The sequence below is a fragment of the Artibeus jamaicensis genome, unplaced genomic scaffold (genome assembly GCF_021234435.1).
Source record: "Artibeus jamaicensis isolate MK-2021 breed Jamaican fruit bat unplaced genomic scaffold, CSHL_Jam_final scaffold_3222, whole genome shotgun sequence".
In the NCBI taxonomy this organism is placed as follows: Eukaryota; Metazoa; Chordata; class Mammalia; order Chiroptera; family Phyllostomidae; genus Artibeus; species Artibeus jamaicensis.
This window is the reverse complement of record NW_026522038.1, coordinates 4,750,454-4,883,256: the sequence shown is the minus strand read 5'-3', so window position 1 is coordinate 4,883,256 and position 132,803 is coordinate 4,750,454. Positions and strand designations below refer to the sequence as shown.

The 132,803-nt window shown below is 41.4% G+C and overlaps 3 protein-coding genes across 6 annotated transcripts; 2 read left to right on the top strand and 1 right to left on the bottom strand.

Moving 5' to 3' along the window:
• The first annotated feature begins 241 nt into the window (after positions 1-241).
• On the top strand, positions 242-14,951 carry PLA2G12A (phospholipase A2 group XIIA). 2 transcript variants are annotated; one of them, XR_008390054.1, is made up of 5 exons: positions 242-637; positions 7,172-7,248; positions 8,251-8,416; positions 10,351-10,566; positions 12,699-14,951. XR_008390054.1 is itself a non-coding variant. In XM_037156088.2 (4 exons), exons 1-4 carry the CDS (start codon positions 430-432, stop codon positions 10,467-10,469), a joined length of 570 nt encoding a protein of 189 aa, XP_037011983.2. In that variant the 5' UTR covers positions 242-429; the 3' UTR covers positions 10,470-12,663. The 2 variants fall into 2 exon arrangements, 1 of the variants encoding a protein (XP_037011983.2); XM_037156088.2 differs by lacking the exon at positions 12,699-14,951 and having other exon boundaries at positions 10,351-12,663.
• Positions 14,952-18,704: 3,753 nt separating this feature from the next.
• Positions 18,705-31,862, top strand: CASP6 (caspase 6). 2 transcript variants are annotated; one of them, XM_053657048.1, is made up of 7 exons: positions 18,705-18,838; positions 24,094-24,136; positions 24,661-24,807; positions 25,563-25,639; positions 27,495-27,670; positions 30,482-30,641; positions 31,304-31,862. In XM_053657048.1, exons 1-7 carry the CDS (start codon positions 18,799-18,801, stop codon positions 31,540-31,542), a joined length of 882 nt encoding a protein of 293 aa, XP_053513023.1. In that variant the 5' UTR covers positions 18,705-18,798; the 3' UTR covers positions 31,543-31,862. The 2 variants fall into 2 exon arrangements, with proteins under 2 accessions (XP_053513023.1, XP_037011973.1); XM_037156078.2 differs by lacking the exon at positions 24,094-24,136 and having other exon boundaries at positions 18,732-18,838.
• A 5,243-nt stretch (positions 31,863-37,105) lies between these two features.
• MCUB (mitochondrial calcium uniporter dominant negative subunit beta) lies at positions 37,106-131,449 on the bottom strand. Of its 2 annotated transcripts, XM_053657045.1 has the most exons (9): positions 131,163-131,239; positions 88,372-88,488; positions 60,814-60,889; positions 60,143-60,313; positions 56,370-56,474; positions 42,266-42,426; positions 39,891-40,094; positions 39,187-39,303; positions 37,106-37,729 (listed from the first exon to the last, which is right to left on the bottom strand). In XM_053657045.1, exons 2-9 carry the CDS (start codon positions 88,402-88,404, stop codon positions 37,652-37,654), a joined length of 945 nt encoding a protein of 314 aa, XP_053513020.1. In that variant the 5' UTR covers positions 88,405-88,488; positions 131,163-131,239; the 3' UTR covers positions 37,106-37,651. The 2 variants fall into 2 exon arrangements, with proteins under 2 accessions (XP_053513020.1, XP_037011943.2); XM_037156048.2 differs by lacking the exon at positions 88,372-88,488 and having other exon boundaries at positions 131,163-131,449.
• Between the last annotated feature and the right edge of the window lie 1,354 nt (positions 131,450-132,803).

The following is a 132,803-nucleotide window of genomic DNA, read 5'->3' as shown; positions in this document are numbered from 1 at the left end:
TTTAAAAAAGTACCGATGCCCATTGCCTCCTGGGACTCCCTTAAGCGGCCTCCGGACCGGCACAACAGTCCTCCAGGAGTATTTAATTAGTGCTACCCCCTCTAGCGGCAGGAACCGCACGGTGCAACGCCTCCCGGGCTGGCGTCAGGACCACGTGGGCGTAAGCGTCTCGCCGACTGGCGCAGCCGCCCCGCTTCACCCCGCCCCACGCTTCGGCGCAGGCGCTCAGGGGCGCTGTGTCCCGCCGGAGCTGGGAGACCTCATCAAGGGCCCGCCTCCCAGCCGGGAAAGAGGAGTGGACTCGGGATTGCCTGGGCAGTGGGGCAGGACCGCGCGTGTGGCTGCCTAGGGCGCCCCAGAGGCTTTGTAGGGGCGCGCTGTGCGCGGCTCCGGGGACTGGTGGTCCCTACGCGGCTGGGCATTGCGCGGATGGCCCTGCTTCGGTGTCCCGCACTCGCTTTCCTCCTCCTGGTCCACACTGCGGTGCTCAGGTGCCAGGAAGAGGCTCAGACCACCGACTGGAGGGCCACCCTAAAGACTATCCGGAACGGCGTTCACAAGATCGATATGTACCTAAACGCCGCCTTGGACCTCCTGGGAGGCGAGGATGGTCTCTGTCAGTATAAGTGCAGTGACGGTGAGAGGGAACTCCGCACTGCGAGGCCCGCGCTTCCAGGGGCTGCTGGGGGGCCGGAGGGCGTGGACTGTGACGTGCGAGGCAGGCCTTGACGCTGTCCTCTGGCCGTGGGAGCACCTAACTTCTGCTAGAATCTTGCCATTCTTGTCATTGAGCCACCTAGTTACAAGTCGCACCTCTATTGTTAGAATGTGAGACATCGCCTGAGTGTGCACTCTCCTCTATTTTCCTTGCTTCTGAATTTTCTTTTTTTGTTTGCTGTTGCACGAAGTTGCCTAAGAACTTGGTGACGTGCGCATCAAGGGAATGGAGTGGAAAACACCGATTTTAGCTCTATATTTTAGCTCTTTAAATAAATCAGCTGGACATGCAAAATATACTGAGAATTTTAAAGTCATGATGGTTTAACCTTCTCAAGAATTGGGGGGATTTAATTTTTTTTCCTGAAAAGCTACAGAAATACATTGCGACCTTTGTACAGACTTTTGGTGTACCCTATTGTTGAGAAGGAGTTCTGATAGCTCTTCTATATAATTAATCTCTCAAAACTTGACAGTAATTTTCTTTCCTTGGATATCACTGATGCCTTCTCCTCGTTGTTGGTTAATATAGTTGATATTAATATCATTGTTTTGATTTATGTTTTCATTTTTTTTAACTTTATGGTTGAGCCTGAGAACTTGTTTGGTATTTCGAGCAGAGATCTTTCTTGTAGTAGTTCAGATAAAGTACTTGGGCTTCTCTTTGGATATTCAAAATGCTAAAATGATACTTGGGAAATCATGTTTCCAGTAAGAGTAGACAGCTTCTGGACCTATTAATGCTTGACACCTCAAAAGAATAGGGAGCTCAATGACTGGTGGTGAAACCAGATTGTATGTAGGAGAATTTAAAAGGAACCTACCATATATCACGTAAAAACTCTGATGCCACCTCCTGCCTGTAATTCTCAACATAATTTCTAGTTTTATGTTAATGGAGTTAAAGAATGAGCTAGAGCTTATGTAATATGATGTTGTAAGTGTTCCATTTCTTCCCTAAATTTATGAAGAAATGTTACCAGTATGCGATCTGGAAAGATGCTTTTGTGCTTGTAGAGCTTGTAGAGGACCTTGTAGAGGAATAAGTAATTCGAAGGTTAGATGCTTGCCTTTTCTCAGGCTATTGTCATAGTTCCACTTAGTTATCCTCCTTAATTATACAAATGTTTGAGGGCCTGTTGTGTGTTAGGCATTCTACCCATTGGAGATTCAGCATTGAACAAAACCGACCAAAATTTCTGTCTATGTAGCCTGCATTCTAGGGGGAGAGACAGTCAATAAGCTAGTGAAGAAGTAAAATAAGCCAGATATGCAGTGTATATAGGTATGCAGTGCTTTAAGAAGGATAAAGCAGAGAAAACACCAGTGGCGGTGTTGGAAGGGAGTTTACTCTTTTGTATTGGTTGTTCAGGGAAGTCCTCACTGATAGATAACTTCTGAGAAGAAGTTGGAAAGTGGAGAAGGTATGATCCGGGGAAAGAACACTCCAGGCAGAGGAGCAGCAAGTGTGAAGGACCTGAGGAGAAAGGCCAGTGAAGATGACTCTGAAGGTTTTGGCCTGAGCTGGAGGAAGGGTGTAGTTGCCATTTACAGAGATAGGAACACTCAGAAGGAGTAGTCTTCATGAATTTATTATGTGTGAGTCAGAGGTTCTAGAGTTTATGTATTGATATATTTAAAATAGCTCTGGAGTTGAATGGATATAATCCCTATTTTAAAAGATTATTTTAATCTTCCTTTTTGCTTAATCCTTTTTCATCTTCCCACAAGTCGAACTAAATTTACCATTTGGATTTTGGAGCAAGGTCTCCAGCATGAATGAAAGCACAAATGAACGTGATCATTTCGGATGCCTCAGTGGAAATCCTTTTGTATCTTAGTAAGTACTGTCTGTGTAGGACTGTGGTTCCAAGTCACCATGTTGATAATTTAGACATAATGAAGATTGTTCTTTAATTGCTATTACTTGAAGAGGTCTCCCTGGAACACTCTTTCAACCTTTCTATATTCAGAGTGCAAGTGAACAAATCAGAACCAAAGAGAAGCAGACAAATCCCAAAGCTAGAGGAGCATGTTTTGTACTATAAGTAAGTCATTAATTTATTCAGTGATTTATGTTTCAACAGGATCCTTTTGGCTGTTGTATTGGGAATAAAAAGGGTCTAAGGAGGTAGAGGAGCAAGAAAGGAGGAGGCAGCATGACAGGAGCAGGAATTTAGACAAAAAGATGATGGTGGTTTGGGCCAGGTTGGTAGCAGTAAAGGTGGTGAGAAGTGGTTGAATTTTGGGTGTAGTTTGAAGGAGCCTACAGGATTCGCTGATGGCTTGGAAGGAGGGTGTGATTAGAGTAAAAAATGAGAGGGAGGGAAATGGGAATGGAAAGTGCTGGATATTTGAGGAAAATGGGAAGTGAATGGACTAGAAAAATAAAGTAGCATAAGAGGCCGATGGAGATGCTGATCACGAAGTTAAAGTCTCCAATGTTCGGTAAAGCAGGCTGGGATTTTACACTGTGCTTCCTACAGACATGGTGGTAAGGTCTTTGTGTGACCTGCTGCCTTCTCCTTATGCTTCTCATCTGCTTCAGTATCTTTCAGGTCACAGAAGTTTGTCTGTTTGGAAGTATTTACATCAAATTCAGAAAAATCTGGAGAAAAGAACTGTTGTCTCAGTCCCTGCAAATCTTTAGGTTTCAGCGGTCCATACAGGTGATGAGAGGAGTAGTTGCTTAAGTCAAAAAGTGAAGTCAGTGAATAGTATTTTCCTATAGTTGTGCACAGTGGATTTGTTTTTATTTTTTAAATTCTTCCCATCTAACAGTCTTTTTCCTCAGCTTTCTGTATCGGCTTATGAGTTTGGGGGGACAGTGGCCCTAATACACTGTGGCTTTGATTTGACTCAGATGTAGTTTCTTCTATAGTGAGTTTCTGCTTGCTTTGTGTATTAGCCTGCTCAGGCCGCTGTAACGAAATACCATAGAGTGGGTGACTTAAACAATGGACATTTTTTTTCCTATAGTTTTGGAGGCTGGAAAATCTAAGATTAAGGCCTGGCCAACACTGTTCTATGTTCCTGACTTGCAGGTAGCTGCCTTCTGGTTTGTGGGGGTTGGTAGGGTGTGACTGGGGAGCAAGATCTCTGGGGTCTCTTACAGGGGTACCAGTCCCATCATGGGGGCCTCATCTTAACCTAATCACCTCTCAGAAGCCCCTTCGCTGGGTACATTGAGGGGTTATGGATGCAACTAAAGATTTGGAGGGGCAGCATACACAATGTAGTTCACGTAGCACTTTGTAAAAACTGCCACCAGTAGAAATGTTATTTTTTTAGATGTTTAGCAGCTTATAACACAATTTATAAAACCTTTTAAATGATATTAACACATTTGTAATTTTGGTATCTGAACTAATCTTTAATAAACAACTTTCTTGGTTCAGAAACAATTATTTTATTTATTTATTTTAAAGATTTTATTTATTTACTCTTAGAGGGGAAGGCAGGAAGAGAGGGAGAGAAACATCAATGTGTGGTTGCCTCTCACTTGCCCCCAATGGGGACCTGGCTGCAACCCAGGCATGTGCCCTGACTGGGAATCAAACCAGCGACCCTTTGGTTCACAGGCTAGCATTCAATCCACTGAACCACACCAGCCAGGGCAGAAACAATTATTTTAATTTAAAGGTGAATTTAGAACATCAGAACACTTTAAAATATTTCAGGAAACGAATTATTTTTCAGTTTTCTGGAGAAGAGAGCTGTTGTTGTTATTAGTGTTTATTTGCTTTTGCTGTGGATAAAGAATATTTTAATTTCAGCAAGAAATGTTTTTCATTTTTTTCATCCAGTAATTTCTTGAGTGCCCACTATGTGCATCTTGTAAACGAGGAAGACAAAGTTCCTGTCCTCATAGAAACTGGCTAATTATGTTGATCTTAAGGTCAATAATGTTAGGAAGAGTAACCAGCCAAGATGTATGGAATGGATATGGAAGGGAAGGGCGCTACTTTACATGGAGTGAACAGGGAAAGCCTCTCTGAAGAAATGAAACTAGCAGTTTTCTTCAAAAGAAACAAAAACAAACACACACTTCGTTGCTGCTTCTGGGGGGCCCGTTTACCAGCATTTATTTCATAGTGTTATTATCCAGTGTTTCACATTCTAGACCTTGGTTCTTTATTATTCCATTTTATCAACTTCCCTCCTTGGGGCAGCTTTAAGCTCTAGCCTTGTTTGAGACAACCACCTTCTCCTCCATCCTTGGCTCTTCATTCTCGTTTTGCCAGCTAGATCCGAACTGTCTTTGTTTCTCTGTTTTCTCCTGTAGTGGGCATGGTTGGTTTTTATTATTTCCCTGACTTAATTTATAGCTGAAACATATGCTAACTGTCCCAGGCTGTATTAATACGGGTACTCTATCCAGTTCAAAATAGGTCTGTACTTAATGGAGTTCAGTTTTTCATTTTAAAGATGTGACAGATTACAAGTGTTCAGTCTTTGGAGGCTGATGAGCTCCCCAAACTCAAAAGAGACTGAAGGAGGAACAGTAGTACCAGCTTATCTGTTTATAATGAGTATAATAATTGCCATGAGGATTAACCTTCCAAGTCTTCTACTCATTCATTCGTCAACAAATATTTACTGAAAATCTAGCCATGTGCCAGGGAACTGTTCTAGACATTGGGGTCACAGAACAGAAATTTCTGCCCTCAAGGAGTTTGTATTTTAGGACTGGGGACAGATAATAAACAAAGGAAGTAGGTCAGTGGTACAGTATGTTAGGGGGTCACAGGTGCTGCAGATGGTGTGGTGAAACAATGCGTCCCTGAGAAGGTGAGGGAGTAACTAGGTTTCAGGAGGAAGAGCGTCCGTGGAGAGGAACAACAGAGTCAGTGGCACTGTGGCACCCAGTGTCTGGGCAGCAGCAGAGGACGGATGTGATGGAACGGAGTGAGGAAAAGAGGAAGAGGAGAGAGAAATGAAGGTGTGGGAGGCAGATTCGCATAGGAATTATAGACACTGAAAGGACTTTGACTTTCATCCCGAATATGACGAGAAGCCATTGGTAGGGTTTTGGCAGAGGGAAAATCCCATCTGACATACCTGAACAGAGTCACTCAGGTTCAGTGTTGATACTGGACTACAGCCGGAGGTGGGATGGGGGTGGGGAAACTGAAGGAGGGAGACTGGTGTGGAGGTTATGGCGATAATCCAGGGTGGCTTGGAGCAGGGCGGTAGCAGTGGAGGTGGTATGTCAGTGATTTCTATCTTACATGAGGAGAGCTATTTCTAAAGTACCTTTCAGCATTTAAGGATGATGATAAATGTCATCTTTCACGTTGTTACTGAACCGTTGGTGCTGTCGGGGAGAGTATAACTGGAGTAACATAGTTCACCAGGTTTATTCCTGACTTTTTTCCTTGACTGGCAAAAGGGTATATTTGCCAAATGATTGGCTGGAGTCTGGACTAGAACGTGTAGTCCTGTAAGGTCTTAACAATAGTATAAAGCTTTTACGTGAAAGTAGAGAAGAACCCCTTTGCTTTCCACCATTTCAGTTACCCTCAGTCAACCTGTGTGTGAAAATATTAATGGAGAATTCCAAAAATAAACAACGCACAAGTTTTAAATTGCACGCCATTCTGAACACCTCACTTCACCTCATGACATAGGCACCATACCATCTTACATCATCACAGAAGGCTGCGTACAGCACAGTATGGCATTTTGAGAGACCACATTCACATAATTTTTATTACAGCATATTGTGATAATTGTCCTACTTTACTGTTAGTTATTGTTAACCTCTTACTGTATGTAATTTATAAATTAAACTTTATCATAGGTACGTATGCATAGGGGAGAAACATAGCGTATATAGGATTCAGTATTGTTTGTGGTTTCAGGCATCCACAGGATGAGGACTACTGTAATTAAACGACCATTAAGTGACCATGTCTTCCTTAGCTTTAGGCTCCAGCTTAGTAACTGGTTAGTTAATCATTATTGAGATTTGCTTGACATGGAGCATTGGCTAAAGGATAGGAAGATACAGTTCTCGTCTTACAGGTTTTAATTTAAAAATGTAAGCATTAGAATGTACAGGAAAATAGGATGGATTTCTTTTATATGTGTGGACCCATTCTGGCATGTGACCTCTGAAATCTCCAGAAGTCCAGAATAAGCTTTTGTATGTTTTACATGGTATAGGTTTACAAATATAATTACATTTTATGAACTCCACCATACATCTTATGAGCCATCACATATGTGTGTATATATATATATTTATACTTATTTGACTAAAGGAGAAATAAAAATAATAAGGTAGACAAATTAGCCTTCTTAATGCTCATCAGAATAAAGACATATTCACTTATGTCAGCATCTAAATATTAAGTATTTCCAAAGCTAGTCTAGCCAGTTGTAGATCTTTTTGCATATGTACTTTTTATCCTATTTCAAAGTTAATTATGGTACCGTTTCTATTTTGTAGGATCTAAGCCTTTCCCACGCTATGGTTTTAAACCCTCCCCGCCGAATGGATGTGGCTCTCCACTATTTGGTGTTCACGTAAATATTGCTTTTTATTTGATAAATGTTACCATTGTCAGGCTATGTAATACTATTGATTATGCAAAACTATCAATGTGTTCTTAGGCTCACAAGTAATTTTACTTGTTGTAATAGTGATCAGGTTTATTATATTCTTTTATAGCTAAAAAACAAGTCCTAACAAAACTAAATATAGTAAAAGTCATGTTTTATTTTTTAATCTTGAGACATTAATACCATGTAAGTGATATTTCTTCATGCCATAAATACGATTTATTATATAAGAAATACTACTTAGGATGAAAAGTATAGATAAGGCATACTATTTTCTATATTAAAACTAGGCTAAGTAGGATAGCTGTGTGTTTGTGGTAGGGGAAGCTGGATCTCAGCCAAGTGTTATGGGGAAAATGTTTGTAGACTGATTCTTAGACACGAGGATTTTACATATAAAGTAATTTAAATTAGTTAAAGATATGAATCATAGATTCAAAGGAACAGTATCTTTAGAGATTGGAGGGACACTTAAAGATTAAACCTCAGAACAACAAACAATATTTAGTTGTAGGAGCTTAAAATTTTTCAGTGACCTTTCATATGAAGTACATTTTATTTGGGGGATGAGGTACAAAATACTTTGGAATATCCAAAAATCCTCCTTGCCCAGCTCCTGGAGAACTCTTTAAATGCTGTCAGACTTACCTTTCTGTTTTTAAAAGTATGTTTTGTGCTTTGGGCAGTTGGAAGTTGTGTTCATTAGCAGCAGGTAACTGTAAATATTCTACCATTGCCAACGAGGAAGCTCTAAGGCGTGGCTGAGAGGGAGGTCACAGAGTAACATGGGTGCGTGCGATGGCGATCAGGAAGAGAACTGTAAGATGGAAAACATTCGTAGGCAGAAATGGATTTTAGGGATTATACAGCAGTCATTGTCGTTGATTTCTCATTGATATTTCTGTGCAGAACTTAAGCAGAGTTTTGAATCTCATTAACGGTAATCCATCCAAATGTCTCTTTCAGCTTAATATCGGCATCCCTTCCCTGACAAAGTGCTGCAACCACCACGACAGGTGCTATGAGACCTGCGGCAAGAGCAAGAACGACTGTGACGAGGAGTTCCAGTACTGCCTCTCCAAGATCTGCCGGGAGGTGCAGAAAACTCTAGGACTCACTCAGCATGTCCAGGGTGAGGATGATCTGGTGGAAGGGGGAGGAGCACGGGTCTTCCAAGTTTCATCGAATGCTTTGTGTTTTAGAGCAGGACTTACGGACAGAAATCTTTCACTCTGTTGTACATTATCTGTTGTAACACAGCCGCTTCGATTTTCTGAGATGAGGACTCAATGATTTTGTAACCTGAAATGATTTATGTCACGGAAACAAACAGTGTTAGGGAACTGGGAGAGAAGGTTTTGTGAGGCAGAGAAGAATTCACGCCAGTTCTTGGAAACCCCGATCCAGTGAGTTAAGAGGGGAGCACATTAGATTTAGAGTAGGAAGTTCTGGAAGATTTGAGTCTGAACTCTGTCTCTTCATATGTATGTGTCAGGAGGGTCCCCCAAACCACCCCTTTAATGGTTTAGTGGTTGGCTAGGAGGATTCAGGACTTAGCGTGTGGTCGTAGTCACAGTAATGATTATCACAGTGAAGGGACGCAAGGCAAAAATCAGCAAAGGGGAAAGGTGCTTCGCTGTCTCATTTGTAAGTGAGGATGATGACCCCATCGCAGAGTTATTGGAGAAAATGAGATATTTGTGGGCTCATCCATCACTGCACAGCTGCTACCAGTTATGAGATATCTTTACTGTCAAGCCAAAAAATGTACCACACACTGAAAACAAAAGAGAAAAGGCAATTAGAAGGGGCACAAAGGGAAACTAATGTTTTTAAGTACTTTGCATAACAGACTATACTTTAGATATATTTTTATTGAGGTTTACAAAAATCTAAAGAAGTAGGTGCTATTATACCCACTTTTCTAGGAAGGAAACTGAGGTTTGGAAAGAAGTAACTTGCTCCAAGTGACATAGTGCAGAATCTAAAATGTGTGTTCTGTCTACTATGGTATTTCCCCAAACAGTCTCACAGGTCTGACTCTGAAACCCTACTAATAATGGTCAAAGAAGGAATCTCTGCTCTAGGTGGAACTTGAATGCACCACCTTTGAATCCCTTTGCGTGCTTTTGGCTAAGATAAACTTGTACAGCTGAAGCACAGGGGCTTGTGTTTCCTGTTTTCTGATCCGAAGTCATGCTAACATAGCTCAGTGATGAAACCAAATTCCTTTCAATCTTTCATTTAATAATCGCAGCCTGTACACTTCCGTGATCAGTTGTGTTCCTTAATGGCACAGTCTTTTGGGGAACTTTGATAATGTGATGATTTTATAATGATGATTTTAAATTTTCTTAACATGAGTGTTTGAAACTTGATATATTTGGACATTTGAAAGGCACTCTGTGTTGTCTCTCTACAAGTATAGTGTATTAAGATAATCTCACCTGGGTGTTTCAAAGTAAATCCATTGTCTTTTTTATCATCTTAAAAAAATTGTTAAAGCCTACCAGATGAAAACCAGTTTGATTCTTACCTCCCATCCCAAGCTAAATTTGGATATTGGTCAAAGAAACAGACTTGGGTCCATTTACCTCAAGCATCTTAAATGATCTGTGGTTGGTTCTTAGAAGCCATTGGCTAGAATTAAATGTTTTGATGTTGCTCAGTTTTTTACCTTTATTTTTTCTGCATCTAAAAATCTTCCCTTGAAATGTAAAACGTAAGTGATATCAGGCATCTCTAACAATGATATTTTTCAGATTAGAGGACAATTAACAGCGATGAGCTGGTTGATCAGTGCTCTTGAGAGAGACTCATTTGTCTAATAAAGAAAATTGGGTCAAACAGTTGCATGCAAAGAAAAAGTAGACACACGGTCAAGAGCTGAAACGAAGTCTTTGTATATGTGGATATGTGTTTCTGGTGTGTGAAGATGTTCACCAGCATACATCTAAGTGCCCACGAAGGAGGTGCTTGACTCTGTACTGGAACGTGTGACATGTGTGAAGAGAGCGCAGTGCTTTGACATTTCCCCCCAGTAATGGCACTTTTCTTACTTTGCAGCCTGTGAAACAGCAGTGGAGCTCTTGTTTGACAGTGTTATACACTTAGGCTGTAAACCGTACCTGGACAGCCAACGAGCCGCCTGTTGGTGTCGCTATGAAGAAAAAACCGATCTTTAAAGAAGATGCTGACAGGTGGTGCCAGTGAGGATGAAAGAACATAACCTTTGGCAAAGAACTAATGGTTTTTACAGCATGAAACTGCCTGATTCTTATTGTAAGACATTATTTTGACATTAAAACTTCAAACTAAAAACAACCCCCCAAAACTCTAAAACAGCCCTGGCTGGTGTGGCTCGGTGGATTAAGTCCTGGCCTGTGAACTGAAGGGTTACAGGTTCGATTCCTAGTCAGAGCACATGCCTGGGTAATGGGCCAGGTCCCTAGTGGGGGAAACTTGAGAGGCAACTCTCACATTGATGTTTCTCTCCCTCTCCCTCCCTTCTCTCTAAAAATAAATAAGTAAAATCTTTAAAAATGACACAAGACTTCAAACTAAAGAGAAGTTGGGGAGGTTATGTGCCTGGCTGTGTTGCTGCCTTAGTGTACCAGGTTGTCTTGACCAGTGTTGGGAAGAGGTGCGTGTTACCACATTTACAAAACAAAAAAAGTGAAGTCAAATGTGAAATTCATGTGTGAAATTTCATATTTGGAAATATGGGGAGACCATCACTCAGAAGTGTTATTTGTCTACTAAAAAATTTTAAATACACATTCATGCCTAGAAGGACCTGACTTTATTTTTTTTCTATTTTAATTAATACAAGATATGCTATTTGTCTGTAGCCCATTGAACATACGAGGAAATCATATTTCTCTCAATGACAGGACTAATTACAAGGACAGGGTCTCCATGTCTGCTTCTATAAAACTGGAACTGTTCACTGGTGACCTCTCAGGGAGCAAAACCAGGATATGTACTGTTATGTAATATGCCTAAGAAGTGATGTGAATAACATTCAGAAGCACGGCCTCCCCCACGCTATGAACCACTCCTCTGACAAATGTCATATTCTGTTATAATCTTTGCCTAAATTGGAGAAAAGATAGATTTAATGAGACAAGTGGAAAGTTGTTTAACATACACATCATAGAGTTATATTCTGTTATACTTTAGTGTTTATTCCTTAACTTGTTCCTCATAGTGCATTCTGGGATAGTTTTATTAAGTGGACTTAATAAAAATTGTACTTGCTGTTGTTTGGGGGGGGGGGTGGTTAAGCCTTAACCGTGGGGTTGAAAGGGATGGCAAAGCAAGATACAAAGAACTGTCTTCTATAAATCTCTGACTTACGTGAAAAATTACTAACATGTTTAAGAGCAAATCCCACAACCCCGCTGCCTCTAAAAATGTGGGCGTGGAGAGCTTTTCTGCCCCTCAGAAGCTTGGTCATGGTCTCCGACTGCCCTCTGCACACTGCTGGCTGTCCACTTTCCTGAGCCCAGGACCCCAAGCCATATGTATCTTCTGAGTAACCTGTGATTAAAATTATTAAGACAAACTACTTGGAAAGTCAGAGAAATACACCACCCGGAGTGGTTCTTTTTAAGTCATTACAGGCAGCATTCGGAAGAAAGAAAAATATGTTCTGGAAAAAAGGCTGCATTCCTAACTAAATACAGCAGGTCCTCAACATCATTGATGAGATGATACAGAAACTTAACTCTTGTTTGTATCAGTTAACCTGTGGTAAAACTGCCTTTGTTATGCGAAGTTGCACTTAAAGTCGCAGAACCTGTCATTGTCGCTTCCTGTATATGTTGTTACCTGACAGCTGCCCCAACTGAGGTGGCGGTGGCTGTTCTGCTCAGAGATGTGTCCTGCAGCGGACGAGGCAAGTGTGTCCCTCATGGCTAAGTGAACAGACTGGAAACTTGATGTTTGGAACTCCTAATTGATACTTTTCAGACTTTTTTACAGGTGCAGTTTTATAAGCCATTGTCAATATTTAATCTTTATCAACATTTACTATTGAAATACTTGACCAAATAACTTGAAACTTGTAATAAATTCATGGACTTTCTTGGCAGCATTGGCTTTCTCAAGACAAACTCAGAATGTCTTTTTAAATATTTAATTCACAGTCATATGTACAGAAATCAGTAGAAGCTGTTTTTTATATGTTCAGGTTTTTAAAAACTTGTTATCTTGGAATAATTTTAGATTTACAGAAAAAGTTGCAAAAAATAATGTCAAGGCTTCCTCTATATTTCCTGCCCCTAATGTTAACATTTTAACATAACCATGAAACAGTTGTTAAAAAACCAATATTGGTGATTACTATTAATTAAATTCAGCTTTATTTGGATTGTACTAGTTGTCCTACTAATGTCACTTTTCTTTTTCAGGATCCAATCAAGAACACCACACTGCATTTAGTCATGTCTGCTCAACCTCTGGTCTATGATGGTTCATCAGTCTTTCCTTGTTTTTCATAAACTTGGTAGTTTTAAAAAGTATTGGTCAGATGTCCTGTAGAATGCCCCTCAGTTTGGGTTTGTCTGATGTTTTCCTCATGATTGGACTGTGGTTATGGATTTGAGGAGGAAAATCAGAGGTGAAGGGTTCTCGGTAAATCATATGAGGAGTTGAATACTGTCAAGTTGATGTTGTGATAACTTTAGATACTTGGCTAAGGTAGTGTCTGTTAGCTATCTCCACTGTAGATACTTGGCTAAGGTAGTGTCTGTTAGCTATCTCCACTGTACAGTTACCATTTTCCCTTTTCATACTTTCGTTCTTTGGAGGCCAGTCATCAAGTTCAGTCTATGGGAAGTGAAGGGGGGGCAAGATGACCTTCTATCCCCTGGAAGGGGGCGTATCTATGTGTAGTGCTTGGAATTCTTCTGTAACAAAGATTTGTGGCCCCCCCCCATTTACTTACTTAGTTATTTATAGCAGTATGGACTCATGTATACTTCTTTTATGCTCTGGATAATGTTTATTTTGTTGCTCAAATCATTCTAGCTTGGCTATTGGGAGTTCAGTCAGGTTGGCCCCTGGGTCTCTGATATGCCCATCCTTTGGGTCTCTGAGCATTTCCACAGTTTCCGGCAAGAAAGTAGGAAAGTTGCTCCAGGCTCATCCTGCATATTCCCAGCCCTAACGCCAGCCTCTTCGGTTCCTTTTACTGGAGATTGGTTTCTGATGAACCTTAGAAACCAAGATCTGGACACTGGATGTGCTTGTGGCTACCGAATACCACTGCTTCTAGACACTCCCAGCAAACAGAGCTATGAAATATATACAGGGTGGGACAAAAGTAAGTTTACGGTTCACGTGGAAAATAATATAGTAATTAAGAAATAATAATACAAGAGTAAACTCTGTTTTTCATGTACTCACAACTGTAAACCTACTTTTACCCCTCCCTGTATATATGTCAACATGTACACACCTGAAATTAGCTGTGTGTACATAAATATACATACATTTGAGTTTGTATTGATGTTTTCACTTGAATTCTGTGCCATGGGGCATATATTTATATTTTAAGAGTGGTATTTTCCCTATCCACAGAATACATTTTAAAAAAAGCAAAATTTTTAAGATTTTAATTACTTTCAGAAAGAGGGGAAGGGAGGGAGAGGGACACTGATGTGTGAGAGAAACATCGATCGGTTGCCTCTGGCACGGCCCCAGCCAGTGACCTGGCCCATAACCCAGGCATGTGTCCTGACCAGGAATCGAACTGGTCACCTTTTGTTTCACAGGCCAGTGCCCAATCCACTGAGCCACACCAGCTGGAACAAAAAGCCAAAGAGTTTTTAAAACCAACCCCCAAAGCTAGTTTTAGCAGCTCTTTGTAAGAAATATGATATTGATCTTTGAAAATAATAAAACTACATTGCTTTAAAATAATGCATGTCTCTTCAAAAGCTTTTGACACACTTCTTCCAGGAACAGATATGGCTGCACTCATTTCATGGTGAGGTCAAGAGCGAATTAAGCACATCTTAGGGAGCAGTCTTCCTTTCACTGAAGTCCTAACCAGACTGGTAATACTAATTAAGAAGTTTTGGTAACTTATAACTAATTCTCCCTAATTAAGTACAAAGTGCTATTTCTGTTAGTATTTATAGAAGTACAAGATTACAAGGTCATTTTATCCTGGTACAAAATAAGAATAACATTTAATGAAATGAAGACAGTGGAGTCTTTCTGTAAAAACAATGTTTAGTAGACTGACTAAAGGCACTTTGTGGAGTAGAATGAGATGTATCAGGTAAGATCCACCCACATGTACTATATTGCGCTGTTCTAAAATTTGCTGATATTACCTGCTATATATTTATTCAAACTTGTGTAATGACTGGCTGTACTTGAAGTAGTCCCTTCAGTTTGCGATTTTTTTCTCTGCTTTACCTTACAAAAACAGCCACCTGCTCAAATCATAAGTGCAAGAATGAACCAGTGCTATAAACACATGAAAAATAATTTTAAATAAAAATAATGAAAACTGGGTCAATAGTATCATCTTTGCAGATAAGCGACAGTTGTTTGTTTCCCACAGCCTTATTAGGTTTCCCCCAAAATTTTCAGAGCCTTGCTGACAACTTTTCAAACATTTCTTTGTTGGCTCTCAAGTTTGAAGTGTAAGCATCAGAATCATAGAAATTTAATATTTCTATAATTTATATAGGAAAAAACTGAAAGTTTAGTGAGGTAACATTGAAAAAAAGACCAAAATTTAAAATTTAAAATTACCTCTGAATTTAATTTTGGTCCACAAGATGTCATTCCTCGGATAGGTGACAGTTGGCCTTCAGTTTCAGTACAGTCCATAAAATTGATTGTTCCCATATTATGGGAAGAATCAAACCATCCCGTTAACGTTTGTGAACCCTGAAAAAGAACATACCAACTGGGAATGGCTCCTGGCATTTAATGGGGCTCAAATTTTAAAAAAACAAGCAGTCTAGCAGCCTTTCTACACAGGGGTCTTTCAGGCAAACTGCAGTTGAGAGTTAAGCCTACCCTGAAGTTTGTATGGAAAATAATACAATTAATAAACAAGAATAAACTCTGTTTTGTATACTCAAAACTGTAAGCCCACTTTTGCTCACCTCCGTATAACCACTTATGCTACAAAAGCAATATAATATTCTAAGTAACAAAATACTTAGGGGAAAAAAATTCCTTTCATCTGTTCCTTCCAGCTAAGTGGAAGGCCAGCCAGTTGGGATTCGGCTCCTAGAGAGGGCGTGTTTTCAGGACTCAAGCAGAGGAGACTCTGAAGATTAGGCAACAGGACTGGAAGCTCTGGTGGTCAGATAACTCATTCAAACTGATTAAAGTCCTGCGTGTGAATGCTGAAAGCTTGAATCTCGTACAGTGGATAAATATTTACTGAACACTTCCTATCTGCTAGGCAACTGGGCTTGGTAATAGGGAAACCAAAAGAAGGCAGATCCTGCTTTCAATTATAGTAAGATGGTAATAAAAATAATTTATTGAGCTCTCTACAAGCCAGGCAGTGTTCTGAGTACAGTCATTGAACTCAATTGTCACAACAACCATATATAAGGGAGATGTTGATCTTCTATGCCTTCACTGAAGAATGAGTAGCTAAGATAATGATTTCTGGAAAAAAGTTTAAATCCTCAGATGAGGACATGTTTATTGATTTTATAGAGAGAGGAAGAAACACTGGGGGAGAGAGAATCACTGATGTAAGAAACATGGATCAGTTGCCTCCCATATGTGCCCAGACCAGGGATCAAACCTGCAACCTTTTTTCGGTGTACAGGACAACACTTCAACCCACTTAACCACACAGCCTGGGCAATTTTGGGAAATATTTTATGCTTTCAATGAAATGAATAGTAAATTTAGTATGGGGCGAGTAAAAGCCTTCTCCTTTGATTTCATATTCCATGTAATGAGCAAGCATGATTTTTGAACCACGAGCACATGCGATTATCAAGTTAGATTTTATTTTTTTCCCCATAATAATGGGGTAACATTAGTAGAGGACAAACTGATCCCTTATTTATTTCTTAAATATCCCTTATAGTTATTTTAACATATTAGAAATCGTGTCTTAACACATTTTTTCCCCGGTATGAAGTTGGTTACTTTTTAAATGACAAGGCCCAAAAGACTTAACAAAAGATAAGGCCACCTTTTCATTCAGTCTTAAAGAGTTGTAACTGAAGCAAATTTACACAATAGCCAATCACCCAAGGAGGTGCTCAGTTGAAGGCAACATTGAGTGCTTCATCACACCGATTTGCACACTGAGCAGCATTTTATGTGTGAGGACAGCATGCTTTGACTCAAGGCAACCCGTAATCTATAGAACCCCAAAGTCCTGGCTCCCAGTTTCTGCATGATCCCTTCCCCAAGTTAGCTTTGATAAAAAATTATGACAGAGACTTAACCAGGCAGTCAATCACAAGGGTTTGTGTGAGGAGCTAGGGCTTATGGGAGAAGTTGTGTACTCTGTCATTTCATAATCCTACAGGAAGAACTCTGTTCATAACAGAGCACTATGGCACTATGGACGTAGCAGCGCCTCTCCCTAACTTTCTCTTCCCTTTCTAAGTTCCTTCCCTGTCTTGGTCCAGTTCAGTGTGTGCCTGTGGCTCACCATATCTGCATGCATCAGACTGAATTTCTTTATTTTTCCCAAATAAATCTTTTGGTGACAGAATGTCAACAACTTGTTCATTTAAAAATAATAAGTCAAAGTGAGAGGCAACAAGCACTTATTTGAGATCACAGAATTGCAATCAGGAGCATAGATTCAGTTGGAAACCCAAATTGTGTTCCAACTTCAGGGCAAAGGCAATAGCATTTCTATGAGAAAAAGGAAGAAAAATAATTATATGAATAGAAGGAAGGACTTTTCTATTGGTGTTACCAAACTGTATTACTTTAGCTACATAGGCAGTCTTCATTTTATTGCACTTTGTGTTACTGTGATTCGCAGATACTGTTTCCATCAACATCAAAGCAGGACTCTCCAACGGCAAAAAGATTATGACTCACCATTTCTTTGGTTATGGATTTTAAGGAATGTCCATAACCATCAGTCTTCATGGTTAGGATACCTGCTTTCCTGTTAGCTTTACATTTGTTTGTAAGACAATATTATTTTGCCCAGTTCAAACTTTGCAAAGGTTGTAGGAGCAAGACATGCAAGCGGCTCCTCTGGAATGATTGCTCTGTTCTATTTTAAAATGACCTCACTTATGTATGGCAGCTTTTCACTAGCTCTACCTACAAGAGCCAGACGTGAAAATCCTGCAGTGGCCTCTAGTTTACTTTGGCCCACATGCCCTATACAAGCAGCGTTTAAAATAAATTATTATAAATCCTATAAAGTAACGTGTACTGGTGAAAGACCTACACGTTGCAGCGCATGGTAAGTGCCAATTCAAACGCCAACAAGATCAGTGTGGTGAAGAAGGAACCTTTAGTGCAAACAGCACAACAGTTATACAACATGGCACTGCTATGGAGCAGCTCAATAGTGTAAGAGCACCTCTGTGAAAAAAGAAGGGCTGCGAGGAGTCAGAGGTCTGTACCACCCTACCCCACCACTGCCTTCTGTTTCAGCCAAGGCGACAAAGCTTCAGGTATTTGGTGTAAAGCCAAACACCTGAGCCAGCTGGGCGCTGGCTTGTATAGACACAAGTCCCCACCTCTAGCCCCTGATTGGTCAAACCTGTGAGCTCCAATTGGATGAGCAAAGCCTCAGTCCTATTGGTTTAAACCGGACTCGGGCTGGCTCTCGGCTCCACCGAGCCTCAGACTGGCAGGTTACTTAGTAGGGGTGTAGGGTCTGCGGCATTGTGGGGCCCACGCAACTCGAAAGGGCTCTGAATGTGGCCCAACATAAAGTCATGAATTTACTGAAAACCTTTTTTTTTTTTTTGCTCATCAGTTTTTGTTAGTGTTTGTGTATTTAATGTGTGGCCCTAGGCAACTCTTCCAGTGTGGCCCAGAGACGCCAAAATGTTGGGCGCCCCTGGGAGGCCTCTGCAGAAATGGCTGCTGGGCTCTATTGTTGGGGCCCAGTTAACCACCAGGAGCTCTTCTTAGTCCTAAGGGTTCACAATCTGAAACACGAAGACAAACGACATCCTTCACCCTTATGCTGGTCAGGAAGACCAAATGTTTGGGGTGGGCTTGAGGGAGCCTCAGCTCCTCGCACGTGATCTGCCATCGCCTGGGGCTTTCTACTTGAGCCGCCCCACGTCTTCGGGTGGTGGCTGGACTGGCCCGAGAGCCAGTCTGTCTCTCTGGCCCCAGGCAGTCCGGACTGCGCTTCCCTGCCCCGCCCCGCGGCGCTCCAGGCCCTGCGGGCTCAGGAGGGAGGAGAGGAGCCGTCACCCTGGGGAGGCACCGGCCGGGGCGGAGAGGGTGGAGGAAGGGGCGGTGCTGCGGTCCGGCTCTAGGAAGCGGGGTCCTCCCGGGTGTGGACGCTGTGTTCGGGCCGCGATGAGCTTGGTACCTGGGCCCCGAGAGGCTGGCCTGGCAGGTAGGGGTTCTCTGGGGCGCGGGGTTTCCCGGCTTTGCTGGGCAGCCGGAGGAAGCTGCGGGTCCTGCAGGGAAGCTTTTTGTTTAGGGAAACGTCGCGGACTCCTCGCCGCCGCCTCTTTGCTGGGCGGGCCCCTCCTCTTCCAGAGAGGAGCGCTTTCGGGGCGCAGAGCCACGTAAGCGGTAACTGGCTGGGCCCGCGGCCCTGGCTTGCCCCACACCTGGCCATGAAAAGTTAACTTTTGGAGGTTGGATCCGGTTTTGTTTTCTCACTTCTAAGGAAAAGTTAAAGAAGAGGTTGCCTGCTGTAGTAGTGGAAGCCGGCCCGACCGGCTGGCCCCTGTTGTGGCTAGGCTAACCTGGAGACAAAGCCAGGCCCTTCTGGGTATTGAACCCAGAATCAGAACCTTCTCCTGCATCCAGAAAACCTGCACCTGTGGGTCTGAGTTAAAACCACAGCGCCATGTCTCTACAAAATAATCAACTGCTGAACTTGTACTTTAGAACGTTCTTCGCTGTCGCTTATTAATTAAATTACTGATAAGGTTTATTTTTATTTTAAGGTTGATGTGTTACCAGTTCATTCAGAGTGCCTTTATTTTAGAGCGTTTTATTCTTCGCTGCACAGAACAAGCCTTGCCCCAAAGCCAAGTTGTAGAAAGTCATAATAAGGTCATTCAAGGAGTGGCTTTGCCCTAGGCGGGCAGTGCAGGGCCCTAGGCAGGCCATTCTGGAACCTGTGGTGGAGGGTGGAAAACGAGGGCAGGGATCCCGGATGCCCGACTATTAGGCAGAGCACCCCCTCATCCATTCTTTTGATCACATTCCTTCTTCAACCTCCTCCCTCCCCACCTCTCTTTTTGTCCACCCCATCCTTTTCCAGTTTGTTCTAGGATTAATTTTTACCCATAGAGAGTATGGGTAAAATTCCCTAAGCACCGCAGTAAATAAAGGCTGTGACAATAGATGATGAAGTTTGGAGAAATGAATGCTTAGTTTAGGACGGTAGAGATGGTCTGTCTCCGGTGGGAGAGGGTTTAGTGTGGTGACTGGGTGCAGAGACTAGAATTCACAGGCAACCTGGCTTTTGATCCCAACTCCACTGCCCTTCTCAGGCTTCAGGGGACTGTGGAGCCCAAGGAGAGAAAGCATCGAAGGCCAGACCATCAACAACTGGAAGCTAGTAGGATTATGTGGAAAAATATCAAATAAAGGTGAAGAGAAAGAAGGAGTGATTCATTCTGTAAAAATTTAATTTAAGGAGCAAAGAAGTGTGAAGAGGTGAAGAGTCAGATTTAAACGGGCTGCAATTAAATAGGGAGCTATAAATATAGGTTATCTCCCTTATTAAAATTTATTTTCTCTGCTTGGTGTGGCTCAGTGGATTGAATGCCAACCTTCGAACCAAAGGGTCACCAGTTCTATTCCTTATCAGGGCACATGCCTGGGTCCCACTAGGGGGTGATCAAGAGGCAGCCACACGTTGACGTTTTCCGTCCTTTTCTCCCTTCCTTCCCCTCTTTCTAAAAATAAATACGTTTTTAAATAAAATTATTTTCTCCATGTCAACAAAGCCATTTACCCTTTTGATCAATTTGTGTTGGTCATGCAGTATAATGGTACTTCTTAAAGTGCAGCCTTCTTGAGAACTTGTCCTCTTGGTACATACAGCTTAGAGTGACCAACAGAGTCAAGATGTATTATATCTGAAGCCTGGGCAAGGTTTATCAACTCCAGGAAAGTATTGGAACTTAGGTTCTGTCTCCAGGGCTTTCTGTTCTGATAAAACAGATTGCTAGATTAGACTGGCATCTGGACCTGGTCATTAATTAGTATTGCAAGATGCAGGGTGCACATTTATTTATATTAAAGGGAAGGTTGGAGCTGGCCAGGATCAGAACTAAAGTTTTTAGAATCCATAATATTAATAATAATAGCAATACACTTTCCCAGAATCCCTTACTGAGAATGCCTAATTTGTTAACTTTGAAAATGAGTGTCATTTTAAACAGATTATCTTGAGCTACTTAAAACTACCACCTATCACTCCTGAAAACTAGCTATCATTCCTAAATTGATAGGACTTGATGAAGCAAAGGGCAGTATCGGGTGACAACCCAGATGCACATCTGGAATTACACCTGGCTAGGACAAACTGAAGCTCCTTCCTGGGACCATGAAAGACAAACTTTAAAGACCCAATTGAGCGTACATCTCCACCAACGCTTCCATGCCCAAAGACTTGATTTAGTTTGGTACAAAAGCTAGACGAAGTAAGCTGCCAGGTCTGCTACTACATCCTTGTGCACCACAGCAGAGACGCAGTGCTCTCCAAATTGTGCAGGCTTTCCAGGGGTGAAGGTAGTGACTGGCTCGCAAACAAGGATTTCATGTGTTTAGGTTATTCTATTTCTTTTTAATATAATTGCTTTAACGATAAGACGAGGTTATTAAAAGGAGGTAGAATGTGGAATGCCTTTGAAAAGAGAAAGAGAGAAAATTGCTGTGCTGCCTCAGTAGAGCAGTATGGGGAGTAGGAAGTAACCCCACAGCACAGTGTGTGGAGTGGAAGTATTCCAGGCCGGAGAGTTGGTGGATTAAAGAGGTATCCTGGATACAGCAGTGTGTGGCGTGGGAAGTAACCTGTAGGGCAGTATGTGGAGAAAGAAGTACCCTGTTGGACCAGTGTGTGGCGTAGGAGATATCCTGGTAGATAGGAAATATGTATGTAGAGCAGTATTTGATAGAGTGCTAAGTGGAGCAAGAAGTATCCCATTAGACCAGTGTGTGCCGTAGGAAGTATCAGCAGAGCAGTGTGGGGGGTAGGATATCTATAGTAGAGTATGTGTGGAGTGGAAGTATCCATGAAGAGCAGCGTGTGTAGTGGGAAGTATTACTCACAGAGCAGCATGTGGAGGAGGAAGTGTCCCTGGCAAACACTGTATAGAACATGGAGTGTCCTGGCGAGAGCAGTAAGGAGAGGGATGTGTCCAGGTAGACCAGTGTGTGAAGTGGGAAGTATTCTGGGTAGAACAGTTTGTAGAGTAGGGAGAGTAGGAAGTGTATTGGTAGATCTGTGTGTGAAGTAGGAAACATCCCGATGGAACACTCTATGGAGTAGAAAGTATCTGCCACAGAGCAGACTGTGGATTAGAAAGTGTCCTGGTAGGGCAGTTTGTGGAGTAGGAGGAATTCCAGATAGAGCAGTTTGTGCATGGTGTAGGACAGTAGATTGTATGAGGTGGGTCATGTGTGGTTTGGGAAGAATCCTGGGTATGCTTGTGCAGTGGCAGATAGAGCAGTGGGGAGAGTAGGAAGTATCCTTGGTACAGCACTGCGTGCGAAAGGAAGATATCTCCGAGTGGAGCACTGTCTAGTGGGGAGCATTCGTGCAGAGTAGTGTGTGCAGTCGAGAAGTATCCTTGGGTAGAGCACTGACGAATATGAACTATTTCTATGGAAGGGTGTGTGCTGTATGGAAATAGCTCCAGGTAGAGCATTGTCTTAGTAGGAAGTCTCCCGAAAGAGTAGTGTGTGGAGTAGAAAGTATTCCAGTAGAGCCAAGTATGGAGTAGGAAATAGCTCCCATAGAGCGGTGTGTGTGGAATAGGAAGTATCCCGGTAGAGCAGGGCGGAGAGTTTCAGTGGAGCAATGTGTGGAGAACAGTGTGTGGAAGCCTCGGGAGATGGAGACCACGCATTAGAGAGGCTGCTGTTGATTCCCAGTCTGTGGTGTGAGTAAAGATTGCCTTGTCAGAAATGTACATCGTCACCTCTCCCAGGACTTTTTTTCTCTGAGTCTGGGTTAGAATCCAGGGATCTCGTTTTATCACCCAGGCCGGGAATTGATGCAGAGGTGGATAAAAACTGACTTAGGGGCTATTGGACAAGAGGACGCCTTAGTGGGGTCTTGCTTGGCTCTCAACGTTGGGTGAATTCCAGGAGGAATGGGGCTGAGCACAACTGGTCAGAGGCACTTGGGTTGGACTCCACAGCTCGCCCTCACTCCCAGGGCGGATTTTGTCGGTGAGGAAATAAGGGGTTAGAGTAGTCGGGTGCCAGGGAGAAAGTATGGAGTGGGAGGAACACTCTTGGCTAGGAGGTAATGGTAGGGGCCTGTGTCGTAGGGTCCATCCTTCTTCCTGAAAGACCTCGACTGAGGTGCGTCCTACTGTACTGGTAGTATTTTTATTCATTTTCTGTCTCCCTTCTGAACTGTTGAGTTTATCAAGTGAAAACAAATTATGGGTATGTGGAGCCTTATTGGAGAAGATGCTAGACTCACTGTGCTGCCCACCAGCCATGTGTGGTTATTTAAATGTCAATTAATTGAAATAAAATTAAAAATTGAGGCCCTGGCTGGTGTGGCTCAGTGGATTGAGCACAGGCTGCAAACCAAAGGATTGCCAGTTTGATTCCCAGTCATGGCACATGCCTGGGTTGCAGGCCGGATCCCTGGTGGGGGCCACATGAGAGGTAACCACACATTGATGTTTCTCTCCCTCTCTTTCTCCCTCCCTCCCCCTCTCTCTAAAAAATAAATAAATAAAGTCTTTTCTTAAAAATTGAGTTTCTCAGTTGCAATAGCCACATTTCAGGTGCTCACAAGCCTTATGTGGCCAGTGGCTACCGTATTCGACAGCACGGTTATAGAACAATTCCACGATCACACAAAGTCCTGTTGCACAGTACCGTTCTAGGGAATGGAGAGGGATTCAATGAAAGGTTGTCCAGAGGGTGAGGAAGTCTGATCGTGAGTTGGGAGCAGAGGGTCTCCGTTATAGTGTTGTAAGGACAAATGTGTCATTCAGGAGATCCAAGTCTAAGCCTTTGCCCTGCCCCTTCCCTTCCGCCACCCAAACTTCAGCCTCTTCCTGTAATAACCATGCGGTGTGTTTCAGTTCTCCTGAATGACTTAATTTCTTCTGTTACAGAGACTATTTACAAAAACACTTTCCTTTGAGTTCCATAACCAAAAAACTGTTACTCTAGGCGTATTTTGCAAGAATTCATTTGCATATGTTCTCCATTTCTGTTTAATATTTTTTGCTATTTTTGCAGGTAAGAGTTGGAGGTGAGAAGCAATTAAGCCATTACTTTTTAGCTCATTCATTTATTATTAAGCAATTTCCCTTACCCTACTTTTCATATGCCAGAACAGAGAGTCTTGGACATCCAGATGGGAGTCTTGGCTATGATTCACAGCCATAAGTCAAAATACAAATTAATTAACACAGATCAACTTTTTTTTAATAGGTGAGGAACAAAATATAACAGAAACAGATGCCTTCTATAAAAGGTAAAAGTATGCTGTTTTCTAATAAAAGCCTCTTCCTACAGAGGTCATCATTGGATTATAAAAATCAAAGCAAGAAAGGGACTGAAAACTGGAAGGTAGAACTGAGTATGTCAGGTTCTAGCATTTGGAGAGTTAATTTGAGGATAATACAGATTATTTCCTGCCTTGGTTGTAAAAGGACCCAGAGTGACGTTCAGAATGTTTAAGGGTTGGTGTGGCATGGGCCCTAGCGCTAGAGGTGAGCCCCGGGCAGGCCATGGTCCTTGGTGGCTGGATCCTGGAGACCTGGGGGAGAGACCCCTGTAGGTGGATTGTGGGTGGGTGCGCACGATGGCTGCTGTTTACCAGCTTGCACAGGAATATTTCAGGGTTGTCCTTGCTAGCATGTCAAGAGGCTTCCCTGGTGCACACCAGCACCTTGGCAGCCTGGCAGAGGAGGAGGAAGAGCAGGCCTCCCTGGGCTGTGAGGAGCTCATCATTTAATATGACTTAAACTGATTGTTGTTTAAATTTTTCATTAACAGTGAAATGTTTGATCCAGCAGAAAAGTACAAAATGGACCACAAGAGGAGAGGACTTGCGTTAATCTTCAATCATGAGCGGTTCTTCTGGCACTTAACGCTGCCGGAGAGGCGGGGCACCAATGCGGACAGGGACAATCTCCTGCGCAGGTAGTGGTTTTATCTGCAGGTCAAGATGATGAGATATTTAAGTGACAACTGCTTGTGGAAACTGGTCTGCGCTGAAGAAATAGCAAGAGTATTTGAGGTTGAGCCTCAGGTGGACACAGCCTCCACCCCTAAGAACTTGCCTGTTTTCTTCCTAACCCTGTTCTATTCAATGTTAACGAGCTCTGTATTGTTACAGATACACAGTGGACTTAAAAACTCAGGGGTTAAGAGTGCTGACCGCCCACACAGTCAAAAATCCACGTCTAACTTTTTACTCCTCCAAACCTAAGTTGTCCCTCAGTATCCACAGGGGATTGGTTCCAGGGTCCCTTTGGATACCAAAATGTACAGATGTTCAAGTCCCCTGTATAAAATGGTGTAGAATGTACATCAACTCATAGTCAGCCCTCTGCATCTGCGGACTCTCAACCACAGATCGAAAACAGTACAAGTAGTTATTGAAAACAGTTTGTGTAATCTGCAGCCTTGCAATTCAAACCCTTGTCGTTCAAGGGTCACCTGATTGGCATCGTAGACCCAGTATTCTAACTTGAGTCAGTCGTCATTGCTAGTCAGTCATCATTACCCTTTCTTATCGTGGGCGATCCGGGAAAATGATCATTATCATGTTTGATTTTTTGTTCCCCCTAAAGAAAAGACAACTCGTGTTATAAAATGCATCTAAATTCCTCATGTGGGGTATGTGACAGCTTTCAGTAACTCATAAGCTAATACACAATTTAATCTATCACCAGGTTGTCAGATCTAGGATTTGAAGTGAAATGCTTTAATGATCTTAGAGCAGAAGAACTGTTGCTCACAATTCATGAGGGTAAGTTGTTTTCCTGTTCATTTTCCTCTGATGGGATTGAGTATTTTAATTATCCTATCTGAAAAGACAGGTGGAAATAATTAACTGTGCTATAAAAAGTCTTACCAATTAATTTAGTGCAGGTTAAAGGTTTTTGGTTGTGCCCATCTGCTTATATGTTACTCACCAGTTTTAGAGACCCTTGCAAAGTATTATGCCTCTAAAGTGTATATTTAGCATGCCATGAATTATAGCCCATTATTCTAGAAATGAATGAAATAATATTTTCACTTGGCAATTAAAAGTCTAAAATGCAAACACTACGCATTCTGGGCAGTGATTTTTTCATTGACTCCTTCCACACCCAAGTTTTTTTTTTTACTGACTTCAAAATACTGTTGATTTACATACAGGATCTCTTAATATATACATCACTGCAGTAGGTATTTTAAGAATTTATGGTTATCATAATAATCACTGCATGCCGTGGATTTTCAAGTCTTTTGGCAACGGACTATTATTTATATAATTTAAACTTTCTTCAGAGCTCTTTTTTAAGATATAATTGCTATATAACGTATTAGTGTCAGGTATACAACATAATTGAGAGATCTCTAGTTCCCCATAAGTCTAGTTTCCATGCTTTACCATACATAGTTACTGCATTCTTTTCTTGTGATAAAGACTTTTTTCTAAAAAATTAATCCTAAAAGAGGATTTACTCTCTTGGCAATTTTCAAGTATGCAACACAGTATTATTAACTGTCATTCCCATTCTGTACATGACATCCCCATGACTTATTTTATATCTGGAAGTTTGTACCTTTTGACTCCTTCACCCACCTTGCCCACTTCCACCCTCCTATTTCCTCTGGCACCTGCAATCTGTGCTGCATGTCTGTAAGCTTGGTGTTTTGTTTAGTTGGTTGGTTGGATTTTTGAGATTTCAATATAAGTGAAATCATGCGGTATTTGTCTTTCTCTGATTTATTTCACTGAGCATAATACCCTGTAGTTCCGTACCTATTGTTGCAATGGCAAGATTTTATTCTTTTTATGATTGAATAACATTCCGTTGCACATATATGCACCACAATCTCTTTATCCATCCAGTCATCAATGGCCACTTACATGGTTTACATATGTAAGTTGTTATAAGTAATGCTGCTTGAACACAGGTGTGTATATGTCTTTTCAAGTTTGTGTTTTCATTCTCTCTGGATAAATACCCAAACATGGAATTGCTAGATCACATGGTAGTTCTATTTTTAATTTTTTGAGGAACCTCTACACCAGCACTCTTTTTTAATCTGTTTATGATTTTGATTTTAACTGGTTGCTTACCAAGTTTTTTATTTTGCTTGCTCATAAGCTTTAGAGGACATCAGTCTCATGTCTTCATACTCTTTTGGAAGCTCCAACTGCTGTATAGACGTGCTAAAGGCACTGCGTTCATTGCAGGTGCAGGGTGCAGCAGCACATACGGAATTGTTAAGTAGCAGTTTCTGGGTCTCTCCAGGCTGCTCTGAGAAGCTCTCTGCTGATTTCAGAAAACTTTTAGTGCCAAGATGACTTGGATGTTGAAGGGGGTTCCCTATAATATCCCTTTATGTTTTACATGTCATTTTTCTGTGTTTTAGAAAAACTAAGGACTTCAATAGTTTTGATTTAAAAAACATCATGTACAGTATGGTATAAATTATTTGACTAAAATAAGTTGTGTTTCATTGCAGACATTTTGCGTTTACTATAAGAATAACCAATTTTCTCCCTCCTTCGTTAATATGTATTACTTTACTATTAGTCAGTAGAATTTTAATATGTAGATAATAAGCATCTTATTTTCATTTCTGTATGAATTTTTTGGGCCTTATAGCATCAACCACTAGCCATCTAGATGCCGATTGCTTTTTGTGTGTTTTCCTGAGTCATGGCGAAGGCAATCACATTTACGCATATGATGCAAAAATTGAAATTCAGACACTGACGGGCTTGTTCAAAGGAGACAAGTGTCAGAGCCTGGTTGGAAAACCCAAGATATTTATCATTCAGGTAAGACTGATGATGTTATAATCTTTTTAAATATATTTTATTGATTATGCTATTACAGTTGTCCCATTTTTTCCCCTTCACTCCCCTCCACCCTGCACATCCTCTCCCACCCACATTCCCCCCCTGTAGTTCATGTCCATGTGTCATACTCGTAAGTTCCTTAGCTTCTACATTTCCTTTACTATTCTTGCCCTCCCCCTATTTTCTACCTACTGTCTATGCTACTTATTCTGTGTACCTTTTGCCCCTCCCTCCCCCTCCAACTCCCCTGTTGCTAACCCTCCATGTGATCTCTATTTCTGTGGTTCTGTTCCTGTTGTAGTTGTTTGCTTAGTTTGTTTTTGTTTTAGATGTGATTGTTCATAATTGTGAGTTTGCAGTCATTTTACTATACATGTTTTTATCTTCTTTTTGTTAGATAAGTCCCTTTAACATTTGATATAATAAGGGCTTGGTGATGATGAACTCCTTGAACTTAACCTTATCTGAGAAGTACTTTATCTACCCTTTCATTCTACATGAAAGCTTTGCTGGATAGAGCAATCTTGGTTGTAGTCTTTGGATTTCATGACTTGAATACTCCTTTCCAGCCCCTTCTTGCCTGTAAGGTCTCTTTTGAGAAATCAGCTGACAGTCTGATTGGAACTCCTTTGTAGGTGACTGTCCTCTTATCTCTTGCTGCTTCTAGGATTCTCTCCATTTTAATCTTGGCTAATGTAATGATGATGTACCTTGGTGTGTTCCTTCTTGGGTCCAACTTCTTTGGGACTCTCTGAGCTTCCTGGGTTTCCTGGAAGTCTATTTCCTTTGCCAGAATGGGGAAGCTCTCCTTTATTATTTGTTCAAATAAATGTTCCACTTGTGGCTATTCCTCTTCCCCTTCTGGTACCCCTATAAGTCAGATGTTGGAACGTTTAAAGATGTCCTGGAGGTTCCTAAGCCTCTCCTCATTTTTTTGAATTCTTGTTTCTTCCTTCTTTTCTGTTTGACCATTTTTTTCTTCCTTGTGGTCCACTCCCTTGATTTAGTCCCAGTTTCCTTTCCATCACTATTGGTTTCCTGTGCATTTCCCTCCATTTCAATTAGTTTAGCCTTCATATGTTCCTCTAATTTGTGACAAAAATCAACCAGTTCTGTGAGCATGCTGATCACCAGTGTTTTTGAACTGTGCATCTGATAGGTTGGCTATCTCTTGGTTGCTTAGAATTATTGGCTCTGGGGCTTCAAGCTGTTCTTGATCTGTTTTGGTCTGTTCACACCTGTTATGTATGAGGGGCGGAGCCTTAGGTGTTCACCAGGGCGGGTCTACCCAGTCACTGGGTTGTGATGCTGTATGTGGGGGCGGGGTCAGAGGAGGACAATGGCATTTGTTCCACTTTCTCTCGGATTTTGGTCCCCTCTGCTGCTTCCCACAAGCAAACCGGGCCCCCCTGGTGCTGGCTCCTGGGTGTGTGGGCCTGTGCACCCTCCAGGACCCTGTGGGTCTCTCCAAGAAACCGTCTGTGAGTCTAGGAGCTTCTCCTGGTACCTCGACCCTGAAAGTTTTCCCAATTGGTGCTTTTAGGCTTTAATTCCCGTCACTGGGGCCCTAGCCTGCGCGGTCTGTCTCACTGCTTGCCCCTTGGCCTGGTTTATCTGTGAAGAAATGTGTGACCCCGGTCAGTCAGCCACCTTGCACCCCCACTGGGTCTGCCTGTTGCCATCCCACACCTGGGATCTGCCAGCCGCCACCTGCGCGCCTCGGCCAGCCACCTTTTCCTGCCTGACCCACTCCGCCAGCCACTGACTCCGCCCCTCTTACCAGTCTGGCTGAAGGGTTCATTGTTGTCGGACTTCCGTACAGTTCAGTTTTCTGTGTTTTGGTTGTGTTTTTGTTACTAAAACTTTGTTGTCTTTAAAATTGGTTGTGCGAGGAGGCACAGTGTTTCCACCTACGCCTCTATCTTGGCTGGAAGTCCTTCTTACAAGTTTTGGAGAAGTCTGAGATCGTGGTGTTAACAGGGCTGGATCCTACTGTGGCCTCTCCCCTGGGCTCGTAGTTGACTGACTGCTTATCCTTCTGTCTCCTGGTATTTCCTGTGTGTGTGTATCCTAATCTCTTCTTATAAGGACACCGGTCATAGTGAATTAGGGGCTACCCTGATGCCCTTATTTTACCCTAATTATGTCTTTTAACACCAAATCTCCAAATACAGTCACATTTGAGGCAATGGGGGTTAGGACTTCATCATACACATTTTGGAATGGGAGGGACAAAGTCGACACTAGCGTTTGTGTGAGTCAGAATTAGCAGATAAGAATGAGACCTCACTTTCAAGTAGGAGCAAAAGGAAGAAGGCGCATTGATGTTTGTCTTCTCATGTCAAGTGTTGTCATTCTCATCAGTGTATGGCAGCAGGTAGGCACGGAAAACCCAATCTGGGAACATCTCTGATTGAATAGAAACATTTAGGCAAATACTATAGCTTTTTAAAAGAAAGGGTGACTCTTGATGCTATGCTATCCTTTATCTATAAGGAATTTTTAAGCCACAGAAGCTCTGTGCTCTATGGTGTACCTTTCAAACAACAGGATTTAGTGTACAGTTGAGGATGCCAATATTTTAAAAACACTGAAAGAAAATGTAAGTAGGAAAAAACCATCAGCTTTAGTCTACTGTTAACCTGAATGCTTCATTTTTGACGTGCCTATAACTTGGCTTCTGTCGATGTTAACACAAAGGTCTACTGAATTGTACATCCGCTGTAAGCATTAAGCGTCAGGAAGAAACGAGTAGGTAAGTAAAGGAAGTGGCTTTTCTCCATCTCGTAGGCTTGTCGGGGAAGCCAGCATGATGTGCCAGTCATTCCTTTGGATGTCGTGGATCATTGCACAAACAAGCCGGAGGCCAACGTCACCGAGGTGGACGCAGCCTCAGTTTACACACTTCCTGCCGGAGCAGACTTCCTCATGTGCTACTCTGTTGCAGAAGGTGTGTGGGTGTCCAGTACAAACGTGGAATGGGCTTTCCTGGCCAAATTCCTATAGGTTTCACCTGGGCTCCATGTGGAGCTGGTCTTTATATTAGGACACTGTGATTTGGTCTGGAAGCTCACAGGCTTTGAATAGATTCCTTGGATGACACAGCACAGAGAGAAACATGAAGATGTGAGAATACCTTATAGAGAAATCACCCCTGAGAACTAAAAGTTTAAAAACTACAAGTCTTCATATTAGCAACCTGATAGTCATAGTGTCTGTCATCACTGTCACACTGGTGGGAGGTTTTGTTGAAAAATATTTGATGATGATTGTTCTTTGTGTTTTTTTTTGCAGTAAGTGATTTTATGTTTTCATTCTTTCTAATCTCTTCTCAAAATCATTACTTAGCTACCATACTCTTGGAAACTTTTAAGTAATGGAGAAAACTAAATAAAATTAACTTTATTTTTATTGAACTGTATAGAATTAACTTTTTCCCGTGACAACGGTCAACAGAGGAAAATGTGAAAACTGTATCTTGCATACCCCTTAGTCTTCTCCAAGGTTTTATGAGCATTCAGACTTGTGTAGCAGTGAATTATACAGGTGTTTCTAGTCACAGTAACTGAAAGCCAGAAAACTCCACTGACCTTTTCCGCCTGTTTTTTTCAGGTTATTATTCTCATCGGGAAACTGTGAATGGCTCTTGGTACATTCAAGATTTGTGTGAGATGCTGAGGAAATTCGGCTCCTCCTTGGAGTTCACAGAACTCCTCACACTGGTGAACAGGAAAGTTTCTCAGCGCCGAGTGGACTTTTGCAAAGACCTGAGTGCAATTGGGAAGAAGCAGGTCCCCTGCTTTGCCTCCATGCTGACGAAAAAGCTGCATTTCTTTCCGAAATCATCATAAGGCTATTTTGTTAGATGTATTTGTATTCAAAATAGATTCCTCCTTTTTCTAAAGCAATATAAATAAGTATCACTCGATTAAAGCTTATGGTGTGGCAATTTAAAATGTTTTATGGTTTAATGAGAGAACTTTTTTAAAAAATAGTTCATACTGGGCATGGTGAAAGGGTTTGATAGATGTAGACACAAAATCCTCAGGGAATTACTGTTAAAAAAATCCATAAGCATTTTAATACCTGATTTTTGTAACTTGTGAGATTACAGTAAATATCTGGCTGATTTAACTTGTCTTTTGTAAAATTTTTAATAAAAGTTTTTTAAACCCAAGAATTAGTTTTGCTTTTATAATTAATATTTTATCAAATTTATCCATGATTCTGTCACTGTTCCTATGTGCTAAGTTTGTTTTTTAGATTCATTGTTGATAGATATGTATTACCATTTTATTGTTCATAGTTTTGATCATTTTCTTAAGCCTTTTAACATTTCATGTAACAATGATTTGATGATGATGAACTCCTTTACTTTTTTCTTGTCTGGGAAGCTCTTTATCTGCCCTTAGATCCTACTTATAACTTTGCTGGGTAGAGCAATCTTGGCTGTAGGTCCCTGCTTTTTATGACTTTGAATATTTCTTGCTAAAACATTTCTACCCTGAAAAGTTTCTTTTGAGAAATCAGCTGACAGTCTTGTGCGAACTGCCCTGTAAGTAATTAACTGCCTTTCTCTTGCTACTTTTAAGATTCTCTCCTTATCTTTAAGCTTTGGCATTTTAATTATGATGTATCTTGGAGTAGGCCTCTGCACCCATCTTCTTTGGGTCTCTGTGCTTTCTGGACTTGCATGTCTGTTTCTTTCAGCAAATTAGGAAGTTTTCTGTCATTTTTTTGAATAGATTTCCAATTTCTTTTTTCTCTTCTCCTGGTACCCCTATGATGCAAATGTTGGACACTTAAAGTTGTCCCAGAGGCTGCTTATACTATCCTCATCTTTTGGGATTCTCTTTTCTTCTTGTTCTGATTGCTTGTTTTTGTTATGTTCCAAATCATTGGTTTGATTCCTGGTTTCATCCACTCTGCTGTTGTTTGCCTGTAAGTTGTTCTTTATTTCAATTAGTGTATCCTTCATTTCTGACTGGGTCTGTTTTATGTTGCTGAGGTCCTCACTAAACTCCTTGAGCATCCTTGTAATCAGTGTTTTGAGTTTTCCATCTGATAGATTGCTTATCTCCATCTAATTGAGCCCTTTTCCTGGAGTTTTGATCTGTTCTTCCATTTGGGCCATGTTTCTTTGTCTCCTCATTTTGGCAGCCTCCTGTGTTTGTTTCTATGTATTAGGAAGAGCAGCTTTGACTCCTTGTCTTGGTAGTGTGGCCTAACGTAGTAGGTGTCCTGTAGGGTCTACTGGCCCAGCCTCCCCTATCCCTGAAGCTGGGTACTCGAGGTGCACCTTTCATGTGGGCTGAGTATGCCTTTCTCTTGTAATTAAACCTTAATTGCTGTCAGCAGATCAATGTGAGGAAGTTACCCAGGCTGGTCAGCTACAAGGACTGGCTGTGGCCACTTACCACCAACCTCTGCCCTTTCATGGAGGATCAGCTGTGAAGGGGCAGGATGGTGGTGCTCTGACATGGTCTGTAGCTGTCCACTGTGTATGCAGACTCTAGAATTTCCCAGGCAGTGCAGGGCAAGTTCAGCCCTCACCCGTGTTTTTGCCAGAAGCTACCCTGCCTGAGCTATAAAGCAATCTGAGATGGCTGCTAGTTGTGCTGGGCTTGGAGCTTCCCTAGTGAAGCCAAGCTAGGAATCTAGGCTGGCTGCTGCTAGTGCCAGGGGAGGGGCTCACTAAGGTCAGCTGCTGCTTGTTTGAGAGGATTTAGGAAGTTGTGAAGCAGGGTCCAAGACCAGCCATTCATATGGAAAAGCAGCTTGTATGGGCCTATAAATTGGGTGGGGTGGAGTCTCTGGGGATCTCCAAGGCGGGTCAAACACTTTTAGCCAGGTCGATGGCAGTAGCTTGGAGGCTCTGGTCGGGGAGAGTTTAGAAAAGGGACAACGACCTCCGGTTGCCTCGATGCCAGACACTTGTTTCTCCCTGTACACCACTGGTGCCCTCAAGCCGCCACCTCCGCGCTGGAGCTCGGAGTGAGTCTGAGGAGGTGAGTCTGTGCATAGTTTCTTCCCTGACTCAATCCCTGCTGGTTTTTGCAGCCAGATGTTGTGGGGACTTATCTTCCTGATACTGGAATCCTGGGCTGGGATTCCTTGCACCCAAAATATCCCCCCCAAATCTTTTTCCACCACACATGGGTGTGGGACCAGCCTGTTTTGCATCCGCTCCCTTCCTACCGGTCTGGATGGATGTGGTTTCTTTCATTCCTTTGTTGTCAGACTTCCACTTAACTCGGTTTCTGACGGTTTTGAGTGATGGCTGTTCTATATTTTACTTGTAAATTTGATGTGGTTGTGTGAAGAGGTGAGCCATGTCTGCCTACGCTGCCACCTTGACTGGAAATCCCCAGATTTTCCTTTAGACCAGGTGTCAAACTCATTTTCATCAGGGGCCACATCAGCCTCGTGGTTGCCTTCAATGGGCTGAATGTAATTTTGGGACTGTATAAATGTAACTACTCCTTAACTAGGGGCAAGGAGCTCAGGACTACTACCAGGTAGAAACAAGGTACTGGGCCACATAAAACAAGGTGGAGGGGCTGGTTTCAGGCTGCAGGTCTTGTGTTTACCACCTGTGCTTTAGACTGTGCAAGAATCCAGTAGCCATGTTTTCCATGACTAGCCTATCCCCACCTCTGTACCTCAAAGTGCCAGAGGCCTTTTCCCTATCTTTCTTGGGTATGTAGTATGAGCCAGGTATTAGTCTTGGGACTGTGACAGGTGCATCACTTTATTCTCATTAAAGTCATTGGTATTAATTCTTTTGATGAGGTCAGCTAACTGCCTAGTATCTTCAGCGAGTAAATTTCAGAACCTGTCTGACCCCAAACTCCACACTTTCTATCCCACACTTGATTTACTTTGAAGTCTTCTATGTTAAATCCAGAACCCCACCTCCATTTTCTGACACCAACCCCCCAGTTCAACCTTCAAGAAACCTTCTTTTCATTGTATGTGCTCAGTTCTGCTTAGAAAAGTATCCCACCAAAACACAGCAAAGAGCCACTTCTGGCCTCCTCCACCACTTACTATATTTTGCCTGAGAAGCCCTTCTTCATTCCAAATTCCACCCAAGAGGCAAGGCCCACCTTTCCTAACTGGTTTCTCTTCACTTGCACGGTACGGTGGTCTTGTCTCTTCCTGGGAAGAGTTCCTTAAAGGCGGAACATGACCTAAGGGCCTGTTGCAATATTGTAATTATATTGGACTTCATTCTCACAGCTCCCGGAACCTTTGGAATTTCACAAGTGTAGAAAGTGATAAAGGTGTTTTGTTATGTAAATGAATGACTTTTGGACCCATCCCAAGGGTGGGGGTTGGTTGCTGGAAGAGCCTCCATGAAAACCCAGAGGACAACTTGTTTGGCCTTTGGCGGGAGGGCTTTCACACTGGAGAACCAGGCTTCAAGGCGCCACCCTCACTGGAAAGCGAACAAGCCCAGAGCAGGTCTGCCTCGGGCCCACTGGTGGTGTGTGGGTCCTTGACTTCGTGCAGGGAAGATTCCCCAACAATCCGAGGTGATTTGCAGAGTGCGTTTATTAAGGCTGGGGACAGTGGTACAAGGGACAGCTTAGGGAGAAGCAGCAGAAGAGCCTGGACAGTGCTGCTGCTGTTAGCTCAATGTGAAGTCAGAGAAAAGGGGTCACCAGAGACATATTCAAGGGGTAGGCCCAGGACAAGCTGCCACTGCCCATTGCTCCCCTAGTTCTAAGTGGGGTCCTTTAACATCTAGGAGAGAAATGATGCATGCCTGACAGGGGAGAAAGTCACGGGTAGGCTCCCAAGATTCACGGTGCTTGAAGGTTCTTATCTGTTTTCTAAAGGTGGGAAGTTTAGAGGATGATTTCAATAGGATATCAGATCCATTCTCAATTTCAACCATCCCTGGCCTGGATTGGCACAAATGGCACTAATTGGATTTCTGTTACTATCTCCCTAAGTGGGATGATTTAAGCTATTTACCCTCTGGGTGGGAAGAAGTATAAACCATTTCCCAGGTGTCTTCGTTTAGGGAAGGTAGGATTTTCCTGTTTACTATATGGCTGTGAACTGCTTGGTTGTTTAATTGTCTGTTTCCCTGCTCCACTTGTCTTGGCTTACTAACCTGTCTCATCACCATGCTGGGCCCAAACTCCGTGAGGACAGAGCTCTTTGGTGTGGACTTCAACCCATATATCTCTTCACCTGGCTGTTGATGTGTATGCTTTAATATCATTTTTAATAAATTGGTAATTTAGTGAGTAATTGGGTTTTCCTGAGTTGTGTGAGCTGCTCTAGCAAATTAGTCTAACCAGAGGAGGGCTTTGCCAGAACTTCCAATTTATAGCTGCTTGGTCAGAAGCACAGGTGATCATCTGGGCTTGCAACTGGCATGTGAAGCAGAGGGCATTCTCGTGGGACTCCGCCCTTTTAACTCATGGAGTCGTGTTCCATCTGCAGGCAGACAGTGTCAGAATTGAGTTGAATTCTCAGAAACCCTGCTTTTGTTCGAGAATTGTTGTATGGGGAAGCGTGTACACGTGCACTGAAATTGGGGTCTGGGAACTCTTTCTGCTTCTTGTAATACTTAACCTGGTGATATTCACTATAGAACCGTATTAGTGCATACTCTTAGCTTAGCAATAAAACACTACTATATTGCTAATTCAGGATCTCCGTGTTACAGAGATACTGATAAAAACGGCAGGTGACCAGTGTGTTGTAGTTAAGGTATACGGAAGTCTGAATCTGACTTGACTCAAAGATATACTCTGAAAACACGGGGGCCTTCAGTTTGTTTTAAGCACATCTCTGATATCAGGATGCCATCCTTACCCTTGTCAAATGCTGAATTGGTGAAATCTTAGATAATAGATCAAATACCATTAGTTGAAAATTTACAAAGATCTGTGACCTATTATATGAGTTGATGGTTAAATCTTGCAACTATGTGTACTTGGGCCAATTACCCTCTGTAAGCTTCAGTTTCCTTATTATTAAATTGGAAAGCTACCAAAAAATAGCAACCTCTGCCCCGACTGGTGTGGCTCAGTTGGCTGGGTGTTGCTCCATAAGACAAAAGGTCTCGGGTTCAATCCCTGGTCAGGGCACACACCTGGGTTGTGAGTTTGGTCCCCAATGGGAGTGTGTACAAGAGGCAACCAATCCATGTTTTTCTCTCGCATTGATGTTTCTCTCCTTCCCTTTCTCCCTCCCTTTCCCTCTCTTTAAAAATAGATAAATAAAATCTTTTAAAAAAATAGCCACCTCATAGGTAATAAATATGTAAAGCACCTAGCCCGGTATTTGACAACATATGAAAAATAGTATCTATTTCCAGAAACATTAGCGAAGATGAAACATTTCAAATGACATTTTATAACAATTTTAGCTATATTTAATAAGAATCTTCCAACTACTATGTATTTAAACACTGAATGTACAGTGACAGATGGTTATTAGACTTACTGTGACACTTCAGAAGGTATATAAACACTGAACTATTACACTGTACACCTGAAACTAGTGTAATACTATACTGTAACTAAAATAAAAACAAATTTTTAAAAAGAAATTAATGACAAGATGATTTGAAATGAAGGCTAGGAATGAGGAACGCCAAGCACACGGACCATTTCCCCTCCTCGCAGGCAATGAACGCCGGACAGACTGACAGGACTCTTAGCCCGGGCGCCAAACTGCACCGGCGGCTGCTTTGGTTTCTCGGATGCAATGAAGCTCCTTCCAGCATTAAACCTCAAGAAGTAGTGAAAATCCACAAACCAAACATCTCAAATGAGAACTCCCAAGAATATGCATTTGGCAAGCATTTTTTTTTTATTAACAAAAGATACTGAAACGGTCAACTTCAAATGAACTATGAGACTCAAAAAATTCCAGTTTCTAAGCTGGATCATCAACACATAATGGAAAAATTCACTGACATTTAAAAATGTAAGATTAATTCTTTTCATTGAGTTCCTCTACTTGTGTTGGCAAATATAGAGAGCGACGCAGCTGGTTCAGGGATTCTTTAGCCTGTCGATGAGAAAAAGAAAAAGTCCCTGATCAGAGAGCAGAGGAAACTCACCAGCATGGCTGCTGGAGAGGAAATGTCTCCTTAGTGAGCCCACACTCTAAACCACCAGTGCACAAATGCCCGATGTCTCGATCTAATGGGTCTTTTCTTAAAAAGTGAGTGTAAGGCTTCTAATACATCCTGATAGTTCTTGTATGTTAGTTTCTCCCTTTAGAATGGTTTTTCCCGTTCAAATAAAAAAAAGAGCAAAAACCCACTCTGACCTGTCAGCTTCTTCTCTTTTCTCAATTTTATTAGCTTAAAGAAATAATACTTCACAGATTGCTACTTTAAGTCTGAAACACCCAGTGCTATGAACTAGCTGGAAACATTCCTTAGCCCTCCTAGGTTGGATCATGCAATAGAAGAGTATCTCCCAAATTTTAAAAAATACATCATTATATTTCTCCTAAGCACTGAGTATGTAAAAACTAAAAGAAATCTCTTAAATCTCTTTAACTCCAATTTTTGGGTTACAAATTTAATTTGTCATTTTTTTAAAAATTGAGGAATGGGTAGTTGAGAAGTTACAGATATCAAAAGATATGATGATTACTGGCTATTAAATGAGTGTACATTGAACAGTAGAAAATATTTTTACCAGAACATTTTTTCTTATAAAATTACTAAGAAAAATTTAAAATCTAGTTAGGTGCAGAGAAGTCACCACATGAACAAGCTAATGAGTCCGCTGGGAGGCCCAAGATAAAAGCTGCTTAAGAAACAGGCCCTGGAGACAAACTCCTGGTTTCAGACCCTGGTTTCCCCACCTTCCAATGGTGTATAACCCGGCAAATGACAGTAAGCACCTCCAACTTCTCATGTGACAAACAAAAAAGATTAAAGAAGGAATGCCATATTGATTTTTCTATTTTTTTAAAAATTATTTTAATTGTTGTTCAAGTACAGTTTTCTGTCTTTTACTCCTATCCCAGCCCACCCCATGATTTTCCTATTTTTAAAGAGAAAAAACTTGTAAGTAGAATAGATGGGTACACAATGAAAAACTCAGAAGCCATTCTCTGAGACCTACTTAAAATGATCCGTGTCTACTGTCCTAAAATTCTTTGTTTTTGATAGATTACAAATCTGCAAATGAGCTTGATATTGGATTGTTTTCCTTAAAAACAAATATTCATGTAGAAATAGATTGCTACTGAACAATTACTTTACTATCTCAAAGGCATTTAACACTTTTTCACATACACATTTAAAGCTATCGCCACTTCAAACACAGAAGACAATAAAACAGTAGGATATGGAATTAGTATCAGACAGGTCAACTATTTTACTGAATAAACCACAATACATGGAAAATTTAACCTGTGAGGATAAGCCCCCAATTATATTTCCTTGACACTAAGTTTTGGCTCCCAAACAAAAGCAGCTATAAGATGCCGTGTTTACAATAAAATACCTTAGCAAGATCTTCTTTTAACTTGTTGTACTGTACCACATCAAAATGCTGTTGCTTTGATTTCTTGTGAAAGAAGTGAAGAAATTGCCTAGTCTTAATAGCTGAGTAAGTATAATCCTAAAAAAAAAAACAAAACAAAACAGGTTTTAAACAAATCTAATGCCTCTGCAAGAAAGATACCTGCTTGAGCAACACCAAAGCAAAGGCAGATGAGTAAAATACTTGCAGTAGCTACCAGAGCCAGCATAAGGAAACATAAGTAAAATGTTGGAGATCAGCTGCTCATGTCAAAAGCAAACAAGCTGGGAAGAGCAATCACATACCAGGATAGAAGGAAGAAAAAGGGAAATGGAGATTTTTGGCAAAATAATCACAAGATAAAGCAAAAAGTTACTGGTGTTTTTCAATACAAATTCTATTTCATTTACAAATGAGCGAACAAAGAATGTAAATTTGATGTGTTGATCTCAGTGGAGGAATCTGAGTTGGAATATTTATTTCTCTATAGAAGTTACATTGTGTTTCTCTGGGCTGTATATAAATCTCCATCCTCATGAAAAACAACAATGAAACTTATTGGCTTATAGAAACCAGAAAGCAGTAATTCAGTAACTAAAAAGGCTTTATTGCTTATTAGTTGACTTGCATAAGGAAATATTTGCAGAGGATGTTCTGACTTACTATTTTCCTAACAAACTACTCACCTGTCGAGTGACTAAAAAGTATGCAAAAAAGACCATGGAATTTGCAAATGTGATGAAGTATGTGACTGGTTCCATGATATCCCAGGAGTACACCCACCAGGTGAGCCAGGCCAAAGCCCCGCCCTGGACGGAGAGCAGCGCTAATCCAGCCCACAGGAGTCTTCTGGTTTTGGCTTCTGAGCGAGCTTCAATTCTAGCTTTCATCTGAGGGGAAAAACAAAGGGCTGTTAGTTCTGTTTACAAGAAGAAAAGGAACAACAATAATGGACATCTGTGTTACTTTAAAGAGGTTGATTTATGAAGAAACAATTTAAAAAGCATCCATTAGTGAGTGATCATCCTATTTCCAAATCAGCTAATTCAATAAATCATTTTTTATATTATAAAGGCAATACTTTCTCATGAAATGAAATGTAAGTAGAATAGATGGGTACACAATGAAAAACTCAGAAGCCATTCTCTGAGACCTACTTAAAGTCACAGGCTGATCTCCAGCTCACCAATTTCACTTCTGGGAATCCATCCTGCAGATGCACTTGCTCACATGTGATTCATGACAGATTCAGCTTTAAGAGTAAAACACCAAGAATTGTCCCCACATCCATGAAGCTATATGCAGCTGAAATGAAAAAGCTCTCTATGCACCCAGTTGGTGACCTTTGCAGGACACATGCATGCATGCCTCAGCCCACTGCAGGTCGGATGCAGGCCACCCCAGTGAAGCGAACACTGCAATCAAGTGAGTCACATGAATTTTTTGGGTCCCAGTGCACGTAAAAGGTATGTTTATACTATACTGTAATTTATTAAGTGTGTAATAGCATGATGTCTAAAAAGCAACATACATACCTTAATTTAAAAATACTGCTCATGCACTGGCTGGTGTGGCTCAGTGGACTGCCAGTTCAATTCCCACTCAGGGCACATGCCTGGGTCGCGGGCCAGGTCCCCAGTTGGAGACCTTGTAAGGGGCAAGCAACCTAATGTGTCTCTTGCACATTGATCCTTCTCTCCCTCTTTTTCTCCCTTCCTTCCCCTCTCTCTAAAAATAAATAAAATCTTTAAAAAAGAAAGAAAGAAAAATACTGCTCAAAATGCTAACCATCATCTGAGCCTTCAGTGAATTGTCATTTTTTTGTTTGCAGAGGGCTTTCCCTTCAATTTGGAAAAAAATTCAATATCTATAAAACACAAAAAGTGGACAAATAAAGTGAAGTAGGCCTGTGCACTGTTAGTGAGAAAAGGTGAGGGTAGTGTGTAACAGCCCACGCATTTTTCTGAAAAAGGGAGGAAATAGTAATATATTTGTATTTGTACATAAAATCTGAAATGGTTCACAGTTTAGGGCCATGGTACTGGGAGGGCAGTGGGAGAAAAACTTTCCATTGGCCACTTTAAAAATTTTTTTATTCTTAATATAAGTAAATAAACCACTGACCTTTTTAAAAGAAAAAATTAAAATGTACCCTGGCTGGTGTAGCTCAGTGGATTGAGCATGGGCCTGTGAAGCAAAGGGTCACCGGTTCGATTCCCAGTCAGGGCACATGCCTGAGTTGCACGCTGGGTCCCTAGTAGGGGACACATGAGAGGCAACCACACATTGATGTTTCTCTCCCACTTTCTCCTTCCCATCCCCCCTCTCTAAAAATAAATAAAAATATTTAAAAAATAAAAATTAAAAAATTAAAAATGTAGGTAAATAATCCAACAAATATAAAAAGTCCCTCTCTCTGCCATCCCCTAAATATCCTGAGTTAATCACTATTACGTTTCTTTTCTCTCTAGAAACTTTCTATTCATATACAAAGTTACAGTTACCTACCTATATTTAAAAATCACACGTGGAATCACAGGTTTAAAAATGCAGTTTTTTCTTAAATTAAAAAAGACTCCACCACCCTCCCCCCCTAAAAAAGTTATTTTTTTTTCTGTCACTGATTAACTTCAGATGTTAGGAAGCCGTCACTAACTTTCCAGCTCCACTTCTGTTAAGCGGAGCTGGGGCTGTGGCCTGTTCTCTGAGAGGGAAACGGTGGGGAAGTGCAGCCAGGGCATCCCCGTGCAAACCGCCCTCGTTTCCGAGGCACTTCTGCTGGCCGGCCTCAGAGAGGAAGCAGAGCACAGAGTGTAAGACGGCAGCTCTCGCGTCAGACCACCAGAGTTCAAGTTCTGGCTCTACCACATACTAGCTTTGTGCCTTTGGTGTCTTAGTCTCCCATGTAAACAATGAGAAAGATAACGGTAGCAAACTCGTGGCCCACTGTGGGGGTGAAAGGAGAAAATGGGTATGGGTGAAACACTCAGAAATGCTCACGTGGAAAGTGCTCCATAAAAACTGGGTATTATTTTCAGACTCAGCTGTGAGGCCTTCTAACCTGTTCGAGGGGCTGCAGCTGTCCCTTAAGGTGGTCAATTTGCTGGAGTAAACAGTGCTCTCTCTTTTTATGAATCTCTTCTAAATGCAAGGCTGTAAACAGTCTGTGAACCAAGGATTTCATGTTTTCCACTTCAGCAGTGTGCTCACTACTCAGTTTTTCTGAGGAAGAACAAAAGAGAAACATAAGGCAGTCGCCACATTTTTCCCTCCGGGGCCTGTAAGCCCAGGGAACCAAATCTCATTCCCCGTGGCTGGTTAGCCCTCCCTGCGCCTCCAGACACATTCGGTGTGGGCATGTCTTCCCGCCTCAGGTGATTCCACTAGTCCCTCTCATCTAAAGACAATTTGGAATAATAAATGATCAGACAATAGGTTCAAAATTGTTTTTATTTGTCTTTTTTCTTTATATGACTTTTGCTCTTTAAAAATTTTCGTACAGAAAGAATAAGGAGACTATCCATTTACCAGAACCAACTTGAATAAATATCTCACCTTAGTTTGTAACACATAGTTTATGGCCTCACTTTTATACCTGAGTTCCCTTTCCCCACCCTCCAACCATCTATCCAACAAGTATTTAAGGGTCCACAGGGGAGGGACGCAGGTGTACAAACATGTAAATGAAAGTATAGGATACATTTGAAAAGCAATTCAAATGGAAGTTCTTTACAAGGTACAGATCTGAAAGGAGGTTCAGCTCGACAAGAATGGGGATCACCACTTCTGAGTCTTCCAAATAGAATTCTTTCGATTATGGATTTCTGTCATCCTTTCACCTCTCTGGGTCTATGAATTCACATGATATTGGGCTGTCATGATACCTTCCTGGGGGTCACACCTGTTCCCCACCCGTGGAACAGAACTTGAGGGAAGGGGACAGGTGAGAGGAAGGGAAGACGGACCTTCCCACCAAGCAGCAGCAAACAATGCAGACAGATTTATGATCCTGTGACCTTCCTGGTTTTGCCAGCAGTTCTGAAGTTACTTCTCTTCTACTTCCACCCACTTCTTCAAGACTTTATTGTGGTCTGTAATCCTTTCCACATTCTAAGTTAAAGCTGCCTCAAAGAGGTAAACACAGGAAGTTCCCTTCTCAGCTTTTGAGATTTGCAAAACAGAGGTTTAGATGGAATACGTATTGACATTTAAAAGGTCTCCACACAGAAGAAAGGTATAGATGGGGCACAATTTTGTCCAAAGCTGTGGAATGTATCAAAGATAAACAAAGCCAGACACTAGTCAAAATGGTAAAGACAGATTTTATTCAGTAAGTATTGCAACAGGGAAGGGGATCCAGCAGGAGCTGAACTCAATTTTACTTTGTCCACAGGTGGCTGGGCCTTTTAAGGAAGGGAGGAGAACATCAGGAACTCAGGCAAAGTCAGGGAAGTGGAAATTTACAAAAAGTGAGAATGGGTTTTGGTTACTGAGACTAGGCCATTTGGATTTGTGAATGGCCTTACCCAGAAAGGTTATTAACAACCAGAACTGCAATGGTGCAAAGTCAGAGCAAGGGGCCCACCAGGCCAGGAGTGAGGGCAAGAGTGACCCCCGTGAACGTCTACACTGCAGAGAGGGGCCAGCTCTGGGTGGCAGGAGGCTGACACTCCAAAGGAGTAAGAAAGGATTTACAGTCACAAGTTTCTAAAGTGACAGCTCTGAGAAGGGGCTCAGGCCTATCTGCCTATTGCTGTCAGGCCCAGAATTAGATCAAAGTAGCCAAGAGGAACCCGAGGCAGGCTCCAGACTGTCTCAGCAAGGAAGATAGAAAGTACAAAGAGTGCTGAACAAGATAACCGCCTTGTGCATGACCTTGTCTTTGCAGAAAAGTATCCATTGTTGCAAGCAGAGAACATAGCATGTGTGTTCTCTCCAGATAGCCAATTGCTAACAGCTACGTCTGCTTCTGTATTTGCTTGCTTGCTCACCCCAATAAAAACCCTAGGCTGTAAGCGCCAGGGGCGACTCTCATTTGCAGCCTCTTGGCACCATGTCTTCGGACACCCCGAGAGTTTGCCGCTGCACAGGTAAAGCTTTGGCCAATAAAGTTCCATCTTAAACTCCTGAAAGCTTCCGACCATTTGTTGCTCGCGTTGGTGGATGCCACATTGCCAGATTTTCACTGAACAGCTGGGAAATTCCCCTGCCACTGCTGAGCTCTCTCAGGCAAGCGTTTTAGGGAGCCAGTCATCCTCCTAGGAACATAGCCTTGATCTGTTAAAAACTTTGCTGGTGTTTATTTAAGGCATGTAGTGTGGTGGGTGGGGGGGCTGAGTCAGCAGTTTTTACCAGCCAAGGTGAGGCCTAGTTAGGCAGAGGGCTCAGACAAGCCTGGCTGAAGTTTGGTCAGGGACATAGTCTTTGTTAAGTGGCACAAAATGTTTGTCTGAGTTCAGTGACAGAAGCTTTGGCTATACTTTCTCAGAAATGTGGGCACTGCAGAATTCCTATGTTGTATTACCAATTTAAACATTTGTCTCTGGGTATCTCCTAACAAAAGCCAAAATGGGAAGCCAAAATTCTTTTTCTTTAGGAGCTGTTTATTCCTTTTACATGTGCCTTCAATGTGGATTTTATCTTCATATCCTGAATTTTCAAATCCAGATTTCATAATGCTTTAGGAAAGAAATGGAATTTAAGTACATTTTTTTAAAACTGGAAATTTATCCTTTTATAAACTTCACTTTCCATTAACCTAGTAGGATTCTTGTCATTTTCCCTCCAAGGGGCCCACTGCGCCTTGCTAATCTGACTTACATTGTGGGGCCGGGCGAGTCTGAGTCAGGGTTCAGTGAGGCACCCCCAGGGCAGAGGGGCTGCGCTCAGCGGCCTCCTGTCTGCAGGGCAGGCCTCACTCTGATCCACTGAAAACTTTCCTGCTTCAGCTTCTATTGCCCAGTACATCACGTACAGATTTAAACAACAAAACTACAAGGCAAGGTAAAAGGCAAGAAAAAACACAATGTAAAGAAACAAAACTAGAATCAGAACCAGAATCTGATAAGGCAGAGACTTTAGAATCGTCAGACAATGAAATTAAGATAAAGATGATTAATATGGTAAGCGGTGTGATGAAAAAAGTGGACAACATGTAAGAACTGATGAGTAATAGAAACAGAAAGATGGAAATTCTAATAAAAAGTCAAAAACAGCCCTGGCTGGTGGCTCAGCTGGAGCATCGTCCTACACGTGAAAAGGCTGTGGGCTGGGTCCCCAGTCAGAGCACCTACAGAAGGCAATGGGTCAGTGTTTCTCACTGATGTTCCTCTGTCTCACTCTCCCCACCCACTCCTGCCACCTTCTCTCTCTAAATTCAGTCAACATATTCTTGCATGAGGATTTTTTAACACATCAAAAACAATTGCCAGAAGCCCAAAACATACAATAGAAATGGAGAACGCATTTAATGGGCTGGAAAGGAAACTGGACAAAGAGGAGGGAAGAGTCAGTGGGCTTGTGGACGTGTCTAGCACACTTCCCAAACCTAAGGAGAACGGAAAAGGAGAACGGGTGGAAAAAGGAACAGAATGTCCAAGAGCTGTGGTACAATTACAAAAGGTAATTATAACATGCAAAATGGCAGTACCAGATGGAGAATAGAGAAAGGAGCTGGAGACCACAATTTAAAATGACGTAAATGACTACATTTAAATGACTACAATTTACATGATAAGGACTCTACTAAAAAAAGTAGATAACATGCAAGAACTGATGAGTAATAAAAGCAGAGAAATATAAACTGTAAGAAAGAATCAGTATGAACTCTTAGACATCAAAAACACTATCAGAAATGAAGAGTGCCCTTGGCAGGCTTATTAAGTAGATGGGGCACAGCTAAGAAAAGAATTTCTAAGCTTGAGGATATGAATAGAAATTTCCCAAACTGAAAGAGAGAAAGAGGACACAAACAAAACAGCAGGATATCAAAAACTCTGCTGTACTACAAAAGGTGTGATATACATGTAATAGGACTATCAGAGGAAAGAAAAGAAAGGAGGGAAAGAAGGATGTTTGGATGGATGGATGGATGGATGGATGGATGGAAGGAAGGAAGGAAGGATGTTAGGAAGGAAGGAAGGAAGGAAGGAAGGAAGGAAGGGAGGAAGGAAGGAAGGAAGGAAGGAAGGAAGGAAGGAAGGAAGGAAGGAAGGAAGGAGGGAAGGAAGGAAGGAAGGAGGGAAGGAAATGAAACATATTTGGAGCAATAATGACTAAAAATTACCCATTGTAGTGCCAGACACCAAAACATAAACAGATCCAGGAAGTTCGGAGAATATCAACAGGATAAATGCCGCCAACTTCCCTAACCTAGGCATATCACATTAAACTGAAAAACATCAAACATAAAGAAAAAATCTTGAAGATAGAAGAAAAAACACCTTATCTATAGAAGAACAAAGATAAAACTTACATCTGACTTCTCCCAAGAAATTATAGAAGCAAGAAGAGAACAGAGTGAAATACAGTGTTTACAGAAAAAACTCAGCAACATAGTATTCTGTAACTTTCAAAAGTGAAGGAGAAATGAAGACTCTCAAATGAACAGTAAGAGGGAATTCATTGCTAGTACATCTGCTTTGCAAGAAATGATAAAAGATATTAAGGGAAGGAAAATGATATAGGCTAGAAACTCAAATCTACATAAAGAAATTCTACATTAAAGAAAGAAAAGATAAAATCAAAATTAATTTTTCTTTTTCCTTATTTTTAATTGATAGAACAGTTTGTTCAAAATAATGATAGCAAAAATGTATTCAAGATTATAGCTTACATAAAATGGAAACGAATGACAAGAAATGGGAAAGATCAGGAATATATGATTATTATAAGGTGCTTGAGATGCTTGTGAAATGGTGTATATACAGTGTTATTTGAAAGCAGACTTGGATTACTTGTAAATTGCAAAATGTGCAGCAACCACTAAAAATATTTTTAAAAGAAGTGTTACTGATATGCTAAGAAAGAAAATAAAATGGAATCATCTAGAATGTTCAATTAAAATCACAAAAGCAGCTGTGACTGCTGTGGCTCAGTGGACTGAGCGCCAGATCGAGAACTGAGAACCAAAGGGTTGCTGGTTCAATTCTGTCAGGGCACGTGCCTGGGTTGTGGGCCAGGTCCCAAGTGCGGGGTTTGTGAGAGGCAACAAATTGATGTCTGTCTCAAACATCGATGTTTCTCTCTCTCTTGCTCCCTTCTCCTCTAAAAAGTAAATAAATAAAAAAATCTTTAAAAGAAGGACACAGAAAACAGAACACTTGAAAGACAAAATTAGAAACAAAGAACAATGGCAACAAATAGAAAATAGTAACCCTCATCAATATTAGCATATTGAATCCAACAGTGTATAGAAAGAATTATATGGCATGACCCAGTGGGATGTATTGCAGGTATGAAAAACTGACTCAACATTTGAAAATCAATTAATGCAATTCATCACATCAACAGGATAAAGAAGAAAAATCACATGACCATATCAACAGATGCAGAAATTGAAAAAGTCAGCAAACTAAAAATAGAGGGAATCTTCTTCAACTTGATAAAAAAAAAATCTAACATAATATTTACTGGTGAGAAACTCGAAGGTTTCCTACTAAAACCAGAAAAAGAGCGCAGTGTCTCCTCTCACCATTCTTTTCAAAATCATAGTGAAGAAAGGACATGAAAGACACACAGATTGAGGAGAACCAGGCAGGGGACAGCATCGGGGACCTCCGGTCAGGGGGGCAGAGCAGGGAAAGGCTGTGCTCGCCTCGTCCCACGACCACAGTAGCATTAAAACTGAATTATAGAACAACCTTGAAAACCACCTGACGACTGGCTGAACAGAACTGCAAGGATTTAAAGAAGCCATGTTGAGACTGGTAGAGGGGGTGGAGACGCAAAACGGGCTGGTCCCACACACATGTGTGGCAGTTAGGAATCCAGATGGTCCTCTCAGCTGCAGAGGTCCCGCTGGAAGAATGAGGGGTCCCAGTCCCATAATGGGCTCCCCAGCCCTTAGCGCAGCACCCACAACATCTGGCTGTGAAAATTAGCAGGGATTCTGTCCAGGTGAGAAAGACAGCTGCTGTAGACCAATATCCTCTTAAAGGACCAGAGCACAGACTCATTCACTCACAAATAGCTCCTAGGCTCCTATGCTGTCCCTTTGTTGCTCCAGCCAAGGACTTAGCAGAAAGGAACTGTACTGACTGGTTTAGGGCAAGGGCTGGAGGGGCAGTTCTTTTCAGGACTTAAGTGAAACACTTACCTTGTTGAGTTCTTCCCAGACCCAGCCTGCAGGCACAGGAGGGCACTAAATCTGAGTCTCCTTCAATCTGGTTGACACCACTTGCCCCACCCTGAGGCCCCACCACACTCAGCTTCTACAACAGCCACAGCCTCTCTTCGCTGCTATTCCTTATAAGCAGCCAGCCTCAGCCTGGGCTGCAGACTTTCCTAAAATCCCTCAAAGGCGCACAAACTCCAAACCAGCAGCAGCTGGCTTTGGCAGGCTGTGTACCACTTGCTAAGTGGCACCAAGCTGAGCTCTAGTGGCAGTGGGCCATGGCTAATAGCATAGCCTCTCCCAAGCGCCTCTAAGCCCCGAGCAAGCAGCTACCAACCACAGATAGCTTTGTAGCTCCTATGAGGTGGCCCCAGGCCAGGCACAGGCAACTGCTAACCTGGGCCTGCCCTGAAGCCCCTCTCAAGAGGTCCCAGAACCAACACACCCCATGCTAGCATCAGACCACACCAGAGCACCACCCAATTAGCTCCACAAATAACACAACAAAAGGGTGGACTGGCAGGGCCCAGCCACCATAAAACAGCTCATCCATTGTAGTCATGCCAGTCTTCACAGCCAGTCAGCCCCAGTGTGAACTGCACCCACTGACAACAATCAAGGCTTAACTAAAACAGGAGGACACACACACAACCCACACAAGAGACACCTGTGGAGCATCTAGCTCGGGTGAACAGAGCGATTACACCGCTGGGTTCCACATGATATCTACTACATAGGGCCACCCTGCCAAGACCGGAAAATGTAGCAGCTCTATCTAATATACAGAAAACAAATGAGGCAGCTAAAAGGGAGGGGGGGGGACAAAGAAACATGTACCAAATGAAAGAAGAGGACAAAACCTCAGGGAAAAAAAAAAAAAACTAAATAGACTGAAGGCAATCTACAAGAAACAGTTCAAAACACTGGTTATAAGCTGTTCCATGAAATTATACAGGGAGAGTAAATGAATTCAGTGAAAACTTTCACAAAGATGCAGAAACCATAAAAAAATAAAAAATGAAGAATAAAAAAATTGAAGAACACATTAGATAAAATCAATAGCAAATTAGATGAAGTAGAGGACTGAATTGGCAATTTGGGAGACAACATATAAAAGAGCAAAAAAAAAAAAAGAATTTTGAAAAGATGAGGATACTCCAGGTATCTCTGGGACAACATTAATCAAGTATAATAACATTTGCATCAAGGGGTACCAGAAGAAGAAGGGAGAGAGCAAGGGACGGAAAACTTAGTTGATGAAATAATGATTAAAAACTTCCCTAAGCTGGTAAAGGAAATAAACGTACAAGTCCAGGAAGTATAGAGTCCCAAAGAAGATAAACCCAGAGACCTGTCACCAAGTTATATTATAATTAAAATGCCAAATATTAAAGACAAAGAATCTTAAAAGCAGCACAAGAAGAGCAATTAGTTGCCTACAAAGAAGCTCCCATAAAACTGCCAGCTGGTTTCTCAAAAGAAACTGCAGGGAAGAAGGGATTGACCAAATATTCAAAGTGATGAAAAGCCACGACCTATAAGCAGGGTTAATCTACCCAGCAAAGCTATCATTTAGAATCAGAGATATAAAGAGTTTCCTGGGCAAGAAAAAGCTAAAGGAGTTCATCACCACCAAAGCAGTATCACAAGAAATGTTAAGGGGGCTTCTTTAAGAAGATGAAAAATATATATGAATAATAAAATGGCAATGACCATATACCTGTCAATAATTACTTAATGGAAAGGTATTAAATGCTCCAACCAAAAAACAAGGGTGGAAAAAAGAAGTGGCAGAATGAACTAAAAATAAGACATGCACATGTTGCCTGAAAAAGACCCACTTCATATCAAAAGACACGCACAGACTGAAATCAAAAGGATAGAAAAAGATATTTCATGCAAATAGAATAAAAAAAACTCTGCGTTAGCAATACTTAGACAAAATAGACATTAAAATAAAGGCTATACAAAGGACATTTCATAATTATAAAGGGATTGATCCAACAAGAGGATATAACCCTTGCATACAGCTACACATCCCAAGTAGCAGCACCTTAATATATAACGCAAATACTAACAGACATGAAGGGAGGAGAGATCAACAGAGTAGGGGAATTTAGCACCCCATTGGTGTCGATGGAGGATCATCGAGACAGAAAATCACCAAGGAAACAGCAGCCTTAAATGACACACCAGACCAGTTGGATTTAATTGATAATTTAGAAATTTCAGCCCAAAGTAAAAACAGAATATGCTTTCTTTCCAAGTGCACATACAGCACTTTCTGGGGTACACCAAGTTTAGGCCACAAAACAAGTCTCAGTGAACTTAAGAAGACTGAAATCACATCAAACATCTTGTCCAACCACAGTGGTATAAAATTAGAAATCAATTGCAAGAAAATTACTAAAAACCATACAAACACATAGAGGTTAAATAGCATGCTACTAAAGAATGCATGAGTTAACTAGGGGATCAAGAAAGAAATCAAAAGATACCTGAAGACAAATGACAATGAAAACACAATGAACCCAAACTGAGGGAAGACAGCAAAAACAGTCCCAGGAGGGAATTTCACAGACATACAAGCCTGGCCCAAGAAACAAAAAAAGCTCAAATAAATAATCTAACTTCACACCCAAAGGAACTAGAAAAGAACAACAAACAAAGCCCAACAAACAAAGCCCAACAAACAAAGCCCAAAGAGGGAATGACATACTAATAAAGAACAGAGGAGAAATAAATGAAATAGAGTCTGAAAAGGTCAATGAAACCAAGAACTGGTTCTTTGAAAAGATAAACAAAACCGACAAACCTTAAACCTTTAACCAAACTCATCGAAAAGAGGGAGGGCGACCTTGCCCCAGGGCTGCCTCGCGTCCATGCTGTTTTCATAGTTGTACGGTACCATAATTGAACTGTTTTTCAGAGAATAAAGTTTCCTTCTTCATTCGTCCCAAGTTGGGGATTCCTATCGGTGTTGAATCGGTGCCAACAACCATCAGCTGACACCTGCACAGAGCAGGCAATGCTACATTTCTACCAGTGGTGTGACAGAAGCCCCTAGAACTGACTGTCCTTGTGCTGTGCAAGCTGTTTAAGTATCAAGAGCTCATCTTTCTTTCAGAGAAACTGCACAAAGGCTCGAGGGGAAAAGGATTTCTCTGAACTACTCTGCTCTGAAGACATTTAAAAACAATAAATATCGTTAGAAAAAGAGAAGAGGGGGTACGAATAAATAAAATCAGAAAAAAATGAGATGCGACAACTGACACTGCAGAAATAGGAAGGAATATAAGGAAATGCTGTGAACAACAATATGTCACCAAATTGAACAACCTTTTCCTAGAAACATACAATCTTCTGAAAAGACCAATAACTATACTAACAAAATCAAATCAGTAATCAAAAAACTCCCAAAACCAAAAATTCTGCACCAGATGGCTTCACAGGTAACTTTTACCAAACATTCAAAGAAAAACTGTTCCAACAAATTTAAGAGAAGACTCTCATGCTCATTTCATGAGAGAGCCCAGCATTATTGATTCCAAAACCAGACAAAGAAAATCTTGGGCCAATGTCTCTGATGAACATAGATGAAAAATATCCTCAACAAAATATTAGCGGACTGGATTCAGTAATACATTAAAAAGCTCATACACCATGATAAATTGGAATCTATTCCTGGGATACAAGGTTGGCAAAATAATTAACATGGTACACAGTGTAAACAAAATGGAGGATAACAATCATATGATCATATCAATAAATGCAGAAAAAGCATTTGACAAAATCCAGCACCCATTTATGATTTCTTAAAACAATCCTTTCAGCAAAGTAGGAATGGAGAGAACATACCTCAACATAATAAAGGCCGAATATGACAAACCAACTAACCTCATAGTCAATGGTGAAATGCTAAAAGCATTCTTAGGAAAAAGACAAAGATGTCCACTGTCACCACATTTATTCGACATAGTATTGGAAGTCTTAGCCACAGCAATCAGATAAGAAAAATGAATAAAAGTCATGCAAATTAGAAAAAAGTAGTAAAACTGACATTATGTGAAGATGACATGATATTACATACAGAGAACCCTAAGGACTCCATCAAAAAAACCTATTTGAACCGATTAATTAATTCAGTAAACAAAACAGAAACAAACTTATAGATATGAGGAACACTTTGATGGTGGCCAGATGCAAGGGGTATTGGGAGATGGGTAAAAAATGGGAAGAGATTATTAAGAAGTGCAAATTTCCAGGTATAAAAAGTAACAGGGACGAAAAGTGCAGCATAGGGAATACATTCAACAATACTGTATTAACTATATATGGTATCAGATGGATATTAGACTTATCAGGTTGATCAGCTGTTAAGTTATATAAATGTCTAAACACTATGTTGTACATGAAAAACTAATATAATATTAAATGTCAACTGTGTTTGAAAATAAAAATATGTTTACAAAAAAAGGGAAAAATAAAATTATCTTTGCAGATGATTGCTTATGTAGAAAATCTGAAAGAATCAACAATAAGAAATGCTCCAGGAACTAATAAGCAATTTTTACAAGGCTGTAGAAGACAAGCTTAATAAATAGAAGTCAATCATTTTATTATATGCCAACAATAAACAAATAGAATTTGAAACTAAAAACACATTACCATTCATATTTTCACCTAAAAATTTAAAATGAGCCCTGGCTAGTGTAGCTCAGTGGATTGAGCGCGGGCCTGCGAACCAGAGTATCGCAGTTCGATTCCCAGTCAGGGCACATGCATGGGTTGCAGGCCAGTTCCCAGCGGGGGGATGCATGAGAGGCAACCATTCATTGATATTTCTCTCCCTATCTCCTTCCTAGGCTCCCCCTCTAAAGATAAATAAATAAAATCTTAAAAAAAAAAAAAAAGAAAATGGTTAGGTATAAACCTAACAAAATATGTACCAGATCTATATAACAAAAGTCTGACAAGAGATATCAAAGAACTAAATAGAGATATTTCATGTTCATGCACAGACTTAATATTGTCAAGAAATCAGTTCTTTGCAAGTTTTTCTATAATTCAACACAACCCCAATCAACATCCTAGCAAATTATTTTGTGGACATCAATAAACTTATTCCAAAGTTTACACGAATAGTCAAAAGACCCTGCACGGCCAGCTCAGTACTGAAGACGAATAAAGTCAGATGACTGACGTTACCCAGCTTGAAGGCTGCCTGTAAAGCTGTGTTGTCAGGAGAGTGTGCTATTGGTGAGAAACCAAAACGGATCAATGGAACGGGAAGGAGAACCCAGAAGCAGACCGTCATAAATACAGTCAACTGATCTTTGCCAAAAGGGCAAGAACAATAAGGAAGAAAGACAGTCTTTCAACAAATGATGCTGGAAGAATTGTACCTCCACATGCAAAAATATGAATCTAGACTCAGATCTTACACACTTCACAAAAATTAATTGAAAATAAATCATAGACTTAAATGCATTTTGTTGGCCAAAACGTTTGCTTTTTTTCCCGTAAGATGGTTCTGGTAGCACTTAGTTGTCTTAAAATTCACTTGAAACAATTTTGTTTAATTATATTGTGACAGCTGTCATATCAGTGTGCATTTTTTGAATAACATCAAAATTGGTGAATTTTTGTGTAGCCATTTTAATATTGATGATGGAAGGCAACATGCAACACTTTTGGCATATTATGCTTTATTATTTCAAGAAAGGTAAAAATGCAATTGAAAGACAAGAAAAGATTTGTGCCGTGTGTGGAGAAGGTGCTGTGACTAAGCGAACGTGTCAAAGGGGTTTGCGAAGTTTAACGCTGCTGATTTCTCAGCTGGATGATGCTTCATAGTCGGATAGACCAGCTGAAGTTGATAGAGATCAAATCAAGACATTAACTGAGAACCATCAACATTATACCATGTGGGAGATAGCCGACATGCTCAAAATATCCAAATCAATGAAATTATTTGTGAAAATGAAAAATGTGTATTTTATGAAAAAAAATGATACAGACTTTTTGGCCAACCCAATAAAATACAAAACTATACAACTCCTAGAAATAACGCAAGAGAAAACCTAGATGACTTTCAGATACAACACCAAAGGCACAATCCACAAAAAAAATAACTGAGAAGATGGACTTCATTAAAATTAAAAACCTGTGCTCGCAGAGACAATGCTAAGAGGGTGAGAAGACAAGTCACACACTGGGAGAAAATAAGAGAGATATGATGGTGAATTATAATCCAATATATACAAAGAAGTCTTAAATCAACAATAAAATAGACAACCTGCATAAAAATGGGCCAAAGACTTGTACACCCCATTAAAAAAGATATACAAATAGCAAACAAGCATTTGAAATCGTATGTCAATAAGTAATAGCCAATAAACAACAATGACATATGACTGTACTATGTATCAGAAAGGCCAACACCCAAAACACTGACAACACTAAATGCTGATGACAATGTACAGCAACAGTAACTCTTACTCGCTGTTTATAGGAATGCAAAATGGTACCGCCACTTCAGAAGAAAGTCTGTCGGTTTCTCGCAAAACTAAACATACTCTTACCATTCAATCTAGCACTCATGCTCCTTGGTATTTACCCAAATGAACTGAAAATTTATGTCCACACAGAAACCTGCACATAGATGTTTATAGCCACCATAATTGTCAAAACTTTGAAACACCCAAGATGACTTTCAGTAGGAGAGTGGATAAATAAATTGTGATGCAGACAATGGAATATTATTCAGCACCAAATAAAAATAGGCTATCGAGCCATGAAAATACATTGAGAAAACTTATATGTATGGTACCAATTTATGAAGGCCAATCTGAAAAGGCTACATATTATATGGTTCCAACCGTATGAACATTCTGGGAAAGGCAGAACTATGGAGACAGTAAAAAGATCAATGGTTGCCATTGGTTGGGGGTTGGGGAGGAATAAACAGGCAGAGCACGGAAGGTATTTTGGGCAGTGAAACTGTTCTGTATGATACTACAATAGTGGATATATGTCATTATATATGACATATATCCACATTGGGCTTATATATCCACATATATTACACATATATTATACATTGGGCTTTTTCAAAGCCCAATAAGTGTACATCAAAAATGAGCCCTAGCCCTGGCCTGTGTAGCTCAGTTGTTTAGAGTGTCATCCTGTAAACTGAAAGGTTGTGGGTTCAGTTCCCGGTTGGGGCACAAGCCTAGGTTGCAGCTTTGGTCCCTAGTCAGGGTGCATTCAAGAGACAACCAGTCGATGTTCCTCTAAGATCAACAGGCATGTCCTCGGGTGAGGAAAAATAATTGAGCCATAACATCAAATATGGTATCTACATGGCGATGATGTGCCAAGCAGGTCCGAGGACTGTAAGAATGTACCCCTGTGGTGCCTGACAGCAGCGAAGGCTGTGGGCGAGGCGGGCACAGTGTAAACGGGAACTCGCTGCTATCTGCTCAATCTTGCTACGAACCTAAAACTGCTCTAAAAAATAAAATCTATTTTTAAAGAAAGAGTTAAGAGCTGTATAACAATACACACTTGAGTCCATGATTTTCAGGCCTACTTTTTAACCTAATCATGTCAGATTAAAGTTCCTACAGTGAAGTTTTCAAATTCTAAAAAGAGTATATGAGACTAAAAGTCCTGCTACGCAACTTCTACTGATCATTTATACCACTGCTTAAAAAAAAATCTTAAATATGGTCATTTGGTTTTTTAGAAGATTCAGAAGGCCTGCTTGCTCTCTGTACCAGTGAGCTAAGGGGAGACGTAAAGACAGTTGCATAGCTGTGTCTCTTACCTTTCTTGGGGCACTGTACATCATATGTTACTGTATTAATGACAAGTTTAAAGTCATTCATTAGCAAAATTTCCATCAACGTTGAAGCTGCAATCTTACTGCCATCTGAAAGAGAAAATATAATGCAAAAATAGGTCCTTGTTTTAGAACAGTAAGAATCTCTTTCCATATAGACAAATACTCTTACATTATAGATAAAAACCCAGGTCTTTACAGTACAGTAATGGTCACCTGCCTTTGGGGGGTAACCCAACACTGCTTGCACTGGGAGGGACCCTCCCGTGTTGCTCTACCGTCCATTCCACTGGACCAAGCAGAGCAGGCGGTGCTTCCTCTCACACACTGTCCAAGCTGGGCTGGGGTCCAGACTGATGTCCCTGGCAAGGCTGCATCTGTAGACAGTCTTGCAAAGATTCAGGGGAGGTGGGAACTCTTCACAGCAAGGCCAGAGCAGTTGAGGTGGCCAGTTTGGGGTGGGGATGTGACAGCAGAGCTCGTCAGGCTGGTCTCCGCTGTGTCCTCCCTCGGTTCCTGCCCTCTTCCGAGCCTGGCTTTCCGGCAACCCCAATCTCAGAGTCTGCTGATGCACTCCTCACCCGAGTCCATTTGTGCTGCTTACAGCCGAGCGCAAATGGTATGTGTAGGTCAACTGCCTCCTGCCGGAACCCCACCTGGGGATCGGGTCCAAACCTGAGCCCTGCAGACCGGGGCCAGGTAAGTACCATTTTATAAAGCCTGTCTTTGTGCCCTGACCCAGTTGCTCAGTTGGTTTGGAGCGTCATCCTGATTAACCAAGGTTGCAGGTTGGATCTCCAGTCAGGGCACATACAAAAAGCAAATAATAAATGCGTAAATAAATGGAACAACAAATCAATGTTTATCTCTCTCCCTCCCTTCCTTCCTATATATTTTTTAAAAGCCTGCCTTTCTCTTATTTTCAATTACTATACGGGATTGATTTGTGTTGGTTAAAACTCAGTAGGAAACAGTACCACAAACTACCACATGCAGGGTTCTCTCTCTAGCTTGGCAAAGATGAACAGAGGCAGAGCTGAGAAGGATGAAAGGTGGGCGAGGCAGGGATAGCAATAAACATAATTAAACCTAAGGAATAAATCTGCATTTCTGTGGTTTATTTTATGGAGGTGGAGAGGGGCAGGAGATTCTGACAGTAATTACAAATATCCTAGAAACATTTCAGGAAGAAAATCTCTGGGAAAATTTTAATCTCAGTGTGTTCTGCACAACTACTCATATGGCCTAGTTTATGTTATTATATTTTTGAACTGAACTTTAATGTAACCCAGGTGTGAAGAAAGCAAATTCACTGAACAGTAAATGAAAAGCTGGCACTGTGTGTGAGTTTCTCTATCATAGGGAGTTCCCTCCTTCAGAGGGGTACACTTATAATTACGTGATATAAAATGCAGGCTGAGCATTTTCTCCTGGCCATTTGCTTGGTCACACCCAACCAGAGCTATCTCAGCCCTACGCCTGTGTGAGATGGCAGTAATACTGACGGTGAGATCAGGAAGACCCTGGATGCCCGCCTCCTGTCTGGGTCTCTGTAGTTCTTTTGTCAAGTCTGCACTTGGGTCTGTTCCTAGAACTTGGCTGTTTGGGTTCCTGTTCATCAGCTGTGGTGAGATCATCTTCTAAGGAACTGCCAAATAATTCAACCCACACCACGGGCGAACCAGTTGACAAGCGTAGAACACTCTTTTCATGCCCAAATTAAAATGCAGGCAAATTCCACCCACAGAGCCCTCTTAAAAAGATCAACAACACACTAATCGCTTTATCTGGCGTTGCAAGTATCATTTAAAATTTACACTTACATGACTTCAAACCAGCTCCTTAAAATATTGCCATGAAAAGGAATTCGACTGTGTATGATTTCTCAGTTGAAGTACTACATCGTCCTCCATACTATGTAGGTACAGCGAAAGGCTGACATGGAACACTTTGAAGGAGCTAATGATTAAGTGTTGAAATTTTTCACCAATAAATATTGACTTGAACCCCAGTGAAGTGTTTTAATCAGTCCAAAAGCCCACTTTCTCTAGGATTTCTAGTCTTTTTCTGTGTGCTTTATGTTTCAAAGCTACTCAAATTATTTTTAGAAAAGCAGGGTACACATCCATCAATGCTTTAACCTCTCTTATTTCATTCATTGAACAAGCACTTATAATAGAGTGCACACTACCTACCAGGCAAGCACTGTGCTCAAGGTTTGCATCTGCCTGTTCTCAGAAGCTTAGGAAGGCAGGCCCCGGCCCTTCCGGGAAGCCCATGGGTGTTCAGTGCTCCTGTGGCTGGGGGTTGGGAGGCATGTCTGTCTAGTCCGGGGATGGAGTATTAGGCCATAGTGGCCATCGGACTAAAGCCCTATTCTTTGATTCTGGTTTTACCAGGAAAAAAGCTCCCCTTCCAGTTCAATCCAAAGTCTTCACAATAACCTACAAGGAGGCTTTCCCCACTCTGCCCCTCCCCTCCTACTTCCATCCAGCTCCCTCCTTTGCAGCCACAGAGGAGCCAGCTCCCACCTCAGGGCCTCTGCCTGGGCAGCTCTCTCCCCTCTGCCAAGCACCTCCCTCCCACCAACACACAGGCTCTCCCCACCCCACTCTGATCTATTTTCCCTCCAAAGCACTTACTATCTAACAATTTATATATTTTATTTCTTTATCTTGTTTCTTTTTCCATTTAAAGTGTAAGCTCTACAAGAGTAGGAGCTTTTCTTTGCTCTACCTCTAGAACAGTGCCCCGTCCGGTATATGTTAGGTATGCAATAAATATTGGTTGAGCAAATAAATTCTTTAATCTCCATTTTCCTCTAACTTCTATATTTATCCTTCATTAGTTCTGAACTTGGATAGGTAAGAAGGTTTATTTCCTTTTCAAACCACAACAGTATTCGAATTTTAATAAGCTTATTCTAATCAAGTAATAATTACCATGAAATAACAACACAAATTTATTCATTTATTTATACGTGTAACCTCTGTACATTGGGCTGGGGTAAGTGCTTCTCTGACTGTTTTAGGGGCGGTGGGTCTAAGGCCATGTCAGACCACAGGAACATAACAGCTGTATTTTAGATTTAAAATGTCTAAATGATTAACCACCTCTGCTGGTATTAAAAAATATCTATATTCTTCCTGAGAAACAATTCTGTCATAAAATATACTACACTGAAGTTGCTTTGTAGCAAAGATAAATGAACTACTTGTGTATTTTAATTGTTCACTGGATATTTTACATTTTGTTTTTTAATTACTTAAAAATTGCTGAAAATTACACGCTGATGACAGTGTCATTAACGTTGTCTCGGGGCCCAGGCCAGCATGGCTCAGTGGGCTGAGCATCGTCCCACAAAGCAAAAGGGGCAGTGCACACGCCTGTGTGGGTTCGGCCCCCTGCTGGGGTGCGTGCAAGAGGCAACCAACTGGTGTTTCTCTCCCTCCCTTCCCCTCTTCTAAAAAGAAATAAATATTGTAAAAAATTCATTTTCCTCGGGGCTGAGTTTATAAAATAAGTAACTGAAACTTGCACTGAATTTACTCCATTAATTTTTCAATGGAGTTAATGTTTTTAATATTACTGAGTATAAAAATTAAGGTCTCAATGAAGACCAACCATTTATTATATAAATAATTTTAAAAAATCAACTTCTTTCTTGAAAATTAAAGAAGCAAAACAGAGGTTCAGGAAAAAAGAAAAAGACGAAGTTGAAAAAATATGTGTATATATACATATATATATATATATACCTGCTGTGAAGATGGCTGCACTTTTGACACCTTTATCTTCATTTTGTATGTCCTGAAGAAATGAACCAACTGTGGTTAACATTGGTTTGACCACAAATTGACAACGTTCTTTTCTGGATGGCAAAGTGAGTGTTATCAAGGGAAGGCCGTGTCTGTAATCAACTGTTATTTCTGTTAAGAAAAAAAACAACAACACAGAACTACAATTTACTTTTTAAAAACATAACTTTAAAACACATAGCTTCTAAAAGGAATGCGTAAACGTAATTCGTAAGTCCCTGAGTTCCTGTGGTCATTTACGTGGCTCCTATGGTGCCCTCACAGAACTGCATCTGTAAACTACATCAGGCTGTGCATTTTACGCTGGCTTATATCGCACTTTGTTATAATCACCTTAGAGTCTTCCCAGGTACAGGGTAAGTTTCCGAGGGCAGAAACTGCGTCCCGTTCATCTGTGACTGCTCCGATTGCTGGGGTGGGCGTTAGCACGAAGACACCAGAGATATCAGAGGAGCAGAAAAGGGAGGAACTGCACGGAGCCAGGTGCAGGGTAGCATGGGGCAGGGGGAGGCAAGGGAAGTCTGTTTTGCTCAAAACGCACACGTCTCACTTTATTTGGAAGAACTGAAATAAATGAGCATAGGAATCAAGGAAGTGCTAAGAAAGCTTACCATCTGGTGGCACCACTGTACTGTAAAGATGTGACTGATGGTATTTCAGATTTCCACACAGCTTCACACACAAAACCTGTAAGGAAGATGGTTTTTTCTTTTAGAAAAAGCAGGAGGGGTTGAAATAGGCGTCTTTGCCAGAAGATTCCTTTTACCCTTACATGGCAAGCATAATGAAAACTCCAGCTCCCCACAGGTCCCTGGGGAAGGCCCCTAGAGAAGCTCCCTAAACCTTCCTGGCCGCATGTGAGGGTGTGAGAACACCTGAAAATCCTAGAGTTCTGTGAGGATTTTTTTTTTCTGTGAGAATTTTAAAGTTTGCTTCTTCCTTTTAGGAGATTCTATAAAATAAACAGATACGAATGAGTATACTCTAGATGTTTGCTTCTTGAAGTATGGTCCTTGGGCTGGAAGCCTGAGCACGATTAGGGAGCTGATTAGAAATGCAGAGTCACAGAACCTGACTGGATGAGAATCTGCGTTTTAATAAGATCCCCAGGTGGCTGGTTCTCCTGCACTTTAGACTTTGATAAACACTGACCTAGGTAGGTCTGCATTGTCCAATGTGGCCGTCATTAGTCACATGTGATGATTTAAATGAAAACTAAGTAACACTAAAAATTCAGTTTCTCAGGCATCTTAGCCACATTTCAAGTGCTCCGTAGCTCCTTGTGCGGAGTGGCTACCACACTGGATAGCACAGGAAGAGAACACTGCCATCTTCACAGAAAGTTCTGCTAGACAGTTCTCTGGTTTCTATTTTTTCTTCTTTTCTACCACTTTAGAAACCACAAATTGAGTGGTTTCCTTTACATGTTTCAAACACTCAATATGCACACACTTAATTACAATTTTTCATTATCTTTGCCCTCCTCCTGGGCATAACAAGGAACATCGCCTGCTCGGGACCCACCGCTGGGTCTGCAGCATTGGAATGGCAACCTCACTATGGAACATGTTAGGATTCACAACGGTGTTTGTGTTTACAGTTATACAGCTGCTTAACAAAAGCCAACTGACATCAGTATAGAATAGTGAGAGTACTGTGGGCCACAGAAACAGCACTGAGGAACTGGATCATAGGCATTTCAAACTCAAAATAACGGTGCCAAAGGAATTAGCTCTGTGGTCATGATAGGGGAACTCAAGAGTTAAAGAGCTGAGCCTTTGCTATATTTGATGGGCTTAGGTGGCTCAGGAACTGGAAAGCTGTCATTCCAGGAACTGCAAATGCATGACCGCGTGATTCCAGGAGGCTGACAGCAACTCAGCCTTTGTGCTCCAGGGAGGGAATGCAAATGAAGAATTGTTGATCAACACACAAAAAGGAAAGTATCACTGCCAGACTGCAACTCTTATTCAATTAACCTTTTTCCCAAACCCGTTACCCGCCCTTTCTCCTCCTTATGAAAAGGTCAGCTTGAAATGAGATGTTAAGACAGTTTTTGAGGGTACACAACCCTCCGTCTTCTCAGATCACAGGCATCTAAAAGTAAAACGCCTGTAAAGACTCCACCTGTGTCTCTGCTTGTTGGTGCCGTAGTGACAGGCAGCAAAGCAGCATGAACACGGACCTTTCTGGTTTCAGTCACAGCACGGTGGCTGTGTTCACTGCTATAAAAATGAAATAGTGATGCCGACTCAAATAACATTCCATTACACTCAAAATCAAAACAATCCCATCAATAAGTAAAACAAAGCATTCAAATACATACTTCTAGTACTAAACATACCTAGGCAATTAGTTTCAACAAAACATCATCTATCACATTAAGGCTATTCATTTGAATTTTATTTCTAAAGATACGACTCACTACTAGATGAGAAGAAAAAAGCTGATTACTTAAAACAGATGCAACTCTCAATAAATAAATTTATGTATAAGTTCTCCAAGTTTGATAATGGATATTACAATATTATTTATTACTTTTAGTAAAACTACATAAAACAGAAAAAACATATCTATTTGAAAACACATCAGAATTCTCTACCAAAATACACCTTTTAAAATGAACGGTATAAATGTTTCTCCATGTATCACGGACAAATATAAAAATGTAGGGGGTAAAAGTTAAAGCCCCTCCCTTCACTTCTCCGTAGTCCCGTAACTCTCCCCAGTCCCGTAACTCTCCCCAGAGTAAGCGCTGTGTGTTGTGACAGAGACTCTCTTCTTGACCAAACTTGAGTCAGGCTCCTGTACGCTTCACTAAGCCCCATCCCTGGGCACGTTCTACCAGAGACCAGTTTTAGCAAGAATCCTGTGTCAAGTTGGTTTAGCCAGAATCCCTCACCCTCAATAACTGATCAAATTCATCATCCTTCACCACCTGCCACGTATTATCTGATTATCTTCAACCAGAATCCTGTGAGGTCAGTTTAGCACAGAATTACCCTATCCCCTTAGTACTTTTCTAACCACCAACCCCCACTCTGCTCCAGAGATATGAACCTTCACCATTCCTTGTTGTATTTGGAGTTGAGCCCAATCTCTCTCTCCCCTTGCATAAGGGGAGAGTCTACACCCCCTATTCATTTGTTGTGAATAACTTTTTCTTTTAAATTTTATCTACTGATTTTAGAGAGAAGAAGGGAGAAACATTGATTTGTTGTTGCACTTATTTATGCATTCACTGGTTGCTTCTTGTATGTGCCCTGACCAGGGACTGAACATGTAACCTTGGCGTATCAGGATGACGCTCTAACCAACTGAACTGCCTGGCCACGGACGAATAAATTCTTCTTTAACAATGCCTTGATGTATATCCTTCCAGACCTTTTTCTACCTAGTACCACCTTTATATATGAGTCAGTTCTATGCCAGAGTCTATATAATGGTAAAGACAGTTAATGAGTCAGGTTCCTAGATATCAATAATGATAATTCCTCACCATAAAGTACTTATCATTTAATGTGCAGATGAAGTTCTGGTCTGCTATCAAGGAAATCATTTTAAGATGTACCCTCTTGACAACCAGGAAATGCAGAAAGAAGACTCAGTGGCCAGAGGAAAATTATCAGGGCTTTCTCAAATATTTGTGTAAACGACCGTCACCCAGAGGGCTTACCTAAATACAGACTCCTGGGCTCCACCTCAGAGATTTTTGCTCTAGCAAGTGTGAGGTAGGGGTGTGAGAATTTGCATTTTTAATAAACCTCAGGGTTATACTGAAATTGCAGGTGTGAGGACTGCATTATGAGTTGCTGACCCTTGACAATTTTTAAGGCATTTAAATTTGTGCATGGAAACATTTTTAATTCCCAATTTTAGTGCTGGATGAAGGGTTACAGCCTTCAAGTGATACTCAGTACAGGTCAAAAAGATGACTTAGGCTACTCTTTTATCATTGTCTTTCCTCAATAAATTCTAATCACTTCACACCCCTGCTTAAAACTCCTCATGAAGTAGAACAAAGACCCTTGAGTGGAAAAAAAAGAATTCTAAATTTAATTTAGCCAGTTAACAGCTGAGAGACCCCAGATGATTCCTGGGAGGGACCAGCCCACTTTTCCCAAGGGTTCGGTGGGGACCACAACACCTATCTCGCAGAGCTGATGTGAAGATTAAAACAAAGCATCAAGCAAGTGTTAGGCACCACACATGCCTACGGGCTAACTCAGCTCTGCCACTTTATCACTTTCTGTTCCCTGCAGCAGGAACTTGGGCCCTAGGCAGAGGAGCTTTGTGTCAACAAAGTGCTTTATTTACCCATTTCTGCCTAACAAATTCTGCCATCCCTCCAGGTTCAGCTCAAATGCCATTTCCTCTTCCTGAGGGTCATGATGGTCTAGTGGAAAGAGCACAGGCTTTGCAGTCAGAGAGAGTTGGAATCCTGGCTTCAAGCTACACCAGCTACTGTGATTTTTGATAGCCAGAAGGTTCAGAAGAAATGGGCTGTGAGAAAAAGAAGGGAATGTGTTGGTGGGGCTGGGAGCAAGGGCAACAGTTAGAAGACTACAAGAGGGAAAATACCAACACGGAAGAGATCTGTTTGAGCATCAAAGCAAAGCGAAGGCAGCCATTAGTAAAAAGGAGATGTATGAGGTCTGTCTGGAAACAGTCCAGCCATTGTTAATATAATGAGAACAGTTTACACAACATGACGTAACCTGGCAGCCAAGGAGAGTGGACTGGAATGTGGGTATGTGAACAATGACAACTTCACTGTACTAGTCAGTGGGGCTGGTAGACACTGGTGAGTGAGCATGTGTACTATGCAGCTGTCGCATTCAAAATGACTGAGAGGGCAGAACAACAAATCTGCATCAAATTTTGTGTGAAGCTTGAACATTCCTCTGTGGAAACCATTCTGATGATTCAGAAGACCTCAGCTATGGGCAACTGGTGATTGGCAGCTTCATCAGGACAATGTATGCACACATGCATCACATCTTGTGCAGAGTTTTTTGGTGAAACATCAAATCACCCAGGTGACTCAGCCCCCCTACAGCCCAGATTTGGCACCCTACAACTTCTGGCTTTTCCGAAGACTAAAATCACCTTGGAAAGAAAAGAGATTTCAGACCATCGATGAGATTCAGGAAAATATGACAGGGCAGCTGATGGCTACTGGGAGAACTTGGAGGTCCCAAGGTGCCCACTTTGAAGAAGACTTGAGGTGTCATTGTCCTAAGTACAATATTTCTTATATCTCATATTTTATTTTCAATAAATGTCTCTATTTTTCATATTACATGGCTGGATACCTTCTGGACAGATATCATATAATGATCACACACTGAGGCCAACTAACAAGATCAGGGTGCTTCTAAAGCTATATTATAATTTAGATTAAATACCTTTATTATTATTTTCCATTCAAGATTAAGGGACCCCTGTGCTCCATGCTCCAAAACAATGTGTGTATTTCCACGTACCGAAAACAAAAGAGCACACAATGTGATAAGTGGGCTCAGTGGACAGTCAAGGGGGTTCTGGGTCCTGCAGGAACAAACATGTTTCAGTGGAAACTTAGGTATTATCCACAGCACACTTTTTTCCCAAGTGATCACTGTTTAGCTTTCTTCATTGGTTTGGAGGCATTTTGCAACTATTTGTAAATTGTACGTGACTCATACATATGTAAATTCTATCCAGCCTGGTAGCAATCTAAGCGACTTTCCCACTTAGTGACTTCCCACTGTGGAATACCCATTTCATCTCTGTGCATTTCATCTTAACATTCTTTTCTCCATATAAATCTGTACATGTATATTTTTCCTCTTAACTGGGTATAACATGTGCTTGGTTCCTTCCTATCAAAAGACTGTGGATGAAAAAAATCTCTGTAAAAAAAAAAATCTAACAAAAAGTAACCTGAAGGGGTGATCTGATCATAAATTCCTACCTGGGCAGGTGGGTCATGGTGGGTAGCCCCACACCAGGACTATAACTGCCCTAGTAAAAGATAGTTTTCTTTGTTGTAATCAAGCCCTGCCCATTGTTCACGAGCATCTACTTTAATACACCTTGAAATGCCTCTTTTTTAGACCACCCTCCAAAGAGAGCACAATCCTGTTAACTCTCCTGTAACCCAATCACAGAGACTTCCCAGCTCTGCATTCACCCACTCAGGTGATCTTCCTGACCTTCCCTCCCTAATTCCAGATGCATAAAAGATGCTGCGAACTCATTCTGAGAAGGATTTTTTCAGTCTGTTGAGATCTTCCTTCCTGGCATGTCCTCTGTTTGGCTCAAATAAACTACAGGTTTGAACATTCTAAATTCAACAAGACTAAATATATTTGAAATTCTAAAATATTGGGTTGGCCAAAAGTTCATTTGTTTTTTTTCCCATAAGATGGTTCTAGGAGCACTCAGTTGTATTTAACTTCATTTGATACAATTTTGTTAGATTGCATTGTGACAGCTGTCATATCAGTGTACATTTTTAAAAACTTATCAAAATTGGTGAATTTTTGTGTAGCCATGTTAATACTAAAGACAGAAGAAAATGTGACATTTTTGGCATGTTGTACTTTGAGAAAGGTAAATAGGTAACTAAAACAAAAGATTTGTGCAATGTACACAGAAAGTGCTGTGACTGATCAAACATGACAAAAGTGGTTTGCAAAGTTTTGTGCTGCAGATTTCTAACAGGACATTGCTCCATGGCCGTGTAGACCAGTTGAAGTTGATAGAAATCAAATCGAGACATTAACTGAGAACTACCAATATTATACCACAAGGGAGATAGCCAACATACTGAAAATATCCAGTTAAAGTTATTGATGAAAATGAAAAATGCGTCTTTTATTTTATAGAAAAAAAGCACATAAACTTTTTGGCCAACCCAATAAAATATTTATTTATTTATTCCCTCCCCCCGCACCCTCAATAAAATATTTAATACAAGTTCATTATTATAACTGCATGGGAGTCATGATTTTACTTTTTTCTGAAAATTATCTTTTAATAATCCAAAACAGAAGAAGTAAATGAGAGTTTGATTCTTTTGGGGTAGGAGAGACTAGAAACTGCCCAGGACAGGATCAAGCCAACCCTTCCAGTGATTTGATGACTTGATTTGGGGTATCTCCAATATCACTGTGAGACAGGCCAGTAAGCCAGGACAAGTGGACTAGGGAAACTGAGAGAGCTGAACAAACTGGCTGAGCAATTTACAGCCAGATATAGAACATCTAGGCCTTGGCTGTATTTCAGCTCCAGGCCCAGAAAAGCAGCAAAACCAGGTGGGTGGTGCCAGGACCAGCTGCAGTGACTGATGACACCCTGCCCTGGCACTGACCAGTGGAGACCAGGACTCTGAAAGGGCCCACCTGGAAAACTGATGAATATTTTGCTGAAACCCTCCCTTGAGACCTCCCCTAAGATTGCCACCTCTAAGAGAGGTAAAAACCTGTCCTGGCTGGTGTAGCTCAGTGGATTGAGGGCGGGCCTGTGAACCAAACAACTGCAGTTTGATTCCTAGTCAGGGCTCATGCCTAGGTTGCAGGCCAGTGCCCAGCAGGAAATGCATGAGAGGCAACCATACATTGATATTTCCCTCTCACTCTCTCCTTCCCTTTTCCTTTAAAGATAAATAAATAAAATCTTTAAAAAAACAAAAAGAGAGGTAAAAACTTCAAGACAAAGGGCCCAGGGAGGACTCTCCCTTGGGGAGCAGCCTGTGCCATTTCCTTCCCCCACAAGCATGCACCTCTTAAACTCTAAGGGGCCCCAGGAGACTTGCAACTGGGGGAGCAATGGGCAGTCATAGCTGGTCCCAGGCTAATCCCCCAAACCTGTCCCCAAGAACCCCAGGGAGCTGAGGCGGCCCAGCCTGGGCTCTCTCTCCTATTGCTCCCTCTGTGCTGAGCCCTTCCTTGTTTCACTGGCCCCAGCTTCAATAAACGTACCATCTTAGTCACCTGGACCCGTTTTGTGATTTTGCCTGCATGAAATCAAGAACTCAACACTAGGCAGACTGTTCAGGGCCAGGTACCGTCTGCTACAACATCCCAGGGCAAGAACGTTTAAGAACAATTCTGGGCTTGGGCCACAGGAGCCCAGTTGGAGACAATATAAAATTACTAGCTAAAGGAGTACACAGAGAATGAAATGGGGCACCGACAATCTGCATTTAAAATTCTAATATACGAGAAATTAAGTGCTAAGAAGAAACCAACACATGCATTTTGAAGATTAATTCCATTTAGGGAAGATAAAAATAAGAGTCATTCAAAACTGAATTTAAGCCCTGGCTGGCACAGCTCAGTGGATTGAGCGAGGGCCTGCAAACCAAAGGATCATGGTTCGATTCCCAGTCAGGGCACATGCCTGGGTTGCGGGCCAGTTCCCAGCAGAGGACACATGAGAGGCAACCATACATTGATATTTCTCCCCCTCTCCCCTTCCCTTCCTCTCTAAAGATAAATAAATAAAAATCTAAAAAAAAAACCCCTGATAACATAGATTATATTTAGGGTCTTCAAGAGATAAAAGGGAGAATATGTTTCTCGGAAATGTAATCAAGATATTATGATACTAAAATTAACAGAAATGAAACAAAAATGAGTTACTATGATCAGCTAATTAGCATTCCTAGAAATGAAAAAAGATCTATGTACACATAAAAAAACCTGCTTAGATAAATTCCTGACTGGATGAAGTAAACAGAAAATGAATTTAGACAATATTTCACCCAGGGACAGCAGAGAAAGACACAGAAATTTTCAGAATCCAGAAAAACAATCACTCCTCATTCATTTCTGGCCAGGCTGTAAAAGGATACAACCACCAGGAGACTGTCTGGCAGTTTCTCATAGTTAAACAAACACCAGCACGTGACCCAGCAATCCTCCTCCTGGGGGCTAACGCTAGGGCAGCGATTTTAACCTTTTTCATCTAATGGCACACACAAACTAATTCCTAAAATCCTGAAACATACCAAAAAATACATTTTTTCCTGACAAAAAATAGGTATAATTTTGATTGATTTACAAAAAAATGATAATAATAGTAATTACATACCCTTTTGCTCCAAAGTGACTTTTTCAAAAATCAGGTACCTTTACTTGTACATAAGAATTTCTGATATCAGCCCTGGCTGGTGTGGCTCAGTGGGTTGAGCACTGGCCTACAAACCAAAGGGTCACCGGTTCGATTCCCAGTCAGGGCACATGCCTGTGTTGTAGGCCAGGTCCCCAGTTGGGGGTGTGCGAGAGGCAACCACACATTAATGTTTCTCTCCCTCCCTTTCCCTTTCTCCCTTTCCCTCTCTCTAGAAATAAATAAAATTAATAAAAAACTAAACAGAGAGAAAACACAAGGTTATTTTTCTTTTAAAGAATGTCTGGTATCAAGAATTAACCAATCAGTTGCAACCTTATTTTGCAATATTTTGCAACAAGGTGCACCTCTATTACAGGACCTGTGTATTTATGGCTGAAGACAGGCATTCACACCCATAACTCTTTTGTGTTGGCTGTTGTCATTTTGTTTTAAAAACTCTTGCAGTACACCAGCTGAAAATTGCTGCCCTAGAGAAACGAAAAGACAGTCACACAACCTGTAGAAATGTTATTTCATTCCTCCCACAGGAGACACACCCCCTGGGAGGCGGGGCTTGGGCTCGTTCACTCCTGCTGTCCTCTGCGGCACCTGGAACCGTGTCTGCCACATCACACAGGGGCTCAGAATTTCATGGGTGTTCAATGAATGCTACGTGACTATCTGCAAGGGGCTAAGGAAAAATAATTACCAACCTAGAACACTACACTCTGGAAAATTACTTTAGGTTGAAGGAAATAAAGAGATTTTCAGATATACAGAGGCCATAGCTTCTTTCCTACATACGTATCTTTGTAAAGGAACTTTTTTTAGGAAGAAAGGAACTAAACTCAAATGGAAGCAGAATGCAAGAGAACACTGTTATGGGCTGAATTATGTCCCCCCTCCAGATTTATATCTTGAAGTCTGAACTCCCAGTATCTCAGAACTTGACTGTATTTTAAAGAGGTAATTAAGATAAATGAGATCATGTAAGTGGACCCTAATCCAAAATGGCTGGTGACCACTTTTCCTCTTTAAAAGAGGAGATCTGGACACAGGTGCACACACAGAGCAAAAAATGCCTGAGAACACGATGAGAAAATGACCATCTGCAAGCCAAGGAGAGAGGCCTTAGAAGAAACCAACACTGCCGACGCCTTCACCTCACACCACTGGCTTTACCTCAGACTTCTTTTCTTTCCTTCTTTGTAAAAAGATTTTACTTACTTATTTTCAGAGAGAGGGGAAGGGAAGGAGAAAGAAACATCGATGTGTGGTCGCCTCTCCCACGCTTGTTCCTGGGGACCTGGCCCACAACCCAGGCATGTTTCCTGACTGGGAACTGAACCAGTGACACTTTGGTTCACAGGTCAGCACTCAATCACTGAACCGCTCCGGCCAGGGGGGGACATCTTTCTCAGAATTGTAAGAAAATAAAATCTGTTTCAGCCATGCAGTCTGAGGCACCTCATTCATGGAAGCCCTAGGAAGCTAACACAAACAGCAAAGCTGTAAAATATGTGGGTATAAATTAGCTACTTATTGTTAAGAAATTTTAAACCAGTTCATGTGTTAAAAGTGAGTAGAAAAATGCCAAGCAATATTTGGTATGTTATACTCAGTGAATTCCTACAACATGTAAAATCATGTTCAGAGGGAGGCGAAAGATAATGACAACCTTGAGACTGTTAGTAAAGCTATAATTAAATACACGTTTATGTTAAACACTTAAAGGAAACCACTCAGCCTGCAGTTTCTAAAGTGGTAGAAAAGAAGAAAGAATAAAACAAACCATTTCGTGGAAAGTAGAAAAAAGAAGCAGAAAGCCCCATAGAAACAAAAAAGTGTAGAAAAGAAATGTAGTAAGAGTCCTTGTGGAAACTGGGAGAATAGAGAAAATAAACATCCATGATCCCACCAACCTGAACTCTTTCATGCCAGCCTTTACTGTATATTCACATAATCATACAATCCATTGAGAGACTGATAATTAATGTTTTATAAGATTTACCTACCTGATTAAGAACCTCATTATTTTAAATTATTTTCTTTAAATCGCTCTATAACCACATATCCTATGGGTACACCAGAATTAACTACCTGCTGTTGGACATTTCCATTTTGTATACTACTTCTACATTTTTTTCCTGGTCAGGAAGACATGCACAATCATTTTAGAAAACCCATATATCACATACACTCAAAATAAAAAATAAAAGTCACCAATAATGCCATCATTTAAAATTATTACAATGATCAGTGATGTATACCATCCAATTTACTTTCTTTTAAAAATGTTTTAAATAAATTTTATTCGTTTATTTTTAGATATAGGGGAAGGGAGGGAGAAAGAGAAGAAGAGAAACTTTGACATGTGAGAGAAACATTGATCAGCTGCTTCTCGCACACACCCCAGTGGGGACAGGCCCACAACCCAGACACATGCCTTGACCAGGAATCAAACCACCAACCTTTCACTTTGTGAGATGATGCTCAACCAACTCAGCCACTCTAGTCAGGGCTAAATTTTTATTATTGATTTTAGAGAGAGAGAGAGAAACACTGATTTAATGCTCCACCAATTTATGCATTCATTAGTTATTTCTTGGATATGCCCTGACCAGGGATCAAACACAGAACCTTCATTTATTGGGACAATGTTCTAACCAAGTAGGCTACCTGGTGAGGGTCTCCTTCCACTGTATTGATGTGGGAAGTTTTGGAAAACCTTTGTTCACCCAAAACCCCAAGCGCCCTGGGAGAGCAATAAGGCCGTCTGGGAAAAGCAAACAGCAGGATAGTCACAAGGACTGGGACTAGCACCCCCGCTGATAGAACTAATTTTCACATTTAGCCTTTGTACTCTGCTTCTGCCCCATAGATAGACCTAATTACCTCATTCCGCTTCTGTATCTCGCTTTGCTACATAGACAGGAAGACCCTGTAGACTATATAAACCCCAAGAATCCTTTGTTCGGGGCTCAGAATTTGGAGACTGACTGTCTAGGCCCGTGCACATTAATAAACCTCGTACTCCAGAATCTCTCAGTGTCTGGTCACTTCGTTTTCCTATAACAGTATATCCTATGTACTGTACTCAACTTTCTACGGTTAAACTGATTCTAAACATCTTTGCACATAAATCTTTGTTTGCATTTTTTCCTCTAGAGTTGACTGCAGAATGATTGGATCATAAAGTAATAATAATTTTAGGATCTGGAAAATGTATTTTCAAACTTCTTTGAATATTTTCTTTACTTCATGTTGCTTTACTCAATACAACCCCAGACTGGTATTAGTCGGAGCCCAAACAAACGGATCTTCATAAGGTTCAGAATCAAACAATAAGACACACGTGGGCACTGCTGGAGCAGCAGGCTTCCTGCTGGAGGCTCAGCCCCAGGCAGGCCACAGGTCTGTCAGCACAACACCTCTGGAGCCGCTCCACCTTTCTTGTTCCTGTGTAGACCTGAGCCTCTCTCCTTCGTTCCTTATCTTGAACTGGTAGACCAGTAGCTACAATGGAACGGTCCCTGAGGCCTGCTGATTCTAGTATTCCACACAGAGCTCTCCAATCCAACCTCTCTCCTCCAGCTCCACCTCTACTGCCCTAGCTCAGCCCCTTACCACCTCACCTGAATCACTGTAACAGCTTCCTCACTGGCTTCTCCACCTATCAATTCCAGCTTAAGATCTTTCCAATCTTCTAAAATCACATAAAGCAAACTATCTCTAGATCTGAAGACCTCTACTTGCTCCCTCTTGCAAAGAGAACCAATTCCAAATAAAACTTTTTATGAGTTGACTCTGTCTACTTCTCCAGCCTCACCTTGCCCCTAGCGTCGCCTACCTGCCGATCCTGTATTCATTCCAGAGATGTGAAACACGCTGCAGTTTCTTGAAAATGGCACATTGTTGCACGCTTCCTCGCCTTTGTAGGGATTCCCACCTTGCTGCAAAGGCCTGCCCAGTGTACCTATGTTGTGTGGGCAACCCTTTCTCTTAATTCTCTTATCTTCCCACCATAAAACCCAAGAACTCTACGTGCTAATTAATTCCCTTTTGATGAACTCTTCTGACTTCTAGACTTACATTTTATATCTGTCCAACGGAACTGCATTTTGTAGCGTACAATAGGTGGTTATCTTAATACTTCAGTCTCTCACAGGCACTACGTGAATCATCACTGTTAAAATAAATTTTTTTGAAAGTTAAAGATGGGATTACCTTTTGATCCGGTGATCCCATTGCTGGGACTATACCCTAGGAATCCTGAAATACCAATTCAAAAGAACCTATGCACCCCGATGTTCACAGCAGCATTATTTACAGTAGCCAAGTGCTGGAAGCAGCAAAATACCAATTCAAAAGAACCTATGCACCCCGATGTTCACAGCAGCATTATTTACAGTAGCCAAGTGCTGGAAGCAGCCTAAGTGCCAATCAGTAAATGAGTGGGTCAAAAAACTGTGGTACATTGACACACTGGAATACTACACAGAAGAAAGAAAGAAGGAGCTTCTACCCTTCCTGGCAACATGGATGGAACTGGAGAGCATTATGCTGAGTGAAATAAGCCAGGTGGTGAAAGACAAATACCATATGGTCTCACCTATAAGTGGAACCTAATAAACAAACATGCAAAATAGAACCAAAGACAATGAAATAGAGAACAAACTGACAGTGACCAGAGAGGAGAAAAGAAGGGGGTAACAGGGGAAAGATGGGGAAGGGGTAAGTCAAGGAACATAAATACAGGACTCATGGGGTGGGGACTGACTATGGGAGTAGAGGAGAGCAACGAGAGAAAAGGTGGGACAACTGTAACTGAACAATAACAAAAATAAAATAAAAAATAAATATTTTTGAGATCATCTAAGGCCGGGTGTCCAACCTTTTGGTGTCTCTGGGCCACATTGGAAGAAAAAGAGGTGCCTTGGGCTATACAGTAAATACACTGTGACACGTAATCACAAAAATCTCAATGTTTTAAGTAAATTTAGGCTTTTGTGTTGGGCTGCAATTCCAGCCATCCCAGGCCACATGTGGCCAGCCAGCCGCGGGTTGGACACACCTGATTTAGGCAGTTCAAGAAGAGTAGTTCATCCACAACACGATGAAAACAGAACAGAAGCAGAAGTAATGCATACTTCTTGATACAGCATCCGGCCAGTGACTGACACTAACCTCCGCAATGAGCGCGTGTCTCAGCCAGGCCACGTTTACCTCTTCTAACTCCACACTGAAGCCAGTCCTTCCCTCACTCTCTGGAGACCAAGCTCAGCAGGACCCCTGAAATCATTCTTATAATATATATTTTTCATTTTGCTTTTCCTCCTCTCCTTTTTTCATTTCAACAAAGAAATGCTTTTGAGAGCAAATAATGAAGGGTCACAATCCAGAGAGATGTTAGACTAATTTGCTTATTATAAAACATTGAATATTAGAGTATGTTGGCTTAAAATACCTAATTTATAATTAATAAATGTGAAGTCAGAAGAGTTCATCAAAGAGAGCTACTACAGAGCAGTTTGGTGTTTTGGGTTTTTTTTTTTTTTTAACAGAGAAGCAAAATAAATTATAAAAGCTTGAAGCTCAGTGTGAGGTTCCACAAAAGCTCACGACACACCACAGGGTGGAAGACTAATGAACCCAAGAACAAGCTTCAAAGCAAAAGAATGATCTAACCATGGGGTTTACTTGCTTGGTTCACACATTCCATAGAAGAAATACACATTAGGTGGTACATAAGACAGGGTATAAAGTGATTAAGTTTTTATTCATTTTTAGGCTTATATTTCACCCATTTCCTTCTTCAACATTTCTTCTGCATTCTCGTTCCTTCCTTCTGTGTGACATTTTGCTCACTGTGGCTTTGAATAGTGCTTTCAATGACAGCCTATGTATGGGTAGTAAACCCTCAATCTATGTTAATAAATTCAATAATTTCTGTTCTTTTCGCAGTTGATTTTAATCTATTTATAGTTATTATTTCAGATAAATTTTGATATCTGCCATTTTGTTTTGTGTTTTGTTTATCCTGACTCTTCTTTGCTTCTTTCTTGTCTTCTAATAATTTAACTAATTTTTTTATACTCTTTTACCTGCTCTATTAATGTGGAAGTACGTGTGTTTCTCTATCCTTTCAATGTTTGTACATTCTGAGCCACTCTTATTTGGCTTAGAGTGTGAAGCTAAATTCTCTACCCCACTACTGAACAATGATAAGGATCTTAGACTGAATCAATAACAATTAAGAAGGAATTATTTCTACCTTATTTTTTAGAACATCCCGAATTGCCTTCATGACTACCATTCTATATAGCTATTGTTTTAGATTCATCAGTAGGATTTCTATTTTGTTTTCCATTTCTTCTTATAGCCTACTTTCTCATGTGTTTAATTTTATTCTTCCAGAGAAGAACTCTCAATAAGACTCTCTCTCAGGCTTCATTTTGTTGAAATGATAGTTTACTGGATATACAGTTCCACATTAATTATTATTTCTACTCAGAACCTTGAAGACATCCCCATGCCTTTTGGCCTCTATTAACACATCTCCTGTAAATTTAAAGATTTTCTCCCATCTTTCTGTTTCTGGGACTCTACAGTTTTCACTACAGTCAGGTACAGACTTAATTTTGTTTTCTTCTTAAAACTCATAAAACCTCTTCATTCTAAGGATTCATTCTGAAAGGGCACTTGCGGCCCTGACCCGGGTGGCTCGGTTGGTTGGGCGTGTCCCACACAGTCAAAGTTCTCCAGTGTGACTCTAGGTCATGCCTGGGTTGTGGTTCTGGCGTCTGGTCAGGGCTGGTCAGGGAGCGTATGAGAGGCAATGCATCAGAGTTTCTGTCTGAGATGTTTTCTGAGCCCTCCCCATTTCCTCCTCACCGGAACAGTGAGCGCTAGTGAATTTTTATTGTTGGTTTAAGCCACTAAGTTTTCCAGTGATCTGTTATGCAAGAAGTCAGACTTCTTGCAGTTTTAGATTAGACTTCAAGAATGTACTTTATTCATACTCTGAATCTGGGGGTCAGCAAACTACGACCCATGAGCTAAGAATGCTTTTCTCTCCCATTTTTAAAAGGTTGTTAAATGTGTGCTGATCTCTGCTTTTAACAAACTCCAACGGTGGAGGGAGGTGCTGTTGCAAGTTTGTCCTTTGATAATATTTATCTAGGCTGAGGAAGAGTGGAGGACTTAGGAAAGGCTTCACTCTCCAAAGAATGAGATTCAGGCACCTTTGCAGAGGTTGCAGCTGTTGGTTACACAAAAAACATGTGACTGCTGGTGGCACAGGGACTAGAAAGGAAGCCCCAGCCAGAGCTGGGTACAGAAAGGGCCTGCTGTTCGTCCCGGCTGGAGCAATGTGGGGAACAGCTCTCTCAGTGAAGAATGCAGGCGAGGCCACAGCTGAAGCCCTCTCAGAAGGAGCCAGCAGGCGCAGGGAGGAAGGCCTGAGAGTGTTAAGTCGCGGTGTGAGGACCACAGGGCTGTTACGCTGGAGAAAGGAGAGCCAGAGTGGGAAAGGAAGTCCTTCCTGCTGCTATCGCCTGGCAGTGTCTCCCCGGTTCCTCTGCCACAGCCACAAACAGTGCACCAGCTGGCAAAAGGGAAGTGTTTACAGGGTCTAATTCCAGTATCACAGAGCAAAGAAGGGTAGAGTTGGAGCTGAGGTATAATAAATTTGTAACTGACTATACTTCCTCTTTCTTTCTCATCCGTTTTGTCCTGCATTTTTTAAAGGAACAACATGTAAGCATGTGTTGTGTCCAAAGTGTATGATGATATTCAACATTTATCACTATATATTTAGTAAACATGCCATACGCATTTAATTTCATTCGATCCTGTAACATTTTCTGAGTAAAAGGGGACCTATAGTGAGTTGGAGTTTCACATTCCTATCTAGGTATCCAATGGTGGAAAAACAACAAAAAGGAAGTGTGATAGATGAAAATGAAATTCCTCCGTCCCAAAGCATAAGAGATTGGGTAATACAAACCAGAAATGTGTTCTTCATCATCAAAGGCCACAAATCATGTGCCTAACTATGTGCAGTGTGGTGCTAAACATTATACCCAACACAGTGACACAGACTGGTGTGCTCTCAGTTGCTTACTTAGCAGAAATTGCTTATGCAAAAGAACGTCCTCCACGGGAAATTATGCCAGCTTGTTCCCATCTCTGAGGCCACCAACCTCCACCCAGAGACTGAATATTCAAGCAGAAAGGATAAAGAAGAGAACAAACTATTATAAAATTTTTTTTTAAATTCTGTGTGCTCTAAAATCTGCTAAATGGTGAAGCTTAGTAATTCTTCAAGAAACAAGCTAGCTCATTTAACAGAGAAGCCCGGGGAAGGCAGTTCATATCAAGCAGAGAAAGAGGGAACAATGTTGGCAGCTGAAAATTATATCTTCTGACTGAAAATGGCCTTTAAGGAGAAAGTTTTTAGAAGATTCTTTTTTAATTTATTTGAAAAAAAAAGCTATGTTGCCCAAATCAAATTTCTACTAAATAATCTAGGCAGTAGAAAAGCTCTAACTTAATTAAGCTCTTAGAAGTTCTCAGGCCCTGACTGGATGCTGAGTGGGTGCAGCGTCCTCCCTCCCATACACCAAAAACGTTTTGGTCAGATTCCTGGTCAGGGTGCACACCTAGGTTGCAGGTTCAATGCCCAGTTGGGTCATGGATGGGAGGCACCTGATTGATGTTTCTCTCTCTCTCTCTCTCTCTCTCTCTCCTCCCCTCCCCTCTCTCTCTAAAATCTATCATAAAAAATATTCTTGGGTAGGGATTTAAACAAAAGTTCTCAGGAAGGTGAATATTAATTTAGGGGAATCAAGAAAAGAACTGGATCTCAGTTTTACTGGGACTCTCCCAAACAGTACCCACAAACAATCCTCCAGCAACAAGGCCCCAACTGTCGCTCCGAGTGTTTCACACTTTGCTGGCTCTATGCCTCTGCCCTCCGTTTGCTTTCCCTCCAATGCCCTCTTCCCGGACTTTATCCCATTAAAATTCTAGACACAAAGCCCAGCAAGGGTGAAGCAGGTGGAGCCCGACTGCCTGACTTTGAGCCCCGCTTCTACCTGCAGGACCCTTGCGTAGGCTCCTAGCCCCAGTGAAAGAAAACAGTTTAGCAGAGGAGCAGAGATCATTTCCCTCCACACCAGCCTCTCTCACTCCTCCCCATCTCAGCACATGGTCCCGCCATCCACTCAGCCGCTCAAGTCAAAACCAAAGAGTCCCTCTTCATTCCTCCTGCTTTTCATGCAGGCGTGAGCAAAAAGGTTTACAGTTGTTTAACGGAAAATAATACAATAATTAATAAACAATAATACGAGAACAATACAAGTTGTGAGTTCCATGTACATTACTTCCAAACTCTCTTTCCATTGTCACTGCCCTTGTCTAAGCCATCAGCCTCTCTCCCTGGCTGCTCTTAGTGCCTCCTGAACTTTTTCCTGGCTTGCATTCCTGCCTTCTACAACCTATTCTCCATAATAGCAAAGTGATCTTCTAAAAGCATAAAGCAGATCTTGTTACCCCCTTGCTAAAACTTTGCAGCCACCACTGCACTTAGAGTAAATTTAAATTCCTTCCCATGTGACTTCTTCTGACCTCTCGGACTTCACTCTCTTTTTTTCTTTCCTTCACTCTGTCCTCCATAAGCACATGGGCCTCCCCTCTGTTCCTGAAATAGTGTACCAATCTCATTCCTGTCCGGGGACTCTGCCCGTGCCGCAGCCCCTTCCATGCACTCTGTGCACCGCTGGTTCACCATCGAATGTTGCCTCCTCACGCAGGCCTTCCCGTCACTGTAGCCAACAGGGCTCCTGCCCCATGACTGTCCCATATTCCTGAGTTGTGACTTCTTCCTAGTTATCTTAATCTGCAATTGAGTCAGTTATTTGTGTATTCACTTTTTTATGAGAAAGTTTATTTAGAATGTTACAGAGGTGGTAGAAGTGAGCCAGCTCAGGAAACAAGTTACAGAAGCAAAAGAGGGGTCCTTGGAGCTTAGGAGAGAGAAAGGCAAAGGTAAGGCACCTGGGGAGAGGAAGCAGGGAAGGAAAAGGTGCGGGCACGTTCCCGGGAGGGAGAGCGTGCCTGTGTTCACTTCTTTACTGGCCGCTCACCACTGAAGTGTCAAAAGAGAATGGATCTTGACTCTGTGTTCTCTTGTGTTCACTACTTTATCTCTGGTGCCAGCGACTGTGTCTGGTCCATGGCCAGCATTCTTAAAAATATCTGTTGAATTTATGAACAAGTACCATATAATGTGACAGCTGTTCTCACCAAGTAATGAAGAAATGCTATGGGAGCACGGGAAGAAATCACAGGGAAGAAAAAAGGCTTTCCTTAACCCACTTAGGGCCAGCCCCCGGATGGGTCTGAATATTACACTGACAAAGATTAACAAGAGAAAAGCATACAAATTTTATTTAATTTTTATATGTGCTTAGGATCCTTCACAGAAAATGAAGACCCAGAGAAGTGATCAGAGCAGGAAACTTTGATATCTTTTAGACAAAGAAACAAAAAAATTATGAAGAATTGACAAGACGAAGCATTTGGGATGGGGGTGAAGAAGAAACTAGGGAGATAAGGATTAGTTTAGGAAGTTTTGTTTGTATAGATTTCTTGCCTCCAAATTCCCAGTCTATGCTGTACAGGGAAGGTACCTTTCATGTGGGAGTTTTATGACTCATTTCAGAGAAAAAGGAGGAAGCGAGGAAGCAAGTATGACTTTCCTGCTTCTGCCATTAAAAAATTCCTTCATTTTAAGATATTTAATATGGTAAAGTGTCATTATCTTGGGGATAGCGTGTCCTAAACCTGTCAATCAAAGCTTGTAAAAGCCAACTGAATGCCAACAGGAGTCCCTAATTTTGGGTGCAATGAACAGAAAGAGACTTTACCCAGTGCAAACAGAACAACTGTGAGACAGCTTGGTTGTACCACAGCCCAGTCAAAGCACACACAGGTGAGGCAGCTCTGTCTGCTCCAGAGAGACAGCTTCAGTGTTACAGCTCTATAGCTGTGGTAATGCGGTCTCCATAGAAAGAGAAAGTGCGCTCTGATGAGGCCGAAGTAAAGCTGGCTTATATACAGAAAAGTGCCCACCCCCAGTCCCTGGTTGGTCTATGCTCATGCAAATAGGGACTCCAGATCCCCAGTTTGATTCGTCCATAAAGCACTTTACTGATTGGTCCGGAGGAGCCATTCTGATTGATAGGTGCAGATGCTAATGAGAATATAGCTGCACAACTCCAACTGGATAAAGGAAGTCTCAGTTCCATTGGTTGAAATATAGTTCTAAGGACTGGCTCAGAGAGCAGATGCACAGTGCATAGGCTGACAGCTTAGCCTGTGGCTTTTCCCTGATAGACAATGTAATGAGAGGCTTCTGCAAACAATGGCTGCTAGACTCTGCTTATGAATTTGGGCCTGGTTAACCACAAGCAGTCCTTTTTCACAGATATTTTCTTTCTCAGGGTCAATTCCAACATCCAAATCATAGGGGCGCCAAAAGGAAAAGAGGAAGAGCAAGAAATTGAAAACTTGTTTGAAAAAGTAATGAAGGAAAACTTCCCCAATCTGGCAAAGGAAATAGACTTCCAGGAAACTCAGAGTCCCAAAGAAATTGGACCCAAGGAAGAACACATAAAGGAATCACCATCATTAAGTTCTATGAGATTAAAGGTACGGAGAGAATCTTAAAAGCAGCAAAAGGAATGGAGATCGTTACCTACAAAGGAGTACCCATAAGACAATCAGCTGACTTTCTCAGAAGAAACTTTGCAGGTAAGAAGGGGCCAGAAAGAAATATTGGAAGTAATAAAAAGCCAGGATCTACAACCAAGATTACTCTATCCATCAAAGCTATCATTTAGAAGGACAGATAAAGAGAATCCTATCTGCAGCAGAGAGAATCCTAGAAGCAGCAAGAAATAAGGGGACAGTCACCTACAAAGGAGTTCCCATCAGACTGTCAGCTGATTTCTCAAAAGAGACCTTACAGGCAAGAAGGGGCTGGAAAGAAGTGTTCCAAGTCACAAAATCCAAAGACCTACAACCAAGATTGATCTATCCAGCAAAGCTTTCATTTAGAATGGAAGGACAGACAAAGTGCTTCTCAGATAAGATGAAATTCAAGGAGTTCATCATCACCAAGCCCTTATTATATGAAATGTTAATAAAGGGACTTACCTAAGAAAAAGAAGATAAAAAATATGAACAGTGAAAGGACAGTAAATTCACAGTTATTAACAACCACACCTAAAACAAAAGCAAACTAAGAGGACAGCTAGATCAGGAGCAGAACCATAGAAATGAAGATCACATGGAGGGTTAGCAACAGGGGAATGGGAGGAGGAGAAGGTACAGAAAATAAGTAGCATAGACAGTAGGTAGAAAATAGACAGGGGGAAGGGCAAGAATAGTATAGGAAATATAGAATCTAAAGAACTTGAGACACATGGTCATAAACTACAGGGGGGAATGGTGGGGAGGGGGTGGGCAGGGTGGAGGGGAATGAAGAGGGGAATAAAACAACTGTAATGGCATAATCAATAAAATATATATAAAAATAAAAAATAAAGATCATGTGTGACAAGCCCATTGCCATCATTATACTCAATGCCCAAAAAACCATAAGCATTCCCCTTAAGACTGGGAATAAGACAGGGATAGCTGCCTTCACCTCTCTTATTTAACATAGTACCTGAGGTCCTAGCCACAGCAATCAGACAAGAAAAAATAAAAGGCATTCAAACTGGAAAGGAAGAAGTAAAACTGTCCTTATGTGCAGGTGACATGATACTGTACATAGAGAACCCCAAAGATTCCACCAAGAAACTATAGAACCAACAAATGAATTCAGCAAAGTAGCAGGACACAAAATTAATATCCAAAAATCAGTTGTGTTTTTACATGCTAATAATAAACTAGTAGAAAGGGACACTAAGAAAACAGTCCCATTCACAATTGCTACAAAAAGAATAAAATATCTAGAAATAAATCTAAACAAGGATGTAAAAGATCTATACTCAGAAAATTATAAGAAACTGAAGAACATATAAATAAGTGGAAGTACATACTGTGTTCATGAATGGAAGAATTAACATCATTAAAATGTCCATGCTACCCAAAGCAATCTATAGATTCAATACAATTTCTATAATGATGTATTTTACAGAACTAGAACAAATATATCAAAAATTTATATGGAACCACAAAAAGACCCACATAGCAACAGTGATCCTGAAATAGAAGAACAAAGCTGGAGGAATTACACTACCTCTTATTAGACTATATTATAAGGCCATAGTAATCAAAACAGCATGGTACTGGCATAAAAACAGACACACAGATTCATGGGACAGAACAGAGAGCCCAGAAACATCCCCACACCTTTATAGTCAATTAATATTTGACAGAGGAAGAAAGTACATACAGTAGGCTAAAGATAGTTTACTCAATAAATGGTGTTGGGAAAACTGGACAGATACATTCAGAAAAATGAAATTAGATCACCTTCTTATACCACACACAAGAATAAATTCAAAATGGATTAAAGACATAAACATTAGGCCCAAACCCATAAAATCCCTAGAAGAAAACATAGGCAGCAAAATTTTGGACATTGCTCATAGCAATATTTTATAGGATATATTTCCACAAGCAAGGGAAACAAAAGAAAAAATAAACAAATGGGACTAGATCACACCAAGAAGTTTTTGCACAGCAAAGGAAATCATCAACAAAATAAAAGGCAACCCACAGAATGGGAGAACATATTTTCTGATACATCTGATAAAGGATTAATATCCAAAATTTATAAAGAAAGTACAAAACTCAATACAAAAAAACAAACAACCCAATTAAAAAATGGGCAAAGGACCTGAACAGACACTTCTCCAAAAAGGACATACAAGTGGCCAATAGACATATGAAAAGATGCTCAAAGTCACTAATTATCAGAGAACTGCCAAATAAAACCACCATGAGGCATCATCCCGCCTGTCAGAATGGCTGTCGTTGATAAATCAACAAACAACAAATCCTGGCGAGGATCTGAAAAAGGAAAACCCTTTTGCACTGTGTGGGAATATGGACTGGTGCAGGCACTGTGGAAAGCAGTATGGAGATACTCAAGAAATTAAAAATGGATCTGCCTTTTGACCCAGTGATCCCTCTTCTGGGAATATATCCATAGGCATGCAAAACACTAATTCCAAAGAACATAAGTACCCCTACATTCACTGCAGTGACATTTGCAATCGTCAAGATATGAAAGCAGCCCAAGTATCCATCAGTAGATGAATGGATCAAACAATTATGGGACATTTACACAATAGAATACTACTTGGCTATAAAAAGAAAAGAAGAAGAAGAAAACTTTACCCTTTGGGACAGTGTGGACAGACCTGGAGAACATTATGCTATGTGAAATAAACCAGCCAAGGAAAGACTTACATGTGGAATGTAAGTTCCACTTCACTTACATTTCACTTACATGTGGGATGTAATGAACAAACTGAACTAACAAGGAAAATGGGAACAGACTCATAGACGGAGAACAGGATGACAGCTATTGGGGAGGGATGGTTGGGGGTGGAGGGATTGAGCAAAAAAGGAAAAAGGACTCATGGACAACAGTGTGGTGATTGCTGGGAGGTGGGAAGTATAAGGGGACTAAATAGTAACGGAAAAAATACCAGTAGCATTTTTCACACAACTAAAACAGTCCTAAAATTTATATGGAACCACAAAAGACCCTGAATAGCCACAGAAATATTGAGAAAGAAGAACAAAGGTGGAGGTATCATGCCGCCCGATATCACACTACTTACAAGGCTAATATATCATGCAGAAATGTGGCAAGATAGATGGAATGAAGGCTTTATAGCACTTTGAATTTCTTAAAAGTACATGAATTTGAATTGGCAGTAGTGAATTATAATACCATAAGAGAAAGGAACATAATGTTCTATAGTAACTGTACACAGAAGAAAGGAAGGTAATTTTATTTCTCCAGATTTTAAAGTACGTAATAAAATAAAGGGCAGAGTACATAAACAAAGCATTATCATTTTATTCTTGTTTCTGCTTTATGCCTAGTCACAAATTAATATCACAAGAGTTAAATCACAATGAGATGACATTAGCATACTTGTACTGTACCTCTGTAGTTGATTCATAGAAAACATGAACATAAAAAGTGTGAATTATATGACATAATAAATACATAGTTCTCAATACAAAAGCAATATGTGTTTATTGTAAACAAATCAAAGAATTGGAGGGAAAAAATCCATTATCCATGTTTTCCCTCCTTTCCCACACCCAATGGTAACATATAATAATACAAAAAGAAGTAATACGAAATATACAGCTAATGTTTCTGAAATTTGGAATGAAATACGTAAAACAGTCAAATTGTTTATTGGCAAAAAATGAATGGATGAAACTAAAAAGTTGAGGAAAATATACTAGGAATAAAGATCTTAGAGGAACTTTAGGATTTTGAAAAGCAATTTGTGACTTCAAGGATATTTCTTTTTAAAAAATTACTTATTTATTTTTAGAGAGAGGGGAAAAGAGAGGGAGAGAAACATCAATGTGTGGTTGCTGCTCACACGCCCCCTAGTGGGGGCCTGGCCCACAACCCAGGCATTTGCCCCGACTGGGAATTGAACCAGTGACTTTTCACTTACTGGACAATGCCCAACCGAGCCACACCTGTCAGGGTAAGGATGTTTCACTGTTAGTAGACATGTCAGTATGATTTAAAATTGAGAATTATCTGAGGCATTTTAAAAACCAGTTACTTTGTTAAAATGTGCTTCAATTACTTCTAGCGTTAAGTCCTGTATATGTCTCTATGGATAGACTCACAGCACCCTAAACTTAATTCCGCATAGACCTTACTACCCACTACTGCAATTATTTATTCACCTGTCTCACAGAGTTGGATTGTATCTTGTTTACCAATATACTTCCAGGGTCTGATACATTATATAGCAAATGTAATAAATGCTCAGTAAATGCTTTTGGGAGAAATTGAGAGAGGACACAGTGAGATATTGCCCTCATTCTGAACAGAATGTGATTTTTCCATTGTGTAAGAGAAAAAAATCTTCATTTAGGTTCTAGCCTTCTTCATAAATTTTTCAGAATGCTTTGGTCCTCAGAAGCTCAGAAGGGATTGAGTTTTAACCTCTTTCTATGGTTTCAGTTACAAATGAATGTCCTAAATTAGAGTTCCTGTTGGACAGTGTCTTACCTTTTGAAGTAACACCCCAAGTGAAGTAACATGGTTTGAGACTGTGCCAGTGCTGATATGTCACACTGTTTACACTCAGCACTGGACCATATCCTACATCAATTCCTTCTTGACTAACTGTACAGCTCACACTCATTGCAAATTCCTTCCAGAAATTTCTTAGAGAAAATGCACAGGAGAAAAATTCTCATCACAATTTTCTTCTCCAGTAATAAGCTATCAGTTTTAAAAGCAGCACAAAGGCTTTACAGAAGAGATTTAGTAAGATTCAGAAATCATGGCCATATTACACGTGATATATCAATTGCAATATAGATAAGTAATTATAATTCTGAATAATCAGACTTTATGAGAAGTCCTTTGAAAGCCAGGAGTTTCCCCCTGTTCTTTATTTTCTTTCCTTTTTTCTTCCTCAAGCAAGCCCTTCAACATTTGTTGCAAGACTGGTTTGGTGTTAACAAACTCCTTTAGCTTTTTCTCATCTGGAAGCTCCTTATTTCTCCTTTGATTTTCAATGATCCCTTGCTGGATAAAGTATCTTTGATTGTACGTCCTTGCTTTTCATCACCTTAAATATTTCACTCCATTCCCTTCTGGCCTGAAATGTTTCCGTTGAGAAATCAAATGACAATGTAATTGGTGCTCCCTTGTAATGTAACTACCTGCTTTTCTCTTGTGGCTTTTAGGATTCTTTGTCTTTAATCATGATGTCATTTTAATAATGATGTATCTCGGTGTAAGCCTCTTTGGGTCCAACTGGTTTGGGACTCTCTGAACTTCCCGGATTTGCGTGTCTTTCTCCTTCACCAGATTAGTCATTATTTCTTCAAACAGATTATCGATTTCTTGTTTGCTTTCTCCTTCTGGTATTCCCACAATGTGGATGTTGTTATGCTTCATGTTGTCCAAAATGTTTCTTAAGCTCTCCTCATTTTTTTAAATTCTCTTTTCTTTTTTGCTGCTCTGCCTGGGTGTTTTCTTCTACCTTGTCTTCCAAATCACCGATGCAATCCTCTGCTTCATCTAGCGTACTCTTTATTCCTTCCCTTGTATTCTTTACTTCATATTTTGCATTTTTTTATTTCTGACTGGCCTTTTTTTATGGTTTCTAAGTTGTTCTTCATGTTATTTAGGATCCTTATAATCATTACTCTAAACTCTCTGTCTGATAAATTGCTTGCCTCCATTTCAGCTAGTTCTTCTTCTGGAGAATTCTCTTGTTCTTTCATTTGGGGTCTGTTTCTTTGTCTTCCCATTTTGGCTGCTTCTTTGCATTTGTTTCTATGTATTAGGTAGATCTGCAAAGACTGTAGTGTAGGCCTGTGTCAGACATTGCTTGTGACTGGCCCTGGTCAACCTGTTTGGACCTAACAGCCACCCAGAGCTTGTTACTTGCTCTGCTTGGCCTGTTTGTGTGCAGAAAGATGCCACTGGTATTTTGATAGAGATACATTGAATCTATAGGCTGTTTTGTGTAGCATGGACATTTTAAGGACTTTAATTCTTCACAATATATCTTTTAATTTATTTGTATCTTCAATTACTTTCTTTAGTGTTTTATATTTTTCCAAGTACAGGTCTTTGACCTTCTCAGTCAAATTTATTCCTTTTTTATTTATTTTTGGATGGAATTGTAAATGAGATTGTTTTTGTAGTTTTTCTCGATAGCTAATTATTGGCATATAAAAATGCATCCAGCCCTGGCTGGTGTGCTCAGTTGATTAGAGTGTTGTCCTGCACTCCAAAACAGTTGTGGGTTCAATCCCTGGTCTCTGTATCTCTCTTTCCCTCCCCCCGCCTCTTTCTGTAAAAGAAATGAAAAAATGTCCTCAGGTGAGGATAAAAAAAATGGAATTTTTTAAATGAAAAGTTATAAAATGACTTTTCATTTTTTATGAAATGAAAGTCCTGAAAATTTTTTCATATCCTGCTAACTTAACTAAATTCATTTACCAGTTACAATAGTTTTTTTTGGTGGAATCTTTAGGGTTCTCTCTATATGGTATCGTGGCATCTTCGAACAATAACAGTTTTACGTTTTTCCAATTTGAATGCCTTTTATTTCACTTTCTTGTCTGATTGCTGTGGTTAGGACTCCAATACTATTTTGGATAAAAGTCATGACAGTGGACATCCCTGTCTTGTTTCTAATCTTAAAGAAAATGCTTTTAGCATTTTATAATTGAGTACAATGTTAGCTGTGGGTTTGTCATAAATGGACTTTATTATATTGAGGTGTGTTCCCTCTATTCCCACTTTTCTGCTGTTTTTAACATAAACAGATGCTGGATTTTTAAGAATGCTCTTTCTTCACCTACCGATATGATCATATGATTTTTATCTTTCACTTTATTTATGTGGCATATCCCATTAATTGATTTGCAGATATTCAATCAGCCTTGCATCTCAGGAATAAATTCCACTTGATCATAGTGTATGATCTTTTTAAAGCACTGCTGAATTTTGTTTGCTAATATTTTGTTGATAAATTTTGCCATCTATTAATCAGGTATATTGGATTGGACAGGCCTTATTCTCAACCTGTTACTGGGGTTGATGAAACAGAAGGAATCACTCTGTAAACCTCTGCGATGGGGTTCTAGAATTTAAATTTATACTGGTGTTAGATGTAATCAAGGCATCTGTCTGGCATTTGAAGGACCTATACACAAAAGTAAAGGAAGAGCCCTGACTTGTGGCTCAGTTTGTAGGAGCATCCTCCCATAACCAAAGGGTTATAGGTTCATATCCTGCTCAGGGTACATACCTTGGTTGTGGGTCTGTTTCCTGGTCTGGGCATGGACCCCCTGGTTTGGGCATACACTGGAGGCAATCAGCTGGTCTTTCTCTCTCTCTCTCCCTTCATTTATCCCTTTCTCTCTCTCTAAAAACAATGAAAAAAGGTCCTTGGGTAAGGATTAAATTTTAAAAAGTAAAGGAACAGAATATTCGGGCCCAGACTGGGTAGCCCAGTGGCTTAGAGCATTGTCCCAATACACCAAGGTTGTGGGTTCAATCCCTGGCCAAATCAATCAGCCAGCAAATGCATAAATAAGTGGAACAACAAATAGATGTGTCTCTCTTCTCCTTCCTCTCTCTCTCTAAAATCAATAATAATTTTAAAAAGGAACAGAATGCTTGGTAGCTGACCATGAATTTACCCAACAGTGCCTCTAACACTGACCTCAGGGACATTGTGTCATTTGTAAACAACTCGGAAACTACCTGATGAGAAATAAAATATGAAGTATTTAAAGGCAGAGCTAACTTAGGCAGGCAGGAATGGGCATCTAACCTTCACTCAATAACTATGCGATCTAGGTATATTATCTTCTCACGACCTCAAGTGTCCTCATCTGAACACTGGAGATAAACTCACAGGAGAGCACCCCACTCACAGGCTGACACAAGCATTAAGGATGATTTGGCACGTAAGTGCACCGCACTCAGGAAGTGCAACCTCATCACTATCACTCTATCATTATGATTATTGTAATTTCTCAGGCAGAAGCAACATGACTCCAAAACACAAACAGACTAACTCCAGTGATAGCCTAAAAGCTTTGATAATTTCAGGAAGAACAACACAACACAGAAAGAGATCCAATTTTCGATAATGGATTTGAAAACAATTGGGATTGCTGGCTTATCTGAAATCAGTTTGAGGAAGGTAATAAGTGAATCTTGTAACAAGCTTATTATTAAGTTGGCAAGTTTCTTTGCTGCATTTAAGCCATCAGCAAGAAAGAGTGTATGTGTATGGTAAAATATCATTATTTTAAGTACACTTTAAGATGATGTGATTATTTAAAGACTAATAGTGGTTACTAGAAAAATCACACCCTCCGGCAGATTATGTGACATTTTATTTCTGTTGTAGTTCCTACTTAACTTTGGCCCAGTGGATTTGTATATTTGCTAATCATAATTTGTTTCCAGGCTATTTTCTCACTTGCTATTTATTTAGGTAAAAATGAGTATGAATCTAGTAAGAAACATAGTAACCAAAACAATCAATTATTACATGAGTCTCGGTTTGGGTTTCTTAGAAAGAAAGTACAGCCGAGGAAAAGGATCCGGGTGCAGCGAATATTTTGGAGGTGATCCTGTGGAGTGAGATAATGGGAGGCATGAGATGGGAAGGAAGAAAAGCTAATCTGAGAGCCGTACTGAGTTCACTGCTATAGACAACAGTACCTATGAGAAGCATTCAGAATATCGCCCAGAAATGCCCATCTGATAGACAGGAGGCTATTATTCAGCCTGGCTGGGAGTTACCCCTGGGGGGTCGGGGGAGGTACGTTATCTTCACTGCCCTCTGACAGGCTGCACCCAGTGTACAGGCTCAGCAAACTCCCTAGCTCCTGTGCTGCTGAGAACATATTGGAGGAAAATGCAGAGAGATTGGGCATAAGTGAGTTTGAGCCCAGAGCACCGGGAGTAGAAGGTGAGCCTGAATTCACAAGAAACTATCCACCACAGCTACAGCTAAAATTAGAGGCGGGCAAAGTGGGCGTGCAAGGACCTGAGGCATCTGCTACATATACAATAGCAAGAAGCTACATGTGCAAACAGGTCTTCCCAGGCTTCTCCAGGGAATAAAGTGAAGTTACCCTTATCTTGACCTTCCTTAAATAGTTTTGAGGGCGTCTGTACCTAAAATAAGTATAAAATAGATCGAAAGTAAAATACAATCTTTACACATACCTTACTACGGGCTCAATAGTATCTAATTATATTCTGTCTCTACAAAGAGATTAATGCAACATTATACCAGCAAAAGATAGGAAACAACCCAACTATGCAATAATAATGGAAGGGTTAAATAAATTACAAATCTGTAAAATATGATTATTATGCATCCCTTAAAATTGTTTTTAAGAAAGTATTAATGACACAAAGTAAGACTTGTGATAATGATACTTTGAAAGTCAGATCCAAAACTACATATATTGTTACTGAATTTCAATAAAAGTATACAAAAGTAAGCAGTCTTCAAATGTATTACATTTCAAAACCAGCACTCTCATAATTATACATTTTCATTTCTAAAGTATCTACACCAAATTTGGACTCCAAAGCATAGTTCACCCACAGTGATTTGCTTCACCACCTTCTGCATCCACGTGGAAACGTGGGAAAGCCTTTTCTGGTTGTGGTACTAACCTGTGAGCACTATAAACATGTGGCGGAAAAGGCTGGAGGCGCTAAACATGCTGCGATGCACAGAACGCAGCAACAAAATCTGCCCCAAGATGCCAGCAGCAAAAATAACGAGCTAAGGAATAAACACTTAGAATGATCTAATGCCAGAAAACAGCTCCGTTTTGAAGCATCTGTGCCAGAAACTTGGGGTAGATTTGGTATATTAATTTGCATATCTCACTATTATTTTATAGTAATTTATCTCACTAAATTTGTACCCAAATTTAATTGATATGGGTACATCTTAATGTTAATCACTAGTGTTACAATGCAGAAATATTGTAATAATGTGGTTGGGAGAAAGAAGGAAATCAACACAAGTGCAAAGAAGGGTGAAATTTTAATATGAAACTGTATTTGTACAATTGAATATGTATTTACCAACTGAATAGTATAATTCAGCTATGAATCAAAAGAACAAAATTAAAGACAATATTCCAAATACTGGAAAAGCATAATCACATATTATGTCTAAAAATAAAGTATAATTTGCAAGTTTATAACATGTTCTTACTTCTTGGTAGAGAAGAAATCTCCATAAAGTATATTGCACACATTTGTATTTTTGACTTCGGTACATGTTTTTAAGAACTATTATGTGCAAAATGATTTTGCACAGAGAAAAGACTGGAAAAAAGATATTAAAATATTACTATGGTTACTTCTTAGTAGTGGAATTATCAGAGGTTTTTATTTTCTCCTTTACTGAAATTTTGGTGGCTTAAATGGCAGATAAGTCTGCATCTCCCTCAAGAAAATCTGAAAGTCAGCAATAGAGGCTAAGTCACACATATTTAAGGTATGTGTCAGGTCCAAATGAAAGCAAAATAAAGCTGGGCTCGATGAAAGGAAGGACAGTAACATTTAGAGCTGTGTTGTTTCCCCACAGTGGGCTATTCTTTTGGGTAATAAGTGGCTGAGCAGTGAACTGGCCCCTTGTACTATACCAGAGGGAAGATATCAGGAAAAACTTAAGTGCAAGACTTTCAAGGTGCATAGAAGCAAAAGGTACATTAGTTAGGATTAGTGTAGCATACATAATAAAAGGCTAAAAGTCTGTTCCACTCCTATTTTTAACAATACAAATGTTATTTTAAAATAACAACGTCAAATTCTATATTTGGTGTAGTCAAAATGAACGAACACCAAATTAAAATATATACACCTACACATGTACACACATGTGTAAGAAACAAGTGCAAAACATGCACTGTTCCACTACTAATGGAAGCAGTAAAAATAACAGGTAAAATTCTCTAGCCTGAGACAGTTACAACTCAGCCAAGCTGATTACTTCCCCAGGAAATAAGTCAATTAGAAAGGCAATTTAGAAATACGCACTAGAGTGGAAAAACAGGTATCGAAGATCCACTTACTTATTATTTCCACGAATGCCTGCTGGGTGAGAGCGACGAGGCACAGGGTCTATCTCTCATCATTTTACATGTATCCTCTGTGAACTTAAATTTTTGGTCTGTGTCCTCCCTGTGGACATGGTGGTACAGAAGCAATGACAACCGTGACTCCCTTATCACTAAAACTAATGTGACTGAGAGGTGTCCCCAGTCCTCCCCCTCAGCACTACATGTCAAGAGTGACCCCTCTCAGATGTGCCCCCAGAAGACAAAGACAGCCTTTCACAAATAAAGGGAGTTATTCTTCTTTAAGGTATACACTTGGCCTAAAACCACCTTCTTTTCTCAAAAAAAAAGATTTTCTTTACTTATCTTTAGAGGGGAATGGAAGGAGAGAGGGAGAGAAATATCAATGTGTGGTTGCCTCTTGTGTATCCCCTGCTGGGAACTGGCCTGCAACCCAGGCTACACCCTGACTGGGAATCCAACTGTGATCCTTTGGTTTGAAAGCCCGTACTCAATCCACTGAGCTACACCAGCCAGGGCACAAAACTATCTTCTTTAAAGTACGCCTTTGTTTTAATTTGTTGAGACTGAGCAAATAAATTATACCTGTGACAATCATATTGTTCAGGATTTTATACCAGAATCTTCAAGTCTCTTTTCAGTTGGTCAAATTCCCCATATGAACTTCTAATGAGCTTGAACACTGTAAGCCCCGGAGCTGACAGGGTTACAATGTAGATAAAGATGGCTGGAGTCTCAATTTCAGTTAGTTAATGTTCACTCAATCCTACTGTTGTTTTCCATAGAATATGCCAGTTCTCCACTGCACCTGATGTCCCCAGGCCCAAATAAACACATATCTGGGATTCCTTCCAGGCCGGGGGAGAGGACATCTGCCCAGCTGTACAAGGCAGGGGAGTTCAAGGTCTAATAGCTTCTTAAACAGACCTTCAGCCAATGCTCGTGTTTACAGCCCACCATTCACCCCACATTTACAGAGAAACTTGTTCCATAAAATCCTAAGGTTAATGGTATAAATTAGCCATTTCTTGGCTTTCCCCTTGACTGCCTAACTATCAGCCTTCCGAACTGCGTATCAGCTGGAGTTCAACCAAAGAAGCAAACCACTGCGCATGTGTGTGTCACTATGCAGAGATGGTTACAGGGGGTTGGCTTCCCGCAGCTGTGCTAAGGGGCTGAGTGGTTTCTGTTGTCGTCTTCGTGTCTGAAGCTGGAGCTGAAGTCCACAGGGCCTGCAGGCAGGGCAGGAAGACAGATACAAAGTGGGGGAGAGAAAAAAACAGGCTAAAAACCACAAGCACAGCCAGGAGCCCACGAGGATGGGCTGAAATCTGGGTCACTTTCTGCTGCCTCGGATCTTGATGACATGAGGATTCTGCAGAAGCTAGAGCCCTTCCTCACAGAGCTAAACACACACATCTGGTCCAGGAGTCAGAGAAGCTAAGAAAGATCCAGAGGAAGATGGAGTAGTCGCAGGCCTTGCTGCTGCTGCACGCCAACGAGGTGTCATCACATCAGCAACGAAGTGTGCTGGGGGCAGATAATCAGCCTGTTTGGTTGTATGGACCTACAGATGAGGCACTGCTCTCAAACGCCTGGACGTGATTGGGAGGACATGCTTCTGGACTTTGAGCTGATGCTGTAATGGGAAGAGACTCTGGGGGCCTCGGGGAAATGTATTTTTGAACGTTGGAGGGACATAAATCATTAGGTGGACTGTTGTATGTGATTTTAAATTCAGTCCTCTAACACAAGGAATCCTTGACTGTGGTGGTGAATGCACAAACCTGCATGTGGTGAAACTGTACAAACTTGTATAGAACTAAACACACACCTCATACAAATGGGTACAAGTAGAAATAGGAACTATGAATTAGGCCGATGGATTATGTCAATGTTAAAATCAACATCCTAGTTGTACTATTATACAAGTTTTGTAAACTATCACCTTCAGGGGAAAATAGGTAAATGTATACATCAGATATCTCTGTATTATTTTTTACAAACTACCTGTGACCCTGCAATTATCTCAATATTTTGATAAAAAAGAAAAAGATGGCCCTCTGTGATCCTGGTCCTGGCATTTCAACTTCTGTAGACCCTGTGAACAGGACCCAGTGACTTGCTTCTAATAAATAAAATAAGGTAGAAGTGATGGATATCACTTCCATGATTAGGTTGCAGAAGACTCTAGCTTCGGTCTGCTGGACTGGCTCTGGCAGTCTCTCGGCTAGCATGCACTGATGAAGCAAGTTGCCGTGTTACAAGAAGCTCACATGGCAAGGGATGAAGGGTATTCTCTGGCCATTAGCCAGGGAAAGATGAAGTCCAAAGCCTATTCCCCTGCGAAAAACTAAATCCTGCTTATTAAAAAAAAATCCACCACTAAGTGAGCTCAGAAGCCTTGAGACATGACTCCAGCTCCAGCCAACAACCATGCCCTCAGCCTGGAAAAACTGAAGCACGCCTGGATCCCCGATCCATGGAAGCTGTGTGGTTTTAAGCCACTAAAGTGTTGGTGAATTTTGTTATGCAACAATACACGCTATTTGTCCCCCTTTTCTAGATCCAGTATTTTGTTGCTGGTGTCTCTTTTCCTGATTTCTTTATTCTTTTCTTTTAAAGATTTTATTTACTTATTTTTAGAAAAGGAAAGAGAGAGAGGGACAGAAATATCAATGTGTGGTTGCCTCTTGCATGCCCCGTACTGGGGACCTGCCCTGCAACCCAGGCTGGGAATTGAACCAGCAACCCTTTGGTTTGCAGGCTGGCACTCAATCTATTGAGCCATACCAGCCCAAGCTGATTTCTTTATTCCTATGGGATTATCTCTCTTTTTATTCCTTTATTCTTATTTTGTTAAGGTTCAGGAGGAAAACCATATGCATTTCTTGAGCCTACTACCTTTTACTGGAAGTCAGCCTCCAATCTTCAGCCTCCAATCTGTAAGAGACTGAATGTTTGTGCTCCACCTCCAGTCCATACACTGAAGCCTTAACCCCCCTGTGATGCTATTAGGAGCCAGCTCCGAAAATGGGATTAGTGCCCTAACAAGAGGAGGAAGAGACACCAGAGCTTTCTCCCTCCCTGCCCTATGAGGATATGGAGAGAAGGCAGCTGTCTGAAAGCCCGGAAGCAGGCTCACAACAGGAATCAAATCTGTAGCTCCTTGGTCTTGGACTTCCCAGTGTGCAGAACTGTGAGAAATAAATGTCTGTTGTTTAAGCCACTCAGTCTATGGTATTTTGTTTTAGCAACCAGAAAAGACTAACATAGCACAAGGCCAACAAATTAATGAGAAAAAAAGATTAATGAGCAGTCTATTTTAAAGGACAGTAATTCTATTCTAAAAATGTCATGCCATGAGTCTAGTCAAAGAGATCAAGAGAAAGTCGGCTGCAAAATGCACCCTTTTCATTCTAATCACTTCATTGATGCGGCATAATCAGAGGACTTTTTTTCTTATAGTTTCAGCTAGCAGCGGGATTTAAAATGCCCCAGTTTGCCATCTGGTTCATTTTCACCAGCATGAGCAATACCAATAAAAAGAAGTAGCCTTCAAAGCATCAGCCCTTTTTTAACAGAGAAAAAAATTAATAAATGCCTAGACTGTGAGTTCTATTCGAGTCACAGTGAGGTTTAGCCAGAATTTCAAGAAATTCTCGCTCATAGGATATATAAGCAACTAAATTACCCCTTTTCCTTCTCTATTAAGTCACTACTATAAAAAAAAAAAAGAGAGATAATGTCAGAATGACGTTGGCATCCCTGGATGGGGAGCTAAAACTGTCTTGCATTTCTCGGTGCTCCAGTAAAAATCACTAGCCTCCTAAGACATGGAAATAAATAAGATATAAAGTTTGCTTTCAACCCCCTTAGATGTCTTTTCCTCTTCACATACCCTGAGGATTACACCTATAGCCATTTGTCTGGCTCACGGGTCCGATCAGGAAAGGATGATAAAACTTCTCTTGGGCCTCTGCACTAACTTCGTAAAGAGCCAGGGAGACTGAAGAGGCATCTCCACGTCCCTAAGGCTGCCTCCCTGGGAAGTCACAGAAGTCCGGAGCTTGGAGGTATCTCCTAGGCATAAAAACCTGAAGACTAGGGTATTTATCTGACCTCAGAAAGATACATTTGTATTCCAGAAGACTGAGTAAGAACCCAGGATCCTTTCCATCCTGTCTCAAGAGAGCAAGGGTTTTTCCTCCCTCCTTTGGGAGGAGAGGGGAGCAATGGACTCTCTTCTGTATAAAAAAAGGAGAAAATACATTGTCCTCTGTCTCTTGTCTTCAGGGTAAAACCTGACACCTGCACAAAGAGACTCCATGAGCTGTCTTCACACTGCCTTTGGGTCCTGATAATGGGACCAAAGCTGCAATGGCACTCCAGCTGCTGGTCTGCTTGTCAGCAACACAGCACTCTCTTCCCTTACCCGGATGCCGCCTCTTTCTACAACGTTCATCTACACCCCCAGGCATATCTCATTTTATTGTGCTTCACAGATGTTGCATTTTGGGTCCCCCCCACCACCACACAAATTGCAGGCAAGACCCTCCACCAGCAAAAAGATCACATCTCATTTTACTGCAGAACAAAACCCACACTACTGCCTACATATGCCTGTAGGCACATAACCGAATGTGTAGGTGAACATCTCAGATGCTTCATAGTCCTTGACAAACAGCAGAGAACTGCAGACATAGAGCAAACAAGCAAGTTAGAAAGAGAATATCCACTAGGGAGCAAATGAGACCTCAATATATTTAGTCTTACGGAAAAAATCTCCTCAGAAGTGAGAGATGCATATGGGCTCATGAGATTAAAAGGTGCAATGAAAACAGGTCACAAAACTCCCTAGGTTCCCCTATGGAAGGGCCATGGCCCTCAACTCCAGCCCATCCTAACTAGATCTTGTTCTCAAAGCTAAGATCAGGAATCCGAGTGTGTCTCGGGCCCTCTCAGACCTGCTCCTACCACTAGGTGATGGGAACCCAGGGATGTCTAAGGACTTAACACAATATTTCAGCCCCATATTACTGATCACTTTTAATTCAGTTGGGTTCCCCCAAGCATCAGAGAGATGACTGCTAGACTGACCTCTAAAATAGCTTTTAATCTATGACCATACATTTTTACTGCAATAGCACAGAAATGTAGAAAGTGAGAAATGGAGGCTACACTGCGTCTGGGTGAGGGCTGGGATTTATTGCAGGCACCGCTCACTGGCGAGGAAAGGACACAGCCACAGGAGGTACAAAGGCTCAGACTCCAAGTCACCTAACTGCATCCCTACTTTTTCAGGTGAGGGCACCGGGGCCCCAAAGGGTGAAAGAACTACTCAGGTGACACCAGCAAGTGGAAGAACTAGATCTGGAATCCAGATCTCTTAAATCACAATACAGTAATGTTGCTATTTCATCACCCCAAATCTGCATTTCCCGTAGTGGAGATGGGTTGTTCATCGCAGCCTCGGTAATCCATCCCTAAACCCTGCCCCGTGTGCATCTACAAGACACCTTCATGCCAGGAAAGCACTGCTCTGGGTGACATACACTTCCAACTGTAAATTAATCTTAAGGTGGTTTTAATAAGAGGTCTAAGTTTGGCCAGAACAGCTCAGGTCTCCCTAGGGCCAGTCCAGCCCAATGAGCTGACAAAGTTAAGATTTTTAATCCTCGAGACCATTCCCAGGACTCACCAGAGAAGACCATGCTGAGGTACAGCCACCTATACCACCATTCTAGACAGCATTCCCTCAACACGACTATACTATATGACCTTAGATATTCTAAAAACACATATTTCAGGGCTAAAAATACTTCAAAGAAAAAGAGTAAAGTCTACAAAGTTGTTTTCTATAGTTCTGGTGTTTTCCGTAACTCCCAAGATTTTCCCCCGTAAGACACAGAGCCAAAGAGGTTGAAGAGGATCAGGCAAAGCGGGAGGGACGGTAGGGAGTTGAATGAAACTACACAAAATAAGTGTCAGCTGATTTGATACTCAACCCCGAGCAAAGCTCAGCACTTAAGTAAAGCTTCAAATTCGGATTCTGTTCTTGGGCCACAGAAAATGATTAGATACCCATCATTAAGAGTACCTTCTGCTTTCTTCCACTTTCACTTTTTTCTCCCCAAATGAAGTGATAGCTGGTTCTTTTTTCTTTTTTGGTGTTTTTTTTTTTTTTTTGGAAAGCACATTAAATATCAAGGACATTCAATGATTTTTCATGCAAAAGTAAAAATTAATCATTCTTCAGAGATGATAAATGCCCAGTCTGTTTATTCTGACAAAACTTTTGGCTAATAAAGAAGAGCTGACTGACTATGTTCTGAACAACCGGATACCTATTTGTCTACTGAAATACTTTCACAATTATTCCTTTCAATGCCAATTCAGAGAATAAAATTAACCATTTGGCTATGAAAAGAAAACTGCATATATGTATTTTAAAAGTATAAGGAATTCAATGAGAGAAGTGTCAGTTTGAAGTTCTCAAACAAATCTCCTTTTTAATTAGGCCTTACTGACAATATGGAAAATCAAAGGCCTAGATCACAATTAAGAGAATTTATCCAACTTTCCTAAGAATTAAAGTCACTCCAGAAGACTCTCATATTAACTTCAGTAGCAGTCCTCCTCTGCCACACCTGTCCTTTGTCCCAACCCAGGACACCCTCACTTCAGGCTGAGCTGCTGTCTTCATGAGGAGCTCTGTTCAGGGACTAGTTAGGGGGCTGCCTTTCCTTCCCCTCTTTACTGCCAGCAGCCAGCAACCTGCCCATGTGCCCCACAGCGCCCCCCACAGTTCTCCCAGAAAGCTCAGGAATCTCACACAAATCCGACACCAGGCCGACTGCTGTGACATTCCTGAGGAACCCATGCAAGCTGAACCTCACTGTAAAACTACTTCTGTGTATTCCAGGCTTGAGCACTTGATTAAAGATGTTGAAATAATGCAGATAGTTTCCTCATTATTAGAAATGTAACCTTCAGTGTTGGATTAAAATATACTTGGTATCAAATATGAACTTCTGGCATATGTATGTAAAATATACACAGTGTGTTGTAAAACATATCAAAATAGTGATATATCTACAGGGTGGACCAGAGTAGGTTTACAGTTGTCAGTGCATGGCAGTGTTTATTCTTGCATTATTATTTATTAATTATTGTATTATTTTCCATACAAACAATGGTAAACCTGGTTTTGCCCCACCCTGTATATATATATATACATTTGTTTCTTCTTACTAGGTTGGTCTTCTGAGAATGCTACTACTGTTAGTAAGAAGCACACCCAGCCACTAGATCTTGGTTTCTAAATACTATTATCTACTAAAAGAAATCTGGGTTTCTTGGGGGCAAAAAAAGCAAATTCAAAGGGCAGGGCAGGAAAAATACAGAATGAGCCTGGAATATCTTGTACATAAAATAAGGAAGTGCTCCAAGAATGATGGAGAAGGCACCAAAACAAGTTAAAAGTCACACCAAGGGGCTCCCACTGGCCGAATGTAGGACAAAGTTGGCATTACAATAAATAATGATAGTAAGAGATTATAACCATTGAATAAGTAAGACCCAGTGGCCAGATGGCTCATTTGGATGGAGCATCGTCCCACACAACAAAAAGGTTGGAGGTCTGACTCCCAGCCTGGGCATGTGCCTGGGTTGCAGGTTCCAACTCCAGTCGGGGTTTGTACTGGAGGTGGCTGTGGATGTTTCTCTCTCATATAAATATTTCTTTCTCTCTCTTTCTTTCTCCCTCCCTCCCCTAAATCTGTGAACATATTTTCCAGGGAGCATTAAAAAAAGAAAAAGAATCTATGACTTCCCGCCGATATTGCACTCACAACTTTTTACAATTTTGGAATTGCAGATAAGGGATTGTGCACCTGTACAGAAAAAGAAACTAAACTATATTAGATAAACTTCATCTAATCACCAAGAGTTTCCAATCAGCCGTGTTAGTACCCCACATCTATTATGAAAGAGGAAGCAACAAGAACAACAAAAGCAATCTGAGGTAAACAAAGATAAGTCAGGGAGAAAATAACCAAACCTCCCATTAATATCTTCAGACACAAGAGAAGACATTACACTGACAAAGCAAGAACACGATGCTTATTTTTAAGGGAGGAAATTCAGCAAATAAAAGAGAGCTCTTGCAAAATAAAAAAATTAAATAGGAGAAAAGGAAAACTTCAAATGAACACTTAAAAGATCAAGAAAATCTTCCAGAAAGTAAAAACAAAAGACCAAGAAATAGAAATTAAGAGAGAAAATAGCCCTGGTCAGGTAGCTCAGTTGGTTAGAGCATCATCCCGACATGACCAGGTGCATGTGGCTTTGATTGCTGGTCAGGGCACATATAAGAAGCACCCAGTGAATATGCATCAACAAGTGAAACAACAAATCAGCATCTTTCCCTCCCCCTTCCCTCTCTCAAAATCAATAAACATTTTTTAAATTGAGAGAGAAAAGACTAGAACGGCAAAATAAAGGATCGATTCTTGAGGTCCAAGATCTAAATAAACAGGAGTTCTAAAAAGCTCAATCACAGAAAAAAGAATGGAGAAAGTCAATTAAACAAAAAAAATTCCCAGAGCTAAAAGCTACTGTATCAAGTAGCCAACACCGTGATGAAGACATCTTTATAAAAATTTTGAACACGAAATTTCTTTGTAGGGCAAAGAAAAGGTCCAACAAACTTCTAAAAATATTAAAAGTAAAAAACAGATTTCATAATGAGAATCAAGAATAAAAATGGCACTGCACTTAACAATGGAAGCTAAAATATAATAGAGAAATGCCTCTGAAATTGCAAGGAAAATATTCTCCTATCTACAGTCCAACCTGCAGCCAATGTAACCAAACTACTCAGTGCAACACATGCAAAACACATATCATTCATACTTGTAATCCCCTTCCCCTCAATCTACTGGAACAGGTGCTCTACCAAACTGAGTGAATAAAGCAAGAAAGCTCTCCAGGTACCAGGAGCCAACAGGAGAGAAACCACAAGGTGCCAGCTGTGCAGCAGACAGGGCAGGAAGAGGCCCCAGGAAAGACTTCCTCAGGATGATGCGGCTGAAAGGATTCTTAATGCATTTCAATGCACTAAGAGATTTATACAACTGGGCCCTGGCTGGTGTAGCTCAGTGGGCTGCGCGTGGGCCTGCAAACCAAAAGGTCACTGGTTCAATTCCCAACCAGAACACATGCCTGGGTTGCAGGCCAGGTCCCCAGTAGGGTGCATGTGAGAGGCAACTACACATTGCTGTTTCTCTTCCTCTCCTCCCCCTCTTCCCCTCTGTCTATAAAAATAAATAAAATCTTAAATAAAACATTTATATAACTGAAGGAAGAATGAATTACTCAGTGGTACAAAGAAAATTAAGTGGAAGCTTAAGCACAAAGACCAACAATGTTCAACTTTGGGCAACATAAATCTTAGAAAAGGAGAAGTCACCATGGCTTTCTAGCATTCATGTAGCTACAAAAAGGTAATCCCTGTACACTGAGCAAGACTGTAACTTTACAGAAAGAATAGGGAGCAGACAAATATGGGGCAGGAGTGACAAAATCTGACTCCTCATCCTTCATAGAGGTCAACACAAAATGTCAAAAACTGAAATACCAAGTGATAGCAATATACGCATATCATTCAGGGCCATGAAGGTAAATACAACCTATCAGCTAAAAGAGTAGTGGTTGCTTTTAGGAAGTAACTGAAGCCTGCTTTTCATAGCAATTTGTACAACTATTGATTAATAATGTATGTACATACTAATCCAATAAAAATAAAAACTAAATTTTAAAAACTCAATTCTTTTTTTTCTTTACTCTTTTTATTTGGCCTTTCGTATTATAAGAAGGAAAGCTTAATTTTTTAATCCAATAAAACACCTAGATAAGATTGAAACTGTTGGGAACCATCCTGCCTGGTTTCAGAAGCTGTAACCCCATCGACAGGTGAAAAGGCCTCACAGCTAGGGGACCTTGGGACCATAAGCCACTAAGGAGATAAAAGTTATCCTCCCCACAGGGGCACAGCCTCTGCCCCCTTTACATCACTCTGCTTGTCCCCTGGAGGATGGCTGGATAGTCAGTGAAGTATAAGATTCTTCAAGAAAAGAACCTAAGACAGGCACAGTCACGAAGGGGCTGTCAGGGAAGGACTTAGGGGATTGTGGAGGGGGATGAAAGACCCTCACCCCTCAGCTTTATCACAGCCTGAGTCCTGTAAAAAGTGTCCCAATCTCTTGGCTGCCTGCTTCCCTCACCTGATTCAGGCCTGAAACAATGCCAAAGGGTGGTGCAGCCTTGTACCAGAACCAGTGGTTCCCGGTGGGGGGCCATCTGGCCTAAGAAAGAATGCATAAAGTCCTGTGAAAGCTGATTTGCTAAGAATGCCCTGAATTTTAAATGTTAAGGGTCCAAGCACAAAATAAGTTTGTTTCCCAAGGTTTTACAGTACATTGGTGTCATCCTGTCTACCGAACCCTGACTCAAAAGGACCCCTATGATCCCAAAAATGTTATCTATAAATCATGTCTCCTTTTTTTGATATGCATCCCCGTGCAAGTTAAACTCAATAAAAGCCCACTGAGAGAGAGGCTGAAGACGTTTCTCCTCTGAGAGACTGGTCAGCCTTTCCTCCCCAAGCAGATCATGTCTTATTTATTTATTTATTCATTTATTTATTTTTAGAGAGAGGGGAAGGGAAGGAGAAAGAGTAGGAGAGAAACATCAATGTGTGGTTGCCTCTCATGTGTCTCCTACTAGGGACTTGGCTTGCAACCCAGGCATGTGCCCTGACTGGGAATCGAACTGGTGATCCTTTGCTTCATAGGCCCATGCTCAATCCACTGAGCTACACCCACCAGGGCCAGATCATGTCTTAATAGACTTATTCTCACCCTTGGTGGCAGGGGGAGTTCTGCAAGATGGGGCCTCCCCCACACACAAGAAACTACATTCAGTGTAGTTTTCTCATCAAACTATTTTCAAACAGGATTAGAGAGAACTTAAACTATAAGCAAACAAAAGTAAAAAGGAAGCCAATTATAGAACAACAAAACCATAAGCACTTTACTGGCCATAAAATACTTCCATTGGTCTGTGACTGTTTTTCTTTCAATACCATGCTGTTTTGATTATCGCTGCTCTGTAGCATATAGTCTGAAGTCAGGTAGTTTGATACCTCCAGCTTTGTTCTTTTTTCTCAGGATTGCTTTGGCTTTTGGGGGTCTTTTGTGGCTCCATACAACTCTGATGACTTTTTTGTTCTATTTCTTTAAATAATGTCATTGAAATTTTGATGGAGATTGCATTAAATCTGTATAATACTCTGGGTAATATGGATATTTTAACTAATGGAACAGAATTGAGAGCCCAGAAATAAAACCACATGTATATGGGCAAATAATTTTTGACAAAGGAGGCAAAAACATACAATGAAAAAAAGAAAGCCTTTTCAATAAATGCTGCTGGGAAAATTGGAAAGCCACATGCAAAACAAGGAAACTAGACTATGGTTTGTCCCCCAAATTAATTCCAAATGAATCAAAGTCCTAAATATAAGATCTGAAACAATAAATTATATAGGAAAAAAACATAGGTACTAAACTTACGGGCCTTGGTCTTAAAGAAGATTTTATGAACTTGACCCCAAAGGCAAAGGAAGTAAAGGCAAAATTAAGTGAATGGGACTATATCAAACCAAAAAGCTTCTGCACAGCAAAAGAAACCACCAACAACACGAAAAGGCAACCAAATGAATGGGAGAAGATATTTGCAAACAACAGCTCCAACAAGGGTTTAATATTCAAAATATATAAAGAACTCATACAACTCAACACCAAATAAACAAACAGTGCAATTAAAAAATGGGCGGAGAACCTAAACAGACAATTCTCCCGAGAGGACATACAAACAGCCAACAGGTACATAAAAAGATGCTCAACTTCACTTGCTATTAGAGAAATACAAATCAAAACTATAATGAGATAACACCTCAAACATATTAGAATGGCTGTTGTGAACGAGACAAGTAACAAGTGTTGGAAAGGATGTGGAGAAAAGGAACCCTCATTCACTGCTGGTGGGAATGTGAAGTGGTCCAGCCGCCACGGACAACAGTATGGTGGTTCCTCAAAAAATTAAGAATAGAGTCACCATGAACCAGCAATCCCTCTTCTGGGTACCTACTCCCCAAATTTGAAAACATCTATTCACAAAGATATGTGCACCCCTATGTTCGCTGTATTCATGTGGCCAAGACATGGAAACAATGAAGTGTCCTTCAATAGATGACCGGACAAAGAAGATGTGGCACATGTACACAGTGGAACACTACTCAGCCATAAGAAAAGATGAAATACTGCCGTTTGCAAAACATGGCTGGACCTTGAGAATGTTATGCTAAGTGAAATAAGTCAGTGACAAAAAGCTAAGAACCATATGATTTCACACTTATGTAAGATATAAAGCTGAAACTCACAGACACAGTGGTGGTTCCTAGAGGGAAGGCAGGTGGGGGGTAGTAAAGGGCAAAGTGGGTGACAGAGTAAAAGGTGACAGATAATCATTTGGCTTTGAATGGTGAGCACACAATGCAATATACCAGCAATTTTCAACTGGTGTGCCATGGCATGCGGGTGTGCACAAGAATTTTAAAAATATGCAACACCTGACTATTTAGTGAGGGGCACTGCCCTCTTTCCCCTTAGACTGTCAAATTAAAAAATGACAATAGCCAACACAACAATAGTTGTCTAGTGTGAATGAATCAAAATTATACTTAATTTTTTGTCAGATCGGCAAAAAATTTTTTTTGGTGTGCCGCAGAATTTTAGTAGTTTATGTGTGCCATGAGATGAAAAGGGTTGAAAATAGCTGCAACATACAGATCATGTGTCATAGAAATGTACACCTGAAACCAACATAACCTTACTGGCCAATGCCACCCCAATAAATTTAACAAAAAATATTTCAAATGCACCCTTATTTTTATATACCTCCAACGGTAAAGAAGCTGAGGATCAGAAGGTTACTAATTCACTCTTGGAATTGAGAGAAAAGAGACATGATATTACTCGTAGCGTAATTCTAATAGTCTTCCAGTGGAAAACTGTTTAAGAGTATTCCTCCCTCACAACATAAAAGTAAAACAGATCACTGATATGAAACTGTCTTAACTGAGGGGTACCTGTCCCTCCTTAAAGAAAGAAACAATACCGCCAGATAAATGCATTGATCATTTTTGGGGGGATCTGTAACAAATAGAGGGAAGAAACACAAGATGTTCCAAACATTTTTATCTGAGATATGATATAGCCTGAACACAAGCCATGTCTAAGAAAGAAAAATGGGGATTCCTACATGATTGGGCAGATGGACAGAAGTCAGTCAGGCAGTAATACACGCTGAGCATCTACTATGCGCCAGGCACAAAGCCAGCCCCTGGGGATACAAATCGTATGTAATCCCCACCCTCGTCAACCTTATTTATCAGCAAAGCTAAAAGAAAGAAAACACCACGAAAACTCTGCTGATTTCAATAAACTCATCTAGGAGTTAACCTGGACAACACCAGCGAAGAGACTCAATTCAATCAAAAGAGAGTCAGTGTCTAGGTCTCGGTTTCCACACCCCAGCCTGGAGACGGTGACTGAAATGAAGAATTTGTAGGACTCCGCCCAAGATGAGTAAACCTAAGGGCTTTCTCTACTGCTTTAAACTAAAGCAAGTGTGTGTGTGTGTGGGGGGGCAGTGAAAGGGAGGGGGTAAGGGGGAGCTGATGTATCCTGCTCAGGATTCGTATCTGAGAGCAGAGGGAAAGCACTTACTGAAGCTCAGGGAACTTCCCAGGTTAGAGTGAGCCAAGTGTATTTCTGTGGACGGACTCCCTTGAAAGGTTATTCCTAGAGGGAAGACCAATGCCAGTGGGTAGACAAGGAATTAAATCAGCTCGGCCCCACCTCCTGACAGGTTCTCCTGGGACAGACGTCATCACCTGACTCATTCACACAGGGAGGAACTTCCTGGGCAGGCACGGCCTTCACCTTGAAGCAAAGAAAGTAGCTAAAGACCTTATACTTTAGTCTCCACTTAACAAAGAAATCTATGAAGGCATCAGTAGCTGTCATTTGGAGGACTATTAAAAGAATGCCATAATGGCTATGGCTAGAAAAATAACTTCAAAAACAGAATATATCACTTTAAAGAAGACTAGCACCTAAAGTCTAGAAAACTTACTATGTCTATTCCCTCTAGACACTACACCTTTCCGCTTTTCCACTCAGGCACTGTTACTACTATTACCCAATGGTTTTCAAAGATTTTTCCAAGAAATCTGTAGGGGTGCCTCACACACCTGGCGAGGACAGCCAGAGGGGAAGACTAGACAGTCTGGAACCGCAACGCCTTTCCTGCTGGTGTCCATTCTATCTTTTATATTTTGGGTTTCATCCAAACATAGCCCTTGAAAACAAGTTTCTACTACTTAAATCTGAAAAATTATTATTTTTTTAAAAGATCTTATTTATTTATTTTTAGAGAGGGGAAAGGAGAGAGAAAGAGAAGGAGAGAAACATCAATGTGTGGTTGCCTCTCACGCACCCCCTACTGGGGACCTGGCCCACAACCCAGGCATGTGTCCTGACTGGGAATTGAACCGTGACCCTTTGGTTCACAGCCCGCACTCAATCCACTGAGCTACACCAGCCAGGGCGGATTTAAGAAATTTTATGAGAACTTGGAAGGTAAATGAAAATTGTTATGTAAACAATGGTACCGCTGCTTTATGGAATATTATACAACAATTACAAATTATGTTTATTAAGAGTTTTACTAATATAATAATAACTGTACAAATCTTTCAAAAACTTTGACTACTTTGGTATAATTAGTTCAGTATGAAACATCAATATTTTTGTGATATCTCTTACTAAAGATTAGCAATATTCTTTTTTCCAGTACTTCCAAATTTCATAGAGTTCCTTACATCACATGAAATTAATTTTTGTGAATGTAAGAAATACAAACTTGCATTTCTTTATTTTTCCAAATAAACTGTTAACCATTCTCCCAAATGGTTAACAATTATTCCAAAATCATTGACCAAATAATCTACCCTTTTCTTACTGTCTTTCATAATATACCAAATTCCTATCAATATATAGTCTATTTCTCCACTCATTTTTCTGTTCCCTGATCTATTTATATGTTCCTGAATCAATACTACAGCGTCTTAATTAGGACAAGTCTCTTCTGTTTGTTCTTTTTCAAAATTTTGACTATTCTATCCTTTTCCAAATATTTTAAAATTAGTTTATCAGGTTCCATGAAAAATGTCATTGCACTGACATTACAGATTTATTTATCGAGCATTCTTTATATCCCATTCAATTCCCACAGAAATATGGAGAAAAATGACACAATGTTTACCAAAAATGACACAATTAAAACCGGTATTAAAAAATGGGCCCTGGCTGGTGTAGCTCAGTGGACTAAGTGCGGGCCTGTGAAACAAAGGGTCGCGGGTTCAGTCCCCTGCCAGGGCACATGCCTGGGTTGTGGGCCAGGTCCCCAGTAGTGGGTGTGCAAGAAGAAACCACACATTAATGTTTGTCTCCCTATGTTTCTCCCTCCCTTACCCTCTCTTAAAATAAAATAATGAAATCTTAAAAAAAAATGAAAACCAAGAATTGGTGGCATGGGCTTTGGAAGGCTATCGTGGTGAGGCATAAAAATGGGCCCTTCTCTTCTCTAATAGGCACGACAAGAAAAGAGGTCAGGAGGACTTACTTTGTACTTATTACCCAAGAGAAAGGCTTCATTTTGTCAGGAGAAAATTGTTAGAACTGAAATAAGAAATGTAACCCTTCGTAAGGGGTAAAAATAGCAGACGGAATCTTCAACTGGGGAGGTGGGGGGTAAAAAAAAGGTTTTCTTTCACTTGGCCATTTCCAACTTTGCTAAAAGCTGATAATTTTAGCATCAGAGTGCAAATATGAAAAGCTCAACAGAAAACAGAGAAATGTCCGTTTAGCTGAAAGAGCAAAACCCATACGAGCTCAGGGACTCAGACAGCACGCTCACTCCCACTGCCGTCCACAGCAGCACACTGGCCGCTGCCCAAGTGAACGGAATGAGTTACCTGACAACTTGCATGACTACAGCAAAAATGAGAAACACGTCTACTGGCTGCAAATTTCGCCCTCACTTTGATGCATCATCCTTTAGTGTGAATATATTTACAGATGAGAAATAAATGGTACATTTTTAAAGATGCATTCTTGCCCGTTCTTCCACAATTCCACACTGCGCTATAGGTAGAAAATTAAAGTGAAGAGACTGCTGCAAAATTGTAATTAGGCTTCTACAACTGAAAAGGTGAAGGTTACTGCTAAACTAAGTAGTTTTTAAAAACCAACTTCTTGAATGGCAAGCAAATGAACTTTTGAGATCTGCTCCTCAGGAGGACTCTTTGCAACTCTTTACAAGTTTCTATACTTGAGGTCATTTTATAGCCACTAGCCACTTAGAATTTTTCTTCTAATTATTTCAAATCTAGAAACTGAAATAGGTAACAAGTTTTCATTTCTACTTGGATCATTTTTTCAGTACAATTTTAAAAAGCAAAATTACTTACAACATCTAAGAAATACTTCAGAATTTAATTCATTTACAAAGCTTCAGCATACACTTATATCTATTATTTTTATATGTACTCACTTCTTAGAAAAACTTGCGTATGATCTGTAATTATATAACACTCAAAACATTGCTTTAATAAAGCAAAACATTGCTTTATTAAATTAGTCATTTAATCACTGTTTCTTATTAAAATCTAGAATATATCTTTTAAGAGAATACTCTCTTTTCCCATAAACTTTGGTTTCAAGCTGTCGTAAAAGTAACTTTTTAAAAGTTGATGTGTCTTTACAGGGACTTAGTTCATTATTTCTCTTCTGATTTGCCATTTTCGGTCAGTGTTCAATTATCATTTTTATTTTTATTTAATTTCTGAATAAATTTAAAATAGAATGTAATACATAAATCTCTTCTATGAGGCAATGGTCTGGAAGTTTGGGCTGACCATCACTGCCTTCAAGTGAATTGAAAAGGCAGCTCCCCACCCTCAGACACACGCGCCATAAATGTACCTATTTGTAATGTCTCCAAGGTAAACGCACCCTTTTAGATGCAGTGCCCTTTAATAAGCACAAAGCTCACAAAACTCTACATGGTGATCCCGCTTTGCTTTAAATGTAAGGTTTAACCACAGTCCCAACTAAAATATGCTTATGGAGGAAAAGTAGAAATCAAGCAACTGCTTATTTTATGTTTCTAATCCATAACTGCATTTCAAAGTACAAAAGTGTCACACAGGGTCCCTGACCTCCAAGAATGTCGAGTCTAAGCGAACTGTCAACCAGTGGCTGTTGGGGTTAATTCAACGCCAGCAGGAATGGCCAGTCTGGTGCAGTGAAGAAGGAAACTTGATTCAGGGCAAGCAGCTCAGCTGTGACACAGCAGAGCCGAGTGACCAGCACGGCTGTGGGACAGCTCCATAGTGTCCCAGCTCAATTACGAAGCAGCACAGCGGTGGGACACCGTGGCTGTGAGGTGGCTCTCGGGTGAGGCCCATCTCGGGCTGGACTGCTCTGCTCTGCTCCTCACTTATCTTCTCAAATTTCAAGAACTATATTAGAATGGGTTATCTGATGAGTACTTAAAAGAATAGCTTTAAAATTTAAGACACGGACTATCTTTGGTGGGGCAGGGGAGCCATGTACTAGTTTAACTATAATTTTGCTATAACCTTCCTCTAAAATATCATGCTGACCCAAATTGTCTTTTGAAGTTCCTTGACCAATATCTTGGGATTATCTGAAATCGCTGACTGACTGCAAAGAATTAAAGTCTCCTTTAACTAACTGATGCTAATTTACTTAATTTCCTCTTTGAAAGTCCACTGCATCTTTGGAAGGAAAAAAAAAAATAAGGCAGTTTATTTGGACCTTTATTCAGCCATTTATTTATTTGGAAAAAAATTTTAAAGGTTTTAGGAAACTACACTTTAACATCGTAAACAAGTTTCCACAGGAAACCAGTATGCTAGGTCCCCCTTGGTGGTGCATTAAAATTTAATCTCACAGCTCTTAACAGAATTCAAGTATCCGTTTCAGTGACCATGAAACAATCAAGTGTGTTCAAAGATCTCTTTCAACTGAATCAGCGTAATCAAAGCCTGGAAAGATATTGTTTTATATTTTCTTCTCAAAGGGAGAAGACTCGTGGACAGCAAAGCAGAGCTGTGGGGAGCGCAGGCCTGAGAGGCGGCAGGCCTGGTGCGAGGCTCTGCTGCTTCGTTAGTTGCTCAGTAAGGGCCGCCACGGCGCCTGTCTCCCAGGGCTTAGGTGAGGGGCTTTAAGATAACAGCAAAAATACATGTGTTTATCTCCCAGGGCTTAGATGAGGGGCTGTAAGATAATAGCAAAAATACATGTGTTTACATAACGTCTCTGCCCTGCTTCCTGCACAGAGCCCCTAGAACCCTGGTAATTTCCTAAGTGATAAGAGCTCTAGCAGCATCTCTTGTTCTAGCGAGGCAGCTCTGGGTGGGCTCCTGGGTGGCAGCTGGTCCTGGAATGACCAAGCCATGGTGAGAAGCCTGGAATTTTCAGCCCTACCTGCCCCCATCTTCCAGGGAGGGGAAGGGGGAAGAAAGCTGAGTTAATAATTGATCTCATCTATGTGAGGGGAAGCCTCTATAAAATTTCAAAAAGTATGGGGTTCACAGAGCTTCCAGGACGGTGAACATAGCCACACCAGGAGGGTGACACACTCTACTCCATGGGGACAGAAACTCCTGCGCTGGTGACCTCCCCAGTGTCTCTCTTCAACTGGCTGTTCATCTGTAAGTGATAAGAGCTCTAGCAGCATCTCTTGTTCTAGCGAGGCAGCTCTGGGTGGGCTCCTGGGTGGCAGCTGGTCCTGGAATGACCAAGCCATGGTGAGAAGCCTGGAATTTTCAGCCCTACCTGCCCCCATCTTCCAGGGAGGGGAAGGGGGAAGAAAGCTGAGTTAATAATTGATCTCATCTATGTGAGGGGAAGCCTCTATAAAATTTCAAAAAGTATGGGGTTCACAGAGCTTCCAGGACGGTGAACATAGCCACACCAGGAGGGTGACACACTCTACTCCATGGGGACAGAAACTCCTGCGCTGGTGACCTCCCCAGTGTCTCTCTTCAACTGGCTGTTCATCTGTATCCTCTATCATAGACTTAGATAAACTGGTAAATGTAAGTAGATGTTTTCCTGAGTTCTATGACGAGCTCTAGTAAATTAATCAGACGTGCGGTGAATGTCCTTGAAATCTCTGAACTATAGCCAGTTGGTCAGAAGCACCGGCGATAATCTGGGTTTGTGACTGGCACCTGAATGTATGTGACATGGAGGGCAGCAGTTTTGTGGGACTTAACCCTTAACCTATGAGTGCTGGCCCTGCTGCCAGGTAGTGTGTGTCAGAACTGAGTTAAACGATGCCCAGCTGGTGGTGGAGACTTAACTCCACACATTTGGTGACCAGAAGGAGCAGAAGTGAGCGTGAGTAATAGTAAAGAAAACTCATGGTGAAGAAGCACATAGTAGGGAAGAACTGGGTATTTCCCTGCAGAGGAAGGTGGACAACTGACTTCTTCCTTATTATGGAGACTGAGTGAGTGAGGTAACTCAGCGTCCAGCATAAGCTATGTATTAGCTACCATTATGTTTATTGAACGAAAGGAGGGCTGACTTCAGTGGCTGCTGGTATACAAAGGAAAACAATACTGAGAAATTTGACTTTGAAAAAATTAGCCTCTTCGTTTAAAATGATTTAATAAAGTACCTGAAGTCTTAGCCCGAATCGGTAAGACAGAGAATTCTGCAATTTTAGTTTTAATGAAGGTGAAAGTTGAAAGGAACAATAGGACCTGATTTCTGAGTGACGATCTGGGTGGGCCCTCCCCTCAAGGTGGCCTTGGCCCATTAGCCCCCCACTCCGCCCAGCGTCCCTGCACCATCCTGTGCTTCCCCTGCCCCCCCACATCTGTGAACACTCCTTTATACACAAACTCTCCTCTAATTATCCTTATCTGAGTGACCCACCTGTGTTCTGCTAGGACTCTGAATTACAGAATCACTTCAACTCTCACTAGCAGTCCGGAAGAGTTCTCACATCATGACATGCTTTACGCTTTGAATACTTATTACCTGTTTTTCCTTGCAAATTTGATATGTTAAAAAATGGTAGTGATATCTACTGCACTGTTGTTTTTGCATTTCTCTATCAGTGATACTATTTTTCATGTGTTTCTTAGGCATTTTTAGTTTCCTTTTCTGAGAATCATTTATGTTCTTTGTCCATTTTTCTATCAAGATCTTAGTGTTTTTCTTAGAAGTCTGAATGATCACATCCACGTTTTTGTTATATGAGTGAAAGGAACAAGCTTCTCCTTGACTTAGTTTAGTTGAGCAAGAATGAGATTTACTCGCAGGACAGGAATGTCTCTCGTGGAGCCTAAACGGAAGGATCAGCGAAGCCTCAGGAATGGGCTAGAGCCAGGGAATGAAGACTCAGGTTGAGGGTGCAAAGTCCTCTTGATCCCTATTTCATTTCTCCTTTCCTGACATGTTAGTATCAGCTTTATCACTGCAAAACGATTTGATTGCTTCCTGGTCCACATAGTAGAAAACGAGAACTACCAATCAGCTCCAACTCCACAACTCCACTCTTCGAAAGAGCCACCTAGACAGACAGCAATCCTAGACCCAATTCCGAATCCCCAGGTCGGGCACAGTGGATGAAAGTCACGTCCCACTGAGATGGCCAACTTTGCTGTAACCGTGTGTTTAAGAGTAAAGTTACCCCCAAAAAGCAAGATGACTAACAGAGGCCACAAAGGTGTTTTCTAAAGTTTTAAAACCAAGAACATCACTATGTTGAAATAAAATAGTAATAGTTCTAATGGCCACTCTTGTGCCTATGAAAGACCTTTTCTACTAATAGCTTTAAATAAGCAGGATAATTATAAATATTAAGATACTTCATCCTGAAGCAGTTCCGAAGGTCCACTAAAGTAATATCACTTCTCTTCAAGAGAGGTCACACTTTGATATTTCCACATTAACTGCAAGCATAACAACTGTAGATCACAGTGCTTAGCCACCAGCACAAACTCAGACTTCACTGTTTAAATAGTGGCACAACCCACTACACAGAATAAACAAATGAGACCACCTGGGTTCATTACAGTGAGGATTCCACATGTGGAGCATCTGTGTTTAAGCTCAAATGAACAACAATCAGGAGGAGCACACCTGTGCTGCTTCCAGGTGAAGCCTCACAGCAAACATTCTAACCCAAACCTTTACAGAAAGAATAAAATCATATAATACTACAACCTTTTGGCATCTCTGGGCCACACTGAAAGAATAGTTGTCTTGGGCCACACATAAATACACTGCAACACATAATCACTAAAAAAATCTCAGTATGTTTTAAGTAAATTTACGATTCTGTGTTGGGCCGCATTCATGGCCATCCTGAGCTGCATGTGGCCCGTGGGCCGCAGGTTGGACACCCCAAACACCCAAAGTTTTTTCTTAGTCGGGTAAGCAGATGGTAGGGCGTGGGCAGAGAGGGATGTACAGCAGTGGACTGACTAACTTTTAGCTAGCCAACCTGAGTTCATCGATCTCCAGACTTCAGCAGCGCCTGACTGTGGCAGATCAAAGACTGGGTACTTAAGAGACCTCACAGAACATGCAGTGATGACAGGAATCTTAGGTCACCCCAGCTGACCTCCCACTTTTGATCTGGACCTGACCGAGGTCCCTATAGCCCTCCGTCAGCCCGCTTCTTGGTTTCTCAGTAATCCACCCCGGATCCTCCCATCTGTTCACTCTAACTTCCTCCTGTGTGTCTCATATCTTTTTTTTTCTTTTTTCCGGATTTCTCTGACTTAGCTCTTCCACTTTGCATCGGATTCTCTCTTCCTGGAACATTCGAGTGCTGTTTCCCTGATTTCTGGTCCAGACTACATCACTATATCGAAATGACCACTCCTCCATCAGTGCCCCTGCCACAGTATGGCCTCTGTCCCCCACCCCACTGTGCCCGCCCCAGGCTGGCCGTGCTCGTGAGCACAGCTGCCACGGCCAAGTGCTGCACAGGTGCTGCCTCAGCCTTCCTGTGATGGTTACCAGTTTCCTGCCTGTGAGCTCCAAACTCACCCTTCCTGACTTTTCTGTGAAAGTGGGTCTGGCCCCGATGAATATTGTTCCTTTTCTGGTTGGCACTAGAGTTTTGTTTGAGTTTAGTAGAGGATGATGCAGAGACACTGAAGGAAGAAAGTTCTGGTTCTGGTGCTTTCACCGAGCAAGCTCTTGCAGCACGGAGCCTTCCCCAGTGCTTCTCTAGCTTCTGTCCGAGGTCTCCTAGTAACTTAAGAGTCCTGGATTTTAAGAAGTAGTCTACCCATTGGTGAATGGCCAGAATATATACAAACAGTTTCGTAAGTAGAGCAGTGTGTCAGGAGCCACGCTGGTGCTCTGGAAATCCAGCATTCACCGGTGGTGGCTTGTGGGCCAACTGGTACTGCTGGATTCTTTGCACATGACTAACCTTTGAGCTAAAATCTACTCATCCTACTTTTTTTCTTCATTAGAGGAACCTTTGGCCCTGGCTGGGTGGCTCAGTTGGCTGGAGTGTCATCCCATGCACCAAAAGGTTGAAGGTTTCATTCCCAGTCAGGACACATACCTAGGTTTCAGGTTGATACCAGGTTGGGGTACATACAGGAGGCAATCAGTTGATGCTTCTCTTTCTCTTTCAAATCAATAAACATATCCTCGGGTAAGAATTAAAGAGAGAGAGAGAAACCCTGCCTTCTGTAGCAATGCTCAATTGGTTTTCCTTTACTGCTCTTACAGCAATGGTGACACATGCTTGCCAGGGCCAGGCTTAATCGGCTACAGTATGGAATGAGCGTAATAAACCTCCAGAAAAAGACAATTCCATAGGACCTAGCATGACCTTATTTGTTTTGACCTTACGAGGCCATACACAGACACAGTTCATAATATCATACTACATGCATATGAGTGATAATATTATATATTTCCAATTATATATATTTCCTATTACAGTGGTACTTCAGTACCCACTGTTAATTTTTCCAGAACTCGTGACAAATGTCGAAACCGACGAGTACTGAAGATGAAGTATTTTCTCTTGCAGGGCAGCGTCATGACTCATACAAGTTCTAGCAAGTGTGACAAGTCCCGAGCAAGCTCCAAATGCTGAAACATTTTTTTCTCCTCAGAATGTGACAAGTACGGGGTCTGATGAGTTCTGAAGCCAACGAGTACTGAGGTATGACAGTATATATATTTTATGTCTTACTATATATGTAAAATAGCCCTTTGGACCACTCTTTCATTAAAGTCTTATTTATGTTTCACTGACAATTACATATAGTGTCCAAGTTCAAGGAATGTATTTATGGCAATCTAATCATTCCATTATATAACACAACAATTATACTTAAGTACATGAAAAGCACTGGAGGGTAAAAAATTCTAATATCTCAAAGTCAATCAAAGTTGTGCAGTTAAAACACTGATCAATAGTGATATCCAAGCCTGACAAATTGAAATTTAAAGGCCTGTATATAAGACCAAAGGATTTGATTAAGGCACATTTTTTTTTCTTAAAGCAGAGTTAGCATCTTTTAAGCACCATAAGCATCAATTTCAGATTTTCTTTTAAGACTGTATTTAAAATGCCACTAAATTCATACACTAGATACACATGATACTTTTTAAAGTACTACTTTGCTCCTTTAGCTATTAATCACTACAATTTCTCTAAAGGAAGTCCTTTCCTAGAACCACATCGTCAGCATCTTCTCTCAATAATATTTCTTTTCCTCCTGACCAGGTGTCATTGCATAAGCTTGAGTTCTGGCTGCAAATTCTAACTGAACCATTAGAATTTCTCTCTCTCTCTTCCACTGCCGAGAGTGTACAAGTGAGACTACACCCCTTCCTAACAAGTTACAGCCGCAGGGCAGCACATAATGAGCCCAGCAAGGTGTCAAATGTTCCTGTTCTAGCCCAAATTAAAAATGCCACGCTTTTACCATTTCCATTTACCAGAAGGAAATGAAGTTTCCCTGTTTCCCAATATCCATTGGCAGGGAACACATATAAATGAAGCTCACTGGAGCCTTGGAAATTAAGTGGCTGCGAAAGAGCAAAACTGCCCTGTGTCTGGCCAAAGGGACAGAGGCCGAAACAGCTGAAGTTCATTAAAATCCACTCTCCCCTCTTCCACAGGAATCGGGTTTTAGCTGGAATGTGGCTCCCAGCTAGGACAACATCTTCGGCCCCCTTGTAGCTAAATGTGGCCATCCAACACATTCAATGGAAGAGTCAGTGGAACATGAGCAGGCGATGTGACGTGTTATAGGACTTTCTAGGCCCAGCCTTAACACTTTGTAAGCCTAAATGTACATTCTAGGCTCTTTTGACTTTGGAAGCCATATGCTGGAGATGACAGAACTGGTCAGCTTGGGTCCCTCAATGACTGTGTGGAGCAGAGTTGCTGCTGACCTGAAAAGGTCGCCTCAGAACACTTCCCAAGGAAAGAAATGCTGGCTTTAAAGAATATGGAAGCGTAATTATTGTTGAGTCTTTTGTTTCAGAGACATAGCTTACTCTAGCCAACAGAAATAGCAGAGAATTCTTCTTTTTAAAAAAAAAAGGGTTTGGGAAAGAAAGGGGGAGGAAAAACATATACACACTAAGTTCTAATGCTGGGTTCGGATGAAAGACAACTTGTACCAGGGCCTAATGATAATTCCAAAGAGAAATAAACCTACTGAAACAAATTCCTGTGCCAGGGCGCTGCCTCTGGAACATTCCCTGCCTGATTCTTCACCATTACCCGCACTGTGTCACTGACCCATAGTGATTAGAATTTACCACAGGGTTCTCATTGCTCTTCTGACTTTGGGCAGCAACTCATTACCTTAGTCCCAGCCTTCCCATTCTCTTCCTTCTTTCATACCTGCCAGGCACTATGGCCCCCTGGTTATGCCCTAATCTGCTGTGTTCCTGGAACATCTTTATACCTTCCTCTTGTGTTTGCATTGTACCCATTGTTGTTATTCCAGCTTCATGCACAGTAACCATGGCTTCGTGACTGGTCCTTTGTGACTCACTTCTCATCCCCTTCAACGTACACTGCACTGCCAGTTCCAGATTCATCTTCTAAAACAGAATCCATTACTATTACCAAAATTTTGGTCCAGAGTCTACAGACTAGGGGTTGGCAAACTAGGGCCTATGAACCGGATCTGGCCTACTGACATTTTCTAAGTTCCTTGGAACACACACACATGCCCATTCATTTCTGTTCTCTATAATTGCTTCTGGACCCTTATGGGAGATGTTTACCAGCACCTGGTCTAGACCAACACCATTGCTCATAAAGATGGTGGCAGCTACCTTCTTAGGCCTCATCATTTAGCACCACTATAAGCATCTGTATGGGCAGCATAAGAAACACAAAGAACACTTCCAGTCAAGATGGTGGCATAAGTAAATATGGCTTGACTCCTTACACAACCACATCAAAATTACAACTACACTACACCACGACCATCACTCAGAACCATCAGAAATCAAGTTAACTGGAAATCTGACAACTACAGATTTAAAGAAACCACACCCATCCACACTGGTAGGAGGGGCAGAGACACAGAACGGGCTGGTCCCATAGCCACATGTGGTGGAAAAAAATTCAGGAGGGACATCTCTGGGGCAAGGAGTCCCAGGCCCACACCAATACCCTGAACCCAGGGTTCCAGTGCCAGGAAGATAAGTCCCCAAAACTTCTGGCTGCAAAAACCAGCAGGGATTGAGTCAGTGGAAGAAACTGTTGGGGTCCCAAGCAGTTCCTCTTAAAGAACCCACACATGGACTTACTGGACTTACTCAGATTCATTGCTTATGAGCTCCGGCACCAGCGTAGCAGCTTGAAAGGCACAAGTGGCATATAGGGAGGAACTGAGTGTCTGGCATCAAGGCAAGAGCTGGGGGACGGCTTTCTCCCAGACAGAAAGGCAGGCAGAGGCTACTGTCCCTTTTCTAAACCCTCCCTCCATGAAGCCAAAGAGCCAGCAGGTGGGTGCCATAACTGAGACCCCATCAACCTGGCTAACAGTCTGCCCCTCTCTGGAGATCTCTGAGGCTCTGTCACACCCAACTTATGGATCCGCTCAAGCTATGAAAACTGTCTTTTCCATATGAATGGCCAGTCTTGGCTCATGCCTCACGACTTCCTAAATCCTCTTAAACAAGCAACAGCTGGCCTCAGCAAGCCACCAGCTCCCATACCTCTTGCTAAGTGGCCTCAGTGCCAGCACTAGCAGCAGCCGACCTAGATTCACAGTTTGGCTTTTCCTGGGAATCTCCAAGCCCTGCACAAGTAGCAACCACCCCAGATTGCTTTACTGCTCAGGCAGGGTGGTCCCAGGCAGAACGCAGTGGGGATGGACATTGGCCTGCACCACCCAGGAAACCTGAGAGCCCATGTACCCAGTGGACAGCTACAGATCACATCAGAGCACCACCACCTTAGCCCTGCACAGCTGATCATCCTTGGAAGGCAGAAACTGGTATAAGTGGTCATAGCCAATCCTTGCAGCTGACTGGACTGGGTAAATCCCTCACATTGAGCTGCCAACAGCAATCAAGGATCAACTACAAGAGAAGGGAGTACTCAGCCCACAAGAAGGGTGTACCCTGAGTACCCAGCTTGGGTGATAGGGGAGGAGGCAGTGACACTGGACCCTACAGGACACCTACTACATCGGGCCACACTACCAAGACACAGTGTCATAGCAGCTCTACCTCATACACAGAAACAACACGAGGAGGCTGTCAAAATGAGGAGACAAAGAAGCATGGCCCAAATGAAACAGAATAAAACTCCAGAAAAAGAACTAAACAAAATGGACATAAGCAATCTATCAGATGCAGAGTTCAAAACACTGTTCCAAGAATGCTCAATGAACTTAGTGAGGATCTCAACACCATAAAAAAGATCCAGTCAGAAAGGAAGGATACACAAATTGAAATAAAGAACAATTTACAGGGAATCAATAGTAGAGTGGATAAAGCTGAGAATCAAATCAAGTTGGAACACAAGGAAGAAAAAACAACCAATCAGAACGACTAGAAAAAAGAATCCATAAGAACAAGGAAAACTGTCTAATGAATTGTCTTTCATCATTTGAAAAAATAATGAAAGAAAACTCGCCTTAGTGAAGGATATAGACATGCAAGTCACAGAGAGTCCCAAAGGAGATGGATGCAAGGAGGCCCACTCCAAGAAACATCATAATTAAAGTGCCAAAGGTTAAAGATAAAGAGAGAATCTTAAAATCAGCAAGAAAAAAACAGTTCATTACATACAGGGGAATTCCCATAAAACTAGCAGCTAATTTCTCAAAAGAAACTTTGCAGGCTAGAAAGGTTTAGCAAGAAATATTCAAAGTTATGAAAAGCAGGGACCTACAGCCAAGATTGCTTACCCAGCAAAGATATCATTTAGAATCAAAGGCCTGATTAAAAACTTCCCAGATAAGAAAAAACTAAAACTAAAGGAGTTCATCATCACCAAATTATTGTTATATAAAATGTTAAAGGGAGTTATTTAAAAAGATCAAAACTATGAACAAAAAATGGCTTATAAATACATATCCATCAACAATCGAATCTAAAAAACAGATTAGGCAAATGAGAAGAACAGAAACAGAATCATGGATACGCAGTGTTTTGATGGTTGCCAGATAGGTAGGGCTATGGGGGAATTCGTGATGAGGTCAGGGGATTAATAAATACAAATAGGTAGTTACAGAATATCCCTGGGGATATAAAGTACAGTATAGGAAACTGAGTAGCCAAAGGACTTATTCCCATGACCTGTGGATCTGAACAGTAGTGTGGGGATTGCCTGAGGGAGTAGGTGGTACTGGGTGGAGGGTGACAAAGGCGGAATAATTAGGACACCTATAATAGCATAATCAATAAAATATAATTGGAAAGAGAAACACAAACACATAATATGCCTGAAAATATAAAAGATATAAGACACCTGCACTTCAGAAGTTAGGAGAATAAATGGGGGAGGCTGGCATGCTGGTGAGATCGAAACACAAAAAGCCCGGATACAAGGGAGAGTGTACGACTACCAAATGAAGAGTAAAATGAGTGAAGGATACACACAGATGCAGGGAGGAAATATGATTTCTATCTAGTAATCGGGAAAGCATTTACTTATGGAAGTGGTCAGTTCAAAGCTAGACTTTAACTGGAAACAGAATTGGTGGGTGACAAGTGGAGGGAGCAGGAGGTAAACTGTTATGCTCTGTAAGGCACATTACGTCCATGTATTTATTGGCTGTTGTTCTGTTTCATGCACATGGTTTCTGTAGTGTTGTTTTCTGAGAGTCTCCCACAGCATCCATGTCATAATGTCTCTGCTCTTCTGCTTTAACCTCTCCAGTCAGAGACTTTTGGTTGGGTTGGTCCTCCACTTGACATAAGGGACAAGCCAAGCTACTTTTAAAAAGAGACCTAAAGCCCTAACCAGTGTGACTCCATTGGGTGGGTGTCATCCCGCAAAGCCAAAAGTCACCAGTGTGATTCCTGGTGAGATCACATGCCTGGGTTGCAGGTTCAGTCCTTGGTTGGGGCGTGTACCAGAGGCAATAGATCAACATTTCCTCACATCTATGTTTCTCACCTTCTCTCTCTCCCTTCCCCTCTCTCTAGAAATAAATAAATAAAATCTAAAAAAAGAGAGAGAGAGAGAGACCTAAAAATACATAAGACTCAAATAAGAGATCTATTTGCTTTTCTAATAGGTAGGCAGTTGAGGGCAAGTAAGACACAGTAAGGTCATCCAGCAATCTGGGGACCTTCTATCTAGTTGTTCCACCCTCACCTACAGGGCTGTATGCCCCTGCAGGGTCCAGCTGGCTCACTTCTTCCACACAGGTATTCCAGCCCATGGGAGGGAGAAAAGGGTGCAAGGGAGAAATTAGGTTTCTAATTTAGGACATAAACTAAAAGTTGCACTTCCATACTGTGGAGGATTATCCAGGACTTGGTCACCTGGTGGCTGCAAAGAAGGCTGAAGAATGTAGCATGTAGGATTGCTACAACACACCAGAGCTGGAATATTAGTTAGGCCTCAGAAAGTAAGGCTGGACCTAACAGCAGTCCATGTGTCTTTCAACATAATCCATCCCCACTCTAATTTGTTAATGTAATGTCTCCCAAATTGTATTGCGTGGCCACTTTTCTGGGTGAAGTTACTAGGAATGCTTTAGAATTAAAAAGGTCTGCGATCAACCTCTTTCTCACTCTTAGACTGTACCAATGCCCAAGAGTTCCTAGAAGTCTGTAGTCAAGAAATCCATTTAATTTGGTGTGGCTTAGCCCAGAATTATTCAAACTAGTAAGAACAGAGATTTTGTTTTTTCTAGAAATAATTCTTTACAGGATAATAGTTTGTGACAGAGTTTAATTCAATAAACATAAGTCCTGTAAGATTTTAAGACACTGTCTTTCAAAAATTCTAACCAAAGTCAGACCAAAGAGCGCCCTTCACAGGGAAGACTTCGTGCAGGCTGATCAGACTGAACAGGGTTCTTACCAGACCCCCAACTCCACTTCGGGCTCCACTCTGTGTACTTGGGCCCAATCTTCCCGCTGAAATATGTCTGCTAAACCTTTAGCTTGCTCTCAGAGCTTGGTTGAAATCCCACCTCTTCAACATAAAATAATGTCCTTTCCCTGAATCCTTTTAGTATTTATTGTCTCTGATATTTATTTGACCCTCATGAGCCAACTGAAAACAAACTTTCAGTCTTAGCGTGAGCCACCACCATTCCTCCACTGGAATCTCAGGCTTAGATCAAAGACAAATCCCCAGCTCCAGGCCCAGAAAAGCAGCAAAACCAGACAAGAGATACCACGGCTGGCATCAGGACCAGCTGCACTGACTAATGACCACCCCCTCCACTCTGCCCTGGTGCTGACCAATCAGTAGAGACACAACCCAGAAAGGACACAACTGGAAGGCTGATGAATATTCTATTGGGGTCCTCCCCTGAACCTCCAAATAAAGACCCTCAAAATGGAAGCCCCAGCCTGGCTCTCTTTGGAGCACACCCCCTTTCTCACCCCTTCCCCAGGTGCATTTTCCTCACCCCTCTCTCTCCTAAGCTCCCACAGCTCTTCTTCTGCTTCTGTAACTTGTTTCCTGAGCCCGTGTCTTCTATGGCTCTCTTCTCTGTGACTTTCTAAATAAATTTTCTCTTATTTAAAAAAAAAAAAAAGGCAAAACCCACCATTGGGGAAAGAAAACTGTGGGCAATTAAAGTGTCACAGACTAGGACTTAGCTATGAAGAACCGAAAGCATGAGAAGAGGCATCCGCATGGGAAAGCAGACCCACCCAATCAGGGTGGGGAGAGAGAAGCCGAACTTCCCATCAAACCATTTTTAGGCATCGAGCTGGAACCAGCTCGTGGAGTTGGTGAGGGTGGCAGTGGGGACCTCCATTACCATCCTGCTTATCCATTTTGCCACCAAAACCTGAAATATCGGCACAATGGCCACAGGCCCTGCTGAGCCTTACATACTTTTAAGAAGTCCCTATTCACATTCAAAAGCCTCAGATTTTAGGCTGTAAAAGTAAAACAAATAAACGACAAACTCTATATGGGGTTACTTATCCAGTATCTGAACATTCAACTGTATTCAACAAATTTTGCTGTACATCCTCCTTAAGGGCCACCCTTCCTGACCCATTCCTAAGCACTGGGGACCAACAGGTGATCATTTCACTGACGGCCACTCCATCGTCCAAAGGAAAGTACACTCTGCCTCTGGATAGTAATGGAGGCATTATTACAGGAAGAGAGCTGCTGTTTCCTGATCAAAATTTATATTCCTTTTGTGAGGCAGGGCTGTATTTTACAAGAGGTTAACTTTATATTTTGTCCAGAAGTTGTATCTTACAAATAAGTCTTTTTATAATTGATTTTTAAAATGTCCTGAATTATTTAAGTTTTAATGATTAAGCTTTCAGTACTAACAGACCATTTTTGGCAATCACAAAACAGCACTTCACAAATGCAAAACCAGATGTAATGCTCTGAGTGCCCCATGTAGACAGCCCCTGTCTGTGGAGACAAGGGTCGCCTTCCCGTGGAATCCTCCTGAATCAACACCGCACTTCAGAACAGGCAAGGAGGTACTCATCCAACAGGCTGACCTTACAGCATCTGTTTCATTACATTATGTTAATGGTGTCTTCCAAAAATCCTGATGTGGAAATACAGCAATTAACCAAAATGAGATTTAAGATTACTGCTTTCTTTTCATGAAAAACACAGTATGTATACAGGTGATTTTGGTTAACTTTTGAAAAATCTCCAATTATTCAAGGCTCACATCACAAAAAACAGATTAAAAGGCTTTAGGTGATCCCCTGGCTAGATTAAGTGGAAAAGAGGAAACTGAGAAGGTAAGACCTGAAGAGAACACACCATGGAGGAAGTCTATATAATATGTGAGTCCTCATCATCCATTCATTCATTCATTCCTCCACCCGACAGGCTTTTCTTGTGCGCTGGCTGTGGCAGGGCAGAGGCGATCGGAGAAGAGGAGAAAGAGTGCCGGGGGAATCGGTGGTGGGGGTCACAGAAGCACGGCTAACTATAATGCGTGGTGAAATGAGGGGAGTGCCGAAGTGCTGTGCGAGTGGAAAAGAACGTGCAGCTCCTGCTGGCCGAAACCTACACAGACCTCCTCAAAACTGGGGTGGGGTGGGGGTGAGTGGGCACTGGAACTCAGCCTCGGAGCAGGAAGAGAATTCAAGAGGGTGACCGAGGGAGACAACGCCACCTGGGAACACCGTAAACACTAAGCAGAAGGGGTGAAAATACACGACCAGCCCCGGGAGGAAGTATCAGTCCCGCAGGGCTGACTGTGGGCTGCGGAAAGCATGGGACATAAAGTGTGCCTGGAGGGCTGAGGCCAGAACAGGATTTCTGAATCGACTGCAGCGAGCTCACGGTGGCTTCACTAATAGCAAAGCCGTAACAGGATATGCACAAGGTCATGAGAAGCCATGCCTTCTCCTGAAAAGTAAAAATTGCTTTATTATACATTATCTGAAACATTGTGGAAGCAGAGTTATAGGAAGGAGTTATCAGACTATAAAACGTTACAAGCATATCCTCTAGCAAGGCCTTAGTCAGCCAATGCCATGTTGATCTGTTTGTGAAACATTTTCTAAAAGTAATTTTTTCCAGGTTTATGGTCACATTACTGTCAGTCTCTGTAATAAAAATGCGTGCTTCTATTCTAGCTGCATCACCGGCAGAAAGAACAGTTATTTATTAACACTTTTTTAAAATCCCCTCTTTAAGTATCCTATGCAGGCTAAGAGAAAAATGCTGTACCAAAGACAAACAAAATGTTTAGCAAAAAAGACAGCCAAAGTGAACACAAACACACCTACAAACAAAGAGTCAGGAAAATAACAGGGATTTGTGAAAAAGAACGACACCTTCTTCCTTCCTCCAGTCAGGTTCACGGCATCCATTATTCACTGTTATGCCTACGAGGTTGAAAATAAGCTAATTCATCTTTAGGTCCCAGACCTGTGACGTGAGCAATGCATTCATTATAAAAATATTCCTACCACATCTCTCAATAATAGCTGAGAGTGCTCAGAGGAGCTGAACAGAATAGGATCACCACCTGTGTCTCTGGCAGTTGTACAAACCAAATCACCTACTCAATCTCAGTATCTTAAAATTCATACTGTGGGCTGATCCTTGTCAAGGTTGAAGAGTTCTCTCCTTAAAATTTGACACAATATACTTTGCACACCTGTCAGTTTCTTGATATGAGATTTAATGTTTTACCTCGCTTTTTGTTTCTGCTCACAGGCTACAGATATTTCAACTGTAGCTCCATCTCTTGCCTTATTTTTCACTGTTCCCTATTTCTTGCCCTCGAATCCATTCAGAGAAATTCTCTTCAGTGGACAGTGTTCATAACGCAGATTTCATATGCCATCTCTCAGCAATATTCTAAATTCCAGACAAAAATCTAATTATCTATCCCCAAAAGAGCTGCCAAACAAAAGCTTAGACCTGTAACTAAGGTAAAAAATAATTTAAAATCAAATAACACCATTTTTTGAATTAACGAAATACTGTAGGAAACTCTCAGAATAAAGTGATTTACAGGCCTTGGCAGTTGTCCCAAACTGTATTTTAACTCAGGTGGGAATCGTAGCAACAGGAAGATTTAGGGCAGGTGAGGGTAGTAAGAAGGAAAAAAGGAGGGTGAGAGGGGAGTGAACAAGTTCAGTGCCATCACATTTCCTTTAGAGAGCCAGCATCAAAATTAAATTCTTACAGCAGTTCGATTCAATGCAATCAATACCGGGCACCTTCTATGGGCAAAACAACAAGGAAACTACTTGAACAAGAAAGAGATTGGTTTTCCACACTTTGACCCACAACTACTTACAATATGTTTGTTCAAACATCAAAGAACTGATTTTTAAAATGTCTTAAAATCTTATTCATGTGTCACTGTTTGCCATTAAAACGCGATTATATAAAAATGGATGATGACACAAATGGAGGAAAAAATGACAGCAGAGTAGATGAAACCGGAAGTATGGCAAACACATTAAATACATATCATAAGGTCTCTCTCTCACAATTTTTAGAAGGTGCATCTAAAATTTGACCCCCGATCTTCCTGGCAGCAAGTGCAGAGAGAGAACACCATTGGCTACACACTTCACTGTCTGAACAAGAAAGCCCACATCCACTCAGGAGAAACTCAGCAATTCTGATACTAGACAGCAATTTGTGCCATGAGTCCTTTTAAAGGGTATCTTTAACTGTCCCGTTTCACAGGGATGTTTCTTAGAAGGGGTGATGATGTGGAAAATTCGGTGAAAACATTTGGCCAGGGGTCCAATAATACACGGTCTAAATACATGGCTCAGAGAACAGAGAGCTGGTATGTTTTGAAACCCAGGAAAATTAATACTGTGGTAAATTAAACAGGGTCAAGATAGAAGACAGTGCTAGAATATGTCTTATATAATGCTGTTTTATTATACATCGGTATGCAACCTGCAGGTTAGCTCAAAGTGCCCGTTACGTCACGGTGATAGGGTTCTCATGCTAGGGAATCAGCAACATTTCCCAGACGAAAACACTGATAATAACAGGAGGAAGTATTAGAGTGAAACTCAATCTATTCTGTTATGACCTGCTCACCCAATCAAGTAAATTTTGATTTCTTTTAAAAGAAAAAAGTTACTACAACCACTGGGTAAAACTGCCACTCTACTCACCATCTAAGACCATAAAAGAGGATTTTTCAGCCATCAAGAGAACCAATCTGACACGGACAATATTGTATTCAATAGCATACTTATATCTCTGGTAAAATTTAAAAAATGGCAGTTTTATCCATAGAAAAGGCTTTTGTGACCAATTAGATAAGTGCCTTTCTTTTCTTTTTTAAAATCATTTTTTATTGTTCAGTTATAGTTGACTTACATAATATTGTATTAGTTCCAGTGATTAGACATTACATTACATATGAAGTGGTCATCCCAATAAATCTTGAACCCATCTGACAGCATACATAGTTATTAGAATATTACTGACTACATTCCTTGTGCTGCAGTTTACATACATCCCTATGACTATGCTGTTACTACCAATTTGTACTTCTTAATCCCTTCTCCTTTCCACCCATCCCCCCAAACCCCTCCCATCTGGCAACCATGTTCTCTGTATCTATGAGTCTGTTTGTGTTCTGTTTGTTCATTTATTTTGTTTTTAGATTCAACTGTTGACATATATATTTATTGCCATTTTTATTGTTCATATTTTAGATTTTTTCTTTTCTTCTTCTTGAGGAAGACCCTTTAACATTTCACATAACACTGTTTGGTGGTGATGAACTCTAACTTTTTCGTGTCTGGGAAGCTCTTTATCTGTCCTCTAAGTCTAAATGACAGTTTTGCTGGATAGAGAATCTTAGTTGTAGGTCTTTGCTTTTCATCTCATTGAATATTTCATGCTGGGCTTGGCAGAGCCTAAGTGAGGCCAAGCTGAGGACCAAGGCCAGCTGCTGCCAGGACCAGGCCTAGAGCCACTTAAGGAGAGGTATGGGGCATGCCGATGCCAGGTGCCGCTTGTTTGAAAAATTTTAGACCACAGGTGGCAAACACAAGGCCTGTGGACCAAATCTAGCCCTCCACCTTGTTTTATCCTGCCCGGCACCTTGTTTCTACCCGGCGGCAGCACCAAGCTCCTTGCCCTTAGTTAAGGAGTAGTTACACTTATACAGTCCTAAAATTATATTCGCCCCTTTGAAGGCACCCGAGAGGCTGATGTGGCCCCTGGTGAGAATGAGTTTGACACCGTGTTTTAGGGAAGTATGAAGCATGAGCTAAGACAAGCCATTCGTATGGAAAAACTACTTGAGACATCTTGGGTAGACCTGCAAGTTGGTGGAGTGGGGTCTCAGGGAATCACCAGCTCAGAGCAAAATACCATAGACAGGTTGATGGAGACTCAGATATGGTGTCCACCTGCCAGCTCTGTGCGGCAAGGTCTCAGAAAAGAACAATGGCCTCTGCCAGCACTCCTGTCTGGGAGAAGGCTGCCCCTCCAGACTCTTACCCTGATGACAGACACTTCATTTCTTCCCCATGTGTCCCATGCTTTTTTGAGCTTCTACCCGAGTACTGAGAGGGACTCTGAGTAAGTCTACACATGGGCCCTTTAAGATAAACTGCCTGGGACTCTAGCCCTCCATCTCACTCAGCCACAATCCCCGCTGGTTTTTACGGCCTGAGGTTATGGGGACTTCTCTTCCTGGCACTGGAACCCTGGGCTGGGAGCCTGTTGTGAGGCTGGAACCCCTCCCTCCTCAAAGGGGGCCTCCAGAGCCAAGACATCCCTCCCAATTTTCATTTACCACACATGGGTGTGCAACCAGCCATTCCGCATCTCCACCCCTCCTACCAGTCTTAATGTGGCTTCTCCTTTATACCCTTAGTGCTGTAGGCCTTCTGTTCAGCTAGATTCCAGGGAGCTCTCAATGACAGCTGATCTGTAGTTTAGTCGTTATTTTGACCAGGTCCCTTTGTTTTCAAATCAGGCCCAAATAGAATGAATGGTTTGGCTGGGTTCACAGAGCTAAGCGGAGCAGGGGCCAGTCTGCACCTCAGTGTCCCAGTTAGATTAACACCAACTAACTTAAATGCTCATTTCTCTTCTGTGATGTAAACACATTTAGTTCATATGGCTATTAAATCAACTAATGTTAGCTTCAGGTTTTCTACCTTAAATCTCATAGGTACCTCATTCAACAAATACTTACCTACCAAAATGCCAAACAGTTTCCTAGCTTAGTTTGCTGCAAAACAGCACTAATACTGTTAAACTTCAATAAACAGTAAAACCTAAAACAAAACAAAAAATCTAGTACTCATATCTAAGTATTAGGAGGATGGTAATGTTTAATATTTAATAAACAAGTCTTTCTAGAATTACTTTGAGACCACAGTATCAAATGTCTTTTCTATAGTGTAACTAATATCACCAATAGATGACCAATCTCTCCCCTCAGGAGAGTGAATTCAATATGCCGGTTACAAGCACTAGACAGAATGGTAGGAAAGTGTCACACAAGAGTGACATGTCTATGCAATTCAAAAGATGAAAACAAGTTGTGAATTAACATTTGGTGGTGGGACCCAAAACAATACATGTTTTGTTTCTAGAAGTTTAAAAAGGCACACTTAATACTTAAACTTCTCTGCAAAATACACTTGATTGTTTTAAGTTTTTAACAGAGTTTATGTAGGGACTCAAATGCTATATGGAGCTCTTGAAATCATATCAGGGAGCTTCTCAAACTAAACAGCAAAAAACCAAAATTAAGAAAGGTGTAGTCACGCCAGGGCTTTCTATGGGAGAGCATTTGCCAGGTGCCATAACCACTCACAGCTGAGCCCTGGAGGATGGGAAAACCAGCAGGAGCCACAGATTACCCTGACAACCGTGCTGACAAGCGCAGGTGCTGCCACCAAGTCGTGACCATGGACACTGGGCCAGCCTTGGCCAAATGTAATACAACATGTTCCTGCTCTCTTGTGCTCCAGATGCAATGTGCTCTTTGAAATGCAATTTTGCTACACTAACGAATCAATTTCAAACCCCCACCCTGCCCCTGAAAAAGACACTGGAGTACCTACCATATGAAGGATGAAAACTGTGTATTTCTCAAAATTACTAAATTCCTATAAGGCACACTCATAATTTCAGAAAAGGCCAAATATAATAGGGAATACTCACTTGAGATACTATTAATGACAACTCATTGCAAGCTGTCAGGTTGCAAACATCACTGGTCTTTCCCCTCTGCTGAGTGTGCTAAGGCACTACCCTAGATGTACCATCAGGAGGGACACCCGGGGGGTGGGGGGAAGGGCTTGGACTGATAATATGAGAGAGGGCAGTTTGGGGTTCCATAAAAATTCTACTCAAAATGTTAGATGTAATAAAAAATCGAATCATTCATTTATGTTTAAATAGTGTATGGTGAAGGGTATTCCTTGTATTGTGTTGTTTTACTGTTTGGTATGTCTTTGACAGTCAAGTGCTACACTTATAAAAAAGTACAATTTACAAGGTGGAAAAGCCTATCTCTCCAATTACCCTATTAAATCTACCATTTTACATTTTAAGGAGTCAGCCCCCCTTCCTAGGTATTAGTTACATAATACGACTCTTCCTCAGTCTCTTTCAAACATAGGATAGGCATTTTAAAAATGCAATTAAATATTTCCTGCATCAATCCAATCTCTGAAGCCCTGAGATAGCTGCAGGGAACAAATAAACAGGAAGTGAAAGTGAAAAGACTATGGCATTGCTTTCTGCTTTTCTTTCAAACTGCACAGCTAAAAGATAAAAAATATTTTTCTCTTTGACAACTGAAACTAATTAGTGGGTGTGGGGGTGGGTTACAAACTACAGCTCAGAAACTATGCCCTTCGGAACCACACACGTGGAAGGCTCTTTTTGAAAGGCTGTCTTTACTGAGTGGGCTGAGGTCGGGCTCCTTCTCACAGCCCCAGTGACACGCAGCACTGCCCCCTGCTTCCTGTGTCTTTTTCAGTGCGCATCCACAAGCAATGGTCCACGAGGCCATTGTGTCAGACCAACTGTTACTCACAGCACACGCTCGTGATTCACCCCTCTCGGCTCTCGAAGCAAAACGCGAGTTATTCTTCCCTCCAGGGAGGGGAGGGGCTCGCGGTTCTCAGGCTGGAAACGTCACTCCGACCACAGTCCACACTCGAGCAGTCAGTCCTCTGGGCTTCAACGTTAGCACCCTCGGGCGCTGACTACCACGCCGGGGCCACAGCGGGCTCTGAAACTTAACTCCGGATCACTGTCTGGACACGGAGAAACCGCCTCCCGGGGTATTTTGCTTTCCCAGGGCCGCACGCCCCAGGGTCCCGGCATCCCGACCAGGCCAAGGTGACGACACGCGCGCCTCCAAACCTCTGGCCTCTCCTGACTTCGGCCCGGGCGCGACCCCGGCCCTGCATCTGCTGCCCCGCGACCACTGTCGGATCCTCCAGCGCGCGAAAACGAAGTGAACTTCCCGGCCACTCGGCTTCCATTCTACAGAAGTGGCCTCCCAACAAACTTTTCCAGCCGCCGCCCCTGCCCCCGAGACCCCAGCCGCGAAGCCCGCCTGTCTTACCTGGGACGTCAGCGGCTGCGGCCCCGAGCGGCCCGAGGTGTTGAGAGTCTGCGGCCGCCGCGGGTGCCAGGACCGGGAGCACCTTAGGAGCATCATCCTGACCTCGCGGGGCTCCCTCCAGATCTGCGGGCCTTTTCGACTTGGGGGCTGCACGAGCTCGCCGAGGGCGCCCCGCCTCGTTCCGCGTCTCCCGCCTCCCAGCTCCCCGCCCGAAGCTGCCTGGGCGGGCTGGAGGAGGGTGTGCCGCTCTTCCACTTCTCGTCTGTGCGCACACCCCAGCGCGAGACTGTTTTCTCTCCTCCGACCAAAAAAAAAAAAAAAAAAAGTGGGGAGGGGGAAGAGAAAGAGCGCGAGGACTAAGCGCCCTACGCACCGCAGGTTTCCGGCGGCGCCGGGCGGCCTCCCCTCCGCCCGCCCACCGAAGCCCCGGCAGTGTCAGCGGGCTGCCCGCACCTGGGGAGCGGGAGAGCTACAAGTCGGAGCTCGCTGGTAACTTTGTGTTCTGAGAGGGGCCCTTCGGCTCTGGCCACTTAGCTCAGTTGGTTAGAGCGTCCTCCTTCGGGAAACGCCGACGTTGCATGTTGATCCCCGGTCAGGGCACATGCAAGAGTCAACCAGGGTGGGTGGAACAACAAATCGAGGTTTCTCTCTGCCTCTTTGTCTGTCTCTCTCAAATCAGTAACTACTGGGAAAAAAAATTTTTTAAGGTAAAAAAGGGGGGGACATCGGAGGTCTGTCTAGAGGTTGGGCCCCTGGACCCCTGGACCCCTGGCTGATCTCTGCTGCTAGTGACCGCGGGGGGTCGATGGACCCTAAGCCCATCTCTGTGAGGCCCATCTCTGCCTGGCCTGAGGTGTCGTACTCGCCAGATAGTGGCTCACCCCTAGCTCCTTGGGACCGTCCTACAACCTCACTGGCTTCTTTTTTGAAGCATGCTTTTAATTGTTAAAAGAACTGGAACTTAGTCTTCCCAACACCTGGGAAATATGCTTTGTTTTAGAGACTTTTTTTTTAAGATTCTCCCCTGAGGAGATGTTTCCATTGATTTGAGAGAGAGGAAGACAGGAGAGAGAGAGAGAGAGAGAGAGAAAAAAGAAGGAAGGGAGGAAGGGAGGAGGGGAGGGGAGGGGAGGGGAGGGGAGGGGAGGGAAGAAGTGTCCACGTGAGAGAGTAACCTCGGTGATGCGTGGAAACTGCCACCCGGGTATGTGCCCTAACTGAAATGGAATCCAGGACCTTTTGGGATACGGGAGGAAACTCCGGCCAATCCACTTGGCCAGGGCATCTTGAAGACTTTTTGTTGGTGATAGCAAATAAGCATCAACCATTTATTTAAGAGCAACCTAATCCAAACCATCACATAGTTTACTTACAGTAAGTTGTTACATAAAACACACGAGGCCTGGTTATATTTGAATTTCAGATCAACAACTAATAAATTGTTTTAGTGTTAAGTATGTCCCAAATATTTATTGAATGGGTCACATTCATTTTGAAAAGAAATATGAAATATTTGGGATATACTTATACTAAATCATTTGTTGTTTATCTGTAATTCAAAGCTGACAAACACTGGAACAAGTAGCAAATCTCTCCTGATGATCATCTCTTTATTGAAAAAAGATGGTGGTTTCTATGACA

Coding starts and splice junctions, on each gene's coding strand:
- PLA2G12A (XM_037156088.2), top strand. CDS start 430: ATGGCCCTGCTTCGGTGTCCCGCACTCGCTTTCCTCCTCCTGGTCCAC. Junction 7,249..8,250: donor CTCCACTATTTGGTGTTCAC/GTAAATATTGCT, acceptor TGTCTCTTTCAG/CTTAATATCGGCATCCCTTC. Junction 8,417..10,350: donor ACTCACTCAGCATGTCCAGG/GTGAGGATGATC, acceptor CTTACTTTGCAG/CCTGTGAAACAGCAGTGGAG.
- CASP6 (XM_053657048.1), top strand. CDS start 18,799: ATGAGCTTGGTACCTGGGCCCCGAGAGGCTGGCCTGGCAG. Junction 24,137..24,660: donor ACAGATGCCTTCTATAAAAG/GTAAAAGTATGC, acceptor TTTCATTAACAG/TGAAATGTTTGATCCAGCAG. Junction 27,671..30,481: donor CCAAGATATTTATCATTCAG/GTAAGACTGATG, acceptor TCCATCTCGTAG/GCTTGTCGGGGAAGCCAGCA.
- MCUB (XM_037156048.2), bottom strand. CDS start 131,258: ATGATGCTCCTAAGGTGCTCCCGGTCCTGGCACCCGCGGCGGCCGCAG. Junction 60,314..60,813: donor TACAGTGGTGCCACCAGATG/GTAAGCTTTCTT, acceptor TTTTCTTAACAG/AAATAACAGTTGATTACAGA. Junction 40,095..42,265: donor AGCTGCAGCCCCTCGAACAG/GTTAGAAGGCCT, acceptor TTTTCCCCTCAG/ATGAAAGCTAGAATTGAAGC.